The sequence below is a fragment of the Pinus tabuliformis genome, chromosome 2_1 (assembly GCF_031772625.1).
Source record: "Pinus tabuliformis cultivar Carrire ecotype Pingquan chromosome 2_1, CPIR1, whole genome shotgun sequence".
Taxonomy (NCBI): Eukaryota; Viridiplantae; Streptophyta; class Pinopsida; order Pinales; family Pinaceae; genus Pinus; species Pinus tabuliformis.
The window spans coordinates 274310859-274455037 of NC_142299.1; the positions used below are offsets into that span (position 1 = coordinate 274310859).

The 144179-nt window shown below is 37.3% G+C and overlaps 2 protein-coding genes across 3 annotated transcripts; one reads left to right on the plus strand and one right to left on the minus strand.

Annotated features, from left to right (window-relative positions):
* The first annotated feature begins 14189 nt into the window (after positions 1 to 14189).
* LOC149199838 (disease resistance protein RPV1-like) lies at positions 14190 to 18942 on the plus strand. Of its 2 annotated transcripts, XM_089402539.1 has the most exons (4): positions 14190 to 14924; positions 15045 to 16134; positions 16271 to 16651; positions 16742 to 18942. In XM_089402539.1, exons 1-4 carry the CDS (start codon positions 14383 to 14385, stop codon positions 18398 to 18400), a joined length of 3672 nt encoding a protein of 1223 aa, XP_089258665.1. In that variant the 5' UTR covers positions 14190 to 14382; the 3' UTR covers positions 18401 to 18942. The 2 variants fall into 2 exon arrangements, with proteins under 2 accessions (XP_089258665.1, XP_089258664.1); XM_089402538.1 differs by having other exon boundaries at positions 16271 to 18942.
* Positions 18943 to 36285: 17343 nt separating this feature from the next.
* Positions 36286 to 113908, minus strand: LOC149199839 (uncharacterized). The gene is made up of 2 exons (XM_089400734.1): positions 113155 to 113908; positions 36286 to 36422 (listed from the first exon to the last, which is right to left on the minus strand). Exons 1-2 carry the CDS (start codon positions 113906 to 113908, stop codon positions 36286 to 36288), a joined length of 891 nt encoding a protein of 296 aa, XP_089256860.1.
* Positions 113909 to 144179: the final 30271 nt, after the last annotated feature.

A 144179-nucleotide genomic window follows, 5' to 3' on the forward strand; every position in this document is an offset into this window, starting at 1 on the left:
TAACAATAACCAAAAAATGAACTTTGGTACCTCGGAGATGGAGATTTCCTTGATGTACTTTTGAAGCCTTTCTGCCTTGAGATCCTTTGATGATAATCATTACCTCTCGCATCTTTGACATCATCTACATTTCTTCTTGGAGCAGGATTTCTTCTTGGAGAATGATTTCTTCTTGGAGCAAGATTTCACCTTTACTGGAACTAGGAGCATCACCATTTCTTTTTGGCTTCTTCACATCCCTTCTGTTTGAAGCATTATCATTCTTGTTTGAGGATTCACCTTCATACCCGCGACCTGATTTATCAAATGGACATCTGTGATAGCTGAGCATGTCATCCAAGGCTTGAGATCTCTTCAAGATTTTGTTCATCCCTTCAACCTTTGTTTTGAGGAAGACAATCTCTTCTTCCAATATTTCACACTCATTATTCTTCTTAGCAAGTTGTTACTCAGTTTCTTTCTTGATACGAGTAGCTTCATCTGTTTCTATTTTAAGGAAGATGATGTTTGACTTCATTTTGAAGATTTCTTCATCCTTTGCTTTTAGTTGACATATCATGGTGTTTCTTTCCTTTCCTGCTTCATCAACCTATCCTTCTATGACTTCCAATGCTTCCATTGTCTTCTCAGCTCCTTGTGCTTGTTTCCTGGCTTCTTGCAGTTGAGATTTGAGAGAGGAGACCTCTACCTTGTATTGACTAATCTATTCTTCAAGTTTTTTCAAGCTCTTGTGCCTTTGTTCAAGTTGACTTGACAAGGTATCTTCCCGTTTCTTTGTTTTATCCAATTGATTTGTCATGGATATGACTTCTTCATGATGTTTTCTTTTGCTTTGATGAAATTCCTTCTTAAGCTTGGCAAGCTCTTCATCCCTTTCTTATACTTGAAGCTTGACAAGGTCAACTTTCTCCCTTGTTTGATCTTGGTCACCAGCTAGTGCTATCTTCGTAAGTTCCTCATTTTCCTTTTTCAAATTGTTAATCTCTTCCATGGCAGCCATAAGTTGAGCAAGGAGTTCTTCTACAAAATCTTTTTCATTCTCTTCATCTTTTAGGTCTGCTTTAGCCTTGATGTCATCATTCTCATTTTCAGCTTCTATGATGGGTTCTGGATTTCCTTCTTGATTTCCATCATCTTCTTGACTGATGGTCATAGTAAATGCTCCTTTTGAGTGAAGGTCATGAATTTTGTCCCATATACCTTTGGTGATGAATATTTTCCTAGATTATTCTTTATAGAATTAGGCAGCCCATTCAAGATTTCCTTCATTGATTTTGCATTGTATTCCTTGGATTCTTCATCCATGCTGCTATCAACACTCACTAATTTCCAGATTTCAATTCCTTGAGTCTGTAAGAAATTCCTCATTCTTGCTTCCCATATGTTAAAGTTCCCATTTAACCTTGGAGCCTCCTCAAATTGATTGTCTTCTATTTTATTGGTAGAGGGAGACACATCCTTAGGAGGACTAGAGAATTTCTTCCTTGACTTCGCCATTTGTGTTCTAAAGATCAACCTTCAAGCTGTTAGGCTTTGAATGAAGGTACTGGCTCTGATACCAATTGTTGGAAATACTGAGGGGGGTGAATCAATATTTCTTTTTCAACTATTTTTTTACCAATTAAAACATTTATATTCAGAACACAAGATGAACAACAAGTATCAATGCTTTTATTAGTATAATCTTTGCAATAAAATAGATACAATATATATATGGTTACAATTAGTTTCCAAGCACCAACTTGGACTTTTGTGAGGCTCCAATCTCCTGAGCTCCAACTCTGTTTAGCCAAGGCAATAATCTTGGACTTTAGGAGCACCAACTCCCAAGGACTTTTATCCTTCCAGTTTCTGAGACACCAGTCCCAAGGACACCTATCATTCCTACTTCTGAGGCATCAACCCCAAGGACTCCAATCCTTCTTACTTCTGAGGCATCAACCCCAAGGGTTCCAACCCAATCTTGTCAAAGCATGTTTGGTAGTAATGTTCTACTCTCAGAACTCTTCTTTACTGAGTTATGTCTATTTATAGCTTCATTGTAGTCTCCATGCTACAACATAAATGACAACCAATCTTCTTATGGAGGATTCTTTACAACTCTTCATACACGTCCACACAGAGTCTCCAATAGCCTTCATGACCTTTGATAATGTCTCCACACAGCTTTAGTGAGTATGCTATTAGCTGCACTAAGCTCTGCATAAGAACCAACTTTCTGTTCAAGCATATGTTCTTACTATCACAGTGAATGCTTCAACATGACTACTTCTCTGTTGACTACTTCTCCCCTTCAACTGTCTCCTGTCTTGTTGGTCCTTCAGCCCTTTTTCTGTTCTGCTGGAACCTCTAGCTACCTCTATTTCCTCCATCTTATTTCAACAACGTTCAACATTGCTTGTTCTTTGTTTTTTATCTTCCTGATGCCTCTATTCGACAGTTTCCTCTTTTTGTTGGCTCTTTGGTTTCCTCCTCGATCGCTGTAGTTTCCTCTGCCTCGCTTGATCCTCGGTCGCTGTGGCTTCCTCTCCGCTGGCTTGCTTCTTCAGCTTCCCGATCCTTTGGCTTCCTTTTTCTATTCAGGTTTACCAATGCTTAGAGGACACGTTCATTCATAAGAGAGGACTGAAATACACAGAGCAAAATCATGTTCCATGTTAAACTGTAACATCACTCCTTTTTCAATAATCATAGACATACACAGGACTTTACAGTTTAATAGAGAGACTATACCAATCAAGGCGGACCCACATGCCACGTCACAATCACAATCACAATTAGCTCTGTTCAGGCCTATTAAACTATCAGAACCATTATCATAAGCCTTTTGGCCTAGAACCCCGGGCAACACAAATACTGAAATACACAGGAAATATATGGAAATCCCGACTGAAATGCTAAAGTGCAGACTTCAAAAACCTTATACCCACATCTATAACTACTTTGGTTCTGGTCTTTATCACTTCGGGGCTTTTCCTTTGTATTTCGATTTTTACACCAAAACCCGCTAATACACTGAAAATATCTTTATGCACGGAACTCAAAACTTATACATTCGGGTTTATAAAACCCATCGGGTTCAGCTGTGTAATTGCAATCGGTAGTAGCAGCTTCCCGATGGCCGATGTTCAATTCACCTGCAGATGCGATATGACGTTAAGCCAAATTGTAATGTTGCATCGGGTCCACAACATATATCGCAATCGGCGCTTTCAGGGGTGACACCCCTTTGTATTATTGCGATGGGCGAATGCGATATATCATTAAACCATTGCATAATGTTGCAGCGGGTCCGCACATATCGCAGTATATATATATATATATATATATATATATATATATATTGCAAATTTTCATGTTTTAACGTGGCAAGACTTAAAGGCCCGCATATATGAAATACACTTAAAAACTCGCTTTGAAGCACTTACCCGGACTTCACCTGTTTATACACCCAGACATATATGTCATTGGGTCCGCACATATATATCGCAATCAGGGGTTTTGGGGTAATGGCATATAACCGAACCCGCCAATTACAATATCGCCGATCTATACATATTTCTCTGCTCCGATAGTGTATTCCTCTATATGTACATGTTTTTGCCTCTGATAGTGTATATAGCCTATATATATATGTTTTGGTCTCTGATAGTGTATATAGCCTGTATACATGATTTCCGCCTCTTTTAACTCTTTCGCCTCCTATAATTCTTCTGATGGTCCTTCTTTCGGTTCCATTGCTCCCGATAGTGCATTCTTTGACATATTTTGCTCTGATAGCTCCTGATAGTGTATTCTTTGGCATCCATTACTCCGATAGCTCTGTTTTGCTTTCTGCTTCCTCCAATAGCTCTGTTTGGTTTGTTTGCTCCTCTGTCTAATCTATTTTCTCCTCTATTTGCTCCTCCGATATTTTCTTCTTTGGCATATATATATGGCTCCTCCTGTAGCTCTGATAGCTCTGTTTTGCCTCCTCTAGCATGTTAACTCCTCTTTTGATGACTTCTTCCTCTCAGTTCTTCTTGGGCGTGTATTACATGCAATTCTCCTTTGATGTGGCTCCTCTTGCTCCAATGTGGCTCCTCTTGCTTTGCAATGTCTTTCAAAGACATCCTCTGATACCTTCATACCTTGATGGCTTCTGCTTTTTTCGATATGCCTCTTTTGCTATGATATTCTGCAATATGCCTCTCTTGCTCTGATATTCTGTAATATGCCTCTCTTGCTCTAATATTCTGCAATAGCTTTGATATGCCTCCTTTGTTAACTCCTCTGTTAATAGACTCTTGCTTATGGCTTGGCTATCCTGATGGCCTTGCTCCTATCTCTTCATGGATCTGCTCTGCTTCCCCTTGGCTTCATATCATTATCTAGTATCTAGAATATTGCCATATTGACATCAATGACAACCTAGGTCAACAATTTATAGCGGCATCTCTCAACTTAAAAGGAACCTTTAGCTCTTATAATCTGTTCCAAAGGTTGTTTCTAGGATCCGTATCGAAAGCCTTTCTAAAGTCGATAAAGCAACAAAAGAGATTGGATTTATCCTTGCGGCATTCCTCCACAATGATCCTAAGCGTAACGAGGTGGTTTGTTGTTGAGTGCTACTTTCTAAAACCCGCTTGGCCTTTAGCTCGCTTACCTTCACTTTCAAGCCATATGTTCAACTTACTTTCCAAAATAATACCATATAACTTGGCTAGGAGAGGGCTGATCATAATTGTCTGATAATTAGAGGGGTTATTTGTATCCCCACTTTTAAAAATAGGGATAATGAGGCTTTGAGTCCATGGTTTAGGGAACCCTTGCTTGACCGCTTGATTGAAAAGCTTGTGAATGTGGGGGATGAGGACATGACCTCCAATTTTTAAGATTTCTACCTGGTAACCTTCAATGTCCTTAGCTTTCCCATTAGCCAAGTGATTAACCCCAAAATCAATGTCTTCTAATGAGAAAACTTCTTTCATTATCAGCAGGGTTTCAAAGTTATCCATGACATTTGGAGATTCATAAAGCTTTTTAAGATAGGAATTCCAGTCGTGTAAAGAAATTTTATTATTATCTTTAGTTTTCCTAGTTAGAATCTGCCTCCAGAATTTCTTAGGAGCTACCTTAGAGAGGTGTAAGATATTCTCTTGTCTTTTACGAATATGCTGCCTTTTTTTTCCTTTCTATTAGGGCTTTGTATATTTTTATCTTGCCAATTTTAAGAGATTCATCAACAACTTCCTTAATTTCTCTCCTCGCACTTTTACAATCTTTGTCATACCAAGGGTTGGTTTTGCTATTTCTTTTATTACTTGAAACTCCAATTGAGAATTTGTTAATAAAATATGAGAGGGTTGTATTAAAATTATGATAGAGATCTTCTATGTTGTCTATACTAGATAAAGGAAGCAAATTAGTTTTTAATTCATTTAGAAAGAGATCTTTTTTATTTCTATCAAAGATTAACTTCTTTTGGCTATAAGGATTATCTTCTATGGGATCTCTATGCAGGAAAAAATTGAGAGTTATAAGTAAAGGCCTATGATCAGAGTCAGGCTCGTGGTCATTTAAGATGTCAAAATTTGTTATTTTTTGTATAGAGGGAGATGAGAGATAACATAGTCTACCACGCTGCTACCAAGCCCATGGATGCAAGTCATCTAGCTAGAATTGGGCCACTTCTTTAGACCGCTGCAAATTATGAGATCCTAAGTTCTACAGAGCTTGATTAGCTCCGACCCAAACAAATTCTCCCCGAGGTCTTCAGAGCTCCTTTTGTACAGGTTAGCCAGAGGAAGGTCTTCGTCTGACCAAAGGGGATTGGGGTTGGAATGACTACTTAGAAGAATAGCTTAGTTTCTTGAAGTTCGAGCATTAAATTCACCCATTAAAATTATATTGCCTTCATTCCTTAGGCTAGAAATATCATTCTCTAAACCATTGTAAGGATATTTTTATCTAGATTCTTTTTCTTATAGAAGTTAGAATTGATGGGGGGTGGAGTAACAAATTTCTATGTAGGTCTTTTTATCATAAATGTCAGTAATTTCTATCCAACTATATTGGTTATAAGGGTCGATTTTATAAATTCTAGCATGGGGAGAGATTTTCTTCTTAATATAACAAGCTATACCCCCAATGCTTCTATGAGATGATCGCTTATTCCAGGTAGACCATAATGTAAAGCCATCTATGTTAGGGACCTTAGATTCTTCGTGCTCCCAAGTTTCAACAAGCAAAATAATATCAACATCGTTCGAGATCCAACTTAGCTCGGGGCCTTTCTTCCATGGAAAGCCCCGACAGTTCCAAGAAAGAATCTGGAGCATGTTGAATTGCTATTTATTATTATATTTTTGGTTTCTATCTCGAATAACGACTTTTTTTTTTTTTTTTACTTTCTGATTATTGCCCATTTTCCTTCCTTCCTAGCTTCCTTTACCTTTTGAACCTCCTTTCTCAATTCTACTTGATCTTCTGGAATGAGATCTTCATTTATAAATATTCCCGTTCCTTTTAGACTTGAGGTTTTACTAAGTATGTCATGCTTATGGTTAGTAGAGCTCACCTTTAGTCGGATCAGCCTTCCTTTATTCTCAGTTAGTTTCCCCAACCTTGTTGCTTCTGTGAGACATGTTGTTTTAATTTGTAATCTGTTATGTAATTTTGTCTGGGATATGGCTAAATTATCCTCGTCTACCTCCTCTTTCAAACCGAAGATTATAAGGTTCAAGGCCCTTTTGTTACACTCATGGTCTAATTCTATCAATTTTTTTATTTCATCTTTAATTGGTTTGATATCTAATTTACCTGCCACACTATTTAGGGTGAGGCAGCTATTAACTTTTTCTTCTAGCTCTTTAATCATGTCCTTCATTTTAAGACTCTCTAAAGTATCAACATCTACTTGTTGGGATGTTTAGTTCATATCTTGGTTTTGTTTTTCTATAACCTGCAACCTAGTCTCCATTGCCTCCATCTTATTCTCCAATAGTTCTATTTTATTTTTTATTTGTTTTTGGATTTTGTCTTCAAGAGACGTGAATTTATTTTCCAGCATGGCTGCTAACTCTATTTGTAGCCTGACTTCTCTTTCTTCTCTACGTTTCTCTAAAGACTCTATATACTCATAGAGGCTCTGTAGAGCAAGGAAAATTTTAAGAACCCCCTCTAAATTTATAAATATAATAAATGTCCATGGTATATAGGAAAAATGGAAGACGATTTTATCAATAATATAATATGTATATATAATTTTTTGGCGAATCTCTCACCAGGCATGGCGAATATTTTACTCAATTATAAAATCTTGTAAGATCTTGGCGAGTCTTTCACTAAATAATAAAACTTTGTAAAGTCCTAGTGAATCTTAGCATAGGCTACATGCTGGTTTAATTCCCCCATTTAAATAGGCTACATTCCAGGTGAATACCATGGGTCAATACCATGTGCCATTTTGGTGAATACCATGGGCCATTTTTATTTTTATTAATTCTAATATTAGGGTTAATAATGGTTTTTTGCATGGTATTAATAACAATCTAGTCCATGGTATTTGTCCCATAGTATTTTGGCCATAGGTTTCACCTAAATATAACCCATTTTTGAGTGTTCGTAAATATAAGGTGACTTATGGAGTAAATATTAAAAAATGTTTTATTTGTTTACCATACCTCTCGTTTATTTATATTTTTATTAATTTACCATAGCTCTTTTACAAATATGGTATTTGGCCCATAGGATTCACTTAAATAAAACCTCTTTCTTGAGCCTTCATAAATAGAACGAGGGTTATGGACTAAATATAAAAAGAGGTTTTATTTATTTACGATACGTCTAGTTTATTTATATTTTTATTTATTTACCATACCTTTTGAGTAAGTATAAAAAGACGTTTTATTTATTTACCATACCTCCACTTTACTAAAATTTTTATTTGTTTGCACCCTTACATGTATATAAGGTGACTTATGGAGTAAATATAAAAAATGTTTTATTTATTTACCATACCTCTCATTTATTTATATTTTTATTAATTTACCATACCTCTTTTATAAATATGGTATTTGGCCCATAGGATTCACTTAAATAAAACCTATTCTTGAAAATGGGCGAATGGATTCACTTAAATAAAACCTATTCTTGAAAATGGGCGAATGGAAGGTTGTAAGTCCTAATTTCAAGGGCTAAATTTACCTTTTTTACCCTCTCTCTTAAAATAAGGTGGGCTATTTGAGGTGATTTGTAAAAATGTACTATGATACAAAATATTCGCCCACTAAAAATTTAAAACCCCTTAATTTCGCCAAAGGGCGAACATTCGCCCCTAAAATTATCCTTGCTGTAGAGTAACTGTGCTAGGTCTACCTTTGGTAATCTTTGGTAATTGTGGTGAATTATTCATAGTGAGAAAATATGTATTAGAAAAATATAAGGAATGTGATGTGCACCTGATATCAGCAAGCCGGACCGCAGAAGCACTTGCCCTAGATTGTTTTTCTATTACCGCAGAGAAATCGTGAATTATTGCCGCAGAGAGATCGTAAATTATGACTGTAGAGATAGTAAATAATTACCGCAGAGAGATCGTAAATTATTACCACGGAGAAATCGTAAATACATCAACCTAAATTATTATCGCAGAGAGATCATAATAATAATAATAATAATAATAATTAATATTTATTTATACTGAATCAACATTATTAAAAATTTAATTTTATAAAACCAAAATTATTATAAATATAAATTTTAAAATTGCAAATTCACATTCAATTTATTAGAAACCATAAAACTAGTTTAAATTAAAAAGTATTTTTAAACCAATAATATAATTATTATAATAATTTTTAGTTTATATATATATATATATATATATATATATATATATTATCTTTTGTGATTTTTAAAATAATATCATCTAAAAGATAAACCATAATGTTTATATAACATATAAATAAAACAAAATTCTCAACATTCTCAATAAAAATACAAATTAAAATATTAAATATATTAAAATTTATATAAATTTTTAAAATTTAAATAATATTTCAAAAATAATTTTGATTTAAATTATATAATCTTAAATGTTTAAATAATTTTTAAATTAATAAAAAATAAATAAAAAATAAAATATTATAACATAATAAATATGAAATATTTATGTATTATGTATTGAACAAAACATATTTCATTAATTTATGGAATATTCTAATACAAATTAATAGTGATATATGATATACTTTTGAGGTGTGGTTTAATTGGGAGAATTATACTTCTGAAAAGACATCTCAGGTGACAATTAACATTTTTCCATAAAAAAATATTTTTATTTTTAAAATTTCTGAAAAAGAATGAAATAAAAACACCCAATTTTCTTAACATCATTTTCAAAACATTAATGTAATTTAAAGTTAGTAAAACACATTAGAAAGTAACAAAATCTATATGAAAAAATTCACAATTATATTAGCCAATAGGATAAAAGGTTAATTTAAAAACTTCACGTAAATGATTTAGAATACATATTAAATATTTCATTGCATGCACAATATAGAAGCTCAAATGACCATGATAATTATTAGCAGTAAGATAATGGTTGTCAAACTCTGGCCATAAATCATAAAAAAAGCTTCAGAGTATAAACAAATATTGTTTTAACCTTTAAAAAACTTTAAAGGTATCTAATAATATCTATTCATTACTTAAATAATTTTAAAAGATACATTTATAAGAGACTATTCTTTTTATTTTTTATTTGAAGATAGGCTTTTTTATTAGTTTTCATTGGTACTCATGTCTTTTTGTTATAATTAAATTGGTTCTCCAAGAGGTCTTTTGAAATCCACTAGCTACTTCAAAAAAAATTGTTATGGAATATTGAAAATATATAGATAGACTAAATATGACTATACAAAAGAGTACCTACTACAACACATCATAACCACACCTACCTTATCTCAAATGACACCAACCTTATCTCAATTTTGGAACATTTAAATGCACCTTCTTGAAATGGTCAATAAAATTGATGTTTACACATTTGTTGGTAGTTTCTTTTATGGAATATTCGGTTTAGTGAAATGATCAAGAAAATTGATGTTTCCACATTCGTTGGCCATTTCTGCCACGGAAAATTCAGTTTAGTGAAATGGTAAAAATGTTGATGTTACCACATTCCTGCCAAATTTGGTTGATAACTGAGACTATATTACACAATCAAGAAGTTTAGAGATTCAACCCACAAATTAAAATCCAAACAATTACTCTATGGGCAATGTTCATTGAGATTAGTAAAATTGTTAAAGTAATATGAGAAGAGGTGGAACCATAAGAACCAAGATAATGAACAATAATCTTTCTTGATAAGAAACTATTCCAAAACCCTTAAAGTAGTTTCAAAAATTACGCTCGATTCTAAAAATTTAGATGCAATTTTGTACTAGGATATCGCCTATACTTTGTTGTAATGAAACTTGCCTCTATTTTTTTTTGAAAAACATAAATATTTGAAATAGATTGTAAAAAATAAAATTTTAATTACCCACAAATACACATGCATTCCAATATATAACCTACATTTCAAATAGAAAAATCAATGGATAATAATTAAATTAAAAAAAATAAAGCTTTAAAAATATCCAACGATAATAAAAACCAAACTCTACACTTTCCCTACACTGAATGCTTCGTGGAGGTGCAAAGGTTCTCTAATGCTTATGCTAGATTCAGAGCATTTCAAATTTTTTTAAATGGGGTAGGAGACAACTACATTGTGCTCCACATAGAATTTGTTATTTTGAAAATGAAACGTTGATGGATGACCATATCTTATGTTGTGCTGGATGACCATTTGTCATGGATGTCTTTGATATCAATAAACCATCTGACTAATAGTCTTAATGGCTCTACAGTGGATAGCGTGCCTGCTACGTTTTCCTCGTTTTTTATTCTGTGAAAGTTACTCTTTTCTTGTTCTTGTACTGCATAAAAGTTACCCGCAGGGTTTTTGTTAGTGAAAGTTTTTGACCACAAACAATCTAAGTGCCTTAGGGGTTTTTGAGGGTGCTGAATCCATATATATAACCAAAAATACCAGTTTAAATAACACAAATCAAGATTTCAGCTCAAATTTTTCCACGAGATTCTGGCACCGGAAAGTCCAAAAAATCGCACTAAATGGAGTTGTCTTTAGTGCGACTTTTTGGAAGCTTTTCAAGTGGGTTTTTCTGGTATAATTTCTCTAAAATTCTGGAAGATTTATTGAAATCACAAGTTTGATGGGTAACCCCTACTCAATCTAAGTGCCCTAGGGGTTTTTGAGGGTGTTCAATCCATATATATAGTTAAAAAACCAGTGTAAATAACACAAACCAAGATTTCACCTCAAATTTTTTCATGAGATTCTGGCACCAGAAAGTCCAAAAAGTCGCGCTAAAGAGAACTCCATTTCTAATGGAGTTGCCTTTAGTGCGACTAGGGGGGATTTTCTTGTATAATTTCTCTAAAATCGGACAGTATTTATTGAAATCACAAGTTTGATGGGTAACCCCTGAAGTTTGATGGGTAACCCCTGCACAAATAACCCCAGTTTAAATAACACAAATCAAGATTTCACCTCAAATTTTTCCACGAAATTTCGGCACGGGAAAGTCCAAAAAGTCACTAAACACAACTCGATTTCTAATGCCCTTCTATGTAAACAGAGGTCGAAAGGTAAGCGCGAATGGGCCACCTAAGCGGATGCCAAGAACCTGCAATCAGCATAAGGGTTGCCCAAATCCACAGTAAAAGTTTCAATTTGATAAAAACTTATTTTAGGGCGACCAAAATTTCGTATGCTACAAGGTATTTAATGCTTGGTGTATGGCCTTCTTAATATGCATACCCATATATGGCCATCGTCTTTCCAGCCAGGTTTAAGGTTTCAACTGCCGCTGCCCGATTTAATAATTCGTACCTTAATCGCTCTATCGCTTACGATTTCAAACCTCCCCGTTTACTATTTCAAATTGGCAATGGCGCCCAATTTTTTTGAAATTAATTTATTTCGATTTCAAATTACGCGCAATATTTTGTGATCCCTGCTCTAGTATCCACTCTCATAGCAGCCTGGCCGAGGCGCTGAGCCCGTCCATACCCAGAAGTTTCATCAGGCACTCCCCCAGCGGAATTTTCTGCGTCTTGCTGAAATAGTCTGCATCATCTAGTTGGTGGATTAACTTCTGTTCATTTTCTCTCTCATTCTCATGATTTTGTTTATGTTTGGGATAGTCGTAATTTGGTGGAGAAAAGTAATCGAGACGAACAAAATAAAAAACGCCCTTCACCAGGCCAAGACTCTGTAGGCCCAGAGGCTGAATGGCGAGTATGACATCTCGGACTACCTGCTCGGACGCGCATCTTCTCCTCCGAGAGTGACCGATTTCGTGGGTTATGTGGAGATCAAGATGACCAAAGACAGCCGCTGCCGAGGACTCTACGCCACCCAAGAAATAAGGACCGGGCAGCTCTTGCTGGTAAGCAACACTGTCGCAGTTGCTTATAAGAGCGTCTCTATGGCCATGTTTCAAGTGGACAACAGGCGTAAAATGAACAACGCGTCTCAAGAAGATCTTGTGGCCGCGGTAGTCTGTGCTGCCAGGAAATCGCAGAGATTGCTCCGTCAAATTTATACTTTATTCTATTCCTCTACGCCCAACAACCTTTAGGTTCCTGCGATAGATCTGTTTAAGACGGACGATCAAATCCTTGCTGGCCAAAAAGTAAAAAATGAAATTTTGCAGGTGGATGTTAACTGTATTCAGGAAATTGTAAGACTGAACTCATTGGATGAAGGCGTAGAAAGGAAGCTAGACTTGGTCTGCGAGAACGAAAATATACTAGACTCTGGTTGTTGCCATCCCTCATTAACGATTCCTGCCTGCCGAACTTGAGCTGGCTGGTAGTCGGAAATGCCATGTTTATACATGCTTCCAAGCCCATCGGGAGAGAAGAGATCATTGTTCCTTACTTTGATACCTCCTTCCCTTGTTGCAGCGCCAAGCCAAGTGCAAGAACTGGGGTTTTAAGGGCAAGTGTAAGAGATGCATTCCGGAGCACTCTTTAAGGAAATCTCTGGACCCTATAGTTACGGTAAGGTTTGAGCAATTGTATGACAAAGAAAATGAATTGATTGCTGGAAGGTCTCATCAACTGTTGAACCATATAGATCTTCTGGAACAGGCAAAATTTGCAAAGCCTTTCCCAAAAGAAGAGATCATCCAGAGTTCCCATGTTTTGAAAACGGAAGAAGAGAAGCTCTGGATTCTTGCATCATTTTTGTCTGCATACCTCCTATCCACAATGTTGAGAGGCTTCGTTCCTTCCAGTGAGAAACTTATGGAGGCTATTCATAGCACCGTGCCCGACAACGTACTAAATCTGGCCATGGCAGCAGGGAAGTTAAAGAATTTCCGGCATTGGATGGTGGATGAAAATGAAGGAATTAATGCATGACTTGCATCAGACCAGGCAAGGGAGGCATGCATTAGTGTGTTTGGCAGACAAAGTGAATATGTTCTCAATGCGCTCATCCTCATGCATTCAAACTGACTCGCGTTTTATGTTTGGAGTAGTCTGCCTAGGAGGAGGAATGGCCCGGTTTCTATCGCCACCCGGAAAAACCTCCAGCTCCCATTGACGGGAATTCCTCCGCCCTCCGCCACCCTCCGCAAGCTCCGCCGCCCTCCGCAAGCTCCGCCGTTGTGGACCCCACACTGGCCAAGAGAGGAAATTCAAAAGTTATTTCAAGAAGACAAGAAAGTTAAACCATTGTGGACTTCACTGAAAGAGGGTATGGCTAAAGTTAATTCTTTGAAAAACACATGGAAGTTAAACCCCACGCAATGAGATTATAGTGAAAGTTCAGGGAAAAAACATGAGAGTTGAACCAGTGTGGACCCCACACGCAAAGAGACAAAGATTCGCCGTAAACCATCTACCGTGTGGACCCCACGCGCAAGAGACAAAGATTCGCCGTAAACCATCAACCGTGTGGACCCCACGCGCAAGAGACAAAGATTCGCTGTAAACCATCCACCGTGTGTGGATCCCACGTACATGAAATTCCACGCGGTTCATGACTGGTGTGTTAAAGTTAAAATGTTTTATTTTTCTCATCTACATGTGGTGGTGGTGTATGCATCTGGCAGAATGAAGATCTCCCGACTTTTATCCACATTTTCTTGAATTCATTTCCACCCTTGCATTTGGAGTCTCAGTCGCTTAGGCCTTCAGAGTTTCCCACTTTCTATTTCTATTTCTATAACCATTTGGCATTCACATACCCAACGCCTCCATCCTCGTTTCCCAAAACCCACTCTGAAATTCAAATTGATTCCTGCAACTACCATGGACGCTTCTGGCGCCTCCTCTTCCTCTGCTGCTGATCCCATCAACGGTAGCAGCCACGGTGTGTTTATCAACCACCGTGGCCCCGACACCAAGAAGACCTTCGCTAGTTATCTCTATCGTCGTCTTCTTATACATGGATACAGGCCCTTTTTAGACCAGGAAGAATTGGAAGTGGGATCCAATTTTCCTTCCCAAATAGTCGACACTATTCGAAGTGCCTCGGTCCATGTGGCCATCTTCTCTCCCACTTATGCACATTCACCATGGTGCCTGCGTGAACTCGTCCTCATGTTGGAGTCCAAGGCTCCTATTATTCCTATATTCTACCATGTCGACCCTGCTCACCTTAGGTGGACAGATCAGCCAACAAAAGGAGTGTATGCTGTGGCCCTCAACCAACTCCAAATGAAGACAACGGTCGACCCTCAAACTGATGAAGAGAAGCCACGTTATGACTCTGCCACTCTTCAAAAATGGAGAAATGCTCTTTCTACTGTTGCAGACACAAGTGGCTTTGATTTGATGGGCAAGTTTAACGGGTAACACCTCCAACTCCCTCTCTATGGATACAATATATATAACGTGTAAATGAACTCGTTATAACTTATAATTTATTTGGTTTTCATTGCTTATTTGTTTGCTTTCAATTGAATGACCAGCGACGAGGGTCTGTTGCTAGATGAGGTCGTCAAACGTGTGGTGGAACTAATGGCCGAAAAGACTCAGTTGTATGTGGCCAAGAATCCCACCGGTCTAGATGACAAAATTGACGATTTTGAAACTACAGTGTTAGCACAGCAACACACAGGAGAAGTTCAGGTGGTGGGCATAGTCGGCTTAGGCGGAGTCGGCAAGACAACTTTGGCTAAAGAGTTTTTCAATCGAAACCGTTCAGAGGATAGCAAATCCTACTTTTTATCCGATGTAAGAGAAAATGCAAGAATCTCATTACATTCGTTGCAGAGTAAACTTCTGAAGGGTCTTTTTGGTGTTGATCCGCAAATAGACAACATTCATGAAGGTACAGAGATTGTTAGACAATTTCTCTCATCTTCTAAAATATTTTTAATTTTAGATGACATAGATCATGTGAACCAGGTAGATGCCCTTTTACCGGCTATAAATGTCTTACATAAGGATAGCTTAATTTTGATTACATCTAGGGATGAAGGTGTCCTAGTGAGGTCAGGGGTGAAAGAGTCATCCATGTATAGGTTAACAGGCCTTCCTTACCAACATTCGCAAGAGCTTTTTTGCTTATATGCCTTCTGTCAGCCCTATCCACACCCGGGATTTGAGGATCTGGTAAATAAGTTTCTAATGGCATGTGATGGATTGCCCCTATCGTTAGTAGTGTTTGGGGCACTTCTCTCTGGAAATAACGACAAATCTTATTGGGAGGCCATACTTCGCCGATTAGAACTTCCCAATGAGATAAAAATTAAATTAAAAATTAGTTATGATGCACTTGGCAACGAGGAACAACAGATATTTTTAGATATAGCCTGTTTTTTCATAGGAAAAAACAAAAATAGTGCCATAACAGTATGGAACGGGTCAAGGTGGGAAGGCTCGTTGGGGTTTAAAAATTTACAGCTCAAATGCCTTGCAAAAGTAGACGATAAAGATGTTATACATATGCATGATCACCTCCGTGATTTGGGAAGAGAGATTGCAGAGACTGAATTCCCGCGCCGTCTTTGGCGTCCCACGGGGAACATTAATGATTGGCTGCACCAGCAATCATCTGTAAGTCCTCAACCATTCAAACTTTTAGCATAGTTATATTTTTTCCATAGAAATCTGTACATAGTTCTCAACTTCGCCATCCGTTTACATTTTCAAAATAATTAAATTTAACCATAGCAAGCATCCGCATGAACAGGTTATAATGGAAGCACGCGGAATCAGATTGTTTCCTCAAGGGGATAACATCGAACGATGGGAGAGGAGGTCACAAATGTTGGCGTGGTACCAATGGTGGAGTCACCAAATGTTGGGGAAGAGCGTGATATTGAAGCTTCGAGATAGACTGTCCAGTAAACGTTATCGTTTTCATGGTTTTGATGTCATGAATTTCCAACTTGTTGAGACTCAAGGGGATCTTTTGGATCGTATTTTGCGGGTGCGCTCGCCAAATCTCATATGGCTGTCCTGGCGTGATTGTCCTTACAAGTACTTACCTTCGTGGATTACAATTAAGAATTTAAGGGTTTTGAGAGTGGAGGGGGGTGTGTTGGAAACATTATGGCAAGGAAGATGGCAGGTAAATCTAAACTTTTTGATTGGAAGTGTGTGGTCATTAGCTATTGATCATTACCTATTGATATTACATTCTAAAAGCTTGATCTTGCAGGCACCTTTGCAGTTGCAGGAATTAGAGATAATTAATGCGAGCTGCCTCTCCAGCATTCCCAAGTCCATAGGGCAGCTGGAGCACCTGGAAAGGATCGTCATTCATTCCTCCTCCCTTGCTAAATTACCAAACTCTTTTGGTAAATTGAGGAACCTCCACCACATGTATTTGTCTGGCTGCAAGAATTTAGAGAGGCTGCCAGATTCCTTCGGCAGCTTGACGAACCTCCACAGCTTGGACCTGACGGGGTGCGAGAAATTGGAGAGGCTGCCAGATTCCTTCGGCAGGTTGACCAAACTCCACAGCTTGAACCTGAGTTGGTGCAAAAAATTGGAGAGGCTGCCAGATTCCTTCGGCAGCTTGACGAACCTCCACAGCTTGGACCTGTCTTCGTGCACTCATTTGGAGAGACTGCCAGATTCCTTCGGCAGCTTGACGAACCTCCACAGCTTGGACCTGACTCGGTGCGAGAAATTGGAGAGGCTGCCAGATTCCTTCGGCAGCTTAACGAACCTCCACAGCTTGCACCTGAAGTGTTGCTTTGAGTTGGAGAGGCTGCCAGATTCCTTCGGCGGCTTCACGAACTTCCACAGCTTGGACCTGTCTGGGTGCGTTCAATTGGAGAGGCTGCCAGATTCATTTGGCAGCTTGACGAACCTCCACAGCTTGGACCTGTCTTCGTGCTCTCAATTGGAGAGGCTACCAGATTCCTTCGGCAGGTTGACGAGCCTCCACAGCTTGAACCTGAGTTGGTGCAAAAAATTGGAGAGGCTGCCAAATTCCTTCGGCAGCTTGACGAACCTCCACAGCTTGGGCCTGAGTGGGTGCGAGAAATTGGAGACGCTGCCAGATTCCTTCGGCAGCTTAACGAACCTCCACAGCTTGCACCTGAAGTGTTGCTTTGAGTTGGAGAGGCTGCCAGATTCCTTCGGCGGCTTCAAGAACCTCCACAGCTTGGACCTGTCTGGGTGCGTTCAATTGGAGAGGCTGCCAGATTCCTTCGGCAGCTTGACGAACCTCCACAGCTTGGACCTGTCTTGGTGCTCTCAATTGGAGAGGTTGCCAGATTCCTTCGGCAGCTTGACGAACCTCCACAGCTTGAACCTGTCTTCGTGCCCTCAATTGGAGAGGTTGCCAGATTCCTTCCGCAGCTTGACGAGCCTCCACAGCTTGAACCTGTCTTCGTGCACTCAATTGGAGCGGCTGCCAGATTCCTTCAGCAGCTTCAGGAACCTCCACAGCTTGAACCTGAATTATTGCTCTCAATTGGAGAGGCTGCCAGATTCCTTCGGCAGCTTGACGAACCTCCACAGCTTGGACCTGAGTTGGTGCAAAAAATTGGAGAGGCTGCCAGATTCCTTAGGCAGCTTGACGAACCTCCACAGCTTGGACCTGAGTTGGTGCAAAAAATTGGAGAGGCTGCCAGATTCCTTCGGCAGCTTGACGAATCTCCACAACTTGAACCTGTGTTTGTGCACTCATTTGGAAAGGCTGCCAGATTCCTTCGGCAGCTTGACGAACCTCCACAGCTTGAACCTGTGTTCGTGCACTCATTTGGAGAGGCTGCCAGATTCCTTCGACAGCTTGACGAACCTCCACAGCTTGGACCTGAGTTGGTGCGAGAAATTGGAGAGGCTGCCAGATTCTTCGGCAGCTTGACGAACCTCCACAGCTTGGACCGGTTTTGCTGCACTCAATTGGAGAGACTGCCAGATTTTTTGGGGAGTTTAAGTAGCCTTAAATATTTTGATGCCGAGTCTTGTTCTAATTTAAGAATCTCAAACGATTGTTGAAACAATGGTGTCCTTGCAGAGGTTGTATGCAATCGATTGTGAGAAGTTGAAGAGCATACGGGATTTGGCGCAGCTAACAAAACTTGAATATCTAGAGGTTCACGGGTGTGCTCAGTTGGGCGAGTTGAAAGGAGTTGCATATTGTACATCGTGAAGGTATCTTAGTGTCAAGGGGTGTCCCAAATTGCAGTGGGATGAGAGAGTAGTAGAGAGGCTCCGCCAGCAATGCTTCACATGTCGGTTGGAGGAACCAAATCGAAGTTGAAATTGAAGTGTTCAGTTTGCAATTTAAAACAGGAGAGAAGTAGTTTTTTATATATTGTAATATAAATGGTCATTTCAGCGGTAAAGAAATGGGGCCCATGTCGCTGTAAAAGTATGAAGAAGTTTTCTACCTATTTTTTAAAATTTATATTTAAAAACCATTTTAGTTAAGTGTTTTTATTAAAATGTATATTTTTATTCAATATGACAATTATTCGGCCTGGAGTATGCTGTAAAACTGCTTTTGTTTGGCTAAGAGCTCGTCTTCCTCGGACGTAAGGAAACAGGTTAACGGCCCAAGACCCAGAGGCATCTGGCAGGAGTGAGAGCCTGCTCCCGATTACGGACCACCAGCAGGGTTATGCCAGGTGGCGTGGTTTTCCTATTTAACAGTGATGAGTCAAATCCAGCATTCGCGGATAGCAGCCAGAGATAAAATATGACCATTATTTATATGGTTTTAAATTTTAAATATTAAGATTATAACCTTAATAATATGTTTTCTAATTAAAATATTTTTCTAATTAAAATAATATTTTAATAAAATTAATTAAAATATTATTTTTAAATTAAATTGATTTCTTTAGAGGTTTTTTTTTAAACTTGTTTTCCCATATATAAAAAATAAATATGAAATTAGTGTATAACTAATAATTATATATAATTATAAATATAAATATTTATTTAATTTTAACAAATAAAATATGAAATTAGTATATAACTAATAATTATATGTAACTATAAATATTAATATTTATTTAGTTTTAACAAATATTATAGTTTATTTTTTTCACTTTAAAATCAATTTTTTTTATACTATATTCTTAAAAAAAATTAACAAATATTTATAGAAGTTACATATTAATAAATAGTTTTTAATAAATAAATATAAATATACACTATTTTTTTTAATTTAAATGTTTTTTATATTATATTTCCCAAAATTTACAAATAAAAAATGAAATATATATTTTAATTAGCATAAACATATATTTTCACTATTTGCAACAAAATTGGATTATGAGTTTAGATAATTATTAACTTAATTATATCAATTAATAAATAGTTTTTAATAAATAAATATAAATATAAATATACATTATAAATATTGTTTTTATTTTTTAATTTAAATGCTTTTTACATTATATTCCAAAAAAAAAATTATAAATATTTATGAAAAAGGCCTTTCAAAAAAATAAACATATATTTTAATTAGCATAAATATATATGAATATATATGTTCTTTGTTTGCAACAAAAATGTATTAAGAATTTGGATATTTTATTAATTTAATTATATCGATTAAACTATATTAACACAAGAAGGAAAGGCAATTCAGCTATCTCAAAGTTCTATATATGGCATTGAATTATTTTTATTATTAATATGTTTTTAAATGTCACATATCAATTCCATATTAAACATCAAGGAATTAGAATTTTTTAGAAAGAAAGTATTAATGAAATACTCTCTCTCTCTCTCTCTCTCTCTCTCTCTCTATATATATATATATATTTTACTTAATATGCATATTGAAATATTTGATTTATAACCCAAGTTAAATTTTTCTCCATATAAGTAGTGAAGAAATTGCATATCCCCTTCATACTACTATATAAAGTTGATATAAAATTAAGGTGAAAATTGAAGTATTTTATTTATGGCACATTATTATTTTTTGTTATTACTATTATTTAATTTGTTAATGTAAGTAATATTTTATTATTTTTAAATGTAACATTAGGAGACATCTTCCCTGTACTAGGATGTAGAGCGTCTCTCGACCCAATTAGAGAGAGAGAGGAAATGTATCATGTAGAGCGTCTCTCGACCCAATTAGAGAGAGAGAGGAAAGGTATCTTCTAGGGGTTGGTATGTTGATTGGTTACTATATGTTTTTCTTTTAGCATTGAGATATCATAAACAATTTTGTGTATGATATCTTGTTGTAGAATATTGTGTTAGTTAGCATTTCTTTTACCATCTAGTAAACATGAGTAATCTAGTATAGTTGTGTTTCTAAAGTATTAAAAAAGGATGGGTCTTGAAATCACACTTCCATTCCCTTTTGAATATATTTTCCAATAATATAATGTTTTTCTTCAACTCTTTGATGCAATTATACCAATGGAGCTTTTGTTAACTAAGGACCACCTTGGAATAAAATAATTCTTTTGTTGCTAAGATTTCCCTTCAACTTACGATGTATAATTTGAATGCCACTAAGCATCATTCTTCTAAAGGGAGATCATGAGCCTCTTGGTTTGGCCTCCTTTGCCTATGTAATTTCACTTTGTCATTATGCCTTCATGCAGACATTAGTGTCAAAGGAATTTGACTCGAAAGAACAAGATGGAGTAGGTTATCCCCTCTATAATTTGACTTACAAGACTAAGTTGGAGTAGGATATCCCTTCTATTATCCAGAGTAGAAAAATGGTCGCTATCACCTCTCCATAAGAGCCTCAAATCCACTACTTACCCAAGCTCCCCAACCAACAACCATTTGGTGCTCGATTTGGTTTGCTATGAATCACACCTCTCATGTTTAGTGGCTTGAGACCACCAAACACGTAGAGAACCTAGATTAGCTTGAGAAATTTACCATGATTCAAAGTATGCTTAAAGAATATGGAATGGTCAAGATTAGTTTTGTACCCTAGAACCTTAATGGAATCTCAATCAAAGGAAAGGATTAATTCCCTTAGTACCTCTCTAGACCACCACCTTTGTTGTTTTCCCCCAGTACTGGAATCTAGGTTAGGGTCTTAGAATCACTAACACTACTAATCCAAATACCACAACAAACTATTTTTCACAGCGGAATATAAACAAAATTAAATCAACACGTGCACAAATATAAACAACTTTTTTACAATTTTCAACAACCCTACTTTGTTATATTAACAAACTATAATACAACTCTCTAGGGCCCCCGTACTAGGGATAATGGCCCTCATACATCCACTAGTACACGAATACAGGAACAAGATACACTGATGGTTGAGCTGATGTAGTGCACAATCATAGCTCCTCTTGTCTTATCCTGAACACAACCACTAGTCCTTTTGCTCCCAATTTGTAGCACTACCTCTATTAATGGTCCTAGTCCTTTAGGTCACTAATAATGGCTCCTCCAACTGCTCTCTAGCTTATCATTAGTCCTTCAACGCATCAACACGTAGAGACTCTGGTTGAGTTGTTCACAACTCTATTTGTGAATAACTCTCAACCCATTGTTGCTCCTTTTCTCCTTTGGGATTTCTTCACTCTAATGCCTTCTTGTGCTACTCCAATGAAGACAAACTTCAGGTCGAAGGGTTTCCACCTATCATTGCAATATGTCCTTCTCTTCATTGAACTTGGGTTGATCCAACTACTCACTTTGGCCTCCTTCTTTTGTCCTTTGAAGATTAGTCACTAGAGCTTCCAACAATCTGCCCCTTCTAGCAGTCCTCTTTGTCCTTCTAGCAGTTCCCTGTCATTTAATGTAGATTCCTAGTGTTGGAACCAAATCCACTATTTGAGGGATTTTGGAGAGGAAATCTTCCTCCTTTAAAGGTGAATGCTTCCTCATCATTTTTTATAAGTACCAACTCGAATTTTCCTCTAGAGGCATGTATTTTTAGTTTTCTTGTAGAGAAAACTTGAATTTTTGTAACGCCACTTTCATTTCTCACAACAATACTTGGATTGATTCAAATAATGAATTTTGGTGTCATTTTTAGCTTCTAAAGCTTGTTCTCCTTTATAGGACTCTGAGTATCCTTGGGCTTGGCCATCCCAAGAACCTCAGAGCCTTTTGTATAATTTTCTTTTCTTCTTTTCACTTCTTATTCACATGCATCTCTTATTCTTGTTTTTCCTATTTCTGCATTTAGTATTGATGCTTCTTTTGCTGTAGGATTGGGTTAAATGATTGAAGTAATTTTTTTGCAGGTTATTTACATAGTCACAAATATGATGCATCCTTAGAAAATATTTTAAAAGTCATATTCGTCATTCAACTACTTGGATTGGTTTACTAGTTCACAAATCTAGAAGTTCTGGAAGTCCCTTGTAGCAAAAAGTAGTAATTTTCTGTTATTTTTTATAACATGTTAATGCGCTTCAATTGAGTTGATTCCACTTGTATTAGGTCATAAGAACATTCAATTTAATAAAAAAAATTACCCCAATGCATTTACACTTGATTAGGTTAGGCATTTGATAGGTTAACTAGCTCACTAGTTCTTGAATTTCTAGTTTTTAGAATAGTAATTTTATGCTATTTTTTAGCACATGTTAACAGGGACATTTTGGAGTGATTCAACTTGGAATGGAGTCCTAATACATCCTAATTAATAAAAAAAATTGTCCTATCCCATTTTCATTTGATTTACTTGGTCATTCGGTGAATTAACTCCTCTTGTAGCAATTTTGTTTCGCCTCTAGCAACCTCCTGTAGCACTCATGTAGCACGTGTAAACTTGACCAGATTTGCTCCAAAATCTTGGTTTTTATCTCTTAGGCTTGAATCATAACCCCTAGGCTCTAAATCCATGATTGAGGAAGAATAGACACCAATTAGGACATGCCTTTTTACAAAGTAGATTAGGCTTATTTATTTGAATTCATGCTCTTAGGATTTCAATTACAAATTATTGTTCTTGCCTAGGATTAATTTCTTTTCAAAATAAAATTTCCAGTTTTGCAATTATTTTACGCTTTGATTTCATGAAATTCACTCCATTACATCATATCAATGAAAGAAGGACACATTGTATGCTGCATGTTGTAACATTTTTGGTTTTGATAATTTAACATATTAGAAAAAAAATGAAAAAACAAATATATTAAAATGTTAAGTTAGGATATGGACAAAAAGAAAACATAAAATAAAATGTTAGGAATATTTATTATGATGTCCATATCAAAGAAAATGATAGGTTAGATTGCCCTAAAAAAGGAAGGAAAAATAAATAAAATGCTAGGCAAGCAAAGAAAGAAAAAATAATTGCTTTAGTTGAAAAAGAAATAAATTTGAGGGAGCTTGTTTAAATGCACCATTAAAGTTTGTTTAATGTTGTTAATAAAGGTTAAGTTCTTAAGTAAAGTTAATTTCCTTTTATCATAAAGTTTGGCATTTGTAATAAGCAAAGCGCACATAATTTATCCAAGGTCAGAAAATGACAAAACATCAAGTCAGCGCATGATAAGCGCCTACCATCTTTCGACAGACAGGATGAACGCCGCCCAGATCAACGATGGAGGTATCATTTCATACCCCCTTCAGCTGTTTCCCGTTAACACAACCGGGGGGGTCCGAAAAGATGTTTTAATGGCAGCCCATTCTCACTATGTGTCAACCCCATAGAATTTCGGACCCCCAAGGTGCAAAACCACAAACTGCCTCCCCCCAAAAATCCTGTCGGCGGTTCTCAACCTTCAAACGGTCAACCATACCCGCGTGCGATATCACCCATCTGTTACCCCTCATCCACTCAGAAGCTGCCACGTCATTAATCCATTGTGCTATACACTCCCATCCTGTTGCAAACATCATTTATCCATTTTTCAGTCCCGTTGGATAATTAATCCCCGCTACTCTGTCATAAATTTCCTACGATTAGTCCTAAATAGTAATTAATTAATTCAACTTATAAATACACTATGGCCTTAACGTTTATTACTTTTCCGCCTAAAGCGATGCCACCGTAAGCTTTGATTTCTTTTGTCACTGTGTATCCTCTCATTCATCTCTCAATTGAGTCAGTTTTCCCATTCCCCCTGCAGTAAAAATGGCCCCGAAGGATAAATCACATAAAATAGTTGAAGAAGAAAACCCATCTGCAATCCCGATCGATCTAGATCACCTTCCCCTTGCAGACTCTCTGTTCAAAGTCGCAGACTGTGAATGCGAATTTGATTTTCATGAATTCAATCTCTGGTTAAAACAAAAGTACATAGATAAGGAAGACCCCATTCGATTCTGGGAGACGCTCTTGCCCCTCTTCTCCTTTCCAAAAACTCACCATTTTCCTGATTTGATCACCCGGTGTCAAGCCAGATATGATCTTGTGAAGAGAACAATAATGACTCAGGATGGAAACATTTTGATCACCATTACTGCTCAAAATATAAATCAAATGTTGTTGATACCTTCATCTGACTCCCTTAGCTATTTCTCACCAGTAGCTCTCATGGACTTGTATAATAAACTTACCTTCCCATAGAGAGCTCTCATTTTTTAACTTTTTATACCAGAAGATGCTGAATTACCCAAGAGAAATCCACCTTATTCATCTTCTATGTTTCTTGAAGCTACTAGACATATCATCTCCCTACTGTCATACCTCTTAGGCTATGAAAGTGATCAACTTGTTGATGAATACATCCTTGGATTCTTTTCTATTTTCAGTAAGGAATATCAACCTACATTCATGTACAATTATAGCCAGTTCTTGGCTGATAGTATACATGAGCAATTTATGAACTTTACCACACAAGGAGTATTCAGGTATAGTTCAGTCATCATTCATTTGATTTTGTTTCAATAAGGAGATTCATTACCCATTCAGCTCAACAAACAAGATGAACAAGGAGTGAATCAATCAGTGATTCACTGGACATAATTGGTCATAGCAGCATCATCAAAATTTTCATTTTCTCAGTTCATTGATTCTTTTGTTCATCCAGTTCTTCAGTTACTCAATAGCCAGATAGAGCCCAGAATTGGAGAAGAAATCAAGAAGATTCTACATCTATCTGAACAGACCAAGATTGGTGACTGGTATCTATACCAGAATATTCTCACTAGAATACATTAGGCAGATGATAAACATGGATGAAGTTCACTTTGTCTTTGGTAAGAAAAAGTCACAGTTTAAGATCAAAGCAAAGGTAGGGTCATTCATTTGTAATACTAGGTCTGCAGGCATAGAGGCAGATAAATTATTAAAGAACATGTAGAATTTCCTGCGAATTCTCCACAAATCTACCTCTGATATCTATGTAGAAAATCTGACTGTTGATTAACTTGATAATGCAATATACCAAAGCAAAATACTATAATCTAGTTCTACTATAAAACTTGCGGAAGCTTAAAGATTGAGCTGAACCAGAGCTTAACACATATAACCATAAGAAGAAGAATTAATACACATGAAACGCAGAAAATACTCAGGGGAAAGCCTCAGTTAAAAACCCCACTATCTGTATTATCATACAAGGTGGAAATACATCAGAATTATACAAAGCCTTAGCTCTCACAGCTAGCCAGCTCTCACTATAATCCTCCTGGATGCTCACAGGCAAACAAAGCTTCTCACAAGCCTTCTCCTTTGTCCTCCAAGCTCCTATTTCCTTGCGCAGTTTCTCCTGGCTGATCCTCCTATTACCAAGTGGAAGACTGATCACTCACATTGATCCTATAGCCTGTCAAAACTATGCAATCCTCAAGGAACCTTGTTCCTTATGCATGGATGAGTTTCCTTTATAGGAAAATCATGCGACTAATAGTAACCTGTCCTTGATATTTAGCTCAATTGAATCTTTCTGAGAATAGACATGCATGAGTTAATGATGAGATAATCTTCAATTATCTCGAGTACGCTAGTTGGATGCATGCATGCATTTACTGACTGAACTGACAATTAGTTCCTCAAACAGTTTGGAACTAATTTAACTGGACTTAACTCAGTAAGCTGAGCTAACTAATTACAACTCAAATACAACTCAATCTTATCTCCTTAATTAAGGGATAATCTCCTTAATTTAAGGGATAACTATTGCATGACTTCAGAAATACTTCTAGCTTGAATTTCTCCAACTAATTAACTGAAGATGAATTAATTAATTTTTTTTTCAAGCACCTGGTGAGACTAAATTCGAATTTTAATTCACAATTTTAATTCAAGGACAAATTAAAATTGGAATATTCTGGATTCTATTTTTATCATTTCTTATTGCTATTTTCAAAACTCCCTCTCAACAAGAAAGGATTTCAACTCAATCCCGATCGTGAACCTTTGGAATGTTATGCATGCAACACTTCTCTCTAGTGTTGCTGCTCCAATAACTCTAGAAACAAAAAACATCCAACTTGAATCAGTATGATGCATTTGCCATCAAAGTCTCTAATTGCTATTTCCTCTGTCAACTAAAAACTCTGCACTTCTGCTGACTCAACCTTTCTGCACTGTTGTCAATCCTTCTCTATGCTCTTCAATATTTGACTGCTCTAGCCTCTGTCACTTTGATCTCTAACTGCATTAATCCCACTGATTCCTCCCGCTACTATGTACTTTGGGCTCCCGTAGTAAGGTATGATCCACGAGATAAAACCTCTCAATGGACCCTACCCAATTTCAGCCTTCTTGGGACTATCACTAAACAAAGCCCACCTCACACCTGGAGGTATGGCTGCATGTGATACCTCTGCCCACTTCTCCAATTGTGGCTCCTCCACAATTGTTTAAGATTTCTTCTGGGACTGCATGTTGAGAGGTAATTTACTCTCCCTCTCAACCACCAAGTCTCTAACATTTTCCTTGCTCCTCAAGGCTTTGCATGTATCTTGAACCTCAAGAGAATACAGGTTCTTAACTTGTGAACCAATCTGTTGCACCTGTCTCATGGTGATGTGTCTAAGGAAAACCTTTCCCTTACTAAAGACAACATCGTAGCCTTTGTCCTCCAACATTGTGATCGATACCAAATTATTCTTCAGTCCAGGCACATACTTCACATCTATCAAGGTGATAAGAGCTCCATGCTCCCTCTGAAAAGCAACCATGCTCACTCCTAAAACATTATACCTTTCATTATCACCCATCTCTATGTGCATCTTGAGGTCTTTCTCCTCTAAGGTACTGAATAAACTTTTATTGCTGGTCATGTGGAATGAGGCTCCACTGTCAATATAACAACCACAACTCATCATCGATGACACCATGCATGCGATGAGGGTAAAGTCCATCTCGAACTGAGAGGCTAATGCCTCACGTTCAAATCCTTTCAAGGATCCCTTCTTGGACTTATTCAATGGGAAATTAGTCGCATAATGACCCATTTCATGACAATTAAAGCATCTCACTTTAGAATTGTCAACCTTCTTCCCTCCATGAGAAGAATTTAATTTGGAATGAGAATCCTTCTCCTTCCCTTTCCTTGCCTTACTTGCTAAGGCCATATTTTCTTCATCATCCTTGGATGAAGAACCATGTCGTGTGCTCCTCCTGATCTCCTCTTGCATGAGATCCAACCACAGTCGTTCCCAATCCGGTAATTTCTCCCTTCCATTCACAGAGTCCTGGTAGCTATTCTAGCTCTTTCGAAGGCCAAGGAGAGCAAGGCTCGCCATATCATCATCGGAAGTAGCTATTCCCACACTGCTAAGCTCATCTCTGCAAGTGGTGATCTTGTTCGGATATGTGGAAATAGTATTGTTGTTCTCCATCTTGATTCTTCGAAGCTTATCCTTGAGTGCCAATTTCCTTTGGTCGTTACTATTCTGATAGAGGTCCTTCAATGTCTTCCACATTGAATATGGAGTATCCTTCCCATGGAGACTCGAGACAATATGGTCTCGAACTTCCTCAAGGATGATTTGTCTTGCCCTCGCCACACACTTCTTCCATTCAGCCAACTCTTGTGCATTAGTTGAACCTAGCTTTGGGATTTCTTGATCAATGAAACCCTTCAAGCCGTTGTCTTCTAATACAACCTCCATGCAATTTTTCCATGCTATGTAATTCGAGCTTCCTTCCAAGGCATACCCGAGTCTCAAGCCATAGAACGCCATTGGCCAACCTTGAAGTATGATAAGAATTCGATTTGCACCTGCAAGCTCGAACTTCAAACTTCGAATTCTCTTCTTCATATACTGTTCACAGCTCCGATACCATGTAGAATTTCTTGACAATTCTCTACAAATCTACCTCTGAGATCTATGTAGAAAATCTAACTATAGATTAACTCGATAATGCAATATACCAAAGAAAATTACTATAATATACTTCTACTATCAAACTTGTGGAAGCTTAAAGATCAAGCTGAATCAGAGCTAAACACATATAACCATAAGAAGAAGAATCAATACACATGAAACACATAAAATACTCAGGGGAAAGCCTCAGCTAAAAACCTCACTATCTGTATTATCATACAAGGTGGAAATACATCAGAATTATACAAAGCCTTAGCCCTCACAGCTAGCCAGCTCTCAGTAAAATCCTCATAGATGCTCACAGGCAAAGAAAGCTTCTCACAAGCCTTCCCCTTTGCCCTCCAAGCTCCTATTCCCTTATGCATTTTCTCCTGGGTGATCCTCCTGTTACCAAGTGGAAGACTGATCACTCACATTGACCCTACACCCTGTTAAAACTACGCAATCCTCAAGGAACCTTGTTCCTTCTGCATGGATGAGTTTCCTTTATAGGAAAACTCATGCAACTGATAGTAACATATCCTTGATAATTAGCTTGACTGGGTCTTTCTGAGAACAGACATGCATGAGTTAATGATGAGAGAATCTTCAGTTATCTCGAGTACACTAGTTGGATGCATGCATGCATTAATTGACTGAACTCACAATTTGTTCCTCAAATAGTTTGGAACTAATTTAACTGGACTTAACTTAGTAAATTGATATAACTAATTACAACTCAATATTATCTCCTTAATTAAGGGATAATCTCCTTAATTTAAGGGATAAATATTGCATGACTTCAGAAAGACTTCTAGCTTGAATTTCTCCAACTAATTAACTCAAGATGAATTAATTAATTATTTTTCAAACAACTGGTGAGACTAAACTCGAATTTGAATTTAAGGACAAATTAAAATTGGAATATTCTAGATTCTATTTTTATCATTTCTTATTGCTATTTTCAACAAAACATGAACCTTCAACCAAGTTTCACTTGGTCCAATGATCCTGTTGGGATTGTCTCTGCATTAAGAGTTCAATTGAAGGCAACACCTTACAATCACACTCCTAGGCCAGAATTAGAAAAGTTTATGAACCAAGAGAAGTGGTCTGAAGGGACACTCCTGGAAGTAGATGAGCATGTTATAACTACTCCACAAAAGAACACTCCAGCCACCCAGAATACTCAACACAAAAGAACTAGAGAAGAAACTCTATCAGCTATAGAATCAGTTAAAGAGTATTCTATACTACATAAGAAATTGAACACTAGATTATCAATGTCATCAGGGAGAAGGCAACCAGAATTAGTTGATCTTGGGGATCTAGAGTATATCTCATCAGTAAGGACCACTGATCCCAAAACTCCTTCTTCTTCAACTCCTTTTTCAGTAGAACCTATGGATATTATTCATTCCACTGAGACCAGCTCTGCAGAAGATAGTAATATCTTCTCCAAATTTCTAGAAATTAAGCAAAAGAATGAAACTCTTAAGTAAAAAATGTATAGTTAGTTTTGGAAACAGACATCCACCTCTCAGCACAAGCTTCTCTCTGCCTTTGACAGTGAAAGAGGAAGAATGCAAATGGATTTCTTGCAGGCTCAGATTCCATTTCCCAAGTCTACAACATACTACAAGAAGACTATATTTTCATTTGATGTAAACCAGATACATCCTATTGACCAAATGGATTTGCACAGGTAATCAAGTGAGATGTTATTCTCAATAATGACTACAACTTCCATCTCTCTCTCTAAGCTTAAAACTTCCTTGTCAAATATGCAGTCACAACTTAAGATTGAGAAACTTTCATATTTAGCTAAAGATAGCATGCTAAAATCTTTAGAAGACCTCATTGTTAAAATTGGATATGATCCCAAAGATTGTAAAGCAGTTGAAGAAATACTTAAGAAAAAGAATATAGAGATAGCAGCCTTGAAGAAACAGTTGAAATTGCCTTCAACTGAGGATCCACAAACCAGGGAAATGGTAGAGAATGAACAACACAGAGAGGAGTTGTTGAAGCTCATCATAGAGCAAAACATACAAATTAAAAGCATGGAAGAACAAATAGAAAACTACTTAAGGAAAAAGAGGCAGCACAACTTGCTGTAATTCCAGTAACAATAGTTCCCATAACAAGTACAGAGCCAAGCTCATCTTCCACTGGTATTGCCTCAACATCAACAATTGAAACAACAAAACTATCACAAGAATTGCAAGCACAAGAGCAACAGAATGAAAAGTTACTCCAAAAGTTCCAAACTCTGGAGTCATAGAAGGTCAAAAATGATAAATTGTATGTAGAGGAAATGCAGAAGTCACACAGAAAAGAACTCAAGGTTAAACAATTAGATAGTAAGTCTCTAATGGCAGACACTTTGGCCCAAGATGAAGAGGACATTTGGTTAGATATTAGCCACTCCATAACAGAAGTATGGCCATCCATATAAATAATTTTTGAGTAGCAAGAGTTAATTGCCAAATGCAGGACATAAATTGATAAGCAGAAGGAAGTAATGAAGACAAAGCCTAAGGAAGCAGTAGGAATGATCAAAGTATTAAACTCAAAGACTAAGCAAGAGTTACAGGAAATCAATGTTTCAGATAGGACAACTACTATTTTGGAAATTAAGAAATTCCTACAAAAGAAGAATTTACTGACACAACTGGAGACAAAATGTGAAACTTTGAACATTGTTGTCCGAAGATTTCATTCCAAATTCAATGTGTTGAGCAAGAAAGGTTTACCAGGGTTAGTGTCATCAAATGATCAATTAGTCAAATTGGAGGATTACTGTGAAAAGTTATATACTATTGTAGCAGATAACAACCAATTTTCAGGGATAAAAAGACATATTACAGGGAAAGAGTTTTTGGAAGCCTTGAACTCTAACCTCACAATCAAACATGAAGTTGGACACCTTTTCCTCACTAAACCTAATTTTGAAAGATATACCAAAGTTGATGAGATATTTAGAAGGATGGTAAATTTGGAAATACCAAGTGAAGAGAGGTGGGATCAACTATGTGAAACAATTGTTTAACCTTTTGATCATAACAAGAAGACAACACAAAAACTTTTGGAGGGCTAGTCATCAACAACTCCCTACCTAATAGGGACACATCATCCACCAATTTTCTTTTCCTATTTTTCTTCAAGCTATTTTTGTAATCAGTTTCAGATATTTTGTTTAGTATCTAAACTAGTATAAATAACTCTCTTCTACGAGTTATTAAGGGTTTCACCCTTGCATAAGCACTTTGTAAGCATTCAATGTACACAACTTTTATGGATCACTAATGATAAAGCAGAGGCTTCTGAATTTTCGTATATACAGTTTCGTTTCTCTTGTAAGTTTTTCCAGTGTATCTTTCATTCTGTATTCTACATATGTTTGAGTTTTATAAAGGTAACTAGGTAAGTGTAACTGTGTTTTAGTTATTCTTAAATTCCTTCTGAAGTTATAATCATTAAAGAGAATGGGTTATTGAACTATTTGTTTAAGTATCTCCCTCTAAAGCATTCAATTGTCAGTATCTTTATAATCTTAAGTATAATTTGTTTAGATTTTCAAAAATTGGTTGGAGTTTTTCCTACTTATGATTATTTAATTTTCTATCTGAAAACTAAAGTAATCATATCCTCTTACTATTTCTACTTAACATCAACAAAAACTTAAATCACTGTGGGGAATTAAATAGCAGCCCTTTGTTTGTTGGTTAGTATTATCCAAAAGGTTGAACATCACTGTTATAATTTGTTTCATACATTGGTCCTCCAATTAAATCAAAACCAATAAAACGTTATAGATGCTTTGGCATAACCAATTGACCTTAGGTTATCTCAAAGGACAACACTGCACATATAGTGTCAACACCTCTTAAGTTTTATGGACCCTGAGTTGATAATTTAAGTTGGTAGTCTTGGGAGTTGCAACTTTTTTGTTGCAATACTGGGGCTCATCACTTTTTGGTGTCATTGTTGGGAAGGTGTCAAAGTATGCATTGTTTTCTTCCCTAATTGATCCATTTCTGTAGAAAAAATTTGCATTAGGCATCTTTCATTTCAAGAACAAAAAATTGCATTGCATTAACATTCTAATTCATTTTTTTTTTTTTTTATAAAAATAAAAATAAAAATACTTCTACAACACCAACTCCCCCCATTTGATCACGTGGTGCAGTAAGAGCCACCCCACCATCCACTTTTGCAGGTAGAAGAATAAGAGGTGGAAGAGAAGGTAGAAGAAATGGATGGAGATGATGAAAATGAGGAAGATCCTCTTGTATTTCCCATTCAAGATACTGATATTAGTGTCCATATGAAGAGCATCCCTTTATATTTCCTTCCCAACTTCCATGGTATGAGGTCAAATGATCTGGAAAAATTTGTAGATCTTATGGTTACTTATTAAAAACTCAAAATTTGAGATTGTTTCTGACAACATTGAAGGATAGAGCTCTTAAATGGTTCATGAGTTTAGGGACTAATTCAATAAGATCATGGAAAGATATGGAAAATATATTTATATAAAAATATAAAGATCATGATCTTAAAGAATAAATCTTTAGAATGACTCAAAAAGAAGATGAGAACCTTCAAGATCTAATAGAGAGGTTCATGTATAATGTTAAGAGGGAAAAATTACATCATTTAGGATTTGACACACTAAGAACCCTCTTACTTAGAACAATTAGGGATCAGTGGCTTGATCTCCTTGATCTCATGAGTAGAGGTGATGTATACCAATTATCATTTGAAGAAATTTGTGAAACATGCAAAAGCATATCAAGAGGAAGGGAAAAAACAAGTAAATCAACATCAAGATCAGTAAGTCAAGATAAAATTGGAATTTTGTTTGATGAATTTAAAACATAAATTATTATCAATCTAAACGAATGAGTAGAAATGATAGGAATGCAATATGAGGGAAAAGAAGATGATGGCATTTGTGTTGTCCATGAAGAATCACATGCTATTAAATATTTCCCATCATTACCAAGGTTGAAGAAAGTTTACCAAGTGGACAATGGAGCAAGTAAATCACCAAAGGATCTATGATATGTAGCTCCAAGAGGACCATGGCAGCCTAGTCAACCTAGTATGATGCAAGAACCTAATTCAGAATTTCAAGTTTATGCACATCCATATCAAAGTGATTGGAACACACCCTTTCCTTGGAAACCTTGGCCATTTCAACCCCAAAATAAATCTTGGAAACAAGGTTGGCAAGGACCTTATTGGATCAATCCACAATATCCTCAATATTTTTGTCAATATCCTCCACACCCAACTCCATGTTATCCCTACCATCCATCTCCACCAAAACCGAAACCTCAACCGCATCCATATCAAATATCCACTCCCACTCAACTACCTGTACCACCATTTCCAAACCCACACAAGGATGTATCTCAGCCCACTTACAATGTTGAGGTAGAACACTTACAGACATATACTCTTCATCTAAATGGTATTCCTCTTATCTTGGGAAGAGTATTGCAAAAATAGATTCTCTTGATGTCATTGAAGATTCAAATGTGAAGACCAAAGAATCATGGGCTACACTTGATGAAGAGTAGACATCAGAATCAAATATTGAGAAACCTACCTCATACTTACCATCATATCCTCGACGTGTTCAAAAGACTAATCATAAAAATAAAATAAAATTGAATATCATGGTAGAAGAGGAAATGGGAAGAGATCCAAATGTAAAAATGGACCAAGGGCATCACAAATATATTGAAATATGGTTCCAGATAATCATTAAGATGCAGCAACACACTCTTCTTCAAAAATTCATGATCTCATCTTAGCAAAGCATTTGGTCTCTCACATTCATGTACATGTCAAAGCATACAGTTCGAACCTGCAAATGAGTTTATCCATCATATTGATGTGCACATGGCTCCATTGGAAGTATTTATATACTTGAAAGAGATTTTGTTTTTTTAAGTAGAATAGGATAGAAAAAATGGAAAAAGAGAAAAAAGGAAAATAATAAAATCTTAGGTGAAAACCTCTTTTTAGGTGCTTGAGATTGGCTCACTAATTAAAATCCTCCATGATGCAGTCAATCGGTTGGAAAATAAAAAGAAATAAAAAGAAAAGGAAAAGATCCTAGGTGAAAACCTCCTTTGAGGCACCTAGGAAGACCTACTAGTTGAAAACCTCATTGAGGTAGCTAGTAGGCCTAAGAAAAGAGAAAAAAATGAAAAAAAATGAAAAGAAAAAAATTATTTCCTCTGTGTACCTCTATTTAATGCAAGTGCTCTCCAACCTTTGCAAGCAACAAGAACAAGTTAGCACCAAAAGAAAAAAAAGTCGATCAAAAACCTAGTCAAAGAAAGTCAAACTTGGGCTTTTTCATCTTTTTCTCAGATTCTCCAATGAATAGTTCCATGTCAACCATCAACCTCATCTATTTCCAACATCCACCCATCATTTCCAAGCCTTTCCCATTCATTTTCATTTCCATCCTAAAATGCTACAAGAGGGTTCTATTTTGCTACAGGAGGCCAAAATACACAAAGCAGAATTTTTTTTTTATTATATATAAAAAATTGTGCATCCATTGGATGAGTTGTTTGATGGGGAGATGCATATGGGTAACATGCTCAAGAAATTTTAGAAAATTCCAGTACACACTTTTTGAGAAATTTTCCTCCATCACTTACAACCATTTTTATTTTTTCTCGAGATTCATGCATCCATTGGCTTTTTTTTATGGTGGGGTTCATAAGGATGATGGAAAAATTCTCAAAAAAATTCAGGTCAATCTGCTCTACCTTTTGAGAGATATGGATAAAATAATTCTGCTAGAAGGGGTTGTCCTGAAATGCTACAGGAGGAAGATTCGATTGGAGAAAGAGGAAAAAAGGTCATGTATCCTTTAGGAAATGTTGAGAGAGGTCCACCGTAGCCTCATCATTCATTTTCCACACCCCTTGACCTCTTCTCCACCCTCATTTTCACCTTTGTCCATGAAATATCTCCATTTTCACCCCTTCTTTCATTACTTTCACCACAATCGAGGTTTTTAATCCTTGTCGATAGATTGATCATGAATTATTAGTGTTTTTGGAAGCATTATCTAAAGGATATTGTTGTCATAGAAGGGTTTCTGTGACTTCTATAGGAATAATTGCATTCATGTACCGGTCTACAATTACCTTACAAGACCACAATTAATAACACTAGAATGAAGAATCAATCATCTTGAAGATATTATAGAGTCATTTCCTCAATTTTTGGCATCTACAGGACCTCTACAAATTGCTACAAGATAACTTTTCATCTCTAACAACAACCTTTGATCCATGGTGGCATCTATATTTTGATCATATGAATCATAGAACTTAAATCAACAATGAGAGGATTCCATCATATGAAAAATGATTGATGAAAGTGACATTTGTATCTCAAAGAGAATTCCAACAGCTTCATCAATGTTCCAACAACCTCATGCAAGAATCAAGTCAATCATCAACAACAACACCCACATCATGAGCATCTTAACAACAACATTTTAGCCAAGGATGTGAAGAAGCAACAACAACAACAAAAAACCTATAAGATCTCCAAATTCAAGGCTATTAGCAATAGCACCTCTAACAAATCATCACATGCAGCTTTAGGATCATCAGTAGCAGCTTCAGAACCACCAAAGGCAACTTCAACACTCATATCAGCAACCTCAATATCACCTACAAAAACACATCAAGGGTAAGGCTCATGAAACCATCCAAACCATATTCCAATGAGATAAGGAAGAGAATTGCATGAAGAACAACAGGGGAAGAATATGGATAGGCTGCTCAAAGGATGAGCAATAATTTCAGTCGGGGGGTGATGGGCCTCCAAATTAGACACAAATTGAGGCCCATCTAACCTTTCCTAGGAACATAAAGGCTATATTAAATCTCTCCTTCTACACTTAATAATGTTTTTTTAGATTTAATATGTTCATTAGGAAGGTTTAGAGATAATCACAAGTTTGTGCCTAATATTATTTACTTTTGTAGAATATTGTGAGAATATTGAGCATATTATGAAGATTGGGAGGAGGAGATAATATAGGGACTTGCTCCCTAATACAGGAGGATCAATATTGGATGGTAAATGAACAAAATATCATGAAATAATTGACAAATTCTGGAGCTCCACTCATTCAGAAAATATACGAATGTGTTCCCTGTCATTTAATGTAGATTCCTAGTGTTGGGAACTAGATCCACTATTTGAGGGATTTTGGAGAGGAAAGCCTCCTCATCATTTTTTATAAGTACCAATATGAATTTTCTTCTAGAGGCATGTATTTTTAGTCTTTTTGTAGAGAAAACATGAATTTTTGCAGCGTCACTTTCATTTCTAGCAGGGATGTACTTAAATTGATTCAAATAATGAAGTTTGGTGCCATTTTTAGCTTCTAAAGCGTGTTCTCCTTCATAGGACTCTGAGTATCATTGGGCTTGGCCATCCTAGGAGCCTCAAAGCCTTTTGTATAATTTTATTTTATTATTTTCACTTCCTATTCACATGCATCTCTTATTGTTGTTTTTCCTATTTTTGCATTTAGTATTGATGATTATTTTGTTGTTGGATTAGGTTAAATGATTGAAGTGAGTCTTTTTTTAGTTTATTTACAGATTCAAAAGCATGATTCATCCTTATAATATCTTTTAAAAGTCATATTCATCATTGAGCTACTTGGATTGGTTTACTAGTTCACAAATCTAGAATTTCTGGAAGTCCTTTGTAACAAAAAGTAGTAATGTTCTGCTATTTTTTAGAACATGTTAATGAGCTTAAACTGAGTTGATTCCACTTGTATTAGGTCATAAAAACATTAAAGTTAATAAAAAAATTACCCCAATGCATTTTCACTTGATTAGGTTAGACTTTTGATAGATTAACTAGCTCACTAGTTCTTGAATTTCTAGATTTTAGAGTAGTAACTTTCTGCTATTTTTTAGCACAAGTTAACATGTGTATTTTGGAGTGATTCCACTTGGAATGGAGTCCTAATACATCCTAATTAATAAAAAAAATTGTCCCATCCAATTTTCATTTGATTTAATTGGTCATTCAACGAATTATCTCCTCCTGTAGCAATTTGGTTTCACTTGTAGCAATTCTGTTTCGCCTATAGCAACCTCTTGTAACACTCTTGTAGCATGTGTAAACTTGACCAGATTTTCTCCAAAAGCTTGGTTTTTGTCTCTTAGGCTTGAATCATAACCCCTATGCTCTAACTCCATGATTGAGGAAGAATAGATACCAGTTAGGACATGGATGTTTACAAAGTAGATTAGGCTTATTTATTTGAATTCATGCTCTTAGGATTTCAATTACAAATTGTTGTTCTTGCCTAGGATTAATTTCTTTTCAAAATAAAATTTCCATTTTTGCAATTATTTTAGCCTTTTGATTTCATGAAATTCACTCAATTACATCAAATCAACGAAATAAGGAGACATTGTATGTTGAACATATAGTGCTGACTCCTCTTAACTTTATAGAAACTCCATCTTGATAATTTAAGTTGGTAGCCTTGGGATTTGCAACATTCTTATTGCAATATGGGGGCTCATCAGCTAACATCTTATTGCAGAGGATTTTGGGTTAGATCGTACACATCCTAGATCATTCTACACCCTAAATCATCATTATCTTGAACTTCACTAACTGTAATGTTAATGGGTCATAAGGTTTTGCATAAGGCAGTGGCCAACTGGGATCTCATAGTTGTCACAACCCCAAATATTATAATTATTAAAATAATGAAACTTTTTTGAAAAATTGTTTACAATATTTTAGTTTTTTTTTTTTTTTTCTTTAATTTCATCACTTTAATATTTAATTTTTATTTTTTAATTTTATTTTTTTAATTTAAATATTTATTCTGGGTTGTCATATGAATTTAATTAATAATATGGTTTCATGAATTTTTTTATTAATTCTATTTTTTTTTTTTTTTTTTTTTTCGGTTGGCTTAACCCACAGAGGATTTGAACCTCGAATATCATGGTTTACATAAACTTCATAACACGACAATCACTAATTGAGATTCACCTCGTGTGCAATTCTAATTTATTTAAATATGGAATACAATTATTTTAAATTAGAAAATATAGAATAAAATTAAAATGGAGTGAAGATTTTTTATTAAAAGAACATCAACCTTTATAGTGTAAATGAATTGTTAAATAAAAGGAAAAACAAAAGCGTCATCCATTTGGAAATGGAGGTTTTAAACAAAGGGAGAAAAAGAAAGGTGGGGAGGAAAAATAAGGTCACATTTTGATTTATAAATTGTCACGAAGTAGTTCATCATAATAGATCTTACAAGTTTATGTAAACACTTTTTTATATGTTATTATCTAAACAAGTGTTGTTATATTTTTATGTAAACAAGTGTTATTATCTATGATTACGGTTTGATATTATTATCTTACAACATAAAACACTGAAATAAAATGAATCCAAATCAAAATAATATCACATCATCCACATAGTGAGAAAAAGGGTTACTTTCAGAAATTCAATATGGGAAAACCTATCTTGAGGACTATCAAATGCCCTTTCCTTCTAAAAAAATGCAAAAATGAAGAAAAGTGAACTCACTATGAATGTAAATCTTCCTCCCACCCCCTTTCTCTTCCCAAGCTATGGGAGGTGTTACTTTTAACTAGCCCAACCTATATGTTCTCACTATGAAAATTTCGTTACAAAAATCTTGATTCTCCAAAGCTTGCTGAATTAAATTTGGACAAAACCATTGCATTAAGTTCGTTAAGAGCTTTCCAACAATATAAACTTTACCTCAATCTGACTCCCGTATTGAAAGATATGCTCAATTTAAGTCTGGCTAATTATATCTCTCCATGTTAACAATGACCATCACATGGCATACATGCAAACACATCATGCCTCCATGGCACATGTCACCTCAACCTAAACTATCAGGTCCCATAGGGCCTGATACCTTTGCTTTTTTTCCTTTGTATATGATTTTTGGAGGTAATATGGGGTGAAAGAAATAATTCATGTTGTAATATCCCTCAAACCCTTAGATTTTCCAATTCTTTGTACCTTCTTCCTTCTTGAGGCACATCCTAGAGCCCACAAAGCATCCACGTAGCCACCTATCCTTCGTGGCATTTGTTGAAAATGCAGCAAGAAGTTACTCATTTAATTTGTCCTTGAATTAAATTGTAATTCCACATCTCATGGCAAATTGTAATAGTTAATTAAGTTAACTTGGCATATTTAGCTTAGTTAATTCAAGTTGAGGGTCTAACTAGTGTCATGTAGCGTGTCTCCTAGAATTAGGAGCACTAGTTGAGTCTATTTTGAGTTGTAATTATTTAATTCAGTCCAATTGAGTTAAAGGCAATTAAACTAGTTCCAACTAATGAAGGAATTAGTGGCAGATAAAAAATAGTGGGGTGTAACCAATAACAGTTGAGTGTAACGAACAATAGTGGGGTGTAACCAACATCAGTGGGGTGTAACTTATTATAGTGGGGTGTAACTTATTGTGATAGGGTGCAGCTTACTATAGTGGGGTGTGACTTACTGTAGTGCGGTGTAACCTGCGGTAGTGGGGTGTAACTTTCTGTAATGGGGTGTAACATGAAGTGATTAGTAAACTGAAGATTCACTCATAATTAACTCATGCATGTCAAATTAAATAAAGACCCAGCTGAGATTGGAGTTCAAGGACAATGTACTATCAATTGTATAATCATATGGATTGTATAAGTGGTGCATGCAATCAAAGGAAGGCCTATGAGGATTGTGCAATTCATAATTGTGGGATTTCCCAATTAAATATGGGCTAATTTCCAAGGGAACATCACAAGGAAATAGGAGCTTGGCAGGCAACAAAATTGGCTAAGTATTGGCTTGAGCTTGTCTAAGAAGTAGTGAGATAGATAGAGATAGTGCAAAGGTTTCCCGGGCTTGAGCAAAGCATTGTAATCTTCTCATAATTTTTATTATTGAAATATACAGATAGCAGGGGTTTTTAGTTGTGTCTTTCCCCAGAAAATTATTGTGTTATGTGTGATTGAATTGTTTCTCTTATATGCTTCATGATTCCATCAATTGTTTATTGTTTCCGCTGATGAGTAGAGTAGATTCAAGTCAATTGTTTTAGCATATTACAATTTTAATTTTGAATCTACAAGGAATTTATAAATGGTATCAAAGTTGATATCACTATAGAAGAGGAGAATACGAGTTTGTATTTTGCAGGAGAAATAAAATTTGCAGTATCATACTTCAGAGGTAGCAAGATGTCTTTCTATGGATTGAGACTCGAATATTCCCTTAAGGGTAGTTCAAACTATATTTCTTGGAAGGATAGGATGGAGGGAGTGTTGGAAGACAATGGGCTTAAGGAATTCATAGGCAAAGATATTCCTAAGCCAGCTGATGCTCAGGATCTGGCAGAGTGGAGAAAGTGTGTGGCAAAGGCGAGAATGATTATCCTAGAAGGAGTTTGAGATCATGTTGTCTCAAACCTCCATGGTAAGGAAACTCCATTTGTAATGTGGAAGGACTTGATAGACCTGTTTTAAAACAACAGTGACCACAAGAAGTTGGAAATGAAGGACAAGCTCAGAAATATCAAGATGGATAAGGGCGAATCAATACTGAAGTACTTAACCAATTTCACCCAATGTCACAATGAGCTTGGAAGTGTCAGTGTTAGAGTTGCTAAAGATGATATGGTGAGCCTAACACTTCTAGGCCTTCCCGAGAGATGGCACAACTACAGGGACCAAATTAATAGGAGGGAGAATCTACTAGAGTGGGAGTGGTTGTGGTCCAACTTGGTACAAGAAGAGATTTGGTGGAGCACCAAATATGGATCCTCATCTAAGCATGATGATGAGGAGAATTGTGCCTTAGTTAGAAAGGTGAAGAAAGGGAAGCAGAAGTCATCCCTTTCCAAATCATATTCCAGTAAGGGCTGCAAGAAGAATGACTTGTCGAAGATTAAATGTTTTCACTATCATGAGATGGGACGCTATGCCATAAAGTATCTGCATAAGAAGGCCTGTAAGAAGCCCTTAAGAGGAGTGGTAGATGAAGCTCTTGCTTCAAAATTTGAGCTGGATTTCACCCTCTTTGCTTGCATGGTGACATTAGTGATGGGTAGTGTGTGGTACCTGGATAGTGGAGCCTCATTCCATATGTCCAACGACAATGATTTATTCAGTGAATTAGAGGAGAAGGACCTCCAGATGCACATCAATATGGGAGATGATTGGAGGTATAGTGCCACCAGCATCAGTACTATTATGCTTTAGAGGAAGTCTTGTTCTCCTCTCACATTAAAATATGTCACGTGTGTTCCAGGTTTAAAAAATAATTTGGTTTCAGTTGCCATGTTGGAGGATCATGGATATGATGTGATATTTAGCAAGGGAAAGGATTTCCTTCGTCACATATCCTTACAATAGGTGAAGCGGATCAGAGTTTGGGTGAGGAACCTCTACAAATTAGATGTATAAGTTTGCGCTACTTTGAGCACAAAAGAAGAGAAGGTGCAAAGCCGAGACATCAGTGAGTTGTGGCATAGAAACTTGGGTCACTTGCACCATAGAGCTTTGAAGATCATGGAGAGACACATGCAAAGGGTGTACATTGGGGAAGTACACTAAAGATTCCTTTCATGATAAAGATAATCGATCGCAAGTGATCCTTGATAGAGGTCACTCAGATGTGTGTGGACTATTCTCGATAACCTCCAATACCAAGCAAAGGTATTATGTGATATTTGTTCATGATTTTTCTCGTAAGTTCTATATTTTCTTCATCCAAACAAAAGATGAGATGTTCGCTAATTTTTTTGAATTTAAAGCAGTTGTCGAGAAAGATACTAGCAGGAAAGTTAAAGCTCTCAGAAGTGAAAACGCTGGAGAATATGTGTTGAATGAATCCAAGAAATTTTGTGCATAAAAAGGAATTCGACAGAAAGTAATAGCATCTCATAACCCACATCAGAATGGGGTGGGTGAAAGGAAGAACTAAATTTTTGTGGGAGTTTCACTGGCGATGTTACAAGATCAGGGCCTACCGTTGCACTTGTGGGCTGAAGAATGCAACACAATTGTTTATTTTCAGAACAAAAGTAGATGTGGCACACTTTAGGATATTTGATTCATCAGTCTACTGTCATGTTACTAAGGATGCAAGGAAAAATCTAGAGCCAACAAATGATTTGGGCATATTTGTGGGGTATGCTGATACACCTCACAACTATCAGGTGTACCTACCATCCAACAGGATGAAAATGGTTCGTAGAGATGCAAATTTTGATGAAGAGAAGGCCATGAGATGTTCCCTTGAGAGGGAGATTCACTTGCATGTAGATGATGAGCTTTTATCTCCAAAGGAGGAACCTCAGGATGATGTGGAGTGACCACATGCAGAGGAGAAGAGAGTGGAAATGCCCACTCATGTAGAGACTTCTAGAAATGGAAGGAAGCACACCAGAGAGGCTCACAGATTGATGCATGATTCTAGAGAGAATGTGGGAGAACCCACATCACAGCGCAGGCAGAGGAGGTCACCAGATTGGTACACTAACTACATGGCTCTGATGAGCGAGAGTGTAGAGGTTGATCCATCCTCATTTAAGGAAGAAACGAAACAAATAGTATGGATTTATGCCATGGTTGAGGAGTATGACTCCATTATTAGAAACAATGTTTGGGAAGTGATCGTAAGACTAGAAGACAAGTTCATGGTGAGTTCCAGATGAACCTCTTATAATACCCTTCTAATCCCATGAAGGATCTCACCTCATCTAAATTTCTAGGAACTTCCCCTCCATGATATCTCTTACCTCTTCTAGGTCCATTCATATGCCATCCTTGGAAACCACATGTCCTAAGTAATGTACCTCAGTCTAAAAGAAACTGTACTTGCTAAGCTTAGTGATGAGCCTCATCATTGGGTAACTATATGGACCTTAATACACCTCCTAGCTTATTCAAATCAACTCTTCTCATAATTTCTTACATATTTTGATTATATTTTGCTTAATGAGATGAGTAAAAGTGAGATATCATGCCTAATGGACTAATGTGCATTGATTGTAGTATTTTGAGATCAAATCATGGAAATTTTGGCTAATTAAGGGCCGAAAATTGAATGAAACAAGGAGGAGAGATTATAGGAGATAGATCCTCCTCATTTACTCCTCACTCATTTGAATATTCCTCCATCAATTCACACTAGCTCGGAGTTACAAGAAGCCAAGTCATGAAGATCAAAAGTCAGTTGAGCCAATGATAGTTAAAGAGCCAGTTCATATTGAGTTTGGGAAAGCAGCCTCCCTAGATTTAAGGAAGTCGTTGGAGACATCAGTTGTATAAATAAGGAGGCCTAGAGCCTCATTAGGATTCGAATTTTTGATTTAAAAATACTAGGCATTTTCGAGTTCAAGACTTGTGGAAGACATTGTTATGTAATTTTCTGATTTGATAATGAGAATGAGCATTTCCTTGATCCAACACTGAGTTGACTCAGAGGCTTGAAGCTCTTGGGTTAGGGCCCAACCCTAGGAACAAAGGCTCCTCTTCTTGTATTTGTATTCTTAGTCAATTTCATAGATTAATGGTTGAATTGTCTTTAGCATTATTTCATTGCAAGTAGTTGTGGATTTGATTAGTTTGCGTCCATTTGTGCATTGCTTTAGCATTAGCTTAGGAATATAAAGGAATATCAAAAATATTTTAGTAGGTGGATTTGGCCTCACTCCTCCCTTCAGGGACCATGGTTTGAGGAAAGAAATCCTATGCAGCCCCAAAAAGACAGAATTCTGATTTCTCATGGAATTTAGGGTTTTCTGTTACTTAGGCCAGCATTTTACTGGATTTCAAGAATAGGATTTAATTGTCATTTCTGTTACATTCAGTCTTACATTAGATATCATCAAGGTTTCACATTAGTTTTCCCATGCATGAAATTGGTAGCTAGCTCATGAAATTTTGTTTTCCTTAGTTAATTGAACTCCTTATTGTTTACATGATTTATGGATAAATTTTAATGATTGTTGTAGTGCAGGATTTTTAGTAGTACAAAGAGATTTCATGATCAAAAACCCCATCCTAACCTCATCCATCCATGGTTATCACTTTCTTCCACTAAATCCCTCACCAAATTCATCATTCCACAAGAATATTTCTCCAAGATTGTTGAGCAAATCCAACCATATCACAACTCTATTTTGAGCTCTAAAGGATTCCTAGGCATTCCCTTTCCTAATTTCATCCACCATTCACCTTCTATAAGACTTACATCACCTTCCAAACCCATCCTCTTGCTCTTGGCTGTATCTTGTAGGAATACAAGGGATCATGTAGGAGCATTAGGACATCCTGTAGGTTGACCTGTAGTGGCCTGTTTTGAGGCCGAATTGTGGGAAAAGTCCCTAGGAAGCTGGAAGAAGACCCCTACTTGCCTCCCATTTACCATCATCCCTAATCCACCTGCCACATCACCAAAATAAGTTAGCATTCACACTTTCACACAAAAAGGGACAAAACGGAAAAAAGAGTTATTTTGTTCATTTACATGCACAATAGTAGAATGCTTGATATTTCAATTTGCATGCCTAGGACATAGGATTGCACATATGTTAATTTAGCATTCTTTTGAAGAAAATCCTCTTAGCAGTTAATTAGATGAATCGTGTTTTTCAGCATTTGATTTTAGTCTTTTCCTTACTGCAGTAGACAAGATTTTCTTTAGTGTAAATTTCCCTTTTTCTTAGTGGTAATCAAGCTTCTTCTGAATCAATAGAAGTCTGGTTTGAAAAACCATAGTGGTCTATCGCTAGCTTAGTAGTGATAAAGAGTAGACCCATGCCACCTCCAAGTTTGTACAAACCCTGGGTTGATAAAGTAAAGTTGGTAGCCCGAGGAGTTGTAGCATTCTTGCTGCAATATTGGTGCTTATCACTTTTTTGCGTTGTTGTCGGGGAGGTGTCTGAGTAATATGTGATTTCTACTTTCTTTCTTCCATTTCTTATCTCTGACATTCTACTATTAGCTTCATTTCTGCAAAATTAATTGTAAGTTAGCTTTCTTTCTTTCCCATTCTACAAGTGAGATGTCATTCAACAGTTAGTTTCCATTCAGTTTGTGATTTCAATTCTACAATTATTCTCAAAGCTTGAAAAAACACAAAACAAGACAAAAACAATTATTTCATGCATCGTAGGAATAAGGATAACTTAGGAAGATTTCTACCAAATACCCCCACCACTTCAAACAACCAACCTTCCGTCTTCTTTGGTGGCTGTGAATTGGAGGACCCCTTAGGTGAACAAACATAGATATTTGAAGAACCTACAGAGGGAGAAGAAGAAGGAGAACCCATTCCAACTGACCTAATGGCTAAAAATAGAAATTAAAAAGGAGATAGAAAAAGAATTGAGGGTGCCTTTCTGATCAGAGAAACTAATGGGGATACCAAGTTGAAGAACATAAGCCCCTCTACTCTTCCTCATTTCCATGGCCCGACCTCAGAAGATATAGACAATTTCTTGTTTGATTTTGTTTTCATATGCATAACGTATGATTACACCAATGATTAGAAGAATTTGATACTATTCCCATCCACTCTCAAGGATGCAGCTTTGCATTGGTTCATGGGTTTACCTGGGGATAACATCATAACTTGGGCTCAGATGCAGAAAGCCTTCAATAGAAAGTATCAGGACTATTCCAGGTCTAAAGACACTAAAGAGGAAATTTTTAGGATGACCTTAGGGCATGATGAATCCCAAGAGGACTATGAAGAAAGATTCCAGCTTAGATACAAAAGGGCCGGGTGCACACTTGATTCTGAGTCACTCAAGCTAGTCCTGCTCAGAGGGTTAACGGAAGATCTTATGGATACCCTAAACCTACTAGAAAGAGGGGACATCTACCAACTACCATATGCATATATCAACACTCTCTTTAAGAACCATTCTAGGGCATCTAGGAAAAAGGGTAGGGGTAGTCAACCAATGACTAGTCCATCCTCTTCCAATACATCCATCAAGGGTGAAATTGGAAATATGTTGGAAGATTTCAAGAGTGAAATGATGCAAATCCTTTCCCTACAGATGGACACTATGAACATCAAGAGAAAGCAGGAGGAAGCAGAGAGAGACTTAGCTATTTTCTTCCCTAGATGCATAAGGAGGCACCCTAGGAATGAATGTCCATTGAATCTGATTGAAGTCTGCTCGATCTGTGAAGAAAATCACTCCACATACAAGTGCCCTTTTCTACTTGGACTAAAATTTGTGTATTAGGGAACTGAAGGGGTGACTGAACGCTCTGCTACATAAATCAAAGGAGACCTCATGGGCGTCGTGTAGAAATTCCCACCTGTAGATCACCTGATAATGCAATAGACTAAAGAAAAATACTTGATCTACTTCTACAACCAGTTTAGCAGAAGCTTAATCGAACATAAGCAACATCAATAAGAACACATATAACTAATATGGAGAAATCAATCACACATAACATAGAATATATAACCAGGGGAAAGCCTCAGTCTAAAACCCCAACTCTATATTATCATACAAGTGGAAATATAGCCAATATTACAAAAGGAATTAGCTCAAAATCTATCCTGCTCTCTCTGCAATACCTTTGCTGCTCATAGACAGTCAAAGGCCTCTATCTAACCTCTAGTTTTTCCTCCAAGCCTCCTATTTCTTTGCACAATTTTGATTGGGGTCCAGTGCAGCCACTTGTGTGAATTGGCCTCTTCACACACTCACTAACCTCTAATCCAACTGCGCAGTCCTGAAGGAGATAAATCCTCATCATGGATGAGCTTCCTTTGTAGGAAAAATATTCATCCAACTGATAGTACACTATCCCTTCTTTGATCTCAACTGGGTCTTTGTCTGAACTGACATGCATGAGTCATTCATGAGAGAATATTTAGTTATCTGAAGAACAACAGTTATATGCTAGCATGCATTAACTAACTGAACTTACTTAATTTAAACAAACGGTTTAAATCAATTATAACTAGACTTGACTCAGTTAACTAAGCCAACTAATTACTACTCAAATTAGAACTCATCCTTATCTCTTTAACTGATGGATAAATTCCTCAATTAATAGATAAACTATTGCATGTCCTCACATAGACTTCATGTTTGATTTTTCACATCTAATTAACTCATGGAGAATTAATTAATTTATTTTCAAACAGCTGTTAAGTTAAAATTCGAATTTTACTTCCTATTTTAGTCCAAGGACTGACTAAAATTGGAATCCATCCTGAATTGCTAAAAATAGCAATGCTATTTTCAGCACTTCCATTTTTCATTCCCTGTTTCTCAATCCAGCACTGGTACCCAAACTTCTATTTATAGCAGTGCTATTTTTAGCACTTCTATTTTTATCATTTCTTGTTGCTATTTTCAACACATCGGCCATACCAGCAGGGAACACAAGGGTCATCCCATGCCTATTACAACCCTAACCAGATCACATCCATTCCCTCTTGGGGCCCCCCTGCTTATCCCTCCTTGTCTACACCTCCTCCTTGGTCTTTTGCACCTCAGTACCATTCCCAACCAACCATCTAGTCATTTCAGCCATATGCTTTGCCACAACCTCAGTGGAATGCACCGCCCCAGGGGTGGAGGCCCCCATACAACAATGCTCTAGATTTATTGCCTTCACCACCTACTCAACCAAAACTTATACACCCTGCTCCACCTAAACAGCCTCAGATGTCTGCCCAGCCAAATCCGACCCGAACAATAAATAGGCACAACAAGTGCACAATGGAGAGACATCCTATCCTGATTATGTTGTCGAGATTTAGGAGATCAACCTGAGATATGGGAGAGTACTCCCATACAACCAACCTCCACCTCCACCTAGGGAGAGTGAGGAGGAAAGAGAGGAAAGCATGCCTAGACTAAATCCGCCACCCTTTCCTAAGATATTAACTCATCCAATCCAGCCTACCTGAGAAGAGAATGAACTTTTGGGTGAATTGAAAAACCTATGTGTCAAAACTCCACTTCTCCAAGCCATCAAAGATGTACCTATTTACAACAAGTTGATTAAAGAGAATTTCTTCAAACATCCATGGAGGAAAAAAAGAGACACCCCTACCATTAATTCCATTGGACGTCTGTTCGACTTAATGCTGGGGTAGGTAATTTTCCCAAAGTACTTGGACCGTGGAAGCCCTGTAGTAGATGTGCACATCAATGGCACCATTGTCCCACACACTTTGATTGATCTTGGGGCTGCCATTAATGTAATGACTAAGGACACCATGCTCAAGCTCAATCTCCAGGATTCATTAAGAAAGACCACAACAGTCTTACAACTTGCAGATCATTCCACAGTGACCCCTGAGGGGATTGTTGAGGATGTGATTCTCTCCATTGACTCTTGGGAGTACGCTGCCGACTTCCTATTTCTCCAGCCTAAGGCCAAGCTTACTAGTTATCCTTTCATCCTTGGGAGGCCTTGGTTAGCCATTGTTGATGTCTACATTAGCTGTAGGGCTGGAAATATGACTATAAAAAATGGGCATATGTCCAAGCAGTCAGTCTTGTACCCTCCTACTTAGTCTGTAGAAATTCCCACTATAGATTAATAGATTATGCAATATACTAAAACACAATACAAGATCTACTTTTACAACACTTTGCGGAAGCTTAATCGAATTGAGCAAGATCAAGAGAACACATATAACTGAGAATGAGAAATCAATCACACATAACACAAAAGAAATAACCTCGTTAAAGCCTCAGCCTAAAACCCCAACTCTGTATTATCATACAAGTGGAAATCTTGTTCAAGTTACAAAAAGAATCATCTCTCAAGCTATCTTGCTCTCTCTGCAATCAAACAATACAACTCACATACTGAATAGACATTGTATATGTCCTCCTCAAGCCCTTCATGCCTCCTATTTCCTTGCGCAGTTTTTCTTGGGGTCAAGTGAAGCCACATGTGTGAATTGGCCTCATCACACTCACAAAACCTGAAGAAGTAATTGCGCAATCCTCAAGGAAAGAATTCCTTCTACATGAAAGGGATATTCACAATGGAATATTCTAGCAACTGATAGTACAATTCCCCTCCATCTCATCTCAACTGGGTCTCTGTCTGAAATGACATGCATGCATTTTTTGTGAGAGAATATTCAGTTATCTGAAGTGCAACAGTTACTAACTGAAGTCACATTAATTCAACAAACTGTTTTAATTAATCTAACTGGAATTGACTCAGCTAACTAAGTCAACTAATTACAACTCAATATTACAACTCATCCTTATCTCTTTAACTGATGGATAAATTCCTCAATTAATGGAGAAACTATTGCATGTCCCCACATAGACTTCATGTTTGATTTTACTTAACTAATTAGCCCAAGATGAATAAATTAATTAATTTACAAACAATTGCTAAGATCAAATTCGAATTTTACGTCACTATTTTAGTTTAGGGACTCGCTAAAATAGGAAGGTATCCCGAAATGCTATTTATAGCAGTACTAAATTTAGAACTTCTATATTTAGCATTTCTTGTTGCTATTTTCAACACAACCATCTCTTGAACATGAATTACCTTTATGTCTAGAAGAGGAGGAAGAGGATGAAGTCTACTTAGCCCAAATTTATACCTTAGAAACAAACATGGGAAGATGACAATTGGATGGAGATGATTTGATTGAACACATAATCCAAAGTTCCAACTCCCAGTGTAGAAATTCTCACTGTAGATTAACATGATAATGCAATATAACTAAAGTAAAATACTTTAATCCACTTCTACAATCAAACTTGCGGAAGCTTAATAGATTTGAGAAAGATCAAACAGAACACAAATAACCAGAAGTAGAATCAATGCACATGAAACACAGAAGAATAATCTGGGGAAGGCCTCAGCTAAAAACCCTGCTATCTGTATTATCATACAAGTGAAAATATATCAAGATTACACAAAGATTTAGCTCTCACAGCTAGCCAACTCTCAGTACAATCCCTCATTGATGCTCACAAAAAAAATGGACTGCTCATATGCCTTCTCCTCTGCCCTCCAAGCTCCTATTTACTTGCACAATTTCTCCTGTGTGATCCAGCTATTACCAAGTGTACCACTGATCACTCACACTGATCTTACACCCTGTAAAACTGCAAAAATCTCAAGGAATGAATTCCTTCTGCATGGATGAGTTTTGTTTATAGGAAAATTCATGCAACTGATAGTATACTACCCCTATCTTTAATCTCAACTTGGGTATTTCTCTGAATAGACATGAATGAGTTATTTATGAAAGAATCTTTATTTATCTGGAGTACACTAGTTTGATGCATGCATGCATTAACTAATCGAACTCACAATTAGTTCCTCAAACTGTTTGGAGCTAATTTAACTGGACTTAACACAGTTAATTGAGCTAACTAATTACAACTCAAATATAACTCATCCTTATCTCCTAATTAAGGGATAATCTCCTTAATTTAAGGGATAACTGTTGCATGACTTCACAAAGACTTCTAGCTTGAATTTCTCCAACTAATTAACTCAAGATGAATTAATTAATTATTTTTCAAGCAACTGGTAAGACTAAATTCGAATTTTAATTCAAGGACAAGTTAAAATTGGAATATTCTTGTTGCCACATTTGAACACTCCCTCTCAACAAGAAAGGGATTATTTGCCACCCCAATCCTGTCTCTATGGAACTCAAATTTACATTTTGACAATGCCTTTGTCAAAATGTCAGCATCTTGCTCATCGGTCAAAATATACTGCAACAACATGATCCTCTTCACCACACAGTCTCTAAGATGATGATACTGGATGTCGATGTGCTTAGACCTGTCATGAAATACTGGATTCTCAGAGATTTTTATACAACTCTGCTTATTGCAATAGATCACAGTTCGATCGATCCTCTGATCAAACAAACCAACTAGAATTTTCCACATCCAGATGGCCTCACATGCTGTCTGACTTGCAGCCATGTATTCAGCCTCTGCCGAGCTGAGTGCAACTGTCCTTTGTTTCCTGTTGTACTAAGAAACTGCAACTAACCCAAGGTTCATAATTCCTCTTGATGTGATCTTCCAATCTGATGGACTCCTTGCCCAATCTGCATCAGTGAAGCCCTGTAGCTTTACTCCCTCTATCTGTTTGTACCATAATCCATACCGAGATGTGCTTATGAGGTACCTCAAAACATGCTTAGTTTCCTTACAAAACATCTTGGTAGGTTGAACCATAGCTTGACTCAGCTGGTTCACCGCATAACACAAATCTGGTCATGTGTTCACTAAGCACATCAGTGAACCCACAAGCTGCTTGTACACAATAACCTCTAGTAACTATCTTAAAGTAACATCCTCCTTCGTCTGCATGGGCTTGCACTCCTCCATGTGGAATCTCTTGAATATCTCGTTGGTATACTTTCCTTGAGACACAAACAAGCCCCCATCCTTCTACCACACTTCCATGCCAAGGAAGTAGTGCATGAGACCCATGTCTTTCATCTCAAATTCTCTTGCAAGGTCCTCCTTTCAATACATGATCAAATGATCATCACTTGTCAATATGAGATCATCAACATAAAGTACAACGATCAACTGCTTACCTTTCACCATGATGTGGTACAGGTTCGCATCTGCTTCACTCTTTGTGAAGCCCAACCCTGTGAAGTAGTTGTCGATCCTGGTGTACCAAGCACGAGGTGCTTACTTCAGCCTGTACAAATCTCTCTTGAGTCAGTACACATGCAACTCACGATTGAAGGTCTAAAAACCTTCTAGCTTCTCTATGTACACCTCTTCCTCAATCTAGCCATTGAGGAATTCAGTCTTCATATCCATCTGATGGATCTTCCAACCCATCATAGTGCCAACATTGATCTAATAGATGAGTACCTTGCGATAGATGCAAAAGTCTCATCATAGTCAATCCCCTCAGCCTAAGAAAAGCCATCGGCAACAAATCTTGCCTTATGCTTCTCCACACTACCATCAGCAGCTTGCTTTACCTTGTAAAGCCAATGGGAACTCACAACTAACTTGTTCTCTCATCTTGGAACCACATCCCAAACATTGTTTTGAACTATGGAGTCATACTACTCCACCATAAGATCAACCCAAATCAGTTGCTGCACTTCTTCCTCAAAGGAAGATGGCTCGGTATCAATACATTCCCCAACAAGGGCCATGTATCCAGTGTACCTCTCAGGTGACCTCCTCTGTCTGCGCTGAGAAGATGGTTCTCCCACATTCTCTCTCACATCCAAAAACAATCTGTTAGCTTCTCTTGTGCACTTTCATCCATCTCCGAAGACTCTGCTTGAGTGGATGTCTCCACTCTTGGATCCTCTGCATGCAGCTGCTTTGCATCAGTCTGAGGCTCCTCCTCTTTAGGAAAAAACAGTTCCTCCACAACCTATAGTTGGAGCTCCCTCTCAAGGGAAACTTGCATGGCCTCCTGCTCATCAAACTTGAGATCTTTGCAAACCACTATCCTCTGACTGGTAGGCAAGTACACTTGATAGTTGTGGGGTGTATGAGTGTACCCCACAAGTGTCCCTAACTCGGCTGCCAACTCAAGCTTCTTTGTGCATCCTTTGTCACATGGAAATATACCGTTGAGCCAAAGATCTTGAAGTGACCCACATTTGGTCTCTTAACGAAGAAAGCTTTCTTTGGTGTCTTCATCCCAAGTATGCGATGTGGGCTTATCTTCTGCAAATAGACCACTATGTTGCATGCCTCATCCCACAAATGAAGTGGTAGGCCTTGGTCATGCAACATCGCCTGTGCTTCCCCTACAATCATTCTGTTCTTCCTTTCAACCACCCCATTCTGCTGTGGGTTATGAGGTCCTGTAAACTCTTGTTTAATTCCTTCTGTTGCATAGAAGTCCTTAAACTCTTGAGAGACATATTCTCCACCGTTGTCGCTTCTCAACGCCTTGATCTTCTTCCCTAATTCTTTCTCGACCAAAGCTTTGAACTCACAAAACTTTGAGAAGGTTTGGTCCTTCTTCTACATGAAATAAATCCAGAATTTGTGAGAATAATCATCAATGAAAATCACATAATACCTTTGCTTCACTATGGATGCTGTCAAGAATGGTCCACACACATCAGTATGAAATCACTCTAAGATTGCCTCTGCTCGACCATCTCGATCATGAAAGGAAAACTTGGCATACTTTCCCAAGGTACAACCTTTGCATGTGTCAACTTGCTCAAGTTTACCTTTGGGAAGACCTGTAGATATCTCCTGCATTATCTTCAAGGCCCCATGATGCAAATGGCCCAACCGCCTATGCCATAACTCACTAATGTCTTGGCTTTGCACCAATTTTGCTTTCGAACTCAATGTTGCAAAATCATCTACCTCTAGTTTATAGAGATTCTTCACTCAAATCCTGATCCTCTTGGTCTGACCCGCGGCTATGTGTCTTAGGAATGCCTTTCCTTTACTGAAGACAACATCGTAGCCTTTGTCCTCCAACATCGTGACAGATACCAAGTTTTTCTTCAGTCTAGGCACATAATTCACATCTGTCAATGTGAGAGGAGCTCCATGCTCCCTCTGAAAAGCAACCGTGCCTACTCCTGAAACACGGTACTTTCCTTCGTCACCCATCTCTATGTGCATCTTGAGGTCTTTCTCCTCCAAGGTACTAAATAAATGTTTATTGTCGGTCATGTTTAATGAGGCTCCACTGTTAAGATACCGAACATAACCCACCATCGATGAAACCATGCATGCGATGAGGGTAAAGTCCATTTCGAACTGAGAGGCTAATGCCTCACCTTCTGATCCTTTCGAGGATCCCTTCTTGGACTTCTTCGATGGGCAATTAGTCACATAATGTCCCATCTTGTGACAATTAAATCATCTCACTTTAGACTTGTCAACCTTATTCCCTCCATGAGAAGAATTCGATTTGGAATGGGAAGCCTTCCCCTTCCCTTTCCTTGCCTTACTTGCAAAGGCCAGATTTTCTTCATCATCATTCTTTGATGAAGAACCATCTCGTGTGCTCCTCCTGATCTCCTCCTACATGAGATCCAACCACAGTCGTTCCCAATCCGGTAGTTTGTCCCTTCCATTCACAGAGTCCTGGTAGCTATTCTAGCTCTTTGGAAGACCGAGGAGAGCAAGGCTCACAATATCATCATCGACAATAGTTATTTACACACTACCAAGATCGTCTCTGCAGGTGGTGAGCTTGTTCAGATATGTAGAAATAGTATCGCTCTTCCCCATCTTGATTTTCCGAAGCTTATCCTTGAGCGCTAGTTTCCTCTGGTCGCTACTGTTCTGATAGAGGCCCTTCAATGTCTTCCACATTGAAAATAGAGTATCCTTCCCATGGAGACTCGAGACAATATGGTCTCGAACTCCCTCCAGGATGATCCGTCTCATCTTCACCACACACTTCTTCCATTTAGCCAACTCTTGTGCATTAGCTGCAACTGGCTTGGGGATTTCTTGATCAATGAAATCCTTCAAGCCATTGTCTTCTAATATCGCTTCCATTCTATCCTTCCATGCTATGTAATTCGAGCTGCCTTCCAAGGCATACTTGAGTCTCAAGCCATAGAATACCATTGACCAACCTGAAGTATGAGACAAATTCTGTTTGTACCTACAATCCCGAACTTCAAACTTCAAATTCTCTTCTTTGTATACTGTTCACAGCTCTGATAACCTTTTCTCCAATACCATGTAGAAATTCTCACTGTAGATTAACCTGATAATGCAATATAACTAAAGCAAAATAATTTAATCTACTTCTACAATCAAACTCGTGGAAGCTTAATAGATTTGAGCAATATCAAGCAGAACACATATAACTAGAATAAAAATCAATGCACATGAAACACAAAAGAATACTCTGGGGAAAGCCTCAGCTAAAAACCCCACTATCTTATTATCATACAAGTGGAAATATATCAGGATTACACAAAGATTTATCTCTCACAGCTAGCCAGCGCTTAGTACAATCCCTCACTGATGCTCACAGAAAAAATAGACTGCTCATATGCCTTCTCCTTTGCCCTCCAAGCTCATATTTCCTTCTGCATTTTCTCCTGGGTGATCCAGCTATTACCAATTGTAACACTGATCACTCACATTGATATTACACCCTGTAAAACTGCGCAAATCTCAAGGAATGCATTTCTTCTACATGGATCAGTTTTTTTTATAGGAAAAATCATGCAACTGATAGTACACTGTCCCTGTCTTTAATCTCAATTGGGTCTTTCTCTAAATAGACATGCATAAGTTATTTATGAGAGAATCTTCAGTTATCTGGAGTACACTAGTTTGATGCATGAATGCATTAACCGACTGAACTCACAATTAGTTCCTGAAACTATTTGGAACTAATTAAACTAGACTTAACTTATTTAACTGAGCTAACTAATTAGAAATCAAATATAGCTCATCCTTATCTCCTTAATAAAGGGATAATCTCCTTAATTTAACAGATAACTGTTGCATGACTTCACAAAGACTTATAGCTTGAATTTCTCCAACTAATTAACTCAAGATGAATTAATTAATTATTTTTCAAGCATATGGTGAGACTAAATTCGAATTTTAATTCTCAATTTTAATTCAAGGACACATTGAAATTGGAATATTCTTGTTGCCATATTTCAAGACCCAACACCTTATCCTTAAAGGAAGTAGTAAAGGAAACCTAGAACAACCATCCGATTGACCTATTCTTAGCTGATTCAAACCATACCCATGTCAAAACCATAGAATTCAGTCCTACGAGAACTTGAAAACCAACCCATCTCTTTTTGTACACCAAGAAGAAAATCCATGCAACATGCTAAAGGAACATCTGGATGCCTTTGCTTGGAGTTACAAGGAAATGAGGGGAGTGCACCCCTTAGTGTGTACTCACCACATCTATGTCAAAGAATGATGTAAACCAGTATGACAACCCCAAAGGAGAATGAATCCAACTCTCAAGGATATAGTCAAAGAAGAACTGCAAAAGCTGCTAGATGCAAGATTCATTTACCCTATCTTGGACAACGAGTGGGTCTCTCCTTTGGTGCTGGTTCTAAAGAAAAATGGGAAGTGGAGGACTTGTGTCGATTACAGAGAATTAAACAAAGCAACAAAGAAGGACCATTTCTCTCTACCTTTCATTGGCCAAGTGATAGATGGCTTCGAAGGGAAAAAGTTTTTCTCTTTCCTAGATGGGTTCAATAGGTACAATCAAATTCATATCAGCCTGAAAGACCAGGATAATACCACCTTCACTTTTCCTTGGGGTCCTTTCACCTATAGGGTCCTTCCTTTTCGCCTATGCAATGCCCCTGCCACTTTCCATAGAGCAGTCCTAAGTATCTTTGTCAAGCTAGTCCATGATGCAGTAGAAATTTATATGGATGATTTTACACCCTATGGGTGTGATTTCTAGGAGGTTCTGTCCGGCTTAGATAAGGTTCTTGATGACTACAGGGACTATTCTAGGTCATTCAATATCCTAGAAAGGACTGCAGGTGGAGCCAAATAAGATAGCCATCATCCAAGGGGTCCCTCCATAAAAATAGAGAGATGTCAGGAGTTTTTTAGGTTTAGTTGGATACTATAAGAGATTCATAAAAGACTTAAGAAAGTTAGTCTCTCCTTTATTTTGGTTATTAGTGAAAGAATTTGAGTTTTTATGGTTAAAAAGTTGTCAAGAGGCCCTGGACACCCTGAAGGATAAGTTGACCACTACACCTATTCTCTGAGGCCTGAATTGGGCCCTTCCTTTCCATATACATGTTGATGCCTGTCACAAAGCCATAGGAGCAGCTCTAGGCCAAATACATGACAATTTACCTTATGTCATTTACTTCATCAATAAGAATCTATCAAAGGCCGAATTGATCTATATAGTAACTAAGAAGGAGCTCCTAGCTGTTGTGCATTCATTGAACAAATTTAGGCATTACATCATAGGTTACCAGAAATTTGTACATACTGACCATGCTGCAATTAAATACTTGATGAATAAACCTAAAGTGAATGCCTAAATTATTAGATGGTTACTTTTATTACAACAGTTTGATCTAACTATTATTGATAAGCCTGGCAAGGAGAATGTTGTTACATATTTTTTATCAAGATTAACTTTTCCTGCAAGGGAGGAAGGAATGGCTGATGATGAGCTACCAGATGAACACTTATTTGCCATTTCGGTTCTCTCTCCATGGTTTGCTGACATAGCAAACTACTTGGTGTCTAAACAGTTCCGACCAAATTTGTCCTCCAAAGAGAAAAGCAATATTGTGAGGAAGAGTGCCCCATACACTTTTATTGGGGGCAACCTCTTCAAACTAGGCCCATATCAAATTTTGAGAAGATGTGTTAGGGAGGAGGAAGTCTTTGAAATCCTTCTGACCTATCATGTTAGGCCTTATGGAGGTCACTTTGTAGTTAAGAGGACAAAAATCAAGTTGCTACAATATGGGTATTAATTGCCCACTCTTCATCAGGATGTGAGAAGGTATACTAGTGTTAAATTGGCAACTAGGGCCAAACTCCATGTGGGTTAGCTTATTTCTAGCAGATGATATTTTTATTGGATCCCTCTCATCGAGAGGTGTAGGATTGATCTAAAGATCATCCAATTTTGATAAGTATTTATGGAGATATGAATTTATTTTGTTTATGTAATTATAGTCAAGCCGACCAGCTCTTATGTAGGCTCTAGAAGCCCAACCGACGTGTCTATTGATCATCCTCATTTTGGTATAAGTAGATGAGGATTTGATATCATTTGCACACACGTATTCTTGAGGTGACCTCCTCTCCATGTCCGGGTTTTGGAGAAGGAGAGAACCAAAAGAATACGCTGGCCTAAAAGGAGCCCCAGCTGCAAGATGATGCCCTAGCTATAGTACGGTGCCCTAATCCGTTAATGGAGAAATTATACGCACAACAATGGAAACAGTTAAGTGATGGCCTAGATGCAGTTATATGCTGTCATAAAAGGGAAACGCAGTCAAGGCATGGAGCCACAGTTAGAGTAGACCTAGCCGCAGTCAATACATATACATATGCTGCTTGTTGGATGCTGAGATGAACGCAGCAATGATATACGCTGCTCACCTAGCCGCGGTCAATACATATACAAACGCTGCTCGTTGGATGCTGAGATGAACGCAGCAATTAAATACGCTACACACCTAGCCACAATCAATACATATACAAACGCTGCTCGTTGGATGCTGAGATGAACGCAGCAATGAAATACGCTGCCGACCTAGCCACAGTCAATACATATACAAATGTTGCTCATTGCATGTTGAGATGAACGCAACAATGATATACGCTACTCACTTGGCCATAGTCATAACCACAGTCGTTGTTATCTACGATCTTCATGAAGCACCCAGACACAGGTCAATGGGACATAACGTTGGTCAATAGATACGCTGTCATCACACAGTCATGAAGGTAATGTCAAATACCTATATATATACCCAGGCAATGAACGTAGCATATATATATATATATATATATGTTGATCATTGAGATAACCTACGCAGCAAGGTATATGAAACAGTAATACGTTGTTATATGCAGTCAATAGGAATAGCCCTTAACTCAGTCATATACGGAGGCATAATACACTATCCAAGCAGCCCTTAACTCTGTTAATGAAGGAACCATATATATGCACAGTCATGGAAACTCATATACTGTTATGTATATGCAGAGACTGATATATAACATTGTCATGGCAGCAACATTCACTCTGTTCAATACACATCAAATGGACATATATATACTGGCAAATATATACGTGGTAAACATGTAGAATGTATTAGGTGTAGTCATAAGGATGCAGCTGTGATCTATGTATGTATTGGGTCAATACTCTCATAGTCTAGGTCATGGATGATGTATATGGGCAGTAAGAGCAACATGATGCAGATAGGCAATGTGAGCAGCATGATGCATGATGTATGAGATCATGAGCATCATGATGAATGAGATCATGGACATAAAGGGCAACATGAGATCATGGACATATAGGACAACATGATGATGATGCATAGGCAGCATTACAAGATCATAAACATGAAGGGTAGAAACATGATAAGATCATGTGCATGGGCAGTACAATGATACATTAGCAGGGGCAACAGCATGATGATGATGCACATTAGTTTGAGCAGCATTATGATGGATAAAATCATGGACATGGGAAGCATGATGATAATCATGATTAGAGCAACATGGTACATGTTGGGTGTGGAGCCTGATTATCTTCTATAATCAAAGGTATCGCCACATCGGACCCCAGTTCGAAACGTTGCCGCCCGTAAAATGTTCGCTGCAGGGGGGGTCCAGGGGGGGGCGGCTACGACCTTTGGGAGCCCCCCCCTGGCGGGGGGTTTCGGGGGCAGCGCCCCCGAAGCTAAAAACAGCTGTAAAATTGCCTTGTAAAAGTATAGTAATTTCTAGTCAATCTGGGCCGTTCATTAGGCGGATGATCTGACGGTAGAACTTATGTTTAGTTTAGGGTTTTTTTTGCCTTAGAAGGCAACCCCTCTCTTTGTATGAGGGTATTGTATTTGAGGCTGTGAGATAGATGTGTATTCTGTGTGCGAGAAACAGAGAGGTGAGACTATGAGAGAAAACAGAGGATATTACAGCGGATTTGCTGTAGGTTGTGTCTCTTCATTTTGCTGGATAATAGAAAGGAAGGACTGGCTATTTGGGGTGGACGTAGCCCAAACTGGGTGAACCACGTATATCTGTGTCTCTCTTGTTTTGTGCGTTTTCTGTGTTTATATTTCTGCAATATTTTATGTGTTCCATTGCTCCGTAATATATATAATTTTCTAACAACTGGTATCAGAGCCGAAGGTCTATTTCGCTGATAAACTCGCAGGAAAGAAGGGTTCCTGGTTCGAGTGGGAGCAATGGCGGAAGATGGTAAGTTTAGGGTCGAGAAATTTAATGGCCAAAACTTCTCACTGTGGAAGATGCAGATGGAATATTATCTGTATCAGAAAGATCTATACCTACCATTGGGCGGAAAAACAAAGATGCCGACGGGTATGAAAGACGAAGAATGGAACCTTCTCGATAGAAAGGCACTCGGAACAATACGGTTGTGCCTTGCTGTGTCAGTCGCCTTCAACATTTCGAAGGAAACCACGAAAGAGGGTTTGATGCAGACGTTGTCGAAACTATATGAAAAACCCTCGGCCTCAAACAAGGTATTTCTTATGAAACGGTTATTTAATATGAATATGTCGGAAGGTGGATCTGTTGCAAACCATTTAAATGATTTTAATACAGTTACAAGTCAGTTAAGTTCTGTAGGGGTAAACTTTGATGATGAAGTTAGAGCTCTGTTATTCTTGTGCTCATTACCAGAAAGTTGGAATGGTTTGGTAATGGCCATTAGTAACTCCGTTTCTGGATCTAGTACTTTAAAGTTTGATGATGTTGTCGGTGCTATCCTTAGCGAGGAAATGCGACGGAAAAGATCCGGTGAGACATCGGGAAATGCTTTGAGTGCAGAGTCTAGAGGAAGAAAAATGGAAAGAGGAAAGAGCTCAGGATATCGCAGTAAATCAAGGAAAGGCAGATCCAAGTCCAGATCGGGGATAGTGTGCTGGAAATGTGGAAAGAAAGGACACCTAAAGAAAGACTGTAGATCTCGGAAGGGAAAAGAAGGAGATGCACAGCAAGAAAACAATCATGAAGCAAATGTGAAAGGTGAGGTGTTACAAGATGCTTTGATTCTTTCTTTCGAAAATATTACTGATTCCTGGGTGGTAGATTCAGGGGCTTCATTCCATGCCACACCTGATAAGAAATACTTTCATGACTATGTTCAAGGAGATTTTGGACAAGTTCGTCTGGGTGATGATAAACCCTGTAAAATCGTTGGAATGGGTAAGGTTCTTGTAAAACAGCAGAATGGAAACCAATGGCTATTAAAGGAGGTAAGGCATGTTCCAGATCTAAAGAAAAATCTGATCTCAACAGGGCAGTTAGGCGGTGAAGGTTGTGTGACAACTTTCACAGATAAAGCTTGGAAGGTCACTAAAGGAGCCCTGGTAATAGCAAAAGGCGAAAAGGTTGGTACATTGTATTTATGCAATGGTATTTCTAACTCTGTTAATGCTTTAACTTCCAGAGGAGCAGATGCAACATTATGGCATCATAGGCTCGGACACATGAGTGAGAAGGGGATGAAGATTCTTCACTCAAGGAACTTGTTGCCGGGTTTGAAGAATGTTGATTTGGACTTCTGTGAGAACTGCATTTATGGAAAACAGAAGAGAGTCAGATTTCTCAGAATTGGGAAAGAAAAGAAGAACGAAAAATTAGAGCTTGTGCATACAGACGTATGGGGACCTGCTCAGGTATCATCTCTCGGTGGCTCTCGTTATTATGTTACTTTTATTGATGATGCAACTAGAAAAACTTGGATTTATTGTATTAAGAATAAATCTGATGTATTTGATACTTTCAAGAAATGGAAAGCTTTGGTTGAGATTGAGACAGGAAAGAAATTGAAGTGTCTTAGATCAGACAATGGAGGTGAATATTGCAGCAAAGAGTTTGATAGGTACTGTTCAGAGCATGGAATTCGCAGAGAGAAGACAGTTCCAAGAACACCACAAGAAAATGGTGTGTCAGAAAGGATGAACAGAACAATCATGGAGCGTGCAAGGTGCATGAGATTGCATGCAGGATTGCCTTTACAGTTTTGGGCAGATGCTGTAGACACTGCTGTTTATCTAATAAACAGAGGGCCTTCAAGTTCCTTGGATGGTGGTGTTCCAGAGGAAGAATGGACAGGTAAAAAGGTAAACTACTCTATTTTAAAGCCTTTTGGTTGTGAGGCCTTTGTCCATATTGATAAAGAAAATAGAACAAAGCTTGAGGCAAAGTCAAAGAAATGTACCTTTATTGGATATGGTGTTAATGATTTTGGTTATCGCTTATATGATTATGAAAATCACAAAATCATTAGGAGAAGAGATGTAATATTCAATGAAAAGGTCTTGTATAAGAATCAGTTGCAGGAAAAGAAACAGGAAAAGGAAAACAAGGAATACACAGTTCTTGATGAAATCACTGAAAAAGTAAAGGTGCCTGAAAATAATAATAATCAACAGCCACAACAACAGCAACCACCACAACAGCAACAGGCACCCCAAACACCTGAAAGTGGTGTTAGAAGATCTACCAGGATAGGTAGACCCCCTGAACGATACTCTCCTTCATTATATTATTTATTGTTGACTGATTCTGGTGAACCTGAATGCTATGAAGAAGCAATGCAGGTTGAAAGCAGGAAGAAGTGGGAGGTAGCCATGGAAGAAGAGATGGACTCCTTAATGCATAACCAGACTTGGGATTTAGTCAGGTTGCCTGTAGGAAAAACTACATTGAAGAATAAATGGGTTTACAGGCTGAAGGAAGAAGATGAAGGAAAACAGAGGTATAAAGCTAGACTTGTGGTGAAGGGGTTTGCACAGAAGAAAGGTATTGATTTTGATGAAATATTTTCTCCTGTTGTTAAAATGACTTCAATCAGAACTATTTTAAGTCTTGTAGCAGCTGAAGATTTGCATCTTGAGCAGTTAGATGTAAAGACAACCTTTCTCCATGGGGATTTGGAGGAAGAGATATATATGCAGCAACCACAAGGATATGAGGTGAAAGGGAAGGAGAAACTAGTGTGCAGGTTGAAGAAGAGCTTGTATGGCTTAAAACAGGCTCCAAGGCAGTGGTATCTAAAATTTGACAAGTTTATGTCTGAACAAGGTTATACTAGATGTCACTCTGATCATTGTGTTTATTTGAAAAAGCAAAATGATGACAGCTATATTATATTGTTACTGTATGTAGATGACATGCTTGTTGCATGATCTAACATGCAGGAAATAAATGTGCTCAAAAGAAAATTGGCAAATTCATTTGCAATGAAGGATTTGGGAGCTGCGAAACAAATCCTTGGTATGAGAATAACTAGAGACAGGAAAAATCGTAAATTAACATTGTCTCAAAATGAGTACATACAAAAGGTGTTGAAAAGATTTAACATGCACAATGCAAAACTAGTTAGTACACCTTTTGCTAGCCATTTCAAACTTAGCAAGGAAATGTGCCCAAAGACCCAAGAAGACATGGATTATATGTCTAAAGTTCCATATGCATCAGCAGTTGGAAGCTTAATGTATGCAATGGTCTGCACAATGCCTGATATTGCATATGCAGTGGGAGTTGTAAGCAGGTACATGAACAATCCAGGAAAGGAACATTGGATGACAGTGAAATGGATTCTCAGATATTTGAAAGGTACCACAAATCAAGCATTATGCTTTGGTGGTTCAAACATCTCCCTACAAGGATATGTTGATGCAGATATGGCAGGTGACAGAGATAATTAGAGGAGCACTACAGGATATGTATTTACTGTTGGAGGAACAGCTGTCAGTTGGGTTTCAAAAATCCAAAGTGTTGTTGCACTTTCAACAACAGAAGCAGAGTATGTTGCTGCTACAGAGGCTAGTAAAGAAATGATTTGGTTACAAAGGTTTATGGGTGAATTGGGTAAGGAGCATGATATGGGCACGTTATACAGTGATAGCCAAAGTGCCATTCATCTTGCAAAGAACTCAGCATTTCATTCCAGGACTAAACACATACAGCTCAAGTACCATTTCATACGATCAGTGTTGGAAGATGGAAAGTTGAAGCTGGAAAAGATAGACACTAGCCAGAATCCTGCAGATATGCTAACAAAAGTTGTAACCAGGGAGAAACTGAGAATATGCTCAGTTTCAGTTGGTCTTCAAGGATGACGATGAAGATGAGAAACAGCCAGGTCCAAAGAGGAGTCATTGTCCAGCAAATGGAGCAGCGGTGGAGTTGCTACAATCAGTCTCCAAGTGGGAGATTGTTGGGTGTGGAGCCTGATTATCTTCTATATTCAAAGGTATCGCCACATCGGACCCCAGTTCGAAATGGGCCGCCCATAAAATGTTCGCTGCAAGGGAGGTCCAGGGGGGGCGGCTGCGACCTTTGGGAGCCCCCCCCTGGCGGGGGGTTTCGGGGGCAGCGCCCCCGAAGCTAAAAACAGCTGTAAAATTGCCTTGTAAAAGTATAGTAATTTCTAGTCAATCTGGGCCGTTCATTAGGCGGATGATCTAACGGTAGAACTTATGTTTAGTTTAGGGTTTTTTTTTTTTGCCCTAGAAGGCAACCCCTCTCTTTGTATGAGGGTATTGTATTTGAGGCTGTGAGATAGATGTGTATTCTGTGTGCAAGAAACAGAGAGGTGAGACTGTGAGAGAAAACAGAGGATATTACAGCGGATTTGCTGTAGGTTGTGTCTCTTCATTTTGCTGGATAATAGAAAGGAAGGACTGGCTGTTCGGGGTGGACGTAGCCCAAACTGGGTGAACCACGTATATCTGTGTCTCTCTTGTTTTGTGCGTTTTCTGTGTTTATATTTCTGCAATATTTTATGTGTTCCATTGCTCCGTAATATATATAATTTTCTAACAGTACAGTATGCAGTGGTGCAACTAGAGAACCAGATGCAACATGATGCTAGGTATCAGTTGAAGTAGAATGTCTTCAACTGATCTCATCACTATAGGAGATGATCTATGCTTAGATCTATATAAGTCAAATTGTTGACTTCTGTTGTAAATGTACTCTCTCTCTCTCTTTCTCTGCTGAACTTTGAAGATAAAAGAAGATTTGATCAAAGGGTTCCCCACACATTGTGGGGTTTGTCCCTGGCTTGCGCCATATCTTGTGTCCTCTTGCCTTTGCTTGTCTTCTGCATATTATATTTATGTTCTATCTGCAGTTTATCGTAATGCTGATGTGATTGCTAACTGTGAAAATTTAAATAAATTTCTCTAGCATAGAACGTACCAAAAACTAACATGGTATCAGAGCTAAGGTGAAGACAATGCCCAAGCAAGAGTGAAAGGGCAATCACCGAAGATAGTTGGGACAAGACAGAAAGGATCAATGGGTTCCTCATAATTCACCTAGGGTGAAGTCAAAGCAGAGAATTTTATCAGAATGGCGCATCGGAAGATTCTGATGGTCCATCTTCAGATCACTTCATTGGGAAGTTCGGATCTAAGGGTGGAAGGAAAGGCAGATGCCTTGTTGAAATAAGTTCGGCCGTTATGCGAAGGAGTGTCTGAATGGTAGAGACACATCTCTTGATAAAGATAACAATCATTCCTAGGACATCTTCAATGTTCAAAAGAATGACTGGTAATGCAGGTCATCAAGGAAATGGTCGAATCTTCCACAAAAGCAAGGAACCCCAAAATCTCTTTTATGTACCTGATCGAACCTGATGTCCATCTCGGAAATGGAAGTCAAAGTTTACAGGGTGGCACTTATCGATGGAAAGGTACGTGTTTGAAAATAGATCTTTTAAAGATGTTTTTGAGTTCAGGGTTGTATCAAGTTGCAGGAAGTCCACTGGGGACCATGTCCATTGACTCAGCACCGGAGGTCTGTGAGATAGATGGTGACTAGGATGCCTGAATTCAAAAAGGAAGCATGAAGGTACATGTGTGAAATTTACCAAAGGAAAATATTATAAGGGCCATTCCCCTCATGCAGCAGGTTCACAGGTTTGGAACAACCCGAGGAGTTTGAGAATCATGATCAAGGAATCTCATGTCTACAGGTGGAAGAAAGCCCTCTATGGCTTGAAGAAAAACACCTCAGGCATAATATGAGAGGATTGATAGCTATCTAATGCAACTGAGATTCACTAGGAGTGAAACCGATCCAAACCATTACTCGAAGGTTGTGGATGATAAACCTCTCGTACCGGCACCTATGTCTGACAGGTGTAGACCCTCTCATTTATAGGAGACAGAGGGAGTTGGATTCTGAATGTGGGAAGATAAGATGCAAGCTTGTGACTGCCTCGAGGATCTTAACTTTCAGAAGTTATATGGTAATGATGTCGGACCAGATTTGGGAAATGCCTCTGAGTTTCATAAACTCATTGGCGTTGATGTTCTTGGAGAACCTTCGTCCGGACATCTGTGTTGCAGTTAGCATGGTGAGCCCATATTTGGTTGAGCCTCACTAGATTGGTGCTAAGAATCTTCTAAGATATCTTCAGGGCACAATCTCTCATGAATTGAGATACACTGCCGGAAATATGAAACCACATGATTATTCGAATGATGAGTGGGCAGGAAGTATGGAGGATCACTAGAGCACTTCTCAGTGCTGTTTGGAATCTACCTTGATATCTTGGATGAGCAGGAAGCAGAAGTCAGTGACTCTGAGCACCACCAAGGCAGAATACATTGCTGATAGTATGGCCTTCTGTGAGGAATTCTGGTTGCTGAAGCTCTTCAGTGAGCTGTTTGTACACATGATGAATACCACTGTGAATCTTTGTGACAACCAGAGGTGTGATTCGATTATTGAGGAATCTTGTATTCAACAATTGCTCCAGCAGACAGACATCAGATACTGCCTTATCTGGGATATGGAAAGTCGATGAGCAAGGAGGCTCCATCGCACTGAGATGATATACAGGTTGCTAAAGCCCCGGGGGAAAGATCAAATTTGTGATTTTCCCGAACGACTTGGAGTCGTCGAGAGACCTTTGTAAAAGGGTCCTGCATGCTGCATACATTGAGCTCTAGGAGCTTTGGGGGGCTTGCAGTTCTATTGGAGCAACATACGACCACAGGGTGACTCACCCTCCCCTGGTGGTGCGCACTAAAACAAGATGATTCGCTCTCTTGTGGGACAAGATGATTCGCTCTCTTGTGTAGCAGGATGATTAGTTCTCCTGTGAGGCCTGGATTGATGTGTTCTCCATGGCGATTGTAGCAGGATTGATGTGTTCTCCTGTGAGGCCTGGATTGATGTGTTCTCCATGGTAGCCTGGATTGATGTGTTCTCCATGGCGATTGTAGCAGGATTGATGTGTTCTCCTGTGAGGACAGGATTGATTAAGTTCTCTTGTCGAGGCATCCTACCCATGCAGTCTGGGACTCATGGGAAGTACCTCTCATCTGATCAATGAGCAGGGAAATGAAGTTAGGGACCATAGTAGTACCGATGGATGCATCGTTGTATCTACCATACTCCCTACGCTAGGATGTCCTCCATTGATCTGGGATCAATTATACTGGTCTGGGACCAGTGGTAGGAGTTGTACATACTATGACGCTGACTTTGAGTCGGCTGAGACTGGTCTGGGACCAGTGTTACATACTCCGAGACTGACTTCGTGTCAGTGCAGTACTAGTCTGGGACCAGTGAGAGTCGTACATACTATGACGCTGACTTCGGGTCGGTTGAGACTGGTTTGGGACCAGTGGTACGCACTCTGAGACTAACTTCGAGTTAGTGGAGAATGATATGACTCATTCTCGATCAATTCATCTTCTTCATAGTTCAACAAAGTTGAGCAGAGTAGAGGTAGCAGAGCCAGCAGCGTTGAGCAAAGCAGAGCTAGCAGAGCCAACAACCCTAAACAGAGCTGAGCAAAGCAGAACTAGCAGAGCCAGCAGCGCTGAGCAGAGCAGAGCTAGCAGAGCCAACAGCGCTGAGCAAAGCAGAGCTAGGAGAGCCAGCAGAGCTGAGTAGAATAGAGTAGAGCCAACAAAGCTGAGCAGAGTTGGGCAGAACAGTGCAGGGCACTGATGGTAGAGATAGTACACTCGTACATATGGATCAGCGGATGGAGTTCTCCCTAGTTGAGAGGGAGTGTTAAATTGGCAACTAGGGCCAAACTCCATGTGGGTTAGCTTATTTCTGGCGGCCGATATTTTTATTGGATCCCTCTCATCGAGAGGTGTAGGATTGATCCAAAGATCATCCGATTCCAATAAGTATTTATGGAGCTATGAATTTATTTTGTTTATGTAATTATAGTCAAGTCGACTAGCTCTTATGTAGGCTCTAGAAGCCCAACCGACGTGTCTATTCATCATCCTCATTTTGGTATAAATAGATGAGGATTTGATATCATTTGCACACACGTATTCTTGAGGTGATCTCCTCTCCACGTCTGGGTCTTTGGAGAAGGAGAGAACCAAAAGAATACGATGGCCTAAAAGGAACCCCAACTGCAAGATGATGCCCTAGCTACAGTACGATGCCCTAATCCGTTAATGGAGAAATTATACGCACAACAATGGAAACAGTTAAGTGATGGCCTAGATTCAGTTATACGCTGTCATAAAAGGGAAACACAGTCAAGGCATGGAGCCACAGTTAGAGTAGACCTAGCCGCAGTCAATACATATACATACGCTGCTTGTTGGATGCTGAGATGAATGTAGCAATGATATACGCTACTCACCTAGCCGTGGTCAATACATATACAAACGCTGCTCGTTGGATGCTGAGATGAACGCAACAATGAAATACGCTGCACACCTAGCCACAGTCAATACATATACAAACGCTGCTCATTGGATGCTGAGATGAACGCAGCAATGAAATACACTGCTGACCTAGCCACAGTCAATACATATACAAATGTTGCTCGTTTCATGTTGAGATGAACGCAGCAATGATATACGCTACTCACCTGGCCATAGTCATAACCACAGTCATTGTTATCTACGATCTTCATGAAGCACCTAGACACAGGTCAATGGGACATAACGTTGGTCAATAGATACACTGTCATCACACAGTCATGAAGGTAATGTCAAATACCTATATATATACCCAGGCAATGAACGTAGCAATATATATATATATATATATATATATATATATATATATATATATATATATATATATATATATATATATATATATATATATATATATATATATATATATATATATATACGTTGATCATTGAGATAACCTACGCAGCAAGGTATATGAAACAGTAATACGTTGTTTATGAAGTACGTTGTTATATGCAGTCAATAGGAATAGCCCTTAACTCAGTCATATACGGAGGCATAATACACTATCCAAGCAGCCCTTAACTCTGTTAATGAAGGAACCATATATATGCACAGTCATGGAAACTCATATACTGTTATGTATATGCAGAGACTGATATATAACGTTGTCATGGCAGCAACATTCACTCTGGTCAATACACATCAAATGGACATATATATACTGGCAAATATATACGCGGTAAACATCTAGAATGTATTAGGTGTAGTCATAAGGATGCAGCTGTGATCTATGTATGTATTGGGTCAATACTCTCATAGTCTAGGTCATGGATGATGTATATGGGCAGTAAGAGCAGCATGATGTAGATAGGCAGTGTGAGCAGCATGATGCATGATGTATGAGATCATGAGCATCATGATGAATGAGATCGTGGACATAAAGGGCAACATGAGATCATGGACATATAGGACAGCATGATGATGATGCATAGGCAGCATTACAAGATCATAAACATGAAGGGAAACAACATGATAAGATCAAGTGCATGGGCAGTACAATGATACATTAGTAGGGGCAGCAGCATGATGATGATGCACATTAGTTTGAGCAGCATTATGATGGATAAAATCATGGACATGGGCAGCATGATGATAATCATGATTAGAGCAGCATGGTACAGTATGCAGTGGTGCAACTAGAGAACCAGATGCAACACGATGCTAGGTATCAGTTGAAGTAGAATGTCTTCAACTGATCTCATCACTATAGGAGATGATCTATGCTTAGATCTAGATAAGTCAAAGTGTTGACTTCTGTTGTAAATGTACTCTCTCTCTCTTTCTCTGCTGAACTTTGAAGATAAAAGAAGATTTGATCAAAGGGTTTCCCCACACATTGTGGGGTTTGTCCCTGGCTTGTGCCATATCTTGTGTCCTCTTGCCTTGGCTTGTCTTCTGAATATGATATTTATGTTCTATCTGCAGTTTATTGTAATGCTGATGTGATTGCTAACCGTGAAAATTTAAATAAATTGCTGTAGCATAGAACATACCAAAAACTAACAACTAGTCAGTGTGATCAGTGCCAAAGGATGGGAAATACTACCCCAAGGGATGAAATGCCTCTGCAACCTCAAGTGACTTTCGAGCCATTTGAAAAGTGGGGCATGGATTTCATTGGGACCGTTGACCCTCCATCCAGGAAAAAGCAATACATCATTGTGTGCACTGACTATTTTACCAAGTGGGCTGAAACTAAGTCAATCAAGGCAGCAACAGAGGAGAAAGTGGTTGAGTTCTTAAGGGAAAATGTATTTTATAAGTTTGTGTACCCTAGAGAACTTGTCACTAATCAAGGCAACCATTTTACATCTCACATGATTGAAAATTTGTTAATCCAATACAAGATCAAGCATAGAACATCCACTCCTTACCACCCACAAGCTAATGGCTAAGTGGAGGTGACCAATAGAGCGTTGGAGAGCATTCTGACCAAAGTGATTAGCAGTAGTAGAAAAGATTGGGCAGATATATTAGTTGAGGCCACTTGGGCGTACAATACCACATGGAAGACCACCACTGGATTCACTACATATTCGTTTGTCGATGGTAAGAAGGCCCTATTGTCCATTGAATTTGAGTACAACACATTAAGAATGGTAGCACAACTAGATCTAGATCTCACTCATGCACAATAAGAGAGATTGCTCTAGCTGAATGGGTTAGATGAGTTTAGAATGCAGGCTCTCTTACACACAGAGGTGACTCAAGTTCAAAGGAAGTTCTGGCATGACAAGAACATAAAGGACAAACAATTTCAAGAAGGTGATTGGACTTTGTTGTATGATTCCAGATACAAAGATTTTAAAGGCAAGTTAATGACTAGATGGTTAGGGCCTTACATCATAGAGAAATTTCATGATAATGGTTTAGTGCATATAAGAACCATTGATGTAGAGGCTATTCCTTTACTTGTCAATGGGCACAGATTGAAGGTCTACAAGAAGCCCTTGTTGAAAAAAGAATTCATTATTTGCATCAACAAGATAGTAATGGTGGTGGAGAAAATCTCGGCTTCTACCCCATCAAGTCAATGAAAAAATAAAAAAGAGAAAAGATAAGGAGACTTGGGTGAAAACCTCCATGAGGCACCTGAGATTCACTGTTGCGTTGAAAACCTCTTGAGGCAGCCTAATGGTGTCAAAAAAAAAAGATCTTTGGGTGAAAACCTCTTTTGAGGCTCCTAGGGCAAGTAGCTAGGATGAAAACCTCTTGGAGGTAGACTAGTTGTTTTAAAAAAAAAAAAGGAAAAAAAAAAAAAAAAGAGATTAAAAAAGGAGAGAAAAGAAAACTTTGAAAATGTTGTTTGCAGGTCAACAGGAGGAGGATCATAGCAATAAGAGAGGATCAAAAGGACCTATACAGTTCATTTCTCCATTCCTCCATCCCATATCCTTCATCATTCCATCATTCCCTACATTTTTGAACTCATCTAGATCAGTTTGCAAGGGTTCTGTGTTTTCTACAGGATTCCCTGAAAACCTGCAGGATGATCCTGTAGGAATTACAGTGGCTTGGAAATCCCAAGGAAAGTAGCCTTAGAGCAAGGGGATGATCTGTTTATCTAAAAAAAAAATGTCTACTTCACCATCTCATCACCATGCCTCTCTCCACCATGATCACCCCTGCATTCATCTAATAAAGTCAGTGTCAATTTTTATTCTGGTTTAAGACATCTGTGGTTTATATTTAAAAACTATTTAATTCCCTCATTCAAGCTCTTCCACTATCATCATTCAAGAATGTCCTGATGATGGATCCTTGTTGGGATTTGAAATGTTGCTGAAAAATGGTTTTTACTGTGGGTTCTCTAGTTACTAAAAATTCAAATTTTTTTTTTTTTTAGTTTTTAGAGAAAAAAGCAGATAAAAGAGGATAAATACATAGAACAAGGGGACAACACCTAAAGGCTATACCTATCATTCACCAATCCCCAGACCCCTTCTCTGCCCATGACAACCATCCTCATGCTCTAGAAGTGAAGGAATGATTAAAAACATTGAGGGAGAGGCAACGACAAGACATCCTGTAGGAAACACTGTAGCAGCCTATCACAGGTTGCAGTCAGCTTCAGTATGGAGATCCAAATGTCAAATAAGATCCTCCAAAGCTTAGTGGTAGTAGCAAGATCATCAGCATCACCATCCAGTACCTGAACATTAAAGAAAAACATCAAAGGAGGACAATAAAAAAGAGAGAGGAGAAAACACATGCAGCAAATACACAACAAGTAATTCACTCTCCAACCAGTAGCATCAACGCATCTTACCACAGGTATGTTATCTTGCTTCAACTATCTCATTAACATAATATGATCAAACATGAGGATTTGTGAAAGAGTTGGTTTTATAAGAAAAAGGTGGCCAGTTTACTTGGACACCTTCGGCCAGTCAACGAGGAGAATACAGTTAGCTCATTACACATGGGGCAACAATCAAGTCAGGAGAAAGAATAAATGAGGTCAAAAGTGGTTAAGCTATGCATGCCCAAAGTGGGAGTTGATTACGAGGTAAGGAGAATGATGATGTGGTAGTGGGACCAATGGTCCAAAAATGCAGACTCGTACTTCGGTTCCCAGCACACCATCCCACTCAAATCACCCATATGAGAAAATAAAACATTGATTCCCATGCATAGGAGGCATTCACAATCTCGAGGCTACATCAAAGCAAAGTTTCTTGCGACCCCTAAAGCAGTCTATAGGAAAGACAATGAGCATTTTTTCCAGTGCAGGAGCAACTACAGGATCCTACAGGAAAACCTACAAGATCCTACAAGATATAGAATAGTCACTTACAAGATTGGCAGAGAGCATTTTAGAAGTGAAAAACCAAAGGTTGGTTTCATCAGGTAGTGACAAGGAGGTAGGAACTATACCTTCCCACATTTTCTAAGTAAAAACAAATATAGAGAAGCCTTCTATTTTGTTAAATAGATTGCAGTCTAAGGGAATTTTACACAGAATTTTCACATGAAATCTCTCACCCATTAGAATTTGGAGTTAGATATATACAACCCTCCACATCCATTAGAGAAAAATGACAGGGGGATTTAACAAGAGGGAACCCACCAACACAGTGAGAATTCATCATCACCCTCCTGTAGTAGAGATATTCACAAGGAATAATTGGATGGGTTTCTTTGGAAAAATGAGGGGATATGATGATGAAGTGGCTAGAGACTTTTCTTTCTCCCCCATACCACTAAACAGGACCCATGCCATCGCTATGGTGAAAGGCCTCTCTATAGAACTCACTAATGAAATCATAGGAATAATCACCACACTTCCTTTAGGGTTGCCTTGGAAAAAGGAAGATAAGGGTAACAACCAAATTGCAAAGAAGAAATTCTTTTTGGAAGGAGAGGAGGCAATGGAAGACAAAAATGGGGTCAAAAGAGAAAGTCTGCCATATCCTTGGAATGAAATTAGCTACCACCTCATTAAGTATATATCATGTGAAGGTATGTACAGTGTGGTATATGGATACCACTTTAGGCTTCTCCACGAGCTAAGGTTTGGAGTAGACACACCTCCTCCAAACATATTAAGAATACCCTACTTTCTTCTTCAAGTAGTGATAGATATGAGAATTAAGGTGTAGGGAGGAAACCATCAACAACTATCCCATCATGGGTTAATTAAACTTATCCTAGAAGATTCCCTCCAAAACCTAAGACTCCCTATCACATGGACAACGTTTAGAGACACGCAGACTGTTACACAGTAATTTATCACCGCCTTCACTCCCAGTTCTTCCCACTGTGTCATGTGTCCAAGTCAAACATGGCAATAATAGACAAATGCTCTCCTAAGCTGCCAATTGACCCACTTTTCCAAAGTTGTCTGCCTCATCATGGCTATTGGTTTAATAAATGTGCTGAAAGGCGCTCATGAACAACCTGACCGCGCTGACACCGAGGAAGTACATCTGATTCCTACGATGGCTCGATTTTATGCACCAGAGCGGGGATATGTGGTCTCTTCGGCGATGATTTGACTATCTGCAATGATCACTAGCGATGTCGGCGCTGAAGATCAGTTTTGTGCTTGCGATGATCCAGATTGGCGAATTGTTCCAACAGTCAGCCTTCCTGATGACTCTAGACCTGGTTGTTGGCCTTTTTTATGTCGCCTTTCCTTCCCTGGTGTGGCAGTTCTGTCAATTGGGCTACCTTCCTTGATGATAAGCTCTCCCTTCCACCTTTCATGGAGACTCCTTCTCCTATTGAAACTCTCACCATTGCTATGCATTGCTAGTTTTTCTGATAGTTGGCTAGTTGAGCAGTGCTATTAGTGTCTTGTGCATTTTCTAGATAGTTGGTGTGAGTGTGGCAAGTGTGGGATTGTTGATAGCTTGAGGAAGATTGTGAAGTGCCCTTAATATTGTGTAAAACTTATGAGTGAGAGAGCTCTTGTATGTTGGGAGATCCATCTCCAAAGAGTGAATGCTTGAAGAACATGCTGGCTGGACCCTTCTGAGAAGGCTTGTGACGTCAAGACTTTGGTTGTAAGATGACTCTTATTTCATTATTAATGCAATCAATGATGTTTTCCTATGTCTTGTATGAAATGTACTTGATAGCTCATGACTTCTTGACTTTGTGAGTAAATGGTTTATTGTTGTTGCCGGATTACATGCTTTGTTGTATTTCCTTTGATTTGTTTCAGGTTGATTACTCATTGAGGAGAAGGAAGCGGAAGCTGGAGCAGTGCAACGGAACTCCATCGACCACCGGTTGAGGTAGGCCTCCAACTTTAATTGTTTAAGGAAAACTATTGTTGATCTGTCCTTGTTTGTGACTAGACCCACTCTAGGGCTAGAGGGGTTGCCTCTATCCATAGAGGGAACACTTTCCTGCATCACATGGACAGAGGAATACATAAAATCCCTTGAATATGAAAAAAGCCCCACTGCCAGTGAAAGGGATGAATAAGAAATAGAGAGGGATGAAGAAGACATAGAGAAGGATGAAGAGTAAATAGACTAGGAAGAAGAGGAATAAAAGAAGAAGGAAAGTGGTGAAGAGACAAAAGAAGATGCAAAGGAAGAAACTGATGAATAGAGTGAGGAAATAGAGGTTGAAGAAGATGAGAAAGACAAGAGTGAGAAGGAGAATGGAAAAGAGGAGATAGAAGACAACGAAGAACAAAGGTCTACAATGCAAGACAAAGAAGGGGAGGACTCACCCAGGGTATCTCCAGAGCCCACTGTGAAAGAGGCAGCAACTGCCCTCAATACCCTAAGTAACCCTATTAGGAAAAAAATGGAAGAGACAGAGACAAACTCCCTTTTACTTTAGGACAAGAAAAATTACAAGGATCAAGAAAGAAAACCTCAAACACACACCAAAGTTCCTATTGTCATTGAAGACTCACAAAACAGTAGGAAATGATAGCTCCTCTTGTGAAAAATCAAGGAGAAGGATCATCAAGACAAGCCTCTCCCAAGTCTCCTATCACTTATGTTAGGGGGTCTGTCACCAGATTTGAATCATCCAAAGGAAAAGACTCCTACGGGAGAAAAAGAAGGACCTACAGGAAGTAGAGGCCATCCTACAGGAAACTCTGCTAAACCTACATGAAACTCAAAAATTGGACAAAGAAGGGATCTTACAACAAGAAGCAAAGAAGGAGGATCCAGAACTAAGGGAACGTAGTCCTCAACCCAACCTTGAATCTTACTACAGGTTGATTGAATATGGTAGGGTCATTCCATAAAAAATTTCCATCCCCTTATTCTTTGAGCTTGAGAAAGAAAGGGCAAGAACACATAGGTGGATGCAAATTTCCAAATCTAAAGGAGTGGAGGATATAGGCCACATGGAGGAGAAAGTAAAGGAGATGGGCAGAGAACTGAGTGGCATGAGGGACAGAGAGGCAATGATTAAAGCTTAGTTGGAAGCAGACAATGCATGGTTAAGGGGACAACTACAAGAAAGAGAGAATTAATTGGCATCCATGGCCAGTCTATCCTCAGAGAGAATCCAGTGTAAGATGATAGCAAAGTCCTATGCATTGTATCTTGAGGAACAGTGGCTGCAGTTCCAAATCAAGACTTTAACATAGAGAGGCACTATGTCCTTCCAAGATTATAGACAATTCATTGATCTCTGTGATCAAAGCACCTTGGAGGATAAAGCTAAAATGTCTAAGTTCTACCTACATAACTTGGCCTTGGCAGAACTGAATGTGTGGGACCCTAATTCAAAACTAGGGGACTTGCAATTGATGGCCTTGGCATCATGGATGAATCAGGAGGAGGAAAGGGCTGCAGAAATGAAGAAAGTAATGGCAAGAGAAGAAACATAACCCCTCATGATAAGAGCTAAGAAGTAAAATCCAATGGCTGTCATCAACACCCACAATTTGATTGCAAATGACCCTAAACTTGCACCTAGGTACCTTGCTGCCCAATAGCAAGCAATCACACACTTTGAGGACATGTTCAGGTTGTTAGGGGATGACAACATGCAAGCTTTCCAAAGAAGATGGAACAATTTTCCCTACATCTTGAAAATAAGAGATTAGCATTCTCCTCAGAGAATGAGAGAGGAACTGAACAGAACACCCATGTACAAGGAACATCTCAAAACACTCAAAGTCAATTGGATTGTCTTGAGACTCAGTCCACCACTGCTCTTAGGAATGTTGGAAGAAAGGAAGGAAGAGGAAGAAAGTAATTAGTGGGAGGAGATAGAGAGAAAGGCAAGATTCTATGCACAGGAAGAAGAAACTACAACATAAGCATGGGATGTCAGGGAGGCCACTAGAGCAATGAAAGACATGGATATAAATTGAGTTGCTCAGAGGATGAGAAACACTTTTAGGAGGGGGGTGATGATGAGAAAAATCATTGGGTAACTATATGGACCTTAATACACATCCTAGCTTATTCAAATAAACTTTTCTCATAATTTCTTACATATTTTGATTATATTTTGCTTAATGAGATGAGTAAAAGTGAGATATTATTCCTAGTGGACTAATGTGCATTGATTGCAGGATTTTGAGAGAAAACCATGGAAATATTGGCTAATTAAGGGCTGAAACTCGAATGAGACAAGGAGGAGAGATTGTAGGAGATAGATCCTCCTCATTTACTCCTCAATCATTCGAATATTCCTCCATCAATTCACACTAGCTTGGAGTTAAAAGCAAGCAAGTCATGAAGATCAAAAGGAAGTCGAGCCAGTGACAGTTAAATCCATATCATCTTGAGTTTGGGAGCTGCACCTCCCTAAATTTAAGGAAATTGTTGGAGACTTCAATTGTATAAATAAGGAGGCCTAGAGCCTCATTAGGATTTGAATGTTTTATGTAAAAACACTAGGCATTTTCGATTTCAAGACTTGTGGAATACATTGTTATGTAATTTTCTGATTTGATAATGAGAATGAGAATTTCCCTCATCTAGCACTAAGTTGACTTAGAGGGCTGAAGCTCTTGGGTTAGATCCCAACCCTAGAAGAAAAGGCTCCTCTTCTTATATTTGTATGCTTAGTTGATTTCATAGATTAATGGTTGAATTGTCTTTAGCATTATTTCGTTGCAAGTAGTTGTGGATTTGATTAATTTGCTTCCATTTGTGCATTGCTTTAGCATTAGCTTAGGAATATAAAGGAATATCAAAAGGATATTATTAGGTGGATTTTGCCTCACTCCTCCCTTCAGGGACCATGGTTTGAGGAAAGAACTCCTATGCAGCCCCAAAAAGACATAATTCTGATTTCTCATGGAATTTAGGGTGTTCTGTTACTTAGGCCAACATTTTTCTAGTTTTCAAGAATAGGATTTAATTGTCATTTTTGCTATCTTGAGTCTTACATTAGATCTCATCAAGGTTTCACATTATTCTGCAAGTTTTCCCATGCATGAAATAGATAGTTAGGTCATGAAATTTTGTTTTACTTAGTTAATTGAAATCCTTCTTGTTTACATGATTTATGGATAAATGTCAATGATTGATGCAGTGCAAGAGTTTCAGCAGTACAGATAGATTTCATGATCATCAACCCCATCCTAACCTCATCCATCCATGGTTATCACTTTCTTTCACTATATCCCTCACCAATTTCATCATTCCACAAGAATACTTCTCCAAGCTTGTTGAGAAAATCCAACCATATAACAAAATTGTTTTGAGCTCTGAAGGAGTCCTAGGCACTCCCTTGCCTCATTTCACCTACCATTCACCTTCCCTAAGCCTTACATCACCTTCCAAATCCATCCTCTTTCTCTCAGTTGTATCCTGTAGGAATACACACGATCCTGTATGAACATTAGGACATCTTGCAGGACGCGTTAAGACATCTTGTAGGTTGACCTGTAGTGGCTTGTTTTGAGGCTGAATTGTGGAAAAATCCCCTAGGAAGCTAGAAGAACATCGCTACTTGCCTCCCAAGGAATATGACCATTCACCATCATCCCTAATCCACCTGCCACATCACCAAAAGAAGTTAGCATTCACACTTTCACACAAAAAAGGACAAAAAGGAAAAAAGAGTTATTTTGTTCATTTACATGCACAAAAGTAGAATGTTTGATGTTTCAATTTGCATGCCTAGGACAGTAGGATTGCACATATGTTAATTTAGCATTCTTTTGAAGCATATCCTCTTAGAAGTTAGTTAGATGAATGGTGTGTTTTAGCATTTGATTTCAATCTTTTCCTTACTGTAGTAGACAAGATTTTCTTTAGTTCAAATTTCCCTTTTTCAGTGGCAATCAAGCATCTTCTGAATCAATAGAAGTCTTGTTTGAGAAACCATAGTGGTCTATCACTAGCTTTGTAGTGACAAAGAGCGGACCCATCACATCTACTTATGTATACAACAATGTCAACTCTAAGTTTGTACGAACCCCAGGTTGATAAAGTAAAGTTGGTAGCCGCAGGAGTTGGACCATTCTTGTTGCAATATTGGTGCTCATCACTTAGCATGCAACTGATGCTCACTCAACAATCTCAATACTACTGCTAAATTCTCAACATGCTCTTCATAATTTTGAGAATATACCAATATATCATCAGTGAACACAATAACAAACTTGTCCAAATATAGACACAACAAACTATTCATTAAGCACATAAAGGTAATTGGAGCATTAGTTAAACCAAATGGAACTACAACAAACTCATGATGCCCATACCAGGTCTGGAAAGTTGTCTTGTAGATGTCCTTTTCTTTAATGCGTACCTGACGATATCGAGATCTCAGATCAATCTCCAAGAACACTTCTGCTCCCTTCAGTTGATCAAACAAGTCATCAATCCTCAACAACAAATACCTATTCTTGATGGCCACTTTGTTCAACTTCATGTAGTCAATGCATAATCCGAGAGTACCCTCCTTCTTGTTTACAAACAATACCGGTGTGCCCCAAGGTGACACACTTGGCCTAATGTATCCTTTTTCAAGCATCTATTTCAGCTGCAACTTTAACTCTACCAAATTATGTGTGCTCATCCTGTAAGGTGATTTTGATGTTGGAGATGCCCCTGGCACCAACTAGTAGAAGAGTATACTTCCTTGGGACATGGAAACTCTGAAATATATGTGGGAAACACATCTTGAAACTTCTGTAGAACTGGGTACCTTCTCATAACACATGCATCCTCAACTTCCTTACCTTTTTCACTAGAAATAGGCCTTGCAAATAACACACACCCTTTCTTGCGACTGTGGTTGGCCTGCATATCTATTGCCATCCTAATTGATGTGCCTTTCTTCTTTCCAAATAATACTCTTGGTTTCCCATTGTCATCCAAGCGCTCAATGGATTTGTCATAAAAATCCATCTTGGTCCTATGAATATATAGCCAATCCATACACAAAATCATGTTATATGATCCCAATGGTAGTACATTCAAATGTGATTCTGTAGGCATACCATTTAACTCAAATGCACAAGCTCTTACCCAATGGTGGACTCTTTTCTTTGTAGGTGTAGCCAACTGTACTAACCAATATTCTGCATGCACTTCATTATTCAAACCACACTTATCCACCAAGTTAGGACTAACATAACTATAATTAGATCCAGTGTCAATAAAAATAGAAACAACCTTATCAGAAAGCTTATCATCCATATCAATGATAGATGCTTGATGGTATTCATGTCTGTTGTCCAACGCTGCATATATACGAGGAATGCTATGTCCAACATCCCCAATAATATTCACTTCCTGTGCACTATAGATCTGAGGCCTGCCACCCTTATTCTGTGAAAAATGTCTCTTAAGGTGTTCCTTACCACGTGTCCAACACTCCAACACTCTAGTATCATCACCTCTATGTTGTTGTTTTGATCCATGTCCCTGTCTAGCTGCATTTAACCGCTTTTGTGGTGCCACATTTTATTTCTCATCTGCATTCTGAGGCATTTTTCTTTTTGTCTTCCATTTACCCTTACCTTTATCCTTATCCTTCCCTTTTCATCCTCATTGAGATTCATTCTTACGCATCGACTGCTCATAGAAATGATTCAATTTCCCAATAACTTCGTCAAGTGACTAAGGCTCATCATACTCAATCCGGTCTCTAAATGCTAATGGGAACTAACTTAAAAATCATTGAACTTTATCCTTCTCATCAGTAAAATACAATACATACCTTAATAGCTCTAAGAACTTAGTCATGTACTCTTCATATGTAATTGATCCCATATTTAGATCATATAATTCTTTGGCCTTACTATTGTAGTACCTTTCTAACAAGTACTTATTGAAAAATCTCTTGAACTCATGCCAACTCAGGTCCTTCATCCTGATGTCTTTAACCCGCTTCAAATCTTTCCATTAGATATTTGCTTTACCTTTTAGGTCGGAGATAGTAATTTTGGCCTTAATTTTTTCTTTGTACTCATGCGACTTAAAGACATTGTTCATCCCAAGTATCCAGGCCTCTAAATATTCCAACTTCTTAAAATCTCCATCAAAATTAGGTGGATTTTCTTTCTTAAATTCATCTAAAAATTATCCCCTATCATTCCTCCTGTAAGGATGATAATGATGACGAATATGATACTCGTGAGAACTAGAACTAGAATAATACCTGCATCCATCACCTCTCCTATCTAGAGTATCAAACAATATACCATGTCTAACAGTGTCATCTCTATCTGCCCTGTGACCACCATAAGATCTACTGCCATATGACCCATTAGTTCTATCCTCTTGCCCATTGATGATTTGAAGTGGCTCCTGTTGCTGCAATTCTAACAAACTCTGAAGGAGTATTGCATTAACCTCTAATTGTTTCTCTTGTGCCTACATTATTTTGTCATTGTCCGCCTTACAACTCATTATTTCTTCCTTCAATATTCTCAACGTGTCTGCTAAGTCAGAAGAGTGCCCAACACCATGCTTCTCATCTAATTCATAGGGAGAATGTCTATAGTCTATCATCTTTCTAGTCATTTTTTAATCACTTTCCTGCAAGGCATACTATGTCAGCTAAACCAAATCATAATAAACTAATACACCTTAGCATAATTCAAGGAGGATATCTCATATGCAAGATCAACCAATCAGAGTAGTACGTGTATAACATAATCATGACAATATATATACATATAATACATAAGAATATAACCATGTAACCAACATACAGATGACAACACTCTTCACAACAACAACATCATCTTTCACATGGCGACATCAATACAACCATGACTGACACCATGTATATGCAACAAGCATATAGAATACAAGGATGATTAACACACTTGCAACCGGCATGAATGCATGACCAACACACATCGCTCATCATGTCGAAGGGGTGAACCATGCTTTTATACCCCTCTGTAACATCTTCATTTCGCATCTACCCAAGTAACCGGCCAACCAGGGTAAATATGCAATGATAGACCACTATAATGGGTTTCAACCTCCTAAATCACCTTAAGGAAGTGGAATCGATGGAAACACACAATGCAGACTTTCCACATCAGCAACAAAACTCCCATGAGCCATCCCAACCACTCAGGTAACTAGCCCCTGGGTCCCACTGAGTTTTTAGACCATTAAACCCCTGAATGCTCCCTTGATATGGAGAAGGGTGTGTATGGGAGGCTCCAAATTCTCCCACAACATGGGTATGCATGCGTCTGGGGACTTTTCTCCTCAAACCTGTGCTAGCGAATCTGGGATTTGTGCCACTTTTTTAGGCCCAGAGCCCAAGTCACTTCTGAGAACTCAATGATAGGTTCAGAAATGAATTTACACAACATAACAATGATGTGTTTGAAAAAACATTGACAAGGTCTAGACTGGACCCCTATTAGCCATGACAAGAATTTCATCAAACATGTCACAAATGTGTAATCTACAGGTTTAAACAACAGATATGAGCAGAGGGGTCTCATACTCATCTAAAAATTGCTAAGAAGAATTGTTTCCTTATACCATTAGCTGCATTATCATCTATTAGGTCATATATACATTTTTCATTCATTTACAAATCAAAACATGAGGAGAGCCATACATCGTAATTGTCATAATACATGCTCTCATAACCATCATAATAACAACAAAAATATCAATGACACATCAGCCATAGAATCCACATATAAGTCAATACATTTACACATAAGATGTTAAGGAAAGAAAATATTATTAATGAATGAAAAATCCAACCCGATATGGGACTATCACATTCCACCCCACCATAAACAATGTAAACTTTGAAACGAGAACTGATATGATTACCCCTTTTTTTGAGGTAGCAAAAAAATCAACCAATTTTGAAAAGTGTTGATTTAGAATAGACACACACACACACACACACACACACACACACACACACGCACACACACATATAGCATAGCTTTTGACACTAAAATTTTTTATGTACATTAATTTTGAAATGTTAGTGATTTTCATGTTGATTTTAAAAAGCGTTGATGCAACATCAAGCCCTTTTTTGAAAGACTTATTTTTTGACTTTAAATTTTTTAATGTGTTAAATGTGAATAATTATTTTTTAAATTTAACAATTTTTGAAATAGTCGTCATTTTCATATTTTTTTGTTTTTCTTTTCTTTTATTTTTTTGTAGTGAGATTTTTATTTTTTTGCATAGTTAAAAAAAAGGGTCGATATTTTAAAGTTTTGATCTTCTATATATTTATATATCATTCATTAATATTTTACTGCACGTCAAATACTTGTCTCTAAAAAAACAATAATTTTTAACAATTGACATAAAAGTACACATTTTGAATATAATATAACAAAAAAATCACACATTTCGAGACTTATTTTGCTAAAAATGACATAAGTAAACATTTTTTATAGGAAACTTTTAACAAAAAATGGTTAAATAATAACTTTTTTATGAATTTCATGTCAAATAATAATAATTATCACATTTCTTTTTCAAAAATAATGGTTCACATAAAAATTAAAGTGAAAATCACATCATACAAATATTGAATATATAACAACATTAACTGAATACTTATTTTCATCATAAAATGTCAAAGTCAAAACATTACAAGTATAACTAATTAATAGTTACAAAAATGAGCTTGATTTCCAAGCATAACTTAAATTTAATCAATAATATCACGTAATCCATACTCTTCATCTTCTAGAGTTTCATCATTGTCTTCTTCCACAATATTTTATGCTTCAATTTTCTCATTTTCCTCTTTTGATGAATCTTTTATGTTTACGAACAATGTATGCCTTTCCAATCATTGCATCTAATGGTGGTTGAGGTCACTTTTCCTTTTTTACTACACGTGATTCATTAAAATCTCCTTAAACCAACTTCTTGCATTACATCTAGAAGAAATTGAAGTGCATTAATTCTTTGCCGAATAAATTTACACTGTACTTGGTTTTTTTCAATGGCAATGCAATTTCTTCTTTTTTGTAGGTAACATACTAGTGTTGTACCTAATTATCGAGGACAAAATAAAAAATGAAGTAAATTATAATAATCACATATAAATTAAAAAAGAAGATATTGAAATTCAGTTTTATATAATAAAACTTACTTGAACCTGAGAATAAATCCAGAACCCTATCCCATTCATTTTAATGTAAGTTTATATGATTGTTAATCAATGACTGTGCTTTTTATAAATATTAACTATATCTCCTTTTGCTTCTTTATATTCATATGTTAGTTTTTTTACAACAACATCATAAACCAATACTTGGCGATGACTCTTTCCATATATCCGATTAAGAAGCATATGCTTATAGCTATCATCTTTTGTTTAATTTTCAACATGGATGAACTCACAATCACTTATAATTGGTTGATCTCCATCGTTAATAATATTTGACTTTTGCCTATAACATGAAATAGTAAAAGTTCAATTAACTTGTACATAAATCATTTTTTTTAACATTAATCAAACATATAATTTCCACGTCTTACCATGTAAGCTGCATCCTTGAGTTTGTTTTTCCCTTGAATATTGTTAATAAAATTGCAAATTGTGTGTCTGAATGAAATCTCACAAATCTCCATAATGGTGATGTTATGACTTCTACAAATCCCACAACCACTTTACTAAGAGCTTGATAAGTATAAGGGTCACTATCATACTCAATGTTTGGGGTATTGAAACCATGAGGAATATCTACAATAACGAGGGAATAATCCCTGTTAGGTCCCTATAATACTAATGATGCCCCCATTACTATTGTAGTTGTATCCCTTATTAATATTGTTGTGCCCCATAGAATCCCTCTATTGTTATTTTTGTGCCTTTATATTATTATTGTTAGGTTGGTTTAGTTATATTGTGACTCCATAGACTCCTATATATAGAAAGGCGGTTTTTTCATTTGAATCATCCAAGAATTGTTCATTTATGTAATGTAAAGGATGTTTCCCCCTCGAAAAGGCTGAATTCTAAGATTTTGATCTATCTTTTCTATCTTTTTGTGATCTGGTTTCATAACATTTGGTATCAGAGCTTTCGATTCTAGGGTTTCACTGCTCCAAATAGGTCATCGTGGCATTTTGGCTATAAATCTTTTTCTGCGACGTTTCAGAAGAGATCAAAAAAATACATTTGAGACGAAATCGTATTGAACCCCGGATCCAAATTTCAGAGATTTTCACGCTATATTTGCAGAGATATGATTTGAGGAATTTGGTCTTTTTGCAGAATCCTAAGTTACATTCCAAAAAGGCGACCTTGGGAAAATCATCATAACTTTTGTTTTGAGTATCAGATTGAAATTTCATAAGAAGTTATAGAGAGAGGATGGACTGTAGTTTCCTATGTATATTTTTTAGACCCGAAGGTCAAAACAGTGACATGTGGCACCTCATAAAAGTTCTCTCTTTTGAAAAGGTATATAATCAGGTCATTTGGGATATTGTGCATAACTCTTTCTTGGAGAATCTAAATTTGATCAGACTGGTGGCATTGGAAAGAGGACATAGAGGGATACTGCAAGTCACAATTTCAAAACTGAAAGATCCAAAATTACAGAGATATATCATATTCAATATCGAGTGCCTATAAAGTGAAAAAAATGTGTGTATTTTTTTTAATATTTGCATAAGCTTGGTTTGAAAAATTAGTTTGAAGGAATTCAAAGGGAATAGTGAAGAATTATTATCGGTAATTGATGCCCCGAAGAAAGAAAATGGAAACACCTAGTAAACAACCTGAAAGCTCTAGCATGACTTATAAAGAAGAGGAAGAAATGCTACATGATATATCAAAATTACAAGACCAAGTGCAACAAATGTCACTCTCACAAAAGCTAACAGAAGCTAAGATAAATGGCGTGGAATCTAAGATAAAGGGTGTGAAAGCTAAGATGAATGATGTGGAAGCTAAAATTAATGGTGTGGAAACTAAGATCAATGGCATGGAAGCTAAGATGAATGGCATGGACGCTAAGATGGATGGCATGGATGATAAGATGGAAGAGTTGAAGATAAATTTGAATAAGTTGCTACAAGAAATGGTCACTAATGGTGAAAGAGCAGTAAAGGAAACTCATGATGAGAACAAAAGAAATGTTAATCATGATTTCATAGACTCTATTGTTGGATCAAAGACCCACCATATTCCAAAAATCGATATGAGGAAGTTTGATGGCAAGGATCCCGCAACATGGATACTACTGATGGAGCAATTTTTCGATCTCAATAATGTGCAAAACACACAAAAGGTACATATTGCAACTCTATATTTGGAACCAAATCAGTTTGTATGGTATCAGTGGCTTTGCTCTCGTAAACAAATTATCACTTGAGCAATTTTTATGGAAGAAATGACAACACATTATGAGGATACAAAAATGAACACCTTTTTTAGCCAATTGATAAGTCTCAAACAAAAGGGTTCAATAATGGAGCACAGTGAGGAGTTCCAAAAATTGAACATAAGGGTAAAAAATATTCCAGAGGAGCATAGGATTGATGTGTTCATAGGGACTTTAAAGGAGAATATCCAACATGATGTTCGCCTTTGGGAACCCGATTCATTGGAGAAGGCATTCAGGTTAGCAAGAAAAATGGAAAGCAAAATTATGGCAACCAGGAAGCCTACCACTCACAACTATAAATATCGAAGTGTTGTTGCCCCTAGCCTTCCACAAACTATAAGGTTGACACCACAAAAATTGGAAGAAAAAAGAGCAAAAGGGCTTTGTTATATTTGTGATAGAAAATACACTAAAGGTCATAAGTGTGCTGAGAAGAAATTATTCTACATAGATTGTGAAGAGGAAGAAGAAAATGAACAAGAAAGGTCAAAAGAAGAGGATATACTCTAGGAACAAAGCCTAGATAAAGAAGAAATGAATCTGACCATATCTTTAATCCATTGGCTGTAATTACCACTCCTCAAACCATCAAGATAGAAGGACATATCAAGAAGAAAAAGGTAATAGTGTTCATTGATTCGGGAAGTACCCACAATTTTATTCATTGTAAGATAGCAAAAGAATTGAATTGCTTCCTATATCCAGCACCAGAGTGTCAAGTGATGGTTGCAAGTGGAGGAATGATAAATTTCTATGGAAAGTGCCATAATATTAAGCTATCCATGGGAGAATATGTATTGAATAGCCCATTGCTTTCCATTCTAATGGGAGGTGCTGATGTTGAATTAGGAGTTCAATGGCTACAATCCTTGGGTACAATAACTTTTAACTTTCAAGAACTTTTCATGAAATTTTATGCAGAAGGAAATGAAATTGAATTAAGGGGCATTGTAGGGAAACCAAGAAAGATAATCAACTCTAACGGTATGACAAAGCTTCTAAAAAAGGAACAACGAGGTGTAATTGCACAATTATGTTCGCTAGATGTTTCCACATCGAAATCATCTATTTCTCTAGATCTCCAAAAAGTATTGGACAATCATTCCAAGGTATTTGAGACTCCCAAAGGTCTCCCTCCTATTTGTGATCACGATCATGCTATTCATTTGATTCCAGGAAGTGTTCCTCCAAACATCAGGCCGTACATATATCCCTATTCCCAAAAGAGTGAAATTGAACGTAAGGTTGCAGAAATGCTAGAGGCTGGTATAATTCAACCTAGCCAAAGTTCTTTCTCTGCTCCAGTAGTATTGGTGCACAAGAAGGATGGATCATGGTGCATGTGTCCGGATTATAGGGAGCTCAACAAGCTCACTATTAAAGATAAGTTTCCCATGCCTGTCATTGATGAATTATTGGATGAATTGCATGGATCAATTTACTTCACCAAGTTGGATCTTCATTCAGGATATCATCAAATCAGAATGAAGACTGAAGACATTCTGAAAACGACATTTAGAACTCATGAGGGTCACTATGAATTTTTGGTCATGCCTTTTGGCCTTACCAATGCACCTTCTAGATTTCAAGGTTTGATGAATTCCATTTTCAAACCTTTCCTTAGAAAATTTGTGTTAGTATTTTTTGATGATATACTAATCTACAACGAGTCTTGAAAGGATCATGTTGAACATGTTGACAGGGTGCAATAACTATTGAAGGAGAAACAATTATATGCAAAAAGATCCAAATGTTTCTTTGGAGTACAAGAGGTGGAATATCTGGGTCATATTGTATCTCATGAAGGAGTTAAGGTAGACCCTAGCAAAATTAAAGCCATTAAGGAATGGAAAATCCCCACATCCATAAAGCATTTGCGAGGATTTCTCGGGTTGATAGGGTATTATCGCAAGTTTGTTAAGAATTATGGGAAAATAGCAGCATCTCTAACAACATTATTGAAAAAAGATGCATTTTCATGGAATCCAGAAGCAACAAAGGCCTTCGGACATCTTAAAGAGGCAATGTGCCAAGCACTGGTCTTAGCTACACCAGACTTCACAAAAACCTTTATCGTGGAATGTGATGCTTTAGGAAATGGAATTGGTGCTGTTTTAATGCAAGATGAAAGACCCATTGCTTTCGAAAGTCATCCAATCAAGGGAAAGTATTTACACCAAGCTATTTATGAGAAGGAAATGTTGGCAATACTACATGCACTTAAGAAATGGCAACCCTACCTAATGGGAAGACACTTCAAGGTAAAAACGGATCATGATAGCCTTAAATACTTTTTAGAACAAAGATTATCCTCTGAAGAACAACAAAATTGGGTCACAAAGATGTTGGGTTATGACTTTGAAATCATCTACAAAAAAGGGAAGCAAAATGTTGTGGCACATGCACTCTCAAGAAAGGATGAGGATGTGGAAGCATTGTTGTGCGCCATTTCTATTATCCAACCAGATTGGATAAATGAAGGAAGGGGGGAATGGAAGAATGAAGAAGAAGTGTGGGCACTTATTTGAAAGTTACAACAAGATTTTAGTACATCTGATACATTTAGCTGGAAAAATGATTCGTTATGGTACAAAGATCGCTTATACCTTTGTAAGAATTCCCAACTCAAACAAAATATTCTTCTGGAATTGCACGCTTCTCCCTTAGGAGGGCACTCAAGATTTTTAAAAACTTACCACAGGGTTAAGAAGGAATTTTTTGGGATAGCCTTAAATTAGATATTCAAAAGTTTGTGGCAGAATGTTTGGTTTGCCAAAAAAATAAAGCTGAAACAATTAAGACTTCAGGTCTATTACAACCTTTATCCATTCCAAGCCAGCGTTGGGAGGAGGTTTCAATGGATTTTATCATAGGTTTACCCAAGTATGAGGGAAAGAGTGTCATCATGGTGGTAGTTGACAGACTTACCAAGTATGCACACTTTTGTGCATTATCACATCCATTTAAAGCCAGTACAATTTCTACTGCATTTATGGAAACAATTCAAAAGCTACATGGAAACCAAAAGAATATTGTAAGTGATAGAGATCCCATTTTTACTGGAAATTTTTGGACAGAATTGTTTTCTTATATTGGTACTCTATTAGCTCATAGCTCATCTTATCATCCTCAATCTGACGAGCAAACTGAGATAGTAAACAAATGTTTGGAAGGATATCTTCATTGCTTTGTATCTGATAAATAGACACAATGGGTCAAATGGTTGCCTTTGGATGAATGGTGGTATAACACTTCCTTCCATACTGCAACAAAAATGACCCCATTTATGGCACTTTATGGATATCAGCCACCATCCATCACATCATATTTAAGAGAAAATTCTAAGGTTCAAGCAGTGGAACATCACATTGAGCATCAACAACAAGTTCTCCAACTCTTAAAGGATAACCTTGTGTTGGCACAGAATAGAATGAAACAACAAGTAGATCAACATCGTAGTGAAAGAAGTTTTGATGTAGGTGACTAGGTATTCCTACGGCTACAACCATATAAACAAATGTCCCTCAAGCAAGCTAAGAAGGATAATAAATTATCACCAAAGTATTATGGTCCGTACAAGGTGTTGCAAAAGATTGGTACTATGGCATACAAATTGGAGCTTCCTGCAGCTTCTCGAATGCACCCAGTTTTCCATGTTTCATGTTTAAAGAAGGTTATAGGCAATAAGCTCCCAGTTCAAACAATATTGCTAGAACTTGACAAGGAAGGAAAAATTATATTGGAACCGGAAGCAGTCATAGAAACAAGAACTCAACAGCTATGAAATCGATCCATTTCGAAGTATCTCATCAAGTGGAAGAACTTATACATTGAAGATTCCACATGTGAGGATGAGAATTTTATAAAGAATCATCCAGAACTACTTAAGCATTGAGAACAACACTTTTTTGAAGGAGAGGGTCATGTTAGGTCCCTATAATACTAATGATGCCCCCATTACTATTGTAGTTGTATCCCTTATTAATATTGTTGTGCCCCATAGAATCCCTCTATTGTTATTTTTGTGCCTTTATATTATGATTGTTAGGTTGGCTTGGTTATATTGTGACTCCTTAGACTCCTATATATAGAAAGGAGGTTTTTTCATTTGAATCATCCAAGAATTGTTCATTTATGTAATGTAAAGGAGGTTGCCCCCTCAAAGAGGCTGAATTCTAAGGCATTGATCTATCTTTTCTATCTTTTTGTGAGCTGGTTTCATAACAATCCCTTTTAGGTATGAGTTTAGCGATGTCTTCACAATCAGCTTGTATTATTTGATAGTGGATAGTCTCAATCCCATTCCAAATGAAATGATTAAGACTAGGATGAAGTTCAACATTATTAAGACATTGTCTTCTCAGTATTTCCATCTTAATTTTTTCAATAAAGCTTCTGAAACTATCTAGAGATCCATTTGCATTCATTCTTCATATTTAATGAAGTAAACAAATATATGTATAAGTTATAAAATAAAAATAGTATACATATGAATCAAAATGAATGTATAAATCAACATACCTTTTTAAATGCAAGATAAAATTCTTTTAGCGTTGATGTAGAACTTGAATCTGAGTAGTTGCGTACAACATCATCCCAACTATCTTCATTCAACAATTCAGAAATTTGTTCTTGTATTCTCATGTAAACCTTGTGACTAAATAAATAAAGTAAAAAAAGTAAATATAATGATATGTAAAAGAATACTACCAACAACAATATGTTATATATAAAAGAAAATTATAATCTAGAAATAAGTAAAAATAATTCAACAAACTCACTTTTGAAATTCCTTAGACATTTCATCCAATGATAATTACCCTGACTTCACACGAGATAATATTGTCTTGACAAGCTTTTCATCCTTCACTCCTTGCAATTATCTCCAAGGTGTGATAGTCATATATTCTGGAAGGAGCTTCATTTTAGGACCTAATTATTGTTGCTACATATCAATGGTTTATACTTTTTGACCTTCTAGTTTTTAAAGCCACTATTCTCCCACATGTTAAAAATCTCATTAATCAATTCCCATGTCTCTCTAGTTCTAAATGTCAACTGGAAAATATTATCCATACCTCTGAATATATCATAATTTACTTTTCCACCTTTCAAATTGATTTTTTCCTCAATTTGATAACCTATTTCCATACAAAATTCCTTTCGAAATTCTAGACTAACATTTGTCTTATCCCCACCACATTTTTCTTCAAATTCATTATGAATAAATATAACCCTTCGGATGAAACTCATAGACATCCTATACTCATTATCTGTGTTATGATCACATGCCAATAACTTTTCTTCTATATCTGATAAACCAACATAAATGATACATTTAATGTTTCAAAACGTGGGTTATTGGGATGCTCCTCCATCAATTTCCTTTGAGCTTCTACATAATGGTTCCCCTCAAGTACATAATATTTGTATTCAAAACATTTTGATTTATCAAATGATTCTTTGTTGGGAACTTGAATTGGATCAATAAGAAGCAAATAATAAACCACATGAGAATATGGATTGTAGCTCATCAATGTCTTCAAGTTGTGAACATGTAGGTGGTGTGGCTTTCTAATTTAATATTTAAATTGTTCTTCATTTGGTTGACATTGAGCTGAAATGTACGACCACCCTCAATTAAGTTTGTCCTTGTGAACTGATGTCGAATGAAATTTTGTTTCATTTTAATAATTCCATCCTCTAAATCAACTCCTGGTGTACTGATTTCTTTGACAGCTTGTTGAAACTTCCATATTCTTGAGAGGCTGCTAGGTTCCTTCGTCAACTTGTCAAACCTCCACAACTTGGACCTGTGTAGGTGCGTGAAATTGGAGAGGCAGCCAAATTCTTGCGGGAGTTTAAGTAGCCTTAAATATTTTGATGTTTCCTGTTGTGCTAATTTAAGAATCCCAAGCGAAGCTTTTGGAAATATAAGAACACTCGAGCATATAGGTCGTTCCAAATGTGAAAAATTTGAAGTATGGCCCTCGCAGTTGGCCCATCAAAGGTCCCTGAAAGTAGTGAAGTTGACGGGCACAAATTTGAAGAAGAATTTCCAAGTTCTTTTGAACTCCCCAATGAATTAGAAGTTCTATGGATAGGAAACCCTTTGCTGGACACGGTGATGCCCTCGCTGGGTGACTTACGGATGTTGAAGGAATTGTGTCTCGAGTGTCACTGGGAATTGAAGTGATTTTCGGCTTTAGTTGAAAGGTTGAGCCAGTTGAGTTGGTTGAACCAATTCAAAGTTGAAATTAAAGTGTTCAATTCACAATTTAAAACAAGACAACTAAAACACAAGCATGCATGATTGTAATATAAATGGTATTTTCAGCCTTAAAGAAATGAGGTCCATGTTAGTGTAAAAGTATTATACAGTGAAGAAGTATATATATATATATATATATATATATATATATATATATATATATATATTTAAAAAACATTTTATAAATGTTTTTTTTAAATGATTATATTTTTATTAAATATGATAATTATTTATATGTTTTTTAATTTTAAATATTAAGATTATAACATTAATCATATTTTTTCCTAATCAAAATATTTTTTTAATAAAATTAATTAAAATAATACTTTTTAAATTAATTAAATTGATTTCTTTAGAATTTTTTTAAAAACTTGCTTTCCAATATTTAAAATTTTTTAAAAATAATTCTGAAATTAGTGTAATTTAAATAATAATTATTATTATATATAACTATAAATATTAATATCTATTTAGTTTTAAGCAATATTATAGTCTAGTTTTCTTACTTTAAATTTAAACATTTTTTTTATACTATATTCCCAAAAAAACTAACAAATATTAATAAAAATATGTATAAAAGTTAAATAGTTTTTAATAAATAAATACAAATATACACTATTTTTTTAAAAATGTTTTTTACATTATATTCCCCCAAAAATTACAAATATTTATGAAAAATACTTATCAAAAAATAAAACATATATTTTAATTAGCATAAACATATGAAACATATTTTTAATTAGCATAAACATATATAAACATATATTTTAGCTATGTATTATGAGTTTGATAATTTATTAATTTAATTATATCAATTAATAAATAGTTTTTAATAAATAAATATAAATATACATTATAGATTAAAAAAAAAAACTAATTTAAATGTTTTTTATATTATATTCAAAAAAATATAAATATTTATGAAAAGGGTCTTTTAAAAAATAAACATGTATTTTAATTAGCATAAACATATATGAAACATATTTTTTAATTAGCATAAACATATTTTCGCCGAAGATTCTTCTCTAAATTGATATGGATCACAGAAGCCTAAGTTCAATAACAGCATAAACATATATAAACATATATTTTCGCTATTTGCAAAAGAAATGTATTATGAGTTTGGATAATTTATTCAAAATGAGGTTGAAAAATGAGAGGGGCAGAGTATGTATGCCTTCATAGACTTAGGAATCAACTTGTACGAAGGTGGGTCCATTGTCCCACAAACAAGGGGACCTCATACACCAATTTGGGGTATGGCTTGACCGTGACCTTAAAATTAGATATAATAATAATAATAATATATGTTCGTTGTTTGCAACAAAAATGTATTATGAATTTGGATAATTTATTAATTTAATTATATCAATTAAAGGCTATATTAACGCAAGAAGACAAACCAATTGAGCTATCTCAAAGCTTTATATATAGGCATTGAATTATTTTTATTATTAATATGTTTTTAAATGTTACCTATCAATTCCATATTAAACATCAAGGACCTACAAATTCTTTAGAAAACAACTATTAATGAAATACTCTCTCTCTCTCTCTCTCTCTCTCTCTATCTATCTATATATATATATATATATATATATATATTTTACTCAATTGGTATATTGAAATATTTTATTTATAACCCATACTAAATTTTTCTCCATATTAAGTAGTGAATAAATTGCACATCCCTCATGCTAAAAAGTAATTTTTTATTTTCAATTATTTTATCTTTCTATATAAAGTTGATATAAAATTAAGGTGAAAATTGAAGTATTTTATTTATGGCATACATTATTCTTTTTTGTTATTACTATTATTTAATTTGTTAATGTAAGTATTATTTTATTATTTTTAAATGTAACGTTAAGAGACATCTCCCCTGTACTAGGATGTAGAGTGTCTCTCGACCCAATTAGAGATGAGAGAGAGGAAACGTATCTTCTAGGGGTTGGTTTGTTGATTGGTCACTATATGTTTTTCTTTTAGCATTGAGCTATCATAAACAATTTTGTGTATGATATAATGTTGTAGAATATTGTGTTAGTTAGCATTGCTTTTACCATGTAGTAAACATGAGTAATTTGGTATAGTTGTGTTTCTAAAGTCTTAAAAAATGATGGGTCTTGAAACCAAACTTCTATTTCCTTTTGAATATATTTTCCAATCATCTAATTTTTTTCCTCAACTCTTTGATCCAATTATACCAATGGATCTTTTGTAAACTTGAGGACCTTGGAATAGAATAACTCTTTTGTTGCTAAGATTTCCCTTCAACTTACAATGTATAATTTGAATGCCACTAAACGTCATTATTCTCAAGGGAGATCACGAGCCTCTTGTTTTGGCCTCATTTGCATATGTAATTTCACTTTGTAATTATGTCTTCATGCATAAATTAGTGTCAAAGGAATTTGAATTGAAAGACCAAGATGGAGCAGGTTATCCCCTCTATAATTTGACTTAGAAGACTAAGCTAGAGTAGGATATCCCTTCTATTATCCAGAGTAGAAAAATGATTGCTATCACCTCTCCATAAGAGCCTCAAATCCAACTCCTTACCCAATCTCCCCAACCAACAACCATTTGGTTAGCTATGAATCACAGCTCTCATGTTTAGTGCCTTGAGACCACCAAACACGTAGAGAACCCATATTAGGCCGAGCAAATTACCATGATTCAAAGTATGCTTAAATAATATGGAATGGTAAATATTAGTTTTGTACCCTATAGCCTTTATAATTGAATCTAATTCATAGGAAAGGATTAATTCCATTGGTACCTCTCTAGACCACCACCTTTGTTGTTTTTCCATAGTACTAGAATCGAGGTTAGGGTCTTAGGATCACTAACACTACCAATCCAAATACCACACAGAAGAATATAAACAATAGTAAATCAACACGTGCACAAATGTAGACAATTTTCAACAACCCTACTTTGTTATATTAACAAACTGTAATACAATTGTCTAAGGCCCCCATACCAGGGATAATGTCCCTCATGCATCCACTAGTACAATAATATAGGAACATGATACACTGATGGTCTAGCTAATGTAGTATATAATCATAACTCCTCTTGTCATATCTTGAACACAACTATTGGTCCTTCTTCTCCCAATTTGCAGTACTACCTCTATTATTGGTCTCAGTTCTTTAGGTCACTAAACATGGCTCCTCCAATTGCTCTATAGTTGATCATTAGTCCTTCAACACATCAACACATAGAGACTCTGGTTGAGTTGTTCACAACTCTGTTTGTGAACAACTCTCAACCCATTGCTTCTCCTTAGCTCCTTTGGGATTTCTTCACTCTAATGCCTTCTTACGCTACTCCAATGAATACAAACTTTGGGTTGGAGGGTTACCACCTATCACTATAAGATGTCCTTCTCTTCATTGAACTTAGGTTGATCCAACTGCTCACTTTGACCTCCTTCTTTTGTCCTTTGAAGATCAGTCACTAGAGCTTCCAACAATCTACCTCTCCTAGAAGTCCTCTTTGTCCTTCAAAAGACTTCACTTAGGGCTCCCTTGAGCACCTCCTTGTTACCCTCCAACAACCTTGAGACACCCAACCAATTTTTTCCAATCTGTACTTATCCTCTAGCAACAAATCAACATGAAACACATTACAACATACCTTGTTCTAGGTTTGTCCTTCTTGATGTAGGTTTAAGCCTGGTTAGGGCTGATGTCAGTCTACTTTAGCACCTTATTTCTCCTCCCAAAACCTTCTCCACAGTTGTGGCTCCCTTCCTCCTTGCTTTTTCTCCTACTCATTTCCTTCTTGGAGCAATACCAACCATGTTTTAGGCCTCATGACACCTTCCCAAGCTAGGGTACAATGCTCAACCCTCTCTCCAATGATTACATAGGATGCAACCTACAAACAATGGTTTGCCCACACACAAAATATGCCAAAACCAGCCCAGAACTTGTCCACAATAACTTGGCCCCTGCTTTTGATCTCAGCAACCCTCAGACAATCTTGTGATTTGATGCTTCTTGGATGTGATCAAATTGCCTCAATATCACTTATATTTATATGCTTCCTTTAGGGTGCCAACGAACTATCCTTGGGGCACATTTTACCCTAGCCGACTTGACTTCTTGTTGAGTGAATCCAACTAGCACATAAATAATTTTTTATCTTCCAAACTACATGGCATCTCTTGGTGTTTTAAGTGGCCCCTTGCTCCTCTAAGGGTGCCCTACATCTTCCAAGTGCCAATCGTCAAAATCTCTTTGTGGTAATACCCACAAGCTTGGGTACAAAACCCACACCTTCGGTTCTAAGCCCACAAACCATGTTTTTGATGCCTATTCCTCCAAAACCATGAACCCTAGGGCTTGGAGTACCTCCCAAGCTACAAAACTCAACAACCTTCAGCCATGATATCCTCATTATCATTATATCCCTGCGTGCTAGCATCTTATTACAGAGGATTTTCAGTGAGCTCATACTCATCCTAGATCAGTCTACACCCTAAATCATCATTATCCTCAACTTCACTAACTATAACATTAATGGGTCATAAGGTGTTGCACAAGTTGGTGGCCAACTGACATCTCATGGTTGTCACAACCTCAAATATTATAAGTATTAAAATAATGAAACTTTTTTGAAAAATTGTTTACAATATTTTAGTTGCCTTTTTTTTTTTGAAATTTCATGAGTTTAATATTTAAACTAGTTTTTGTTGTTGTTGTTTTTTTATGAATTTAAATATTTATTTTGGGTTGTCATATGAATTTAATTAACTATATAGTTTCATGATCTTTTTTATTATTTTTATTTTTAATTAGTTTTTTTGGTTGGCTTAACTCATAGGGGATTTGAACCTCGAATATCATGGTTTACATAATACTTCATAACACGACGATCGCTAATTGAGATTCCCCTAGTATGAAATTTTAGTTTTTAAAATAATAAGTAAAATTATTTTAAACTAGAAAATATAGAATACAATTAAAATAGAGTGAACATTTTTTATTAAAAGAAAATCAACCTTTATAGTGTAAATGAAATGCTAAATTAAAGGAAAAAAAAAAGCATCATAAATGAGTTAACATTAGAGGAGTGTACTCACACTAGTGACCTTGATCTGATGTGATAATTTGAGAAGTATAGAAGGGCTTTGTGGTCTTCCAATGCTTCAACAATTATATATTGAAAAATGCAACAATCTTCAAGTGTCGCCAAGTGTAAAAGAGAGGTTGAAGCAAAATGGTGTGACAGTAAATAGATATTAAAGTTTTCAATTCGTAATTTAAAACAAGACATACTAAACTTTAACCATGCATAAAATGTCTTTTAAGCAGGAAAGAAATGGAGTAAAATATTATGCAGTATATATTTAAAAGATATTTTAGTAAATTTTCTCATGATTATATTTTCATTAAATATGAAAATTAGTTATATGTTTAAAATGAACTAAGTATTAGTAATATGTTTAATGAAATTAATTGAATCAATTAAAGTAATATTTTTGAAGTTGAATTGATTTGTTTAGTTTTTTAAAAACTTATTTAGTTTTTTACCAATTAAATATGAAATTAACGTAAATTAAATAAAAACGATAATAATAAATATTTTTTAATTATAAATAAATATAAATAAATATTTAATTTTATCATTTTTTATTATTATTTAAGATTTAACCTTTTTTTTTATATTTAACTTATAAATATTTATAAAAGTCAAAATATCTTTAATAATTATAAGTAAATATAAATATACACTCAATTTTAATAGGTATTACATTTTGTGTTTTTGTTATATTTAATTTTTTATATTATAATTAAAAAAATTACAAATATTTAAGAAACAATTCTACTAAAAGATGAAATTCATCGTTTAATTGGCAGAAACATATATGTTTGTTGTTTGTAACCATGTTTGTTATTCATAATAAAAACGTATTATGAGTTTGAATTGTATTAATAATAATTATATTGAAAGTTAACATAATAAAACCATATTAACATAAGAAGGAAAATTCATGGCTAAATTAAAGATGCTAGAGAAGACTTGCTTTCAATTTGGGTTGTATAATTTGAATGCGCCGAAGCATAATCCTTCTTTGGGGAGGTCATGAGCCTCTTGCTTACCTCCTGACATTGCAATTCAACTATCATAACATTCACTTTTATAATCAGGTCATTATAGATACACTGATAATCATAAAACAAATTTTATGAATACGCAAGGTATTGTTTACCAAGGAGTGGGGTTTTGATTCTCGGATTTGTTGTCTCTTGTGCTCCCTTATTGTTGCTCGCATCCCCGTGTGAAGGATAATGTGTCTCGACAGAATGTTGGAAACTTGCTGGCTAACCTCCCCACCTACTCCTTGGGTACTCTTCTTCCCCACAGGCCATTGCACTGTAATTTGGTTGTAAGTAGAAAAAGAAATACTAGTTAATGAAGGAAAGCACTCCTAGCTCAAGAGCTCCCTCTCTTATCACCTACACCTCACCAAAGTCAATTTAGTCTTTGTAGTCAGAGGCAATAGAATTATCTTGTCCATCCAACAATAGGGCCCAAAAATATCCCTTCACCCATAGCTTGCTCCTTCTTTTATAGGAGGCTTCATAGGGGATACTTGGAACTTCATGCAAAATAACTATTTTTATTAATTTAAAAGTTTGATTATTCACCCACCCATGTGTTACCCTCTCACCAAGGCTCTCTTAATTTCTTGTACTTAAATTTTTACTCAAAAATAATATTTTTCCTCACCCCAACATGACTTCCTATTTCTTGTCCTAGATGTCTCTGGATCCCCCTTTTCTATGCCTTAATTTGTGTTCATTACTGAAGTCAACTGATATGTCTCATATTTGGTCCCTCGACTACATCTTAGTTTAACTCAAATTGACTCTTAGGTGGATATCCTTTTGTTGGCTCTTGCCACATAGAGGTTTTCTAAATTTTCTCTAATTCAATTTATTGATCTTTATTTTCATTCTCCGCCATCTGTTCTTAATAAGGCTAGACTATTCTAGGATTAATGTTTCTAATTAACTCTATGCCCCTTTATCCCCTTTGATTACTAAAACCTTATGTACTTTGGAGTTACTTTATATGCACATTCTCTACCTAAGGTTTTCCAAATGTGGGAAGGGTAGAGTTCTTAATTGGTCCAATCTTTTATTTCTTCCTAATCCCTCTTTACCCCAATATTTACTCTTGATTTAGTTTACTTGGTTTTAAAATCACACTTACTTCATTATGTGAATTAGTATGATTACCTTATCTTAATTATATTTCAATGGTTTCTTTTTTATGCAAGGGTGCCAATTCGGTCATGCCCTTCAAACACTTCCCTTTGAAGTTCCAAGGGTGTCACATCAATCAGTTCTTTCTTTATGCGAAGGGTGCCATGTTGGTCGTTCCCTTCAAGAACTTCCCTTTGAAGTTCCAAGGGTTCCATGTTTCTTGCCCTTCAAACATCCAGTGACATATGATAGAATCAAAATTACTAAAGATATCACCACATCATTTCATTAGATAAAACAAGATCTTTGACTACTGATGATTCATCTACGTAATCATAAATGAGTGATGGTGATATGGTTATAGGTATAATTTCTCATTTAACATCATTTACTTTACAAACTTTATAAACATTACTCTTAGGATAATCAAAAACAAAAGAAAAGAAATCATATTTATCATTAGTGGTTAAACTATTAGGTTTTTCAAGGTTTTCTTGGCATTCAACACCAGATGTTACACCTAGTCCATCTAAAATCTCATTTAGTAAACAAAGAGAGGGTAAGGATTTTTTGTTATAACCGTCATCTTGCGAACTCACTATTCCATCATTAATATAAGATTCATCTTCCTGAAATCCTGAATGAGAATCATCACAATGTTCATCTAGTAAACAACAAAAATTTCCAACAAGTGAATTAGAGGGATACATAGCTACATAATGTTCTTAAAAAATTGTATGAAAATCCTTTAAAGATAAAATACCTGCTGGAGGGAGTTTCCTATACCATTGTCGAGATCTGCCTTCCAACGACATCATGAATAATTTCATCTATACGTCCTCATGTTTGCCCCCATCCTAGGAAGGGAATCATGGAATAGGAGTAGGTGTTCAATCATATCGTTGTCTTCGTCTTCACAAAAAAAAGGTAGGTAGGTATCCCATATGTTTATATCTGGTAACTCATTTGGAAATACTGCAATTTGAGAAAAATACAAAGGAGAAAAACATGATGCAATCTAAGAAATAAACACTAGGAATTGTAAATCAGGAAGGATATACACTTGAAAAACTTTTATGGTGCTTGATGTTATGACCTTGAACTTCACCAATAGGTCACAAACCTAACCATTCAATCAGTTACCAAGAAAAACGAAAAATTAATCTTCGTTCCTCGACAATGGCGCCAAAAGATGTTGGTGCTCAAATCATCCAAGTAACCAAGGACAACCTGAGACCACATCACTGAGGATCGTAGATCCTCTTGTTCTAGGTGACAAGGGTTGGCCTCCCTTTCATCACAGTGGGTATTCCCTAGTGATAATCAAAATTGAATAGTCATTGTAAAATAATCTAAATTAAATCGATTTTCTAATTAAACAAATAAGTAAACGAGATTATTAAAAAAAGAGTGTTGTAAAGAACATAATGTTTTTTGGGAAAAAAATATGGTAGGTACATTATATAATTTAGAATATTAGTTAGTAGTGCTAAGATATTCCTCAGATTATAAACAAAATTCTTTTGTTGTGCTTAAGGATTCATGAGTTTTTTCCAGTGAAATGAAGAATTTTTATGTTAATTTTATGAGAAATTTAACATAAATCAGAAACTAAAAAACAACATAAACATGTACAGAACATCATCAAAAACAAGCACATGATAAAGTAATTCACCCCTCCTGGCTACGTGTCCTTATTCTAGCTTCCAATGGGTTGGGCCTCTTTATTATGGTGAAAAGTATAAAAATTTGTGTTTACAATGCTCAAATGGTTCTAAACCTTGCTCCAATGAGTCCAACATGTTCAAAAAATGGCCATATAGCCTCTTTTTGCATCCAATTTGGTGGAAAACTAAAGAAGTTATGACTTTCCCTTGTTTTCCCATTATTTGCTCCATAAATTTTTCCACATCCGATAGGAACCCACAATTTCGCTCCAAAAATTTGCTAACTGAGCGAGAATTTTTCTGCGCGGTGGGCCATAATCCGTTGGCACCGAATATCCATCGAAAATCACAATCGGCAAGGACCGGCAGGCTTAATGTTTGTGTATGTGGTAGGAAATTGCGCGATTGCGATGTGGCAGACCCGACGACACTATAAACTGGGGAGACACTGACTTGAGTTAGTGGAACATCAATTCCATGTCTGCTTTACAGTAGGCCATTTTGCGAGGTCCATCTTTTCTTGCATGAAGAGTATTGTATTTTTTTGGCAGGATGCATATGTCTTGATCATGCCATACACCACTTCGATTTATGGTTGAATTGGGTTCATTGCAGGGAACTCTCACTTGCTCTATGAAGTGTTTGCTTCATCGGTGCCTTAGCAGGCAGGCTAAGTTGCTACAGTGGTGCTAAAACTGTGCAAGTCGAATTTCTGAGGGTGGCCAAATTGCTACAAATTCCATTGCTGCATTTTCAATGTATAAAATAATTGTGAGAAAATGAAATCATACCTGGTGTTAAAAGTTCAACATAAGGTGCATATTTTGGGATCTTTAAGAAGAACAGTTTGGTCAAGGGGTTCACAGACATTTGCACTAGTGCTTAAGCTATTTCATCAGTTTGCAAGAGCCGATTGTCTGCCAGGAACTTCGTTGTCGATGAATATTCTGAAACTACCTTGAATGAAAATTTTCTGAAGGACTAATACTATCATCGCAACATTGCGCACACTAATAAATAAACCATAGAGATTTACAGTTTCACCCTCTATCGCAAGCAGTGCAAAGGACATCGCTAAACCATAAAAAATTCCAAGAAAACAATGGAAGAATTATTAAGCAGCTGGGTTTGAATTGGCTAGAGGATTTTGTCCAACCATTGAGCAGTGTGGTGAGCAGTGCGAGAAATGTGGTCCACAGTATGAGCAGAGCAGAGTAGTGTGAGCAGTGTGGGCAGCAGTGAGAGCAGTGAGCAGTGTACAGTGAGAAATGAGCAGTGTGAGAGTAGGGAGTTTTTATGCAGCAGAAGTATCGAGCAGCGAGCAAGCAGTAGCAAATGCATTCAAACATGACAAAGGAACCATAAATTTCAGAACATGTGGAGACAAATGATTTAGGACAAGTGAAAATTGCCTCATCCACCAAAGCTGGGAAGTGGGTTTGGGTCAATGCCAAACAATATCGGGGCATTTAAAAATGAAGAATAACCCATCTAAAATCGGAGCAAGCAAGGAAGAAACTATCTCAAAATAAAAGTAATCATGCCCTTCTCAAAAAGCACTCAAACAAGTCTCCTCCACAAGCACGTGGCAACAATAAGTCCAAAGGAAAAGTCATTGATGATTTTGTCTTATATAGTCCCACATCCACACCTTTCACCTAGTCATCTGATCTTTATGTGAAAGAATTGTTAAATGCAAAACAAATTTTGAAGGTTTTAGAAGCTAAAGGGTAGGAAAGAGATCATAAAATTCATATAATAATGGCTGAGAACAATACGTTAGAAGAAAGCAATAAAATTTTAAAAGAACAAGTGGCATTGCTACAGGAAGCTCTATTGATAGGGAAGACAGAATGGAAATGCATGAAGGCGAACGTGCAAAACATAAAGAAATCTATAGTGGAAAGTACAAAGGTGGTGAATGTGAAATCATCCCAGGATAAAGGGAAAATGATTGTTCAAATAAACAACCATGAAGAGAACGCAAGAGAAGAAACGAAAGGAGATTCCACCAAAGTTTCCAAAACTTGGGCTCAAGTTATTAGCAATTCTGCTAATAAGGAAAGAAAAACAAATATTTAGGTTGACAACATGCAAGATAGTGAAGGCAAGGAAAGAAAAAACAGGACAACAAACATAATTATTAAAGGGGTGAAAGACTATGGGAAAAATGAATGTACTCTTGACCTTGCAAGAGACTTCTTGAATGACAAGTTGCTATGGCAAGGACAAATATGTCAAGCATGGAGGGTGGGTAAGTTTAAAGGGGAGAGAGCTAGGCCCCTAAAAGTCATTATGCCTAGATTGAATGATAAATATATTATTCTAAGCAAGAAACATCTCTTGAGGGGTTCTCATTTTTTCCTAGAAGAAGATTTAATTGTAAAACAACAGGAGGAAAGAAGGGAGGAACTTTTAAAGGTTAGGGCATCAAGAGATGAAGGAAAAAGAGCATGGATTTATAAAGGCAAAGCTATGATAGCGCAATTTGTACGTCCTTCTAGAACAGAGCAACAAGATGGTAATAAAGGAGAGGCAACAAACTCTTCAATAGGAAATCAGAAAGCAAGGTCAGTATGGGAAAACAGGGACAAAGACTCAAATGTGAGTCTTGCATGTCAAAATAAATAGCAATCAAGTCATACCCAATTTTCCTTAAGATTATTTTGTTGGAACTAAAGAGGTTACCTATGGAGACAAGGACCTGGGTTAGGGCCTATTGCGGAAAATAGAGACATAATTTGGCTCATAGAAATACATGAGCATGAAGGGTGCAAGACACCTTTGTTTGAAGGATATTGGAATATGGTAGTGTGGAACAAGGCAGTAGGAAATGGAAAAGGGCACAGGGATATCATGGTTTTAGTAAGGGAGAAAGAAGGTCGTCTTACTCAGTTAGAAAAATAAGACTCAAATAAGCAATTCATTTGGTTTAAAATATCAGAAAATGGAAACCACATCAGAATTGCAGCATGTTATTTTGCGCCACAGGTTTCAAAAATCTACAAAGGTAGAGGGCTTGACCATAAAGATCCATTTGCAACTTTAAAAATGGATATTGCAACATATTTGCAGCCAGGTGAAGTCCTTATAGTGGGTGATTTCAATGCTAGGAATACAAGTGAGCAAGCTAGCATTCTTTGTTGTAAAGATGATTGTGACCCTATTTGGCTTATAGAAGAAAGTAATCATCAGTGGGAAAGAATTTTAGAGGACAAGGGCTGCAATCTCTTTGGTGAGCAATTGCTTACTCTATGTGGGGCCTTTGATTTAGTCATTTGTAATGGCTTGACTAGATGGGCAAAGTCTGGTAATTTCACTTGCAATACTTACAATGGAGCAAGTGTGGTAGATTATGTAATTTGCTCGCATGGTTTGTGTGAGAAAATGGAAGAATTTTTGGTTGGAGATCAGCTGTGGGATTTGAAATTAGATCACAAGCTAATTTACTTATGTTTCTTTTGGATTGGAAAAAAAATTAGAGTAAAAAATTCATCATGTCCAACAAAATCTCCCACAGGGAAGAATTCTTTTGACGCCAAAAAATTGTAATACCTTCAAAATGACGCTAGAGAGGCTCTTTGAGAATTATAAAATTACAAGTCACAGCCTTCATAGTCATGAATTAACACATTTAATTCAATGTGCACTTGCAAAGTGCAAAAGAAAAAAAATTAAGAAGTCTGAAACAAATTTCTTTCTGGTTAATGCTTGGTTTGACAAGGAATGCAAAAAGGCAAGGAGAATGTGGAAAGAGTCAAACAAGGATAACATAAAGCTCAAATCATACAAGCAGTTATTAAGCAAGAAAAACGTTGATTTCATGGTTTCAAGGAGGGAAGAACTAATCGTCCTTGGGAAAAATAATCCCAAATTATTTTGGAAGGATCTCCAACCGAAAAAGATACAAATTGGAAATAATATTATAGCTTCTAAATGGTTTGATTATGCAAGAAAACTCTATGAGTAGGTTCCCAAGGTTGACCCTCCCCCCTTGGTCAACACTGATACTGAACTCTTCATGGTACAAGAGGTAGATATGGGTATCAAGAAGTTGGGCGTTGGAGATGAAAAAGACTTAGCTGAACTCCAAGCAGAATATCTAAAGTGGGGCTCAAAGATTCTTGCACCTCACATTACAAAAATCTTCAACATCATACAACAAGGGCTCCCCACAGATTGGTCAACTAGTTTAGCAATACCTCTTTTCAAGAGCAGTAATGTCAATAATCCCTCCAATTATAGGATCATCATGATAAACCCTTTGTTTGCAAAGCTATTTGGAAGCATGCTAGAAAAAAAAATTAGTAAGTGGGGAGAAGAAGGAGATAAGCATGCTAAAGGGCAAGCAGGTTTTAGACCTAAACATTCCATAGTTGATCATTGCATAACTTTAAGGCACATCATTGAAAAAGTTTGGGAGAAAAAGGAAGAAGCATTTTGTTGCTTTGTTGATTTCAGAAAAGCTTTTGACTCGGTTCCTAGGGATAAATTTTGGCAAAGAATGGAGGAACTTGGGGTTCCTAAACATTGAGAGAAACTATGCATAGGTTGTATGAAGATGTGAAAGTAAAAATTATAACTTCAACATGCATTTATGAAAGTTTTAGAAGCGATATCGGGGTCAAGCAAGGTTTCCCACTGTCTCCTACTCTTTTTGGTTTATATATTGACAAGCTTGAGGAGTGGTTAAATTCGCAAGGGGGTGATGGTATCTATTTGTGCAAGTTTGTTATAAGGCTTATTTTGTATGCAAATGACCTTATTTTGATTGCTAAATCAGCCCTTGGTTTGTAAGAGCACTTATTATCCCTTGAGAATTTTTGTAGAAGTGTGGGGATGCAAGTCAATATCAACAAAACAAAAGTAGTGGTCTTGTCTAAGAAAAGAAAACATAACCAACATCAGTTCTACTCTGAAGGCAACATTCTGGAAGAAGTTGCGGATTACAAATACCTCGGGATTGACTTCAACAAAAATCTACGCTGGAATGGTTGTAGACAGAAAATAACTTTGGGGGGTTGGAAAGCATTTTATGCTTTTCAAAATAGGTGTAGAGAGACAGAGTTATGGGACTGGAAGACCACTCAAACTCTTTTTGGGCTTCTAGTGATTCCAGTGATTCTCTATGGTTGTGAACTATGGGCTCGCAGTACCTCCGACATGCAGTGGAGACAAATTGAAAAAATTCAGAAGCATTTGATCACAAAAAAATTTAAGATTAAAAGTGCAGTTCCTTATGATATCTTGTTAAGTGAAACATGGACTGCTCCCATTGAAGCAATTGCTATGGTGCGAGTCATAAGGTATTTAAAAAAAATTGAACAAATGGAAGATGGTAGATGGCCTAAGGTTGTCTTTAATGATAGATTGTGCATGAGAAAAAAAACTTGGATGCAACAACATAACAAATGGTTTAGTAAATGGGGTATTTACTTGAATGCGTGTCCCATAAAAGACAAAGAGATAAAATCTTTTGTTTTGGAAAAGTTCCACAAACGTACTTGGGATAAGGAGCTAGGAAGAAATAAAAATTACTATATTGAAGTGTTTAATCCCACTCATAATCATCAACCAAAAGCATACATAGAGGCCAATATCTCTTGGAGAGCCAAAATTCTTATTGCTCAGTTAAGGACTAATTCTCATCAACTTCGTTGTGAAACAGCGTGCTGGAAAAGGCCAAAGGAAGTGTGGGAGGAAAGGATATGCATTTTTTGTTCTTCCGGAAAAGTGGAAACAGAAAAACATTTCATTTTAGAATGTGAGGCCTTCAAAGACAACAGGGAAAGTTATGCAGATATGCTAGCAGCGATCTCTTGGGATAATCTATTTAGTGAGGGGTTTGTTGATAAGCTGGGAACATTTATTGTGAAGCTTCACAGAAAAATGGCCGAATACATCAAGCAGATGAGGAATCAATCTGTCCCATAGGTTGCCTTTAGCCTCATGGACGTTAAAATAATTTCTTTCTTCTTTCTTTCTACACCTCTAGAAATGTGAGCATATTTCCTTTTGAATGGAGGATACGTGTCAAAGTTTCATTATTTAGTTTTTCTAGCTTTTTAAAAATGGTTTTTAGTTTCCTATGTGCACATAAGGTGAAAAGGTGTATGGTTTCTTTTATTTATGGAAAAAAATAGGTAACAAGCTAAACAATAATCCTACATGCCTAATTAATATGACTAAGATGTGTTCTCTTTTAAATAAGTAATTTAAGAGCTAAGAGTTAATTAATGGCTTAATAGAGTAGAAAATATAAGTGGAAGAAGCAAGTATAGTGGAAGAAATAATTGCTAAGGAATCACATGATTGTTTTCAATGCCAAGGGTTGTAGGAAGAATATAACCCTTTACAAGTTCGAACAAAAAAGAAATTAATTACAATATTCCCCAATTGATTGGGATATGTACACTCATGATCCAACCAAAAAGTATCCAATCATCATAGTACACAAAAAATAAATTAAGTACAATTTTCCCCAATTGATTGGGATATGTACACTCATGATCCAACCAAAAAGTATCCAATCATCATAGTACAATATGTTAGTGCTCAAATCATTTTTTCAAGAAAAGAATATGAAATGAAAGGGGCAAAGGCACTAATCAACTAAGATCACTAATCATCTAAGATCAGAAACTTGATCTTGGCACATGTATTGTTACGCGGGGATAAATGGTTTGGTAATTTCTTGAAAATGTTATTCACATAGTTACATTCATAAGTTACAACACATGTTCAGGTGGATAGGTGATTCAATGGTAGATAATGTCTCATAATTACAAGTTAGTCATTGTGGTATTCACAACAGGTATGGGAGGTCAAATATCCCAAAGGATATGATTAGGTTGGTTTTGCATGGTTATTTTCTTTGATGTTTGATTATAGGTTTGAACATCCTTTGAGAGATTTGTATGGAGTTCAAATTTCAAGAAAAACTGCAAATTTTTTATTTTTAATAATTTCTAATTTTAGCCATTTTTAAAGTTGCCTAATGAACGAGATAATTACATATGTGAGGACTCAATTGGGAGATTTTCTTGTGGTTCAAGTTTCATCATATTTGGAGGTGTTGCTACTTTTAGTGGGGTGACTATACTTTTGAGATACCTAGTGTGACATTCAACATCATTGTATAATTCCAAGTCTTTCCAAGCACTTTCAAATTTAAACCATTGATTGTGTTTTAACATGGTCTGTATTGGGCTTGTGGGCCAACAAGGAGATGTTTTCTATTTTTAGATAATAATGAGGGTAAAGACATTCTCATATGGTCTCAAATCATGGGCCCTAATTAATGATTTCCTAGTCCAATTCATGAGATCTAATTTATCATTATACTAAGCATAAAGCTTTATTCACCCTCTTAGATAACCACTTACTAATTTTGAGATGCATATATTTAATAGGAAATAGATGGTTAGACTTGAGCACTTAGGGGGTACTTGCATGAGTCCAAAGTGGTTAATTTTTGTGTAATGATTTCTTTTGTAATTAGAGCACACCCTACTTTAGAGACTTTCTTACTATTTTAAGAGTTTTTATTTTCCTAAAATTATGCTTGTTGCCATGTTATTGTTGGCCTTTATGTGTTACTTATTTTAGGCTTGAAATTTCACAGTTTCCCTTCTTAGACCCATCTGCCCTAGCCTTGGAGTATATTTCTAGGTTTTAGCATGGTTGAAATTTGGGATTTTCCCCTCTTAAACCCACGCACCTTAGTCTTGGAGTAAATTTTTAGCATGGTAAAGTCTATCCTTGGAACATTCAACATAGAGCCACTTTTTAGGGAATTGAATTTGTCATTAGTAATGAGAAAAGTATGTTGTAGAATGGGTAGGGGTGGTGGTCATAAAAATGTGATTACTATCTTTGGAGGAAGTTGTCCTTTTGAAGGAGGTTATTCATGTAGCTACTATTTTATCATATGAGGAATGTTATACTTCAAACATTATATTTTTATTTTTTCTCTTTACTTATCTTTTTTGTTCTCTTCTGGTTCTTTCATTTTTCTAGATATTCTACAAGTTTTTTTTTTTTTTTTTTTCATGGAAAAAGTTGCAATTTCTTTATTGATGAGAAACTTCATTTTGCAGATGCATTGCATATACAATATTCAAGCCTATGCCTGTCTACAACCAAAAACATTTCAAACTGAGTTCCACCTCATGTACGAGGCTTCAATTAAGAGTCTATGATATGAAGCTCTTCACAGAGAGCCTTACTGTGCTGTAAGATAAAGTAAATAAACAATGAATAATTACATATGGTCATTCAAAACTATGGATCCAAAAGTGCAAAACAGCAAAAAACTGTTGGAGATTTGTTAAATGCCAGGTTCTATAAATGGTCTGTGGTAGTACTAGTAGGTGTTGCCGTCTCTTTCCTCCATGATCAACCATGTGGTGTCGTCCCTGTGCGTAGCCTCCTTGGATAAGATGTCAGCAACTGTGTTGCATTGCCTGAAAATGTGACGACATGAGAAGACATCAAAATATGTTATGAGTCTGAGTGTTTCATCCAAAATATGCTTTAGAGAGTATGCATTGCATTGTTATTTTTTGTGTATCCAATTGCATATGATTTTTGAGTCTCTGAATAGCTGTAAATGAAGGCAGTTTTTGGACAAAGAAAATAAATGAGGTTTTTGGCTGCTGTGAGCTCTGCAAAGTTGTTTGTACCCCTTCCCAATCCCATTTGAATTTTATAGACATGTGCTTCAGACAGATGAAGAATGGCCCCCCCTCCACAACCAGCCTCCTGAGCTGATCCATTAAAATAAGCTCATGGATGATCAGTGTTGATAACTTCTTGTGTGATATTCCTATGGGTTGACTGTTCGTCCTCTTCGTGGATGGAGTTGTAGTCGACTAGCAGTCTGGTAGAGATAGAGGGCCAGTGGGGGGGTTTTTGTTGGAATATAGATTGGTTCCTAGTGATCCATATGGCCCAACTAATAAGGAGCGGGATGTTATTTTGTCTGATAGAAGTGGAGGAGCACCAGTTATTCAATGCTACTGTGAGATGAGAGACCTGCCATTTCTTAGCAGAGGAGATTGAATTGAGGAAGCCATTCCAAAGTTCTTGTGCACATGGATAGTGGAGAAAGAAATGGTCGGTATCCTCGTTGTCGCTTTTACAGAGATGGCACCAGAATGGCCATAAGAATGATCTTTTCATCAGGTTGGCCCCAGTCAGGACTTTATTGCACAAGATAGACCACATGAGCAGTTTGGTTCGAGGGGGCAACTTCAACTTCCACATCTATTTCCACCACTACACCAGTTCCTATGGCTTGTGTCTCTCCATCAGCACTTGATAGCCTATCTTGGGAGAGTAGGTACCATGTTTTGCATGTGCCCAGATGAGCTCGTCTTCGCCCTTGGTTATTCTAATATGAGCCTCTGTCAAAGAATTTGTGTAATTGCGCCATTCCTGCTGCCAGCATCAGAGAATATTCAGGTCTGTGACATTTCTCCAAGCTTACTGGAAAATGGTAGTATGTACCTCGTCTGCGATTTGATTAATGTACAATATGCCATTGGCCTGTAAATGACCTCTCAGGCCCTCCAAAAGCCTGTGTGCATTACCACATCCCACCCATGGGTCTATGCCTATCTGAATCTGTGCCCCTGCTTGAATTCTCCAAGTCAGACCGCTTCGAATGAGCTCCTTAGTGTTACAGACTACATTCCATATGATGGAGATGTTACTCATCCTTGTGTCTTGTTTGATCCATGCTTGCACACTTGATGGATGGATGTATTTGGACACTGCTACCTTCATCCATAGACTGTTGTTGATAAGAAATTGCCACCCTAACTTAGCAACCAAGGCTTTTGAGAAGGTATCCAGCCTCTTTATACCCAAACCTCCCTAGCTCTTTGGTAGGGCCAGAGAATCCCAGTTTGTCCATGCAAAGATTCTCCTTGGCTGATTCCCTTTCCATAGGAACCGACAACATATGTTTTGTAGATGAGACGGGATGCCTCTGGGATCCATGCCAATGTCATCCAGTAAATAGGTGTGGCTTCTAAAACCCTTTGATTAGGATCAACCTCCCTTCTCTGGAGATATATTTGTGGTACCAAATGTTGAGCCATTTCTCCACTTTTGATATGAGCCACGTCCAGTCAGCGATCTTGTAGCCAAGGGGTTTTAGCCTATACCCAAGATACCTCAACCCTTCTTCAATAGGAACTTCAGTAAAGTTAAATCTCCTGAGGACAAATTGGAACTCATGTGGGGAGCAACCAATGGTAGTAATAGTAGACTTTGCCTCATTCAATACCATACCTGTGGCTTTAAGGAAGATGCCGATGGAATGGTGTAAAGAGGTGGTGTCCCTAATGCCCCCATTTAGTATGATCAATACATCGTCCACGAAAAGCAAGTGAGTAAGGGTGCAGTCATCAGTAATTTTTATTCCCCTTATACGCCCTTGTCTGCAATCCTCTCCGATGGTTCTACTGAGACCCTCCATGATAAGAAGGAATAGTAGAGGAGAGAGTGGGCATCCCTGCCTCAGTCTTCTTTCTGTATGGAAAAAAGGGGAGGCTGAGCCGTTGATGAGCACACTAAAGGATACATTCGTGATACAACATAGGATCCATTTGATGAAGGAATAGGGGAACTCGAGATGAGTTAGCAGTAAACAGAGGTAGATCTAGTTTACCATATCAAAAGCTTTGGACAGGTCAATTTTCAGTATCATGCCTTTGAGTTTCTTGGTCTGAACTGAGTGGATAAGTTCCTATGCAGTGCCCACAACCTCGTGGATTTGACAATTCTACAGGAAAGCAAATTGTTCCGGGGATATATGGGCAGAAATAATGGGCTTGAGGCAAGTGGCAATAATTTTGGCTATGATCTTGTATATGAAGTTGCATAGGGAGATGGGTCTGAAGTCATCAAAGGGTGAGGGGTTATCAGATTTGGGGATAAGGGCTATGAATGTAGAGTTGAAGCTCTCCCACATTCTACCCCTCATTCGGCATTCTTCAATCAATCTCAGGAGGTCGGGTCCCAGGATGTCAAAGAAAGCAGAGTAAAAATCCACAGTCCATCCATCTGGTCCAAGACTCTTATCTTTTTTTAGCCATTTGAGGGTTGCTTCCACCTCTCCCAGAGTCACCTCCTTTGTCAGATCCTGCTCTGCTTCCTCATCCACAAACCTAGGGAAATTTTGAACTATGCGCATGACCTCCGCCAGGTTAGCAATTGGGGGCTCTTTGTAAATTTCTTGGAAGTGAGCTCTTGCAAGGGATGCAAGTCCCTGGAAGGTTTTAACGGGGGTACCGTCCTCTTTCTTGAGCTCCCAAATGGTATTAATCGCCTTTCTCCCATTAGCATGTCTGTGAAAGAACTTAGTATTTTCATCTCTTGCTTTGAGCCATATTGCTAGACTAAGAAGCCTCCAACTCTCCTCTTCGTCTTTCAAAACTTGTGCCGTTTTATGGAGTAGGGTAGCCAACTTGTCCTTTTGTTCTTGAGAGCTTAGTATCCCCTTCGATTCCTCCTCCATTTTGGCTATTTCTTCTTCTGCAAAATTGAGCTGGTGCTCGTCCGGTTCTTTTTTCCTCCTAGCCCAATCTTTTGAGAGCTCCTTCAGGGCATTCATGTTTCGTGTGAAACCTTTAGCTATATGGCCTTCCGAGCCCACTGGGTGAGCCTTCAAATAGTTACTCACTACCTTCATATAACTGTCTTCCTTTAGCCATGTAGAATTGAACTTCATATTCTACAAGTTATGAAGGAGAAAGATTATGTTTCTTGGCAACCAATTGTGTACTAGATCTTAGTTGATTAGTTCCTTTGCCCCTTTCATTTCTTGAGAAAATGATTTGAGCACTAACATATTGTACTATGATGATGGGATATTTTTTTGGTTGGATCACAAGTGTCCATTTTCCATTCAATTGGGGAGGATTGTACTTAAGTTCTTTTTTGTTAGAAATTGTAAAGGGTTATGTTCTTCCTACAAGCCTTGGTAATGAAAACAATCATGTGATTATTTACCAACTATTTCTTCCACTCTATTTGCTTCTTCCACTTATATATTTGACTCCATTAAGCCATTAATTAACTCTTAGCTCTTCAATTACTTATTTAAAAGAGAACATATCTTAGTTATATTAATTAAACATGTAGGTTTATTGTTAGCTTGTTACCTATCTTTTTTTTCCATAAATAAAAGAAACCATACACCTTTTTCAACTTATGTGCACATAGAAAACCAAAAACCATTTCTAAAAAACTAGAAAAACTACCATAAAAATATACTTTTTACCTTAAAAAAATCAATCACATTAGTTTATTGTAATTTCCCTTTCACATTTAAAATTAGTCTATTAAGTCATTATATTAATATTTCAAATATAAAGTAAAATTATGTTATAATATTTTATTTATATTTTTAATCCATAATTACGGTTACTATGAGTATACAACTCTACCATTTTTTCCATTCATATTCTTTTACCTAGAACACTTTCAAACTTGTTTTTTTTTTTTTTAATTTATATTCATGGGAATCTTTTTGACAATTGTATTGATATACATTTTAATCATCATTAATTGTTTTTTTGTAATAGTATTCATCCATTGTTTAGTAATGCACTAACTCTAAAGAAAGTCTAAAAGATTAGTGATAATGAATTATTTTTTATTTTCTATAAGATGAGAATTTCCAGATAATTACATGTGCCTTGAGCTTTACAAAATGTAAAAAGATGAACATTGTTACTTCAAACAAATTTTTACTTTGTAGAACAAAGAAAGATGAACATTATTGCCATCCTGATTGATGTTAGTTTTCCAAAAATCCACATCTAGAGTAATAGAGATAGTGAGAACTGAACCAAATCTAAATGTAGAAATTGTGAGAACTAAAACAAATAAATGAAAAAAAACTCTTAGCCCAACCAATAAAATGATCCATATAGGTAACCTGCAGGCATTCACACCATGGCTGGAAATGTAGTCAAAACCTTTGTAGTTATGAAGGAAAGCAGTTTTATTTTTTTTATTTTTTTTTATTTATTTTAATTTAGTTCCAAAATTCCAATTGCTGATTGCATTGTTAGATGTGAAGTTATTGTAGTTGGGCTTATTTACCTGAACCGCATTGTGTTGATCCTTCTGATACCTAAAAGCTGCAAAAAAAAAAGTTCGAAATTGAGGAAACTGAAAACATAAGAAAAGAGGTCCGAGTTCGAAATCAGGTAAAAGCAAAACAAAGCATAAGGTACTTACAGATCTAGTCAAGAAGGAAGGTGTGTTTGGCATTTGCAATAGGCTCATTTCAAAATTTTCCGGAGAAACTCTATTGTTTGAAATCCTGGGTGCGAAACGAACATTTGAATTTTTGGGTACAAAAAAGAATTGATTGCGTATCTCCAAAGAAATCTAGAGTTGTACATTGACGGAAAAGGGCCTTATCAGTTAATGGAAATCGCCGAAATATCATGACATGGATGTATAACCATCCATTCACATGGTCATGTCAACTCCAAAAAGTCGCATTATAGACTACTCCGAAAGATTCATGGTAAACCATTAACTATGTGGACCCCATGCAAAAGAGAGAAAGATTCACCGTAAACTAACAACTGTGTGGATCCTGCACACAAGACATGAAATTCCATGTGGTTCATGTGTGCGCCTACCACTGGTGGTGCAAGCCTCTGGCAGAACGAGATCTATATATCTTCGCACCCCCAACATTTTTCTATTAGGCTCTTGAATTCATTTCCACCTTCGCATTTCGAGTTTCAATGGTTTCGACCTAAAGAGTTTCCCACTTTCTATTTCTATTTCTATAATCATTTGGAATTCACATACCCAACGCCTTGTTGGAAATATTAACCTCAACCACCGCCTTAAACACACTCATAATCACCATACTTAGTCAATTTTTGTAGGTTGTGATTGTGTTTGCAGGCCAAAGGACTAAAATTTTGAACAGAAGTACAACAGTCACCATTCTGCAACACATAAAATAGTTAAAGCACTTAATACATAGTTGGTAAAATGTATATTCAACCATTTACCATGCAACCCTTAGTTGCACTTGGAAACCTCTTCAAGTTCAAAAAAACCCTCATTTTGTATAATCGTTCATCCTATGTCTTAATGATTTGTTTTGTCATGTATTAATGTCAAATTTATATATTGTGATAAATATGAATGTAAATAGTCATTTGTAAGGAAGAGCAAGGAAGAGCGAGAGAGAGGGTGGTCATTTGCAAGGAAGAGCGAGAGAGGGGGTGAAAGTCTGAAGAGGTGAAGAACAAATTTTGGTGAGGGTGTAAAGTTATTATATTTCACTATGTGTTACCATATAACATAAGCCTTAAAATTAGTAAAGTAAATTTTTATGTAAACAAATGTCACTCTTGGTCAATACTAGAAAAACTATATATACAAACATGTCAATGTAATTTGCAAAAATACTAAGCCATGTAATCCTTCCTTTTATAATTACATTATAATTCAGTCATAAAGAAAGGGTTAGATCTATTACGAAACATTAACTAGTCATATCTACACTTAGCTAAAGACTAGAGCAATTTATCGCTTTTACACATTAATCCCTAGTGCTTAAATCCTTCCTTTTACAATTACATTATAATTCAGTCCTAAAGAAAGGGTTAGATCTATTACGAAACATTAACTACTCATATCTACGCTTAGCTAAAGACTAGAGCAATTTACCGCTTTTACACATTAATCCTTAGTGCTTAAGTCTCATGGAGAATGGTTTTTAATACTGCATTTATTTCTTACTGGGTGACATGATTGCCTAGGCCTAGGGGTGTTATGAGTTTGGAGTCTTCTGTTGCAATCTAGGTGGCCCTCCTGGCCTTGATAGTTGTTCCCCATCAATGGTTGCCTTGTTTGCATCGTATTGGATGGTGGAGGGTGACCTTGTTAACCCATGCCTTCGCTGCTGCCTCATTTCCTTGGCATTTCATTGTTCTAGGTTTTGGTCTCTCTTACACAGGTGAGAACGACAACGTGCTGCTTTGTCCATCTTCCTCCCGCATGGTCCGGTTGTTCTAAGTTTCATTTGATGGTCTTCCGTTCATGTTATTGCTTCTAATTCTCGTTGGATCTGCCCACTATAGGCTTTCAGCTTCTCTGTTCGGTGCTCAGCTACGAGGAGGCATCCTTGAGCTCTTTTTAAAATTTTTTTAGGTTGTTGGAAATAATACTGAGAGGGGGGGTGAATCAGTATTATCAGAAAAACTTTTTCAATTTCATACTCAGAAACATATACGCTACTTCAGTTAAGTGAACCAGCGTGTACACGCTGCTGTGTCTAAAGCAACCAGCGTATAACCAGAAATCTTAAGATTCAGTTAGTTTATCTTCAGTAAATGCATCAGGACATTATTAACCATATTAATAGTAAACAGGTGCAGTATAATAGAACAGATCATCACACAAAAGCCACACACCTGAACACCATGATATAAGGTGGAAACCCAATGTGGGTGAAAACCACTTGCTGCAAGTCGTCTCTATCTTTCTTTAATAAGAAACTTCAGTTTACAATCTTTTGTACTGGTGCAGCCTTATACCAGTATGCAGGCTACAACCTGCAGAAGGCTACAACCTTCTCTCATTTTCCAGACTCTCCTGGAAGGGAGCTCCAACCCCCTTTTCTCCTGTACTAGCTAAGATACTAGTACGTAGGTGCTGGCCTACAATCTTCTTTCCTTCAGGTACTACTTTTCATACATTTTCAGACTGGATATTCCTGAAGCACAACATTACAATCTGAAGACCACAACTCATCAATTTTCATAACAGTTCATCGAAGCACAAAAAAACCAATACTAGCATCATCAATCTTTGAATCACTGAACCACTGAAACCTTGTCAACACCCAGTCACCAGAACACAGAGCAGACTACAGAACTCTGCAATAACAGTCAGACCCAACTGCAACCCCAAAAATTAAACTTCAAAAGATATACACTACTTCAATGAGATCAACCCGCGTATACACGCGCTTTTACCAAAGACAACCTGCGTACAGATCTAAAAATAGTTTCTCATAACTTGCAGTTGTACTAGACATCAGTCATACCCAGAACATAACATTGCGTCAGTATGCAGATCTAAAAATTCGCATAATCAACCATATACCGATAGTTCATTTCAAACCATTTGATCCCGATCTATCCTTAGTTATAGTCTTCCATCACCCGGTGTGATCTCTTCTTAGCTTAGATCAAGCAACCCAGAACCTGCATACTAGATCTCTTTCTTTATCAGATATTCAAGATTTTTTTCAATACACTTGCCTAATGATCTTCTTCTCCTTTTATAGTCTTAGGTCTTGCTCAATACCACGGGCCAAAACCATAGTAATCCAATACTAACAACTTCAAAACTAGGGATCAACACGTCTGTCGAGATACCTTGGTCAAAAACATAGGCTCAAGTACCGAGGACTAACTACCATGGACCAAAAGGAAGCTTCTCGACATGTACGCCCTTTTCTGTTCATGAGACTGCGTGTATACGCGACTTCGTATATAGAGAAACTGCGTATTCGCGACTTAGTATATAGCGTACCAGCGTGTATACGCAACTTGGGCTTAATGAACCTGCGTATATGGAATTTCTCTTCATTCTTGTAGTCTGGACTGAGATCTGTCATCAAAGAGAGTTGCCATCAAGGACAACACCTGTACCGTAGCGCCACACCTGTGCCAAAATGCCAACAATCTCCCCCTTTGGACTTGATGGCAACCCCAAGATCCAAGATCCTTAGAATCATTCTCCCCCTTTGTCATCAAGGGCAAAGGGCTGTGCTCCCCCTGAGTTCATGCTGATATCTCTGCTCTGCTGTGCTGAACATGCTCCCCCTGACTGTAGGCAAGATCTGCAAAAGATGTTCTTCAAAGAGAACCCAGACTTATACATCATAAGGACCTTCCTATCACCAAAAGACTCAATACATACATCCATACTCCCAACCAAGAGGGGATACATCAGAAATTTACATATAACAACCAAATACATTACATCATTCATCCCAGGCATAGTGGGGAAACCAACAAAGGCCATTACATGACCTTGACACCATAAAAGAGATATCACATAGAGACGAAAAATCTAGACCAAGACTTATGAAAGTCATCAGCAGCATCTGATAATCATCTTTTAGATCAACAACCAAGATTTCCTTCTGTGCTCCTTCTCCTGAAACCAACAATAGTTGTGAACTAGAACCAAAAGCATCTAAATGCCAACAATGCTTTATTAGACTTTAAGCTACTCCCCCTGAAGCTGTGCCTGCTGCACCCCCTGAAACTATGCCTGAAGGATTCTGGCATACCCATCTCAGACCTTCTCCAACTAGAGTCTACCCTTGCTGTTCAGAACTCCATATACGCGACTTCACCTACATAAATCAGCGTATGTACGTGGATATCCCTTATACAACACGCGTATACCAACTTTTCTTTAGAACAGACAAGTTTCAACAGCAGGATGAAGCATCAACTACTCCCAGCTTTTGTCTGAGATATTCAAAAGTCTCTCTGGGCAGTGGTTTTGTGAGAATATCAGCAACTTGTTCTTTAGAAGGAACATACTCCAACTTGACCTTTTGTTCAAGCACTTGTTCTTGGAGGAAGTGATACTTGATTGGTATGTTCTTGGTCTTTGAATGCATGACTGGATTCTTTGAAATGCTGATTGCACTTGTATTATCACATAAGATAGAGACAGGTGGAGTGCAAGTGATTTGAAAATCCTGCAAGGTCTGCATCATCCAAAGAAGTTGTGTGCAACAAGATACCGTAGCCACATATTCTGCTTCAGCTGTAGATAAAGCAATCAAACTCTGTTTCTTGCTGAACCAAGATACTAATCTGGATCCCATGAAGAATGCACCACCACTTGTGCTTTTCCTGTCATCCACACTTCCGGCCCAATCTGCATCTGTGTAAGCATGAAGAGTGAGATCTGTATCTCTAGGATACCATAAGCCATAGTTTTGAGTCCCTTGAAGATACTTGAAGATTCTTTTGACTGCTTGAAGATGAGTTTCCTTTGGGTTGGCTTGAAATCTTCCAACAATTCCAACTGCATGCATAATATCTGGTCGGGTACCTGTCAAATAAAGTAAACTCCCAATCATGGATCTATAAGTTGGTTGATGAACTGCTGCTGATTCATCATTTGCACTGAGGCTACATCCTGTAACCATGGGGGTACATACTGGCTTTGAATCTTCCATGCCATACTTCTTCAAGATCTGCTTGAGGTACTTGGTTTGAGACAAGAAAATACCTCCTTCATTTTGTTGGATTTGCAATCCAAGAAAGTATGTCAATTCTCCAAGTAATGACATTTCAAATTCTTTCTGCATAACCAAGGAAAAGTTTTGACTCATAGCCTCTTCATTGCTGCCAAAGATAATATCATCTACATACACAACAAGTATTAGCAATTTGTTATTTTCAACTTTTATATAGAGATTGCTATCTGCTGACCCTTTTGAAAAGCCTTGTTGGTGAAGATATTTGTCCAACCGATAATACCAAACCCTTGGAGCTTGTTTGAGACCATAGAGAGCCTTTTTCAATCTGCATACAAGGTTTGGATCATTCCCAAGAATGAAACCATCTGGCTGCTCAATATATACTTCTTCTTCTAAGTCTCCATTCAGAAAGGCTGATTTCACGTCCATTTGAAATACCTTGAAGCTTTGAAAGCTTGAGAGAGCAAGGAACATTCGGATGGCCTCAAGTCTTGCAACAGGAGCAAAGGTCTCTTCAAAATCTATTCCTTCTTGCTGTGCATACCCTTTACAAACAAGTCTGGCCTTGTTTCTAATTACTTCTCCATTTTCATTCAATTTATTTTTGAAGACCCATTTTGTCCCTATGACGTTCTTATCTTTTGGTCTAGGAACCAATTCCCAAGTGTTGTTATTTTCGATTTGCTCAAGTTCTTCATCCATTGCTTTGACCCAACATTCATCTTTGCATGCCTCTTTCACATTTTGTGGTTCAGTAGAAGAGAGTAATGCCAAATAGCTTGAAGCTTCTGCAATTGTTCTTCTTGTTTGTACTCCTACTTCTTTCTGCCCCACAATCTGAGATTCTGGATGATTCTTCTGAACATATCTGGATGGAGTCTTCTCTTCTATTCTTGTCTGCTCCTCTGGTTCTTCTTGAGATTCTTCTTCTTCTTGAGGTTCTTCTTCTTCATCATTCTGTCTTTGAGGGTAGCCTTCATCTTCTTCAATGTCTTCATGATGAACTTGCCTAGGAATGTATCCCTTCTCATCAACCAGAACATCAATGCTGTCAACAATTCTACCAAGTCTTTTATTGTAGCACTTGTATGCTTTGCTATGTGGAGAATAACCAAGAAGAATGCCTTCATCTGCTCTTGGTTCAAGTTTGCCAAGTTGCTCATCAGTATTCTTGATATAACATTTGCTCCCAAAGATTTTGAAGTGCTTCAATGAAGGAGTCTTACCACACCAGAGCTCATGAGGGGTTTGAGTGCTGTTTACTCGGACATTTGTTTTGTTGAGAATAATAACCGCAGCATGTGCAGCTTCACCCCAGAAAGTTGCGGGAGTACCTGATTCATCAAGCATAGCACGAGCCATTTGTTGGAATGTTCTGTTCATTCTTTCCACAACTCCATTTTGCTGAGGAGTTCTAGCTGTAGAGAATTCTCTTCTTATCCCATGTTCTTCACAGAAATCGAAAAATTCATTCGAGGTAAACTCCCCACCTTTGTCAGATCTGAGGCACTTAATTTTGTGTCCTGATTCATTTTCAGCCAAGGCTTTGAAGGATTTGAATTTTTCGAATGCTTCATCTTTGTGCTTCATAAGTCCTAACCAGACAAACCAGGAGAAATCGTCAATGAATAATATCAAATATTCTTCTCCTCGAGGTGTTCTTTTTCTGAATGGACCACATGTATCTGTATGTACTAGCTCAAGAGGCATGCTAGCTGATCCTTCCTTCTCAGGAAAATTAGTTCTGGTTTGCTTTCCAAACTGACATGATTTGCATATGGTGTTGTTTGGAATTTTGATATCTGGAAGATCACGAACTGCCTGATATTTGCATGCTTTCCTTATTTGTGAAAAGCTTAGATGCCCCAACCTCCGATGCCATAGCCAGTGTTCATCATCCTTGCTCAAATAGCATTGTTGTTTTTCTTCAAATATGTATAGATTATTTGGAGTCCTTCTTCCTTTGATCACTGTTTCACCTGTATCAAGATCACGAACACAACATCCATTTGATCTAAATATTACCTCTGTTCCTTGATCGCACATCTGACTGACACTCAGAAGATTATGCTTCAATCCATCAACATACAAAACATTTCCAGCTTTGACCTTCTCTTTCAACTGAGCAACGCCTTTTCCTTTTATGGCTGCAGAGATATCGTTTCCAAAAGAAACTTTCTTTCCCTTTTCTAATGCGGTATATGATTCAAGTTTTTCTTTGTCCTCTGTCATATGCTTCGAACATCTGCTGTCAATGTACCATAGACTTTCTTGACCTTCTACATAAAAGGCTATACCACACCTTTCTGGTTGCGGTTCCTTTATTCTCCATGTTTTGACATTTGAGGTTTGTTCCTTCTGAGTTGTCTTCCAGAACTTGCTTCTGCATTCAGAGTCTTCATGATCAAAGCTATTACAAATAGAGCATTCAACTTCATTTTCAAGAACCGAAAAGTTGTTATAAGTCCTTTTCATGGTTCCAGTCATACTCCTTTGTTTTTGAGCTTCTCTAGTCATGATTGTCTTGTAGGCAACACATTGAGCTGCTTTGTGACCGAAGTTATGGCAAGAAAAACATTGGCCATTAAAGAAATTTCTGCGATAATCAGATCTATCATCCAATCGATTGTAGCTTCTATTGGCATCCATTCTTGGGGAAAATTGGGAAGATTTTACCTGTGGCTGATTGTAGCTTCTGTTTGTCCTTAAGACAACTTGTCCCCGAATTTCTTGATAGTCTTTATTTGTTCTTGAGGTAAACTGTCCCTGATTCACCTGATGACTTTTATTTGGTCTTTGCTCGCTCCTCCTTGCTGCATCAAGATAACTTTTAGAGGTAGAAGCTTGAGATGTTTCTCCATTATATCCCAGACCTGTCTTGATCAGAGGCGAACACTGCACATTGATAATCTCATCCAAGGTTTCAGATCCTTTAACAAATTTAAGATTAATTGCTTTTGTTTTCTCAATCTCCTTTCTAAGACAAACAATCTCACATTCCAATTTTTCAAGATGTTTTTCCTTTTCAGCCAGTTGACATTGTAGAGAATCAATAATAGCACTTTTCTCTTCTAAGAAAACTTTGAGATTATTCATTTCTTCACAAAAGCCTTCTACATCTATAGCATCCATGTAGTCATCATCTTCAAAAGCCATTAAAAGTTTATATCTATTACCCTGTTCATCTTCGTCACTATTTGAAAGACCATCACTATCTTCATGAGTGTAATAGCTTTTCTTCTTTTCATTATGTTTCTTGTTCCATCTAACAGGTTCCTTTCCCTTGTCATTCTTATCTTTGTGAGGACATTTGGTAGCATAATGACCTACTCTTCCACAAGCAAAGCATTTAAAAGGTAACTTACCTCTGAATCTTCCAGAACCCCTTTGAAGATTTCTGACAAAATTTAATTCTTCTTCTTCATCTTCTGGCACGTGACTTGCTTCATAATAATCTTCTTTGCCTGAAGCCTTGAAAGCAGCTTCTCTTCTGTCTGATGGACCTCCCTTTCTCATTTCATAAGCAGTTAGAATTCCGTGAAGCTGAGACATAGTAAGAGTTCGTAGATTTTCCTTTTCTTCTATTGCAGACACTTTAGATTCAAATTTTGGGGACAATGATCTTAGAACCTTTTCAACCACAATAGCCTCTTTTATTTCTTCTCCCAAGTTTTTCATGCAATTAACAATCTCATCTACCCTAAGGAAATAGTTAGCCACACTTTCATTATTATACATTCTGAGAGTCTCATACTTAATCCTGAGAGTTTGAAGTTTAGCACGCTTTACCTGTTCATCTCCTTCATAGCTCGTGACAATTTTGTCCCATATTTCTTTTGCGGATTTATAGTGCATTACCTTCATGAATTCCGATTGGGATATACATCCCAATAGAGTACTGACTGCTTTCGCATTTGTTTCATATTTCTTTTTCTCGGCTGGATCTGTAGGAGTAGCTGAAGGAAAAGTGTAGCTTGTCTCTACGATATCCCAAACTTCTGTACCAAGAGATTGAAGATAGGCAGTAACTCTTACCTTCCAATAATTGAAGTTTGTCCCATCAAAAACCGGTGGCCTGATTGATGCTTCTCTCTCGTAGTTGCTCATGATGAACGATCTACCTTCAAGCGATCAAGCTTCTCTGAAGGACCTGCTCTGATACCAATTGTTGGAAATAATACTGAGAGGGGGGGTGAATCAATATTATCAGAAAAACTTTTTCAATTTCATATTCAGAAACATATACACTACTTCAGTTAAGTGAACCAGTGTGTACACGCTACTGTGTCTAAAGCAACCAGCGTATGACCAGAAATCTTAAGATTCAGTTAGTTTATCTTCAGTAAATGCATCAGGACATTATTAACCATATTAATAGTAAACAGGTGCAGTATAACAGAACATATCATCACACAAAAGCCACACACATGAACACCATGATATAAGGTGGAAACCCAATGTGGGTGAAAACCACCTGCTGCAAGTCGTCTCTATCTTTCTTTAATAAGAAACTTCAGTTTACAATATTTTGTACTGGTGCAGCCTTATACTAGTACGCAGGCTACAACCTGTAGAAGGCTACAACCTTCTCTTGTTTTCCAGACTCTCCTGGAAGGGAGCTCCAACCCCCTTTGCTCTTGTACTAGCTAAGATACTAGTACGTAGGTGCTGGCCTACAATCTTCTTTCCTTCAGGTACCACTTTTCATACATTTTCAGACTGGATATTCGTGAAGCACAACATTACAATCTGAAGACCACAACTCATCAATTTTCATAACAGATCATCGAAGCACAAAACGACCAATACTAGCATCATCAATCTTTGAATCACTGAACCGCTGAAACCCTGTCAACACCCAGTCACTAGAACACAGAGCAGACTACAGAACTCTGCAATAACAGTCAGACCCAACTGCAACCCAAAAATTAAACTTCAAAAGATATACGCTACTTCAATGAGATCAACCCGCGCATACACACGCTTTTACCAAAGACAACCTGCGTACAGATCTAAAAATAGTTTCTCATAACTTGCCGCTGTACCAGACATCAGTCATACCCAGAACATAACATTGCGTCAGTATGCAGATCTAAAAATACGCATAATCAACCATATACCGATAGTTCATTTCAAACCATTTCATCCCGATCTATCCTTAGATCTAGTCTTCCATCACCCGGTGTGATCTCTTCTTAGCTTAGATCAAGCAACCCAGAACCTGCATACTAGATCTCTTTCTTTATCAGATATTCAAGATTTTTTTCAATACACTTGCCTAATGATCTTCTTCTCCTTTTATAGTCTTAGGTCTTGCTCAATACCACGGGCCAAAACCATAGTAATCCAATACCAACAACTTCAAAACTAGGGATCAACACGTCTGTCGAGATACCTTGGTCAAAAACATAGGCTCAAGTACCGAGGACTAACTACCACGGACCAAAAGGAAGCTTCTCGACATGTACGCCCTTTTCTGTTCATGAGACTGCGTGTATACGCGACTTCGTATATAGAGAAACTGCGTATCCGCGACTTAGTATATAGCGTACCAGCGTGTATACGCAACTTGGGCTTAATGAACCTGCGTATATGGAATTTTTGTTCATTCTTGTAGTCTGGACTGAGATCTGTCATCAAAGAGAGTTGCCATCAAGGACAACACCTATACCGTAGCGCCACACCTGTGCCAAAATTCCAACATAGGTAAAATGCTTCAGTGTAATCTTTGGGTTTATCGCCTCTCTTTCTAATTCTTTAAAATGATTGTTTGTTTTATAGCTCTACATTTTCTTCCCAGGTGAGTTTAGGAGGGTTTTCATCATGATTTTGGGACAGATGCTAGAGTTTGAGCCCCAGGTTCAGCAGGCAGATCCTAGAGGAAAATTGCCATGCCTTGTCACCAGGTACTGTGCTTAGCCAAGATGTGTTTCACCTTGTTTTGAATGTTAGAGTAGGGTTTGATTCTACAGTCTAAAAAATCTCATTGACATTGTTATCTTGTCTCAAATGCTATTATTATACTTATTCTGGGTTTTACATGAACTTACTTATACCCTAATCATTTGTCGGCTTGGCTCGGCGTAAGCTTGTTTAGTTGTCTTAGAAGGTAGGCTCTCAGGTTGGTTGCTCGAACCTAGGTCTATGCTTTTTTTTGTCTTTCCGCAGAACTATTGTTGAGGAGAGGCAGGATTCAATCCATTATGAGAGCCCTCTTGAATCTGGATGTATATTGATTCATACTTACTTGATATTCACCTCCTTTTCCAGATTAACTTTAATTATTTCGTCATATGTTCCAGATTTTCTTTTCTCTGGGTAATGTTATGGATAAGAGTTTTATGGCCAAATTCAAGGTTAATCTCTTTTACAGTTGATTAATAGTTGATTATACCTTGTTCTTATAATGGTATATAAACCCTTAAGTGATTGTATATTTGTAATTAGGATGCTCATTGGGTTCTTGACCCCTTTTTGGTTAGGAACTGCATTTTTATTCCAAATGTCCTTGTTATTAATTGCTAAATTTATTCATAATACTTAATTTTATGATGTGCTATTAATGCTCTATAAATTTTAATAATCTAATTGTGGCATTACTTATTTACATGGAATCTTTATTTCGTGATTTGTAGTATTGATGGAACAGTATTAATCAAAGGAAATTATGTTCTTTTCCTATAAAAAGAAAATTAGGGTCAGTATAGCTTTCTTTCGAGAACGAAAGTTGACATTTGTCAATTTCCTATATATCTAGCCCGTAATTTTGGATACAGCAGTTTGTACTTTATTTTCTTGAACAGAACAATAAGGAATTTTCTCGTTAATAGTTTATACTTTCTTTTCTTAAACAGAATAGTAAGGAAGTTTCTTGTTAACAGTTTATACTTTCTTTTTTTAAAAAGGATAATAAGGATTTTCTCATTCTTGTGTAGAGTAAGCTATTTGTTTAATTGAAAACATTAAATCCTACAACCATTTAGTAAATGTTGTACCTATACAATGCAAGATTTTACTTATCTAAGTATTTGCCAATTCCCTAGCGATAGTTTGCTATTGGACCTTAGCTTTTTACTGCTTTTTCCTCCCAACTGTGAGACCACCTTATCCATCTTGTCTCCCCCTGAGCTACTCCTCACATGCAGAAAATTGTCTTCTTGAGACTACGCTCTCTCTTTTTACATCTATTTGGTCCTTACCAAACTTAGCTCTTGAAAACTGCCTAACATCTCAGCACAATATTCTCATTTCAATCCTCATTCTATCTCTTGATCTCCGATACTTGTATCATCTTGATCTTTTTTTGAGAATAAATCTCCAAGAAATTAGTTAGGGACAGATAATTACCAACCTAACTACTTGACATATGAGAAATATATACATATAACTGTCATTATTATGAAATTACAGTTTCAGTATAACTTAACCCAAATAAATAATTATATAAATTATAATAATATTTAGTCTGTTTAGTTTGTAGTAATTTAAGTATTTACATTTACTGGGGATATCGCATCTCCCCCTCCTAAGATTAAACATCGTCCTAATGTTTTTATTATTAAAATAGATTCCGAAAAGTCTTCCTCATAACCTATTCATCTTCCCAGGTGGCCTCCTCTGACCCAAAGTGCTGCCATTGCACTTTAACTTGGGTGATAACTCGTTTCTGCAGCGTTACTTCTCTCCGATTGAGTATACCCAGGGGTTCGACCAAGAACTTGCCTTCCGGTTAAACCTATACACAAAGAGAGACAAAATTAATCAATGATCTTCATTAGTAATCAAGCTTACAACCTATTTATAGTACGTCATGTTCTTAAGTAATTATTCTAAATTACCTATATGTCTTGCCAATTGATTATATGGTTAGGATCATATATGTATTTTTTTAATGCAGAAACATGAAAGACATTATGCACAAGAATATGGCTAGGTAAAGAAAGCTGATAAGCCACCGGCCCAAATCGAGCCAAAATTTGGAAAGGGCCACAAAATTGGGGTAAATCATTGTAAACTTTGTTTTTACTTTGTGAATGACCCACAACCTCATATGAATGTATTTTCATGAATTAGAATTTAATCCAAAGTCTTATTTAGTTGCTCCAAGCTTTACTTTGCTTTTACTCTGTTTCACTGTGAGTTATTTTATGTCTTTTAATTAATCCTCTATGTAGTTGTGATTTCCTTGCCGCAACATTTTCCTAAGCCAGACTCCTCTCCTCTGCCCCCATTGAAATTTTCTAACATGGTATCAGAGTGGGTTAAACTTTGTTAGCGTAAAAACAAGTGTTTTTACTAGAAGTCAAAAAAATTGTTTTAAGGGAAAATTGTTTTTTCCTTTGGAGTGTATTTACTAGCAAGTAGAATTTTTTTTTACACTTAGAAATGGCAACATCAAGCAAAAGCTTGACTAATCGTCAAATATTTCAGTTTAATCGAAAAAATTATGATTATTGGGCCATTACAATGAAGGCCCTGTTTTCTTCTCAAGACATTTGGGATTTGGTGAAGAACGGTTTTCAAGAACGCGTAGATGCAATAGCATACAATGCCTTGTCTCAAGAAGAAAGGGATTTGTTGAGGGACAACAGGAAGAAGGATGCAAAATCCCTCTTCTACATTTTTCAAGCAATTCATGAAAGTGTTTTCCCAATTGTTGCAACAACAATGAAGTTCAAGCAAGCATGGGACACCCTCTGGACAACCTACCAAGGCATGGCAAAAGTCAAGACAACAAAACTGAAAATGTTGAGAAGAGAATTTGAAACAGTTTGTATGAAAGAGTATGAGAATGTGGACTCATTTTTTACACATGTAATTGGGTTGGTTACTCAAATTAGGTCTCATGGTGAGACACTTGAAGAAAGGAGAATAGTTGAGAACGTTTTGAGAATTTTGCCATCAAGGTTTGATGCCATTGTTGTGGCCATAGAAAAGACAAAGGATCTCTCACAGTTCTCAGTGGATGAGCTTTTTGCATCATTGATTTCTCATGAACATAGTATGAATAGAGAAACAAGCTCCTCATTGGAGCATGCCTTCAATAGACAAGTTTCATTTGGTCAAGGTAGAGGTAGAGCAAGATAATATGCTAGAGGAAGAGGAAGAAACCCACACAGAGGTGGAAGAAGCAACCCTTCAAGCTCAAGTGGAAGGGGCAGCAATCAAAATCCAAGTCAAAGCTCAAGCCAAAATCAAGCACAAGGTCAAAGGTATGATAAATCTCAAGTCCAATGTCATTACTGTAAGAAGTATGGTCATTATGCAAATGAATGTAGAAATAAGCAATATGACATTAGTAACAAACCAAGTGTAAATTTCACAAAAGAAAATCAGAACCATGATATCAAAATTTTAGCTTGTAATGTAGCACAAGAAAAACAAAGTGATATATGGTATCTAGATTCAGCGTGTAGCAACCACATGTCAGGAAGCATAGAAATGTTTTCCAATCTAGATGAAAATGTGAAATTTGAAGCGACATTAGGGATTGATAGCAAAGTCTATGTCATGGGCAAACGAAGATTTAATATCCTAACAAAGAAGGGGGAGAAGAAGTACATCTCAAATGTTTACTTTGTCCCTGGTTTGAAGCATAACCTCATAAGCATTGGACAACTCATGAAAAAGGGCTACAATGTATTTTTCAAAAATGATGAGTGCACAATTTTGGATAGGCCTCCAAGTAGACAACTGATTACAAAGGTTTATATGACAAACAATAGAATGTTTCCCCTAAAATTAAGATCAAATTTGAAAGAATAAGGTGCATGTTACACAACATTTTGTCATTGTCCTTGTACTCCCCATTCCACGATCATGGAGGACCTCTATAGTGAACCTTCCATACTTTCTCATCATGAAGAAACTCCCATTATGTCCCTCTTCATGAGTAGAACAATTCCCTTTTGCATCATTTCCCAAAAATATTCATTTTACCTAGTTTACAAGATCGGCACTAATGACCGGTTTCCTCCCCGCACTGATTTGCAGAGATTAAAACCAGCTCTAGTGCTGTACGGAATGATTGAGCACTTTTTCAGTCACGTCGATCCTCTTTTAACAAGTTTTTTAAATATGGAGTTGAAGCTTCCATGTCTAGAAGCTTCGTAATGGAAGTTTGGTAAATGGTTGGGCTAGATGGAGCAGAGGAAGTCAGTTTGGTCTCCTTTCCCCTATTAGGATGGAACAAACCCAAGAGATAAGGCCTTCTCCCATGATATGTTGAACCATCCCCCCTCAATCCAAGCTATATAAACATCTCGTTTTCCCAAGCAAAACTAGTTTTTTTAGTTTTGGTTTTGGAGTGAGTTTTTGGTTTAGCTTGTAGCTCTCAAGTTTATGTTCAAGGGAGAATCGTGTGTTTGGTTTGGTTTGAGACTAAAGGGAAGAAGCCTTAAAACTTCCACTGTTGGGGCTATCCACAAGATGCTAGCAGATGTGTGGGAACCCGGATACGTTGAGGAGACTAGCAACGTCAAGGCATTGGTTGTAATCTCTTTCTGAACTTATATGAATACAACTATTGATTGATTTCCTACATGAAGTGTTATCTTACATCTTTATGTATTAATGTTCCTTGACCTATTAAGTAGGTTGAATGTAATTTGTATGTTATCATGTTTGTTGTTTGCTATTGTTTGCTTGTTTCAGGTATTCAAAGGAAGGAAACGAAAGATAGTTGGAGTAAGGAAGCAGGTTCATCACCAAGCGGAATATCATACAAAGAGGTAGGCCATGTTATTTGATTATAGCTTAAGGAGATTTTCCATAGATTGTTTGTTTGTGGCTAGACCCACTCTCTCGGGCTAGAGGAATTGTTTGTGTCCGCACTTAAAATTTACCTACACCACAGTGCACAAGCACAATGATCAATGAACTCACAAGAGGATGAAAGAAATGTCACAGTTGTCACATAAGTAAACTAACAAGCAAAGGTCAAAGATGAAAATTGGTTATGTAATTTGAGATTTGGTCATCTCAACTTTGGAAGTTTGAATTTGCTGCATAGGAAAGGCATGGTGAAGGGGTTTCCATTCATAGAGAAACCAGACAACCTATGTGAAGGATGTATCTTGGGAAAGCAACATAGGGAGACATTTCTAGTAGGAAAGTCAGTAAGGGCAAAGGCACCTTTGGAGATTGTCCATTCAGATTTATGTGGATCAATGCAAACACCATCAATTGGTGGCAACTATTATTTATTGTCCTTCATATATGACTACACAAGGAATACATCAATATATCTTTGATCCTGATTTAAATAGGAATGCAATAAATTACAGAGATAACCATAAACACAAAGATGCAGTAGAAATAATACTTCATTTCATTAATGTAAAATGCTGAAATATGCTTACAAACAAAAATCGAAATAAACCATCTAGGGCGATGGTAGCTTATCTCTGAGAAGAGATGTGGCGGGTAAATGCCTCTGAACTGTGTTACAATGAGGCTCGAAGGCCTATTTATTGTTGAGAAACAATGGAAAACCCTTAACATCCAAAAACCTAACCCTAGAAGATGAAACACCAAATTGTCGGCCCTGTTTTGGGTAAGTTGGTACATCAACTTCCCAAGGTCGTAACTTTGGCACCTGATCTTCATTTGACGCGTACAATAGCTCGTTAGAAAGATCTATCCTAGATTTCCAAAAAACGATTGATTAGGGAATCAAAATGGCTCCGGAAATTTAGGACCCGAAAAAACTGCTAAAAATAGTAAATTGTGGTACAATTATGAAAACTGAAAAACTAAAAGAGATAGTTGTGGGGGTCCAAGTGGGATAGGTGGGTGGCCACCAACATACACCTAGATCATTTCTCCCCTCTTAGGAAGCAATGGCCCCCATTACATTGAGTTCCTCCATCTGCTACACTTGGTCCCTGGTGAACTATTCTGCAATCTCTAATGTGTCCAGTAATGGTGGGAAGCATGGTTGAGGGCAGTAGACATTGAACACTTGGTGCATGCGAAGGAATGGAGGAAAGCTATGCTCTAAAGCATTATTTCCCACATCCTTAGTGATGGTCTAAGGACCATGTCGGCATGGTTGGAGCTTCTGATGGGCTCTTGTAAGGTGTTCTTTCTGCAGATGCAACTAGACTTTGTTGCCCACCTGAAGCTTGTGTGGTACCCCTGTGGGTGAGGAGAAGTTGTTCCAATGTTCTTTCATGACCGTATCCCTCTGCTGTTGCTGCTACGTGGAGAAACCCTTCGCGGGGGTCATGGATGTGGTGACGATATTCCCCTTACTTTGGGAGCGAACAAGACATAAAATGAATTTCCTAGTCTGGGAGATGAGCTTACTGCCTTTCTTGGTAGTGATCAAAGAGGTGGCGGTAGGTGGGGCTACCTTTGGTATCCTGTATAATGAATTATTCAAAGAAATAATAACAACGTGAGACCTTGACTCTACACAACATGTCGCCTCCACAAGTATGGTTGGCCTAATAATACATCACAAACATCCAGAGGTGTAACATCACACAATACCTCGTCTGTGAAGGGTTTGATGCTATTAGGAAGGTGGCACTGTTGGCGAACTCGGAGATCTCGTCCTTGGTGAAGCCACCTAATACTATACAACTGTAGGTGTGATGTAGTCGGTAGGCCCAACCGCTTCACTACCTCCGCTGAAATGAGGTTCATTTGGCTGCCATTATCGATAATGAATTGCAATGGTGAACCCTTCACCCACATCTGTGAGTGGAAAAGACACTCCCCTTCCTCTGGATCTTCGGGCTCATTCTGGCAACGATGACGCTGGGCTCCACATCAATGATTTGCTTCCCTTTGCCATTCCCCTTGTTGGGTTCTGACTCAAGGTTGGAACATGCATCTAATTATGAAGCCTTCAACTCTGCCACCAGCTATTGTTTGGTCTGACACTCACTTGTGTTGTGAGTGGGGCTCTTATGGAACTCACACCACTTTCCTGTGTCCTTCTTCAACTTCGTGGTGTTTTTATTTTCTTGTGGCTTTGATGCATTCTCTTGGGTTACCCCGCCTTTCCTTTGTCCTTTGGTCTTCGGATTCGCAGATCCAAAGTCTCTCTTCTTCTGTTTGAACTTTTGCTCGATTTTGACAGCATATCGGTACAATGTATGGAGCGAGGAGATTTTTAGGAACTCCATCTCTTCCTAGATTTATCTGTGTTGACAACTGTGATATTTGAGTACCAGATGCAGCTTAGAATCTTTTATACCCAACTGTGTGCGAAGGGTATGAAAAATGTTCGTGAACTCTGGCACATCTTGGTCCCTTCCCTGTTGTAGCATGGTCCACTTTATGTATTTGTCCTCATAGCTTTTGACAAGGTAGTACTGCTCCTTGATGGCATCTCAGAATGAATCCCAAGTGGGTGCGGCTGAAAATAGTGAGCCCGTACTTTCATCCTTCTACTCTTAGTAGGTTTCCCACCAGTCCTTGACATGGGGGGCTGCTTTGAGAAGAGCAAAAACAATCTTTTCCCGACTCGAAAATTCGTGAACAGAAAATACCCTTCTAGCAGATTTAACCATTTATCTATGGCATCTGCGTCTATTTGACCCATGAAGATGGGGATTTCAAAATTAACTTCTACCTTAAAGGGCGTGGTGTTTCCAGAGTAGCTGCTAGAAGTCGATGCATCGCCTCTGGGTAGCCGCTGAAGGATCTACACAAAGTTGTCCATCATCGCATTCCTTTGTCGCTCGAGGGCTTCTTCGAGCAAGATTTTGATAGGATCTCCTGCCCCCTCATCTTTCTTTTCATCCTCCATGGGAGGTCATCGGGATTCTCAAGGCTGGTCTTGCAAAGGTTCGACCAGTTCAAGCCCTAACTTTTTATATCCTGACCTCGTTGGGGACATGCAAGTAAAAACAGAGAAAAAGTAAACCCCTCTGATACCACTGGTTCAGATTTAAACAGGAATGCAATAAATTATAGAGATAACCATAAACATAGAGATGCAGTGGAAATAATACTTCATTTCATTAATGTAAAATACTGAAATATGCTTACAAACAACAATGGAAATAAACCAGCTAGGGTGATGATAGCTTATCTCTCAGAAGAGATGTGGCGGCTACATGCCTCTGAACTGTGTTACAATGAGGCTCGAAGGCCTATTTATTGTTGAGAAACAATTTAAAACACTTAACATCCTAAAACCTAACCCTAGAAGATGAAACGCCAAATTGTGGGCCCCGTTTTGGGTAAGTTGGTACATCAACTTCCCAGGGTCGTAACTTTGGCACTCGATCTTCATTTGACGTGTACAATAGCTCGTTAGAAAGATCTATCTGAGCACTACAACTTTGGGAAGAGAAACATTCGTCCATGGACTCATGTTGCTCCCGTTTTTCCAAAAAAATGTCGTTTAGAGCCTCAAAATGGCTCCGGAAGTTTAGGACCCGAAAAACTGCTAAAAATAGTAAATTGTGCTACAATTACGGAAACTGAAAAACTGAAAGAGAAAGTTGTGGGGGTCCAAGTGGGATAGGTGGGTGGCCACCCAAATCCACCTAGATCAATCTCCTAAAACAAAAAAGTGAAGTGTTTGAGCACTTTTGCCAATACAAGGCTCTTGTTGAGAAGCAAAGTGGACACTACATCAAAGTCCTCAGGACTATACATCTCAAATGACTTCCTTCAATTTTGCAGAGCACATGAAATTCACAAGCAATTTACAACAAGGTATACACCTCAGCAAAATAGTGTAGCAGAAAGAAAGAATAGGACCATTATGGAAATTGAAAGGAGTATGTTGAAGGCAAAGCATTTTCCAAATGATTATTGGGTTGAAGATGTCACTTGTGCAACATATATCTTCAATAGATGTCCAACCAAAACCATCCAGAACATAGTTGCTGAAGAGCCATGGAGTGGAAGAAATAATGGTGTCACTCACATGAGAGTCTTTGGATGTGTGGTATATGCACATGTCCTAGATGAGTTGAGGAAGAAGTTGGGCAGCAAGGGGTAGAAATTCATATTTGTTGGATACAATGATGAATCCAAGGCATACAAGCTCTACAATCCATCAACCAAGAAGGTCATAATCAATAGAGATGTTTAGTTCATAGAAGAGGAAGCATGGGATGGAATTTTAGAGAAGAAATTCAATGTCAAAGAATGTATACCACATGAGGATAAAGAGGAATTGACAACAGTAAACAATTCCTCAATAATGAGTTCCTCTACTCCTATTCAAGCGCAACAAGGAACATCGTTATGAAATAATAGGAAAATGTCACACAGTCAAGCAAGTACTTCTCCAAGCATGCCGCAAAGCACAACACTAATGACTTGTCAAACCCATCTTCAGCAAGCACAAGAAGACCAAAATTCAGAAATTTAAATGAGATTTATGAGCAAGATGAAGTTGATAGGAGCACTGGTATGAATTCCTTATTTGCATTGTTTTTTCATGTAGATTGCCCAATCCATTTTGAGGATGCAGTAAAAGAACAAAAATGGTTTGCGGGAAATGGAGGAAGAAATAGAAGCAATAGAAAAGAATGACACATGGGAGTTAGTGAACCTTATGCAAGGAAAATATGTCTTGGAGTGAAGTGGGTCTATAAGACCAAGAGCAATGTTGATGGAAATATTGAAAGGAATAAAGCGAGGCTAGTTGTCAAAGGATACAAGTAGCAACATGGAAGAGATTATGTGAAGACGTTTGTGCCAATCACGAGGATGGAGACAGTGCATACAGTTATGGCGATTGCCATGCAACATAAATGGAAAGTGTACAAATGGACATAAAATTGGTGTTCGTGAATGGAGTATTGAAAGAAGAAATGTATGTTGTGCAACCACCTAGTTATGAGGTATAAGGCCAAGAAGACAAAGTGTATCAGTTGAGGAAATATATTTATGGGCTGAAGCAAGCACCCCGTGCATGGTATAGCAGGATAAATTCTTACTTGTTGGACAATAGTTTCGACAAATGTAACGATGAGCCTACTCTCTACATCAAAGAGAGTGATGGTAAGCTTCTCATTGTTGTCATATATGTAGATGACTTAATTTTCATAGGCAGTGACGACTTCCTCATCGATGATTTCAAAGAAGTCATGAAGAGTGAATTTGAAATCACTAACTTGGGGTTGTTAAGATATTTTTGGGCATAGAAGTGAAGCAAAAAGAAAATGGAATTTTTATTTCTAAAGAAAAGTATGTAGAAGACATTTTGGAGAGGTTTAATATGTAGAAAATCAAGCCCACACCAACTCCAATTGTCATGGGGTTGAAGTTGAGTAAAGAAGATCACAACATCAGTGTCAATTTGACATTATACAAAAGTATGATAGGCAACTTGATGTGTTTGATCACCACTAGACCAGATATAATGTATGCAGTGAGTTTGGTGTCGAGGTTCATGGAGACACCCAAGGAGATGCATTGGAAAGTAGTGGAAAGGATTCTAAGGTATGTCAATGGGACAAAACAGTATGGTATTCAATATGCCACAACATACTATTTCACGCTGGTTGGTTACATTGACAGTGATTGGGCAGGAAGTGTCGATGACAAAAAGAGCACGTCAGGATATATTTTTCATTTGGCTTCTTGAGCCATTTCATGGGCCTCCAAGAAGCAGCCAATAGTGTCACTTTCAGTAGAATAAGTTGAATATGTTGTCGCAACAATAGCATCGTGTTAGGCAGTTTGGATGAGAAGGATGTTGATGGATCTTGCCACGACCAAGAGCGAACGACAACTATTTTCTGTGAAAACACATCCGCAATTGCATTGTCAAATAATTATGTATTTCACAAGAGGACCAATCATATTGATGCTAAATATCATTTTATTAGAGAGTTGATTAACAATGATGAAATTGTGTTGCAGCACTGCAGGTCACAAGAACAATTTGCTGATATTTTCACAAAGCCATTGGCACGTGAAAATTTTGTTTATCTCATATATTTTTTGGGAATTGTCAATGGAGAGAGTTGTTATTAAGGGGGAGCGTTGGTACTATTAATCTCAACCACCGCCTTAAACAAACTGACAACCACCATACCTGCCCAATCAACTTTTGCAGGTTGTGATTTTGCTTGTAGGCAGAAGGACTGAATTTTTGAATAGAAGTACAACGTTGACCATTCTGAAACACATCAGATAGTTAAAGTACTTAATACATAGTTGGTAAAATGTATATTCAATCATTTACTGCGCAACTCTTAGTTGCAGTCAGCAGCCTCTGCAAGTTCAGAAAAACCCTCATTTTGTATAATCGCCAATCCCTTGTATATATGCTTAGAAGTTATCCTTATGTTAAACAATTAAACTCTTTTATCCTCATTTGAAGGATTTATGTTTGATGAAGATGCAATAGTTTTTGAACTTGAACCACTGTCAAAAGTTTTACATGTCGTAACCATAGCAGTTATTCTCCTTTCATCACTTGAATCTGAACCTAGATCTTGCTGGACTACTGCAATTGCCTTCTTTTCATCCTTCTCCTTAAGGAACTTTTTGGGCTTAAGTTCTGGATGAAGTTTCCAACACTTAGATTCATCATGATCGATTGTCTAGCAATGAGAATAGGTAGGTCTTTCCTTTTGAGCTATCGTTGATTTCGTTCTCTTAGAATTTTTCTTCCCTTTACCATCATTGGAATCTTTGATTTCCAACTCTTTGGATGACTGCCATGAAAACTTGAATGGTCTGCCACCTCATTCAATATGTATGGCCTGAACACACACTTCATCAAAATCATCAGGATTAAACATCAATAACGTATGTTGCAAATATGAATGTAAACTATCGATGTATTTTAACAAAGTTTCACGTGTATCTAATGAAATACCAAGCGCCAATGCTTTCTTTCTGAATTCCTGAGTAAAATCCTAAACACTCTACCCTTTACCTTGCCTCAGATGTTGCCAATCAATAACAGCTTGATGCATGTATCCTAAAGGATAGAATTGTTTCCTAAGAGCTTTTAAAAACTTAGACCATGAAGAGATGAATTTTCCTTTTCGCTTTACATCTATCCGAGTTTTACTTTCCCACCAAATTAAAGTTGTTCCCCCCATTCTAAGTGTAGCTAACTGAATTTTCGTTTTATCATCAGAAATGTTATGAATATGACAATACACTTCTAACTGCTTAATCTAGTTATCTAAATTTTCAAGATTCATTTCGTCATCATAAACAGGTAACTCAAATTTTACATCACGTTTTAAAAGAGATGTTTTCCTAGGTTTATTTTTTGTATCAAATTCTGCACTAGAAGAAGAAGAATAAAAAGATGATGATGGAGATGATGGAGTTGAAGGTGGTTTATTAGCCTTTCCTTTACCTTTTTCCTTCTTCGGTGTCTTTGAAGAAGAAGCCGCATCTCTCACCTTCTTGTCTTCATAGAGTTCTCCCAATATCTACTACATAGTCAAGAATGCTTACTGAAACTGTTCACCACTCATCTTAGTTTGAATGTTTTCACCTAGATCAGATCCTGTCATGGTCAACTTATGAACAACTTGTCGCTTTCCAATCTCTGGATCAATATGCTCAACGATTCCTTCTCCTTGTTGCGACTTTGACCTGATTAACATTCAATGGAAAATTATACAAATGCAACCTGATTTGATACCAAATTATATGATCTGAAATGATCATAAGTTAAAACTGATGTAGAATTGATTAGCCATTAATGAATTGAATGTCAGCTGAAAGTGCAGAAATCGAGAGAACTGCTTGAGAAAAGACTTTACAACAACTGATAAAACATAAGTAAGATGCAAAATAGTAATGAAAATAGCGAAAACACAACAATACCAAACAACAATATTGATTACGGAGTTTGTCCCTAATGGACTACGTCTCTGGGTCTGATTTCAAGATGGGCAATCACTTTATTAGGATTGAAACAGAAGAGGTCGATTACATAGAGATTTGACCAAGCTAAATGTGCACACAGGCACTTCTGGTCATTGTCAAAGGATAGATCTCTGATCCATCTTTCTAATGCCTATCATGGTTCCCAATTCCGACTCTGGATGCTCTTGTTACATTGAAAACAAAACAACCTCTAACCTCCAAAATTTTCGTACAAAAACCAAAATCACTCTCCTCCACTTCAATGGACAAAACTGTCTTTTAAAACCCACCAGGTGCATTCAAACCTCCTCAAGCTGAATTTGGAATGCATAAGCTACAATTTGGGGGTGGTTTGGTCTTGGTCTAGTCATAAAATGACACATTAGGATAGCACCATGGTCCTCGAATTAATTTGTTTAACAAACTTGTAACAAAACCCACAAATAACTTTGGATAAGGTCACGGATTATTAGCGGTTAGCTAACCGAGTGGAGGGAAATCACATTGCATGTGAGCAGTTGTCATAACCACGGTTAGCGAGCCGATGTTCAAGGCTGCGCTTCCACAACCGTTCACACAACACAACCTACGATGGTTATAACGTGGTTACGGTTTTCAAGTATTGACGGTTTAATTGCTAACTTGATGGCTAATCCAGGCCTTGTTCACATGTATAAGATTCCGTTGTAGTTTTGAGAACGCGGTTAGGGACTTTTATGGTATTTGCAATGTTTTATGTTTTGTATTGTTTTAAACAAGGACGAGAGCGGGTTTTAGAGTTAGGTTTAGGTGTTTAACACATAGTTTGCAATGCGATAGGCTTAGAACTTAGGTTTAATGGTGTAGACTTAGGATTTAATGCATTTTTGAATGTTGCATTAGGTTCTAGGTTTATGTTTGTATTAGGTTTAGGGTCAAAGTGTTATGGTTTATGTGTAGGTCTTTAGATATTAAGATCTAAGAACAAACCTTTTTACAACAATTGTCACAATGTGAAATTCGCCCAATCACATGATGACAACCCATATCGAACCCAGGAAACGGACGACACACCCATGTCGATGATCAACCCTGATGGAATTGTTGATGAACACTTGTCGACAACCTCATGTCAACAACCAAAATCCTCCGAGGCGAACGACAAACACATTTCGTTGACCAAATCTTGGCGGAACTGACGACAAACACATTTCGTCAACCAAATCCTAGTGGAACTTACGACAAACACATGTCGACAGCTAGGTATAAAACCATATCAACTGAACACCATGAAAAACCATAGACATCACCTAAACAACCTGAACCATAACAATGTTTTTGAAACTGAATGACACTAGACTGAATTGCTAATGGTGACACTCAACACTAACGATGACATTGAAAACTGATGATGAACCTGCGCAATTGATCTGACGAGATCCTCATGGATCAGCGAGAGAGAGGGTGAAAGTTTGAGAGGTAAAGAGAAAATCGTGGGGAAAATTTTGGTGGGTGCGTGAAAAAAATAGTTACTGTGTGTTACTTCGCAACCCCTCGTGAAGTGTAAATAGTCCTAAACTTTGTTTTTACTTTGTGAATGAGCCACAGTCTCATATGAATCTATTTTCATGAATTATACTTTAATCCAAAGTGTTATTTAGTTGCTTCAAGCTTTACTTTTCTCTTACTCTGTTTTGTCGTGAGTTATTTTCTGTGTTTTAATTAAGCCTCTATGTATTTGTGATTTCCTTGTCACAACTGAAGACTTTCCTTGCCACAAGTGTTTTCTGAGCCATACTCCTCTCCTCTGCCCCTAGTGAAATTTTCCAACACGCCTCCATCCTCGTTCCCCAAAATCCACTCTAAAATTCAAATTGATCAAGATCACTGTTATTCTCTTGCAACTACGATGGACGCTTCTCATACCTCCTCATCCACTGCCACTCATCCCATCAACAGTAGCAGCTACAGTGTGTTTATCAACCATTGTGGCCCTGTCACGAGGAATACCTTCGCTAGTTATCTTTACCATCATCTTCTTGTACATGGATTTAGACCCTTTTTAGACCAGGAAGAAATGGAAGTGGGATCCAAATTTACTTCTCAAATAGTCAACATTATTCAAAGTGCATGTGTCCATTTTTCCATCTTTTCCCCCACTTATGTGTATTCCCAATGGTGTTTGCATGAACTCATCGTCATGTTGGAGTCAAAGGCTCCTATTATTCCTATATTTTGCAATGTCGAGCTTGCTGAGCTTAGGTGGACAGGTGAGAAGGAAAAATGAGTGTATGCCGAGGCCCTCCAAAAACTCCAAATGAAGAAAACAGTCGATCCTGAAACTCATGAAGAGAAGCCACGATATGACACTGCGACTCTTCAAAAATGGAGAAAAAATCTCTCTAATGTGGTAGACATAAGTGGCTTTGATTTGAAGGGAAAGTTTAATGGGTGAGACATCCAAGTCCCTTTGTATGGATACAATATATAACGTGTGTATGAATTGGTAACCAATATATGACGCATAGCCAAATTGTGTGTGGTTTCAATTAAAAGTATACATAACATGCATATTCTTATGATGCTTTGCCTGTAGTTCCAATTACTTATTTATTTGGTTTTCTCATTGAATGACCAGCAATGAGGGTCTATTGCTAGATGAGGTCGTCAAATAGGTGGTAAAAATAATGGACGAAAACAATTGGTTGTATGTGGCCAAGAATCCCACCGGTTTAGATAACGAAGTTGAAGATTTTGAAACTACAGTATTAGGACAACAATGCACTGGAGAAGTTCAGGCGGTTGGCATAGTCGGCTTAGGCGAAGTCGAGAAGACAACTTTGGCTAAGAGATTTACAATAGAAAGCATTCATAGTACATTAAGTCCTACATTTGATCAAATGTAAGAGAAAATGAAAGAATATCATTACATGCCTTGCAGTGTAAACTTCTGAACATTTTTTTTTTTATGTTGATCCTCAAATATGCAACATCCATCAAGGTACAGAGGAGGTTAGACAAATTATCTCATCTTCTAAAATATTTTTAATTTTAGATGACATAGATCATGTGAACCAAGTAGATTCCCTTTTACCATATATAAATGGCTTACATAAGGAGAGCTTAATTTTTATTACATCTCGGGATGAAGGTGTCCTAGTGAGGTTAGGGGTGAAAGATTCATCCATGTATAGGATAACAGGCCTTCCTTACCAACATTCACAAGAGCTCTTTTGCTCAAATTCCTTCTATCACCCATATCCATACCCGGACTTTAAGGATCTGGTCAATAATTTTATAATGTGATGTGATGGATTTCCCTTATCTTTATTAGTGTTTGGGTCACTTCTCTCTGGAAATAATGACAAATATTATTCAGAGTCCATACTTCTTCATGGGTATTGCAGTAAGAATCCTAAGTTGTGGGATGAACATTTGCACTATATTCAACATGCTTACAACCAGGCCAAGTACTCTTCAACTCAAACATCGCCATTTGAAGCATGTTTGGGATACTTTCCTAAGTCTCCTTTGGATTTTAATTTTGGAAAATATGTTTCTATTGATGGTCAAAATGTAGGTTTTAATCCCGTACAAAAATTACCTGCATACAAATTCTAAAACACATAAAATTAACAATGTGAGAGCATAACACATAAAACACATATACACAGAGATTTTCCCTTGGATCCCAAAACCGGCACTACTATCTTGATTTTTCATTATATTCCTTTCAATGTTACAATACATGTTTATACATGTCGAAGCATCCAATACCATGGAACAAAAACCATCGCGTCCAAAACCATGTGCGAAAAATCATGCACAAAACCATAGGTAGGTCCACCCAACCTAATATAGGGTCCAAAAAAAGAAATTTCCACGACGCTGCCGCTGACCCCACAGAGTGGGGTTCCCTACACCCCTCAAACCCCATGTGACTCCCCCCGCTACGCAATCATCAAAACGAAGGTGGGGCTCCACCCCCCTTCTAACCCCCCGGTTAACTACGTGGGCTAGTTGTGGAAAGAATATAACACAACCCAACATTCTCCCACTTGTTGCTTTATTCCCACAAGGGGCCACAAGAGAGCTTAGTCATTTATCTAGCCCTACAATGACCGTTGTTTCTCTACACCAAGAGAACTTCTCAGAGCTCACAGATTTTTTCAATGCGTCTGCAGTATTCTTCAAAGTGTCCACCTTTACTAGCAACACCTTTTTGTATTCTATCATATCCCTCACAAAGTGCTATTGAACATCAATGTGCTTTGTCTTTGAATGATATGCAGGTTTCTTTGCTAAGAAAATTGCACTTTGGCTATCACAGTCTATCCTTATAGCTCCCCGTACTAACCCCATACTTGAACACAATCTCTGCAACCAAACTGCTTCCTTGCTTGCATGAGTGGCTGCCATGTATTCTATCTCTGTAGTTGATAGAGCCACTATAGATTGTTTCTTACTCATCCAACTGACTGCACCTCCAAATAGGTTAAACACATACCCACTTGTAGATCTTCTTTGATCCAGACCTCCAGCCTAGTCTGCATTAACAAAGCCACGAATATCCAACACTCTATCCAATCCTGGTCTTCCTTGGTAGCACAAAACATAATCACTAGTGCCACACAAATACCTAAAAACCTGCCTCCCTGCTGTCCAGTGCTCCTTCCCTGGTTTTGACATAAACCTGCTCAATACTCCCATTACATGTGCAATGTCTGGTCTAGTACAGACCATTTCATACATCAGGCTACTGACTGCACTTGCATATGGAACACAGAACATGTCCTCTTCCTCTTATTGTTTCTTGGGACATTATTCACCAGATAACTTTACACGTGTATGAATAGGAACCTTCACCAGTTTACTATCTTGCATATTAAACCTCTGCAATATTGTCTTGACATACTTCCTCTGGTTT

Bases quoted from the DNA above. Each gene is read 5' to 3' on its own strand.
- LOC149199838 (XM_089402538.1), top strand. From the start codon at position 14,383: ATGGACGCTTCTGGCGCCTCCTCTTCCTCTGCTGCTGATCCCATCAAC. The intron at 14,925-15,044 runs GTAACACCTCCA...TTGAATGACCAG, and splicing joins TTGATGGGCAAGTTTAACGG to CGACGAGGGTCTGTTGCTAG. The intron at 16,135-16,270 runs GTAAGTCCTCAA...CCGCATGAACAG, and splicing joins GGCTGCACCAGCAATCATCT to GTTATAATGGAAGCACGCGG.
- LOC149199839 (XM_089400734.1), bottom strand. From the start codon at position 113,908: ATGAAGTTCAATTCTACATGGCTAAAGGAAGACAGTTATATGAAGGTA. The intron at 36,423-113,154 runs GTAGAATGTGGG...GTGTTTTTGTAG, and splicing joins TGAAGAATGCCGAATGAGGG to GTGATATTGAGGTTGCTGAT.